The 144,179-nt window shown below is 37.1% G+C and overlaps 4 protein-coding genes across 6 annotated transcripts; 3 read left to right on the forward strand and 1 right to left on the reverse strand.

Moving 5' to 3' along the window:
* Positions 1-42,517: 42,517 nt before the first annotated feature.
* LOC145107979 (uncharacterized) lies at positions 42,518-46,155 on the reverse strand. Of its 2 annotated transcripts, XM_079044950.1 has the most exons (7): positions 45,933-46,155; positions 45,590-45,812; positions 45,323-45,363; positions 45,017-45,180; positions 44,805-44,910; positions 44,529-44,698; positions 42,518-43,265 (listed from the first exon to the last, which is right to left on the reverse strand). In XM_079044950.1, the coding sequence occupies exons 2-7, from the start codon at positions 45,748-45,750 to the stop codon at positions 42,717-42,719; spliced, it is 1,191 nt and encodes a 396-aa protein (XP_078901076.1). In that variant the 5' UTR covers positions 45,751-45,812; positions 45,933-46,155; the 3' UTR covers positions 42,518-42,716. The 2 variants fall into 2 exon arrangements, with proteins under 2 accessions (XP_078901076.1, XP_078901077.1); XM_079044951.1 differs by having other exon boundaries at positions 45,590-46,155.
* Positions 46,156-65,411: 19,256 nt separating this feature from the next.
* On the forward strand, positions 65,412-68,533 carry LOC145107981 (nucleosome assembly protein 1;2-like). The gene is made up of 12 exons (XM_079044952.1): positions 65,412-65,652; positions 65,749-65,792; positions 65,892-65,987; positions 66,207-66,299; positions 66,391-66,478; positions 66,744-66,805; positions 66,899-67,083; positions 67,169-67,346; positions 67,557-67,600; positions 67,833-68,034; positions 68,117-68,131; positions 68,223-68,533. The coding sequence occupies exons 1-12, from the start codon at positions 65,583-65,585 to the stop codon at positions 68,286-68,288; spliced, it is 1,143 nt and encodes a 380-aa protein (XP_078901078.1). The 5' UTR covers positions 65,412-65,582; the 3' UTR covers positions 68,289-68,533.
* Positions 68,534-71,440: 2,907 nt separating this feature from the next.
* YLS8 (mRNA splicing factor, thioredoxin-like U5 snRNP) lies at positions 71,441-72,305 on the forward strand. The gene is made up of 2 exons (XM_079044953.1): positions 71,441-71,633; positions 71,870-72,305. The coding sequence occupies exons 1-2, from the start codon at positions 71,514-71,516 to the stop codon at positions 72,176-72,178; spliced, it is 429 nt and encodes a 142-aa protein (XP_078901079.1). The 5' UTR covers positions 71,441-71,513; the 3' UTR covers positions 72,179-72,305.
* A 691-nt stretch (positions 72,306-72,996) lies between these two features.
* LOC145107983 (Metallo-hydrolase/oxidoreductase superfamily protein) lies at positions 72,997-77,009 on the forward strand. 2 transcript variants are annotated; one of them, XM_079044954.1, is made up of 12 exons: positions 72,997-73,226; positions 73,592-73,710; positions 73,824-73,936; positions 74,646-74,687; positions 74,763-74,818; positions 74,923-74,999; positions 75,093-75,212; positions 75,311-75,387; positions 75,485-75,548; positions 75,641-75,691; positions 75,828-75,876; positions 76,786-77,009. In XM_079044954.1, exons 1-12 carry the CDS (start codon positions 73,040-73,042, stop codon positions 76,902-76,904), a joined length of 1,074 nt encoding a protein of 357 aa, XP_078901080.1. In that variant the 5' UTR covers positions 72,997-73,039; the 3' UTR covers positions 76,905-77,009. The 2 variants fall into 2 exon arrangements, with proteins under 2 accessions (XP_078901080.1, XP_078901081.1); XM_079044955.1 differs by lacking the exon at positions 75,828-75,876.
* The last annotated feature ends 67,170 nt before the right edge of the window (positions 77,010-144,179 follow it).

A 144,179-nucleotide genomic window follows, 5' to 3' on the forward strand; every position in this document is an offset into this window, starting at 1 on the left:
CTCTTATCGGCGTAGCTCTTTTGTCTATCTCTTGAAGCTTTTAATCGTTTCGGGATTTGTACGATCTTTTCTGTCGTCTCTCGGATGATTTTTGGGCCTGTGAGAGTACTATCAGGGACTTGACCCTTGACTAGCTGCGTGTCACCCACCTCAGCCCAGCACAGCGGGGATCTGCACTTACGGCCATAGAGGGCTTCAAACGGCGCAGCCTTGATGCTGGTATGGTAGTTGTTGTTGTAGAAAAATTCGACCAAGGGTAAATGAGTGTCCCACGACATGCCGAAGTCGATGACGCAGGATCTCAACATATCTTCCAATGTTTGAATGGTTCTCTCACTCTGCCCATCTGTCTGTGGATGGTAAGTTGTGCTCATATCCAGCTTAGTTCCAAGAGCCTTCTGTAGTGACTGCCAAAATCTCGAGGTAAACCTGCTATCTCGATCGAAGATAATGGATACAGGCACACAATGCAGACGAACTATCTCTTGTATGTAGATTCGTGTAAGTTTCTCCATTTTGAAGTTTTCCTTGATTGGCAGGAAGTGGGCGGATTTAGTCAGTCGGTCGACAATTACCCAGATGGCGTCGTGCCCACTCGGAGACTTGGGCAACTTTGTGATGAAGTCCATTGTAATCCTTTTCTACTTCCACTCAGGTATTTCTGGTTTCTGGAGTAGACCTGAGGGCTTTTGATATTCTACCTTCACATTGGCGCAAGTCAGGCACTTGCCCACGAAGGTAGCGATCTCTGCTTTCATGTTCGGCCACCAATAGAGTTGTTTGAGATCTAGATACATCTTATCTGAACCTGGGTGAACAGAGTATCTAGTCTTGTGAGCTTCGTTCATGACAACATCCCTGTAAAAGCCGTACTTCGGGGTCCAGATCCGGTTCATGAAATAGTAAACTCTGTCTCCCTAGACCTCTAATTTCTTTTCCATTCCTCTCAAGGCTTCATCCGACATGTTATATGGTTTTAAGGCTTCCAGCTGAGCCTCTCTGATTTGCGCGGATAATTGGGAATGGATGGTCATTATCAGTGCCTTCACCCTACGACTTGAATACTCCTTTCGGCTGAGGGCATCCGCTACCACATTGGCCTTGCCGGGATGGTAGCGTATTTCGCACTCATAATCACTGAGTAGCTCTACCCATCGCCGCTGTCTCATGTTCAACTTTTTCTGATCGAAGATATGTTGTAGGCTCTTATGGTCGGTGAAGACAGTACACTTGGTTCCGTAGAGATAATGTCTCCAAATCTTTAACGCAAAGACCACTGCTCCCAACTCTAGATCGTGAGTTGTATAATTGACTTCGTGTGTTTCCAGCTGTCTCGAGGCATAGGCAATAACCTTTCCTCACTGCATGAGCACACAGCCTAGGCCCTGGTTGGATGCATCACAGTAGACGACGAAGTCCTCCGTCTCTTCGGGCAGAGACAGGATAGGTGCGCTGCATAGGGCCTGCTTCAATGTTTGAAACGCAGTGTCTTGCTTTTCTCCCCAACTAAAGGTTACACCTTTCTATGTCAGGGTGGTTAAAGGCTTAGCAATTTTGGAGAAATTCTGGATAAATCTGCGATAATAGCCAGCGAGACCCAAGAATTGACGGATTTCTGTGGGCGTCTTCGGTGCTGACCAATTCTCAATCGCTTTGATCTTGGTAGGGTCCACGTGTATGCCTTCCTCACTTACCACGTGACCAAGGAAGGTTACTTTTCTGATCCATAATTCGCACTTTGAAAACTTTGCATAGAGTTCTCCGCTCTTTGTGTTTCTAACACCTGTCTCAAGTGTTGTCTATGATCCTCCTCACTCCGAGAGTAGACCAGTATATCGTCAATGAACACGATTACAAACTTGTCTAGGAAAGGACAGCACACCCGATTCATCAGATCCATGAATACCGCCGGTGCGTTGGTTAGACCAAAGGGCATTACTACAAACTCGTAGTGTCCATAACGAGTTCGGAATGCTGTCTTGGGAACATCATTCTCATGAACTCGCAACTGATGGTACCCTGATCTTAGGTCTATTTTTTAGAAATAAATGGCTCCCTGAAGTTGATCGAAGAGATCGTCGATTTTGGGTAAGCGATAACGGTTCTTGATGGTAAGCTTGTTCAGTTATCGATAATCAATCCACATCCGAAAGGATCCGTCTTTCTTTTTCACGAATAAGATCGGGGCTCCCCAGGGTGAGGAACTTGGCCTTATGAATCCTTTGCTGAGCAGCTCATTGAGCTGGCTGGATAGCTCTTGCATTTCTGCCGGCGCTAGACGATATGGGTATTTAGCTACGGGAGTAGCTCCGGGGATTAAGTCGATACGGAACTCGACTTGGCGCTCGGGAGGAATTCCTCGAAGATTTCGAGGAAGACATCAGGAAAGTTGCAGACTTCGGGGATGCTCTCGAGGTCCTTAACTTCCTGCTTTTCGTTAACGGCATGGGCTAGGAATGCATGGCACTCCTTTTGCAGATATTTCTGGGCTTGGATGCATGAAATGATACGAAGGTTTGAGCTGAGTTTATCGTCATAAACTACGAGAGCTTCGCCAGAGGGTAAATTGAGATGGATAGCTTTTTCGTAACAAAGGATATCGGCACGATTAGGGCTCAACCAATCCATACCAATGATGACATCAAAGCTTTTTATAGAAACTGGCATAAGATCGATGGGGATGGAATGATCGTTTAGGGTAAGGGTACAGCCTATGAATATGTCGTTAGTGCTCTCTTTCCTTCCGTTAGCCATCTTGACGGTAAATGTTTCAGTTAAAGGTTGGGATTAAATGTGAGTAGGTGTTTGAATGCATGACTAACAAAACTCCTCTCCGCACCAGAATCGAAAAGAATGCATGTATAAGAGTTGTCAAGGAGGAACGTACCCGTCACAACTGTGGGATCAGCAACTGCCTCCTCCTGGCCCGTCGCCAGCACCCTCCCTGTGTTACCACCTATTGTTGCCTTGGGGCAATTTCTCTTGAAGTGCCCAACCTCTCCACAGCCATAACAGGCTTGACCGGCGCCCGCTCCAGGAGCCTGATTGGTTAGTTGGACTGGTGCCTTGCAGAATAGAGTTGTGTGTCCCTTCTTACCACAGCTGTTGTACAACAACTCCCTGCACTACCCATGATGATGGAAGTTGCACTTGTTGTACAGGGGTAGTTTCCAGCATAGCGGATGGGGCATGTGTGTTGGATTTCGGAGGGAGTTGGGACACGTATTTGCCCTTGGCTGAGTTTTCCTATAACAACAGCCATCATTCGAGCATCGGTATGCCACCCTTTGAGCTGTTGTATGGGAGGAAGTGTCGGACTCCCATTTGCTGGGGCGAGGTCGGGCAACGTGTGATGGGTAGTACGGAGATTGTGCTTCAGACGACCGAGCAGATTCAGCAGGTCAGGCAGAGGTTACTGACAGCTCAGAGCCGTCAGAAGAGTTATGCGGATAGACGTCGGTCAGAGCTCGAGTTCCAGGTCGGCGATTTCGTACTCCTGAAGGTATCTTCCTGGAAGGGAGTGATCCGATTCAGGAAGAGGGGTAAGTTGGGACCTCGGTATATTGGTCCTTTCAGGGTGACTAACAGGGTGGGCAGGGTAGCGTATCGTTTGGAGCTACCTACGGAGCTGAGCCAGATTCATGACACTTTTCACGTGTCTCAGTTGAGGAAGTGTATCGCTGATGAGTCAGCAGTGGTGCCCTTAGAGGATATTCAGGTGGATGCGAGCCTGAATTATGTGGAGAGACCAATTGCGGTTGTGGATCGAAAGATCAAGGTTCTGAGGAACAAGGAAGTGCCCCTGGTGCAGGTCCGGTGGCAACACCGGAGAGGGTCAGAGTTGACCTGGGAGCCGGAGCGAGAGATGCGTGAGCAGCATCCAGAGTTGTTTGCAGAGTGAGACTTCGAGGGCGAAGTCTGATTTTAGTGGGGGAGAATTGTAACATCCGGATTCCCAGGTATATTATTTTATTATTTTATTTTGGAATTTGTTGAGGGACTCGGCAAGTTGGTGCTTAGACTCGCCGAGTAGGGTCGCGATTTCTCATCCGGATTAATGACCGGACTCGGCGAGTCCATGAGTGGACTCGGCGAGTCCACGCTGTTTAATGAAACCCTAATTTTTCCGGGTTTGGGACCTATTTAAAGTCCCTTATGGCCGTCATTTGCGGCCATCAACCCCCAGAGAGAAACCCTAAGTGATCTAGAGTGCTTGTGAGGAAGGAGAGGCCAATCTTGAACTTTTGTGGGTATTTTTGCAAGAAGGAAGTGTTCAAGGCAAGAGGAAGCTGAAGGAGGTGCGGTTTTGGTGGTTTTTGAGCTCATAGAGATTGTATTGAGGTATTATTCTCGGACCTTCTTCAGTTTTGGTGTTGATTCTTAGTGTTAGGGTTTTCTAACCCTTTTTAGAGGATGATTAAGTGGAGTATTTGGCCCCTTCTCGAGTTTGTGTTCTAGATCTGGACCCAAGGGGGTCCAGAGACCTTAACCCTTGGAGCTTTATGAGTCATTGTGGGAGTCATGAGCTTAGAATGTCATTTTTGGGGCTAAATCATCATTTTGGACCATTTAGATGTTATATGTGTGTCAAGGTCCGAACTTTACGTGATTATCATGCTTGGGGAGGCCAGATCTATGATTGTATGGAACAGATCTGACCTCAGAAGTTGTTTTGAGTTGGTGCATGGCATGAACTCGCCGAGTGCAAAGAACAGACTCGGCGAGTAGTATGAAGGTTGCCCGTTAATCACTCAGTGAGTAGACTTGTCGAGTTGGGGGAATGACTCGGTGAGTCAGGGAGGGTCAGGAGTCCGAGTTCAAGTTGGAACTCGCCGAGTTGTTCTTGAGACTCGGCGAGTTGAGTCGGGGTGGCCCCGCGATTCATGCCAGGTGGAACTCGTCGAGTCAAGGGAAGTACTCGACGTGCCAAGAGAGGATCTAAGAGAGTCAGTGGACACGTGTAGACTCGCCGAGTCGCCCTAGTGCACTCGACGAGTCGGGTCAAAGTTTGACCGATGACCTTGTTGACTTTTAGGGTTGAGTACAGTTGTATTTATGAGAGTATCACTTTATGTGATTAGGCGGAGGCTAGATCACACTTCTTCCGAGTCAGCTATTTACCGAGACATCGTGGTGAGTCTTCTTACTATACTTTACCTTGAGTAGGTAATTAGAGTTATGTAACAGAGTTGTTGTATGCTATTTATGTGTTGCACTGCATTATTTCTATGTGATTTATGCCGTGTATATGTCAGAGTATATCAGACTTGGAACCGAAAGGTTCACAGAGCTAGGACCAGAGGGTCCACAGAGTTAGGGTCCAAGGGCCCGCAGAGTTATAGCTTCGAGTGGCTAGTATGTGTTATGTGTGGTATTTTGGGGAACTCACTAAGCTTTGTGCTTACAGTGTTTTGTGTTATGTGTTCAGGTACTAGTGAAGATCGCGGGAAGGCACCGGCATGATCAGTACACAGACACGCGGAGTTTTATATATGTTATGATCTTGGGATTTTGAATTATGTTTGGATGTATGAAACAATGAGTTTTATAATATTATGAAATAAGGTGTTTTCAAAATGTGAAAATTTGCTTGAAAATTTAGGGTGTTACAAGTTGGTATCAGAGCCTTGGTTTGAGGGATTCGGATTCATCTTCGGGCGTATCTGAACTCAAACTGAGGATTTGAGAGAAATTTTGATGACTAAAAACTTTTTAAAAGAGTAAAAAGAGTTTTGAGATAAACAGAGCAGAGCCGTGTGTACGATCAGCCAGCGCCCGAACGGTGATTTCCCAAAATACCCTTGTAATTAGTGTTATGAGATATATTATGTTATAATATATGATGAGTTATGCTATGCATGCTAGAGTAGACTAGGCATTCTTAGGACTAGAGTGGCCTGATATGTGATGCCCTAGTCTAGGAGTTTTGCTGCTAGGGATACTTGAGAGTGTTTAGATAGCAGCGAGGAGTTTATGAGAGAGCCGCTAGTGAATAGTATATGGTTAAGGAGAGTAGAGTACTTGAGATTTGGGATCCAAGGAGGAGGACTTAGAGTGAATGCTGATGCGGTGGGGACGGTAGTATAGGGCCCGTACTACTGAAGACACCGGAGCAGTGCGCACCCTAAGTAAGAATCCATTGGGTACTAAGGAGCAAGTAGGGTGGAGTTATCGAGTGCGAGTATACTCGAGCGAGTCCCTGATATTTATTATGTTGTATTTCAGAGACATCATGGTTGGGACACGCCACACACCAGAGAGCAGCGGTACTAGTGATGAAGAGATCCGTAGGATCATTCATGAGGAGGTGGCTGCGGCCATCAGGGCAGAGATACCAGAGATGTTCGGCTCTATCAAGACCACACTGATAGAGACATTTGACAAGAGATACGCTGCTCTTTCTGAGGCTGCGGTTGCTGCGGCCACTGCAGCTATAGCTGCGACTAGGCCGCAGGGTGGTGATGCGTTGCTGTTTCGTGAGTTCAGCAACACAAAACCACCGGAGTTTGATGGGACCCAGGACCCGATTGCAGCGATGAGGTGGATATCATACATTGAGGGGTGTTTCTTTACTTGCTCATCTCCAGAGCATTTGAGAGTCCAGTTCGCGTTGAACCAGCTTCGCTTGGGAGCGAAGGACTGGTGGAAGTTTGTGACGGCGCACTATTCGCCTACTGAGCTTGCTGCAGTGACCTGGGAGAGATTCACTGCTATGTTCCGAGAAGAGTACGTTCCCCAGGTGGAGAGGGAGCGTTTGGCCCAGGAGTTTTTGACCCTCAAGCAGGGTACAGAGTCTGTTACAGTGATCACCAGGATGTTCCATGAGCGGGCGATGTTCTGCCCAGAGCACGTGTCCTCCGAGCAGGCACGTATGAGCCGATATCTGAGTGTTTTGAGGAGGGATATATGAGAGTTCGTGGCGAACTCGTCGTACCGGACATTTGCCGAGCTTCAGGCAAATGCTCGGAAGAGGGAGATAGAGCTGGAGACTCAGGCTAGGGAGGAGGCGGAGTCTCAGGGGAGGGATCGGCGACCGGCACAGTCTCAGCCGGCAGCCAAGCGGGTCAAGCCCGCCGATTCGAGATCTGGGAGCCAGAAGGGCCGCACTTGTGGCAAGTGCGGCAAGGGTCATGATGGAGTGTGCAGAGCAGGGTCTTGCTACAAGTGTGGCAAGGAGGGGCATATGGCCAAGGATTGCCCCAAGGGGTTCGCAGTCTGTTTTCACTGCAACCAGACCAGACACCGGAAGGCAGAGTGTCCGCAGTCATGTGGGTCAGCATAGGGAGCATCTCCGGGATCTGCCCCTGCTGCAGTGAGAGCTACCGATAGTCGGCCAGTGAAGGTCGAAGTGCCGAAGGCACGAGGGAGAGCCTTCCAGTTGACCGCGGAGGAGGTCTGCGCAGCACCCGATGTTGTGGCTGGTATGCATTCTTTCTTTGCTTATGCTAATTTTGTGATATTGTGTTTATACTATGTTATGCGTAGGTACTTTTCTTATGAGTTCTGTACCCGCTTTAGTGTTATTTGACTCGGGTGCGAGTCGATCATTCGTGTCGATGGCGTTCAGTCGGCACATCAGTGTTCAGCGAGAGGCAGGTAGAGTTCCGTATTGATTTGGTTCCGGGGGCAGCGCCTATCGCCAAGGCGCCCTATCACCTTGCGCCACCAGAGATGTAGGAGTTATCCTCGCAGCTTCAGGAGCTGTTGGGGAAGGGGTTTATACGACCGAGTAGCTCGCCGTGGGGAGCGCCGATCCTTTTTGTCAGGAAAAAGGATGGTTCACACCGGATGTGCATTGATTACCGGGAGCTGAACAAACTGACGGTCAAGAACCGTTACCCCTTACCAAGGATCGACGATTTATTCGATCAGTTACAGGGAGCGTCTTGGTTCTCCAAGATCGACTTGAGGTCTGGATATCATTAGATGAGAGTACGAGATGAGGATATCCAGAAGACAGCGTTCAGGACTCGTTACGGGCATTACGAGTTCGTGGTGATGCCTTTCGGGCTCACCAATGCACCAGCGGCGTTCATGGATCTCATGAACAGGGTATGCAGACCGATGTTGGACCGTTCGGTGATCGTGTTCATCGATGATATACTGGTGTATTCGAGATCCAAAGAGCAGCATGAGGAGCACTTGAGAGAGTTACTTGGAGTTTTGAGATCGGTGAGGCTTTATGCCAAATTCTCCAAGTGTGATTTCTGGTTACGAGAGGTCCAGTTCCTAGGGCACCTCGTTAACCAGAATGGGATATTGGTCGACCCGGCCAAGATTGAGGCGGTTATGAGTTGGGAGGTGCCGAGATCCCCCACCGAGATCAGGAGTTTCTTAGGGTTGGCTGGCTATTATCGGAGATTTATCAGGGATTTCTCCAAGATCGCCGTGCCACTCACTAGGTTGACCCGGAAGGGTGTTGCTTTTTCATGGGGCCCAGAGCAGCAGGCCTCCTTCGAGACACTTCGCCAGAGACTGTGCGAAGCCCCAGTGTTAGCCCTTCCGGAGGGGATGGAGGACTTTGTGGTGTATTGTGACGCATCGATATCGGGGCTGGGAGCGGTGCTGATGCAGAGAGGGCATGTGATAGCATACGCATCGAGGCAGCTGAAGCCTCACGAGACGAGGTATCCCACCCACGATCTAGAGCTGGGGGCAGTGGTGTTCGCCCTCAAGATCTGGCGTCAATATCTGTACGGGGTTCGGTGTACTATATACACGGATCACAAGAGTTTGAAGTACTTGATGGATCAGCCCAACCTGAATATGCGACAGAGGAGATGGTTGGACGTGGTAAAGGATTACGATTGTGAGATCCTGTACCACCCGGGCAAGGCTAACGTTGTAGTCGATGCCCTGAGTCGCAGGGCGGAGAGTGCCCCTATACGAGACGTATGTATGAGATTGACAGTGATGACTCCGGTGTTGGACACCATTCGAGGGGCCCAGGCTGAGGCCACGAGACCGGAGAACCGGAAGAGAGAGCGAGTTGTCGGATATGTATCGGAGTTCGTTACTGATGGTCGAGGACTTATGACCTTTCAGGGTCGGATTTGGGTACCGTTTGTGGGCGGAACGCGTACCATCTTGATGGAGGAGGCGCACCGATCGAGGTTCTCGATCCATCCCGGGACCACTAAGATGTATTTGGACCTAAAGAGAGAGTATTGGTGGCCCTGTATGAAAAGGGATGTTGCATGGTTCGTTGAGAGGTGTTTGACCTGTCGCAGGGTTAAGGCCGAGCACCAGAGACCGCATGGTATGTTGCAGCCGTTGGAGGTTCCCGAGTGGAAGTGGGAACAGATTACCATGGACTTCATCACCAAATTGCCGAGGACTGCGAGGGGCGTCGATGCAATTTGGGTGATTGTGGATAGGTTGACGAAGAGCGCTCACTTTCTTGCTATCAGTGAGAGCTCTTCCGCTGAGAGGTTGGCAGAGTTGTACGTGAGAGAGGTGGTATCACGGCATGGAGTGCCGATCTCGATCGTCTCAGATCGAGATGTACGTTTCACTTCCAGATTCTGGAAGAAGTTTCACGAGGAGTTGGGTACGAGACTGCATTTTAGCACTGCATACCACCCCCAGACAGATGGGCAGAGTGAGCGGACGATTCAGACGCTCGAGGACATGCTCTGGGCATGTGTGTTGGATTTCGGAGGGAGTTGGGACACGTATTTGCCCTTGGCTGAGTTTTCCTATAACAACAGCCATCATTCGAGCATCGGTATGCCACCCTTTGAGCTGTTGTATGGGAGGAAGTGTCGGACTCCCATTTGTTGGGGCGAGGTCGGGCAACGTGTGATGGGTAGTACGGAGATTATGCTTCAGACGACCGAGCAGATTCAGCAGGTCAGGCAGAGGTTACTGACAGCTCAGAGCCGTCAGAAGAGTTATGCGGATAGACGTCGGTCATAGCTCGAGTTCCAGGTCGGCGATTTCGTACTCCTGAAGGTATCTCCCTGGAAGGGAGTGATCCGATTCAGGAAGAGGGGTAAGTTGGGACCTCGGTATATTGGTCCTTTCAGGGTGACTGCCAGGGTGGGCAGGGTAGCGTATCGTTTGGAGCTACCTACGGAGCTGAGTCAGATTCATGACACTTTTCACGTGTCTCAGTTAAGGAAGTGTATCGCTGATGAGTCAGCAGTGGTGCCCTTAGAGGATATTCAGGTGGATGCGAGCCTGAATTATGTGGAGAGACCAGTTGCGGTTGTGGATCGAAAGATCAAGGTTCTGAGGAACAAGGAAGTGCCCCTGGTGCAGGTCCGGTGGCAACACCGGAGAGGGTCAGAGTTGACCTGGGAGCCGGAGCGAGAGATGCGTGAGCAGCATCCAAAGTTGTTTGCAGAGTGAGACTTCGAGGGCGAAGTCTGATTTTAGTGGGGGAGAATTGTAACATCCGGATTCCCAGGTATATTATTTTATTATTTTATTTTGGAATTTGTTGAGGGACTCGGCAAGTTGGTGCTTAGACTCGCCGAGTAGGGTCGCGATTTCTCATCCGGATTAATGACCGGACTCGGCGAGTCCATGAGTGGACTCGGCGAGTCCACGCTGTTTAATGAAACCCTAATTTTTCCAGGTTTGGGACCTATTTAAAGGCCCTTATGGCCGTCATTTGCGGCCATCAACCCCTAGAGAGAAACCCTAAGTGATCTAGAGTGCTTGTGAGGAAGGAGAGGCCAATCTTGAACTTTTGTGGGTATTTTTGCAAGAAGGAAGTGTTCAAGGCAAGAGGAAGCTGAAGGAGGTGCGGTTTTGGTGGTTTTTGAGCTCATAGAGATTGTATTGAGGTATTATTCTCGGACCTTCTTCAGTTTTGGTGTTGATTCTTAGTGTTAGGGTTTTCTAACCCTTTTTAGAGGATGATTAAGTGGAGTATTTGGTCCCTTCTCGAGTTTGTGTTCTGGATCTGGACCCAAGGGGGTCCAGAGACCTTAACCCTTGGAGCTTTATGAGTCATTGTGGGAGTCATGAGCTTAGAATGTCATTTTTGGGGCTAAATCATCATTTTGGACCATTTAGATGTTATATGTGTGTCAAGGTCCGAACTTTACGTGATTATCATGCTTGGGGAGGCCAGATCTATGATTGTATGGAACAGATCTGACCTCAGAAGTTGTTTTGAGTTGGTGCATGGCATGAACTCGCCGAGTGCAAAGAACAGACTCGGCGAGTAGTATGAAGGTTGCCCGTTAATCACTCAGTGAGTAGACTTGTCGAGTTGGGGGAATGACTCGGTGAGTCAGGGAGGGTCAGGAGTCCGAGTTCAAGTTGGAACTCGCCGAGTTGTTCTTGAGACTCGGCGAGTTGAGTTGGGGTGGCCCCGCGATTCATGCCAGGTGGAACTCGTCGAGTCAAGGGAAGTACTCGACGTGCCAAGAGAGGATCTAAGAGAGTCAGTGGACACGTGTAGACTCGCCGAGTCGCCCTAGTGCACTCGACGAGTCGGGTCAAAGTTTGACCGATGACCTTGTTGACTTTTAGGGTTGAGTACAGTTGTATTTATGAGAGTATTACTTTATGTGATTAGGCGGAGGCTAGATCACACTTCTTCCGAGTCAGCTATTTACCGAGACATCGTGGTGAGTCTTCTCACTATACTTTACCTTGAGTAGGTAATTAGAGTTATGTGACAGAGTTGTTGTATGCTATTTATGTGTTGCACTGCATTATTTCTATGTGATTTATGCTGTGTATATGTCAGAGTATATCAGAGTTGGAACCGAAAGGTTCACAGAGCTAGGACCAGAGGGTCCACAGAGTTAGGGTCCAAGGGCCCGCAGAGTTATAGCTTCGAGTGGCTAGTATGTGTTATGTGTGGTATTTTGGGGAACTCACTAAGCTTTGTGCTTACAGTGTTTTGTGTTATGTGTTCAGGTACTAGTGAAGATCGCGGGAAGGCGCCAGCATGATCAGTACATACACACGCGGAGTTTTATATATGTTATGATCTTGGGATTTTGACTTATGTTTGGATGTATGAAACAATGAGTTTTATAATATTATGAAATAAGGTGTTTTCAAAATGTGAAAATTTGCTTGAAAATTTGGGGTGTTACAAGTTAGGGCAATGACTCCTCCATTGCCGTCGAAGGATTTGGGTTTCGCGTTCATGAAGTCCTTATAGGAACACTCCTTCTGGTGTCCCTGGCCTTCACCAAGATTTTGGAGTTCTGGTCCACCTTCTGATCCACCCGAGCCACCCGGGTTAATTTGTGCCATTACTGCAGTCACGGCGGCTGAAACTGCTGCCTAGAACATGGCAGGATCGAACTGAGGAGGTGGTGGCGGCAGAGGGTCGTTGTTCTTCCTGTTGGGTCTTTTTCTGGGATGCATCTTGTTCTAAAAATAATCAGGAAGAAGAGGATGATAAGTCCCCTAGATTTTGAATCAAGAGATATGAAACAAGATATATCTCAGCCAGATAGATAAAGTGTTCTACTAAGCGATAAACAGAGAAAAGTTACTAATACAAGTAAACTATCGCTAAGAAGAAATAAGTAGCAACACTTGGAATGAATCTCTATACTGTATTCGACTCTAGCTAAAATACTCCTATAGTATTTTAAGTTGTATACTCTGTTCTATCGATATCTTGATGTATAAAGCTTGGTAAGTTTTAGGCTTGCTGCAACACCATGATCACTCCCAGACACATGTTGGTCATGTCTCAAATAAATATAGTTGATTAGGCTATATTGATCCCAGACATGATTACATAACTATACAGGTTTAACCGCAGTGTCCAACATCCAAATACTTTTGCTTTATTCTACTTATGATACTGTTTTATGGTACTTATGGATACTTGTATACTCTTTATAAAATACTTATATTTTAAATATATACTTTAAGTTCAGAGCACTTCGGCCCCTTAGTGTTTATAGTTGTATACCACGTAAGGTTCGGTATACTTAGTTCACTATAAACAAGAGCTCTGATACCAATCTGTCACACCCCCAAACCGGAACGGCGGAAACGTTCGGGGGTGGATGACGTCATGTGTAGTATCACAACAATTGTGTCATAGCAATCATAGTAAACACAACCATTACATTGAATACATATATGAAAAGGGTTTACATCTGTTTGATTCTTGTTTTTATACATCAAAAGTATAATCAAAATAGAAAGACGTGACTCTATACGCTCCGTCTTCTCAAAACTCCCGGAGGTACCTGTCTACAGATTTCCTGAGAATACAAGCAGTTTTGAAAGAGTATCAGCATAAAGCTGGTGAGTTCATAACCGATGTTTTTGTAATGAAAACTTGTTGATGACTCTGTAAAAATGTTCGCATGGTTCCAAGAAAATTCAATATTTTCTTTAGTAAGAGTGAGATAATATCAGTTCTATCTATAACCACTTAGTTCATGCTAGCTATGTATAAACCAATATCGAACAGACAGTTGACTATGTGAATCTGCCCTAAATCCACAACCAAACAAGGAACAGGAAATGAGGCGGAAACCACACATTCCACAGACTATCGAATATGCTCCATACATAACCCTGATGCCTAAACTAAGGAACTATAGAATTAACTATGAATGTTTGTTACTGTATTCTGTTGTAGTATAGAAAAACGTTAGTTTCTATGTCTAGTTACTATCAACCATAGTATGTGTGTATTCTTGTACAAAACCCTTTGTATAGTATGTTCTGTATGAAAACCCTGACTAATATCAGTATGTAAAAGTAGTTTCATTACTTAAAATAAAACCAATCAAGAATGAAGTCATGTAAACAAATGATTAGTTTATACTATTGTGAGTCGTATAACCATGCTTGATATGACCTAGTGACCTTTACGACGTTCTTCAAGTGTCGGTTACATGACATTTGTCACCTAAGGCATGCCTGCCTAACTGTAGCTAGCAGTTCAGGTGTGGGATTGTCAGTCCCGAATAGATCTATTCACAAATCTCATGCTCTCCCTCCAGGAGACTCTGGTTATACTATGATAGGATTTAATTCAGTACACCTAAGGGTACAGTTTTGAAGTAGAGTCTCACAATTCTGTATAATCTAGTTTACATGAAATTTTGTAGTGTTCTCTTGTATTTGGATCTGTTGTATACTGTATAAAGTAATAATTATACTTAAATAATTATCAAATGTTGTACTCTTGTAGTAATGTATATCATAAACTAAATATGTCATAGTTTATATGTTTACCCATGTATGTAATCTAAATTGGTAAAAGCTGTGTATTGAATTCCCCAAACTATACCCATTATAGTTTACTTGAAGTGTTATGTACTTGGTTTGTAAACTGTTCTAAAAACTATGAAATTGTGTTTCCAAAATAAAAGTTTCCCTTATGCTCAACATAATACAAAAGGGATAAAATATCTAAATATTTTATAAAACGTGGAAATCATTTGACTGTATTAATAAGTTTAAAACTTGTTAAAATCATTTGTGTTTGGCTTGTATTCCCCCCCCCCCCTCAAAACATTAAAAATCGTAAAAGCGTAGGGGTATGAACTCACTGTTAGTAGTGTGCAAACGTCGAATCAACGAATTGAAATGAAGACCCTCGAGTTGTAGCGTGTGGCACTTAACGGAATCCTAATAACAATTAAATACATTTATGTATTTAAATTAGTCATTTCGCTAGATAAAGTGTAGAAAAACACTTGAGCTCGGTTAAGAAATATTACCGGGACTTGATCAAATCAAGTAAAGTGGGTTTTCAGTCTAAATCAATGCTTAGGAAGTGTGTACGGCCGTGAACGGGGTTTACAGCCGTGAACAAGGTGTACGGCCGTGAACAGGGTGTACGGCCGTGAACTGGTGTGCGGCCTTTGAAGGTGTGCGGCCGTAGACTAGTGTGCGGTCAATGAACTTGAAGGTGTACGGCCATACACTCAAGAACAAAGATGTTGATTTCGACGAGAAACGTGTTCTAGATGCTCCGAAATGACCCCCAATGGTGATTCTCGATGTTTTCCAGAAGGATAAGGGTGTTTTTAGGGGTGGACAGTCGATAGTCTAGAGAGAAAAGGAGAGAGTGTCCGGTCAGAAAAGTGTAAATGAGGGGGTTGGGTCTCATATTTATAGGGGTTGTCGTTGGTCGATGGTGGGGTCCACCCGACGCCGGCCGTACACGTTTGTACGGCCGTGAACTCAAGTCAGGCCGTAAACTCGGTCTTGTTCGAAGGAATTCCCGAAATTTCGCGTGGTTTTGGTTCCGACTCGAATATAGAACTTAAAATATATAGATAAATGATTTTCCAAACCGAAGGAAGTTGACGGAACCCAATAAAATAAAATTTTATTAACGGAAATTAATTAACGGAAACTAGAAAAAGGTTCGGGTTGTCACACAATAGTACCCGGTCTCCGACTTGGAATTCCAGAGGCTTTCGCCATTTTTCAGCATAGCTCTTCTGTCGGTCTCGCGATGCTTGAAGTCGGGCTTTGATTTGGATTTTCTTTTTAGTCGTTTCCCGAATGATCTCTGGCCCTGTGAGGGTGCTGTCTGGTGATTGTCCTTTTTCCAGTTAGGTGTCACCCACCTCAGCCCAGCATAGAGGCGATCTGCATTTACGACCATAAAGAGCCTCGAAAGGAGCAACCTTGATGTTCGTGTGATAACTGTTGTTGTATGAGAATTCAACCAAGGGAAAGTGGGTATCCCACAACTTGCCAAAGTCAATCACACAGGCTCGTAGGTCGTAGCATGTCTTCGAGTGTTTGTATGGTTTGTTCACTTTGGCCATCGGTTTGAGGGTGATAAGCGGTGCTCATGTCCAATTGTGTTCCTATTGCCTTCTGAAGTGACTGCCAAAACCATGAGGTAAACCTACTATCTCGATCTGAGATAATAGACATTGGCACCCCATGAAGTCTTACGATCTCCTTGATGTAGATTCGCGTCAACCTTTCCATCTTGTAAGTTTCTTTTATTGGCAGGAAATGAGAGGATTTTGTTAACCTATCGACGATTACCCAGATAACATCCAATCCGTCTGTTGTCTTAGGTAATTTGGTCACGAAGTCCATAGTAATCCTTTCCCATTTCCACTCGGGTATTACGGGCTGTTGTAATAGTACCGAGGGCTTTTGGTATTCCATTTTCACCTTGGCGCAAGTGAGACATTTGCCCACGTAAGTGGCGATCTCTGCCTTCATATTTGGCCACCAATAATGCCGCTTTATGTCCAGGTACATCTTATCCGAACCCGGATGGATGGAATATCGTGTCTTGTGGGATTCGTTCATGATCATTTCTCTGAATCCCCCAAGTTTAGGGACCCAGATTATGTTCATGAAGTAATAAGCCCCGTCCTCCTTGACTTCAAAGTTCTTATCCATCCCACGCAACGTCTCATTTGCGACGTTCTCCGGCTTCACCGCGTCAGTTTTGGCTTCCTTGATTTGTGTGGTTAGGTGGGATTGGATTGTTATTGTTAAGGTCTTCACCCGGAAACCTGAGTATTCTTTTCTGCTCAGGGCGTCGGCTACCACGTTAGCCTTACCCGGGTGGTACTTGATCTCGCACTCGTAGTCATTTAGCAGCTAACCCATCTTCGCTGCCTCATGTTTAATTCCTTCTGATTCAGAATGTGTTGGAGGCGTTTGTGGTCGGTGAAAATGGTGCACTTCGTACCGTAGAGGTAGTGCCTCCAAATATTTAGGGCGAAGACCACAGCTCCCAGCTCGAGATCATGAGTGGTGTAATTTACTTCGTGTGTCTTTAGCTGCATGGATGCGTAGACTATCACCTTTCCACGCTACATGAGGACACAGCCTAACCCTTGATTCGAAGCATCGCAGTAGACTACAAAATCTTCGGTTCCCTCTGGTAAGGATAGCACTGGTGCACTACAAAGGGCTTGCTTCAGGGTTTGGAAGCCGGCTTCTTGCTTTTCCGTCCAGTTGAAAGACACACCCTTTTGTGTCAACGCGGTAAGGGGTTTGGCTATCTTAGAGAAATTCTGGATAAACCTCTGGTAGTAGCATGCGAGACCCAAGAATTGACGGATTTTTGTTGGGGTTCTCGGGATGGCCCAGCCTTCAATTGCCTTTATCTTGGAAGGATCTACGTGAATCCCTTCCTCGCTGACTACATGACCCAAAAAGTTTACACTGCGGATCCAGAATTCGCATTTGGAAAGCTTCGGATAAAGTATTTCAGCTCTTAGGGTTTCTAAGATTTGACGGAGATGTTAACCATGCTCTTCTTTGCTTCGGGAGTAGATAAGAATATCGTCGATGAAGACAATCACGAATTTATCCAGGAATGGGCGGCAGACTCGATTCATGAGGTCCATAAATACAGCGGGGGCATTTGTTAGACCGAAGGGCATCACGACAAATTCGTAATGACCGTACCGTGTTCGAAAAACAGTTTTGGGAATATCCTCTTCCCGAACTCGGAGTTGATGATAATCGGATCTCAGATATATTTTTGAGAAATAACTAGCTCCTTGAAGCTAGTCAAATAGATCATCGATTCGTGGAAGTGGGTACCGATTTTTGATGGTAAGCTTATTTAGTTCCATATAATCGATGCACATCCTGAAGGATCCGTCCTTTTTCTTGACAAACAACATCGGAGCTCCCCAGGGTGAGAAGCTTGGTCGGATGAATCCTTTGCTCAGCAGCTCGCTTAGTTGGCTGGATAACTCCTGCATTTCGGCGGGAGCTAACCTGTAGGGTAATTTGGAAATTGATGTGGCTCCTGGTATTAGGTCAATTCGAAATTCGACCTGTCTTTCTGGGGGTATTCCCGGAATATCTTCTAGAAATACATCCGGGATGTCACATGCTACTGGAATGTCTTGAATGTTTACTTCTTCTTTGGTCTTATCCACTTCATGAGCGAGGAATGCGTAGTTCTTCTTGTGTAGGCACTTTTGTGCCTTGATGCACGAGATAAGGCGAAGATTTGCGCCAGGTTTATCGCCATAGATTATTAGGGTTTCGTGATTGGGGAGATGAAGGCGAACGGCCTTCTCGCAACACATAATATCAGCATGGTGGGGGCTTAGCCAATCCATGCAGATTATCACATCAACACTCCTAATATTTACTGGCATCAAGTCTATTTGAAAGGAGTGATTGTTTAGTGTTAATGTGCACCTTACATAGATATCTTTGGTTGTTTCAGTTTTCCTATTAGCCATTTCCATCGTGAAGGCTTCGTTGAGCTTCTGGGGTTGTTGATTTAGTAAGTGTTTGAACTTATTACTAACGAAACTTCGCTCCGCCTTACTATCAAATAAGATGCATGCGTACGAGTTGTTAAGTAGAAACGTACCAATAACAACTATTGGGTCCTGCACTGCTTTGCCTTGACCCATTGTCAACACTCTTCCTGTTGTTCCTGCCCCCTGATTGTTTGCTTTGGGGCAGTTGCGCCGGAAATGGCCGGTTCCTCCACACCCATAGCAGGTGTGACTGGCCCCAGTATTGTTGTTGTTGTTGTTGTTGTTGCGGTTGTTGTTGTTGTTGTTGTTGTTGTTGTTTTTGTTTAACTGTTGGTTTTGTTGTGGATAAGTTCTGCAGTACCTTGCAGTGTGACCCTTTCGGTTGCAGCTTGTGCAGTGCATCTCTCTACATTCTCCCTGATGGTGAAAATTGCATTTGCTGCACTTAGTTAGGGTCCCTGAGTATTGCTTGGGATTATTTGGTGTGGATGAGGTTGGAGCATTTGGTGTTGTGGTAGCTTGAGTAGCAGCATGGACAGTCACAGTTTGTTGTTTCTTTGATGCTTCTGAATTTTGTTTTCCCTTTCGCTTGTTGTTTTTCCCTTTCTTGTTCTCACCTTTTTTCTTAACCACCGCTTCTCCTGTTCTGGCACCCTTTTTGTTGCCATGATCGTACAATTTCTTGGCTAGCCTCTTTGCACTATCATACATCTTAGGGTTTGTTGCAATTACATTCCCTTGGATTGGCGCGGTCAATCCCCAGATAAATCTCTCTATCTTCTTCCCTTCAGATGTGATCATTCTGGGACATAAGAGAGACAGCTCATTAAACCTTGCTATGTATGCATCGATGTCGGAGTTTTGAATCGTGAGGTTCCACAGCTCTTGTTCCATTTTCTGAATTTCTCCCCTTGGACAGTACTCAGCTAACAACATTTCCTTAAGCTCTTCCCATGGAGTCGCGTTTGCCACCGGGAGCGTCATGGACTCTACGTGACCATTCTACCAAGAGAGAGCTTGATCACCGAATGTGCAGGCCGCAAACTTGACCTTGCACCCATCCGGACATCTGCAGATTTCAAACACTGATTCCACCTTCTCTATCCATCATTACAGGGTTATTACGCCTCCCGTCCCGTTGAAGGTTCGAGGTTTGGCGTTGGTGAAGTCCTTGTAGGTGCAGGTTCTTGTGGTTCCGTGGTTTGTTCCCTGATTTATGCTTCTGGTCCCCTGTCCGTTGCCTTATCCGTTGTTTCCGTTGCAAATTTGCACAAATGTTGCAATGACCGCAGCGGACACTGCTGCTTGGAATGCGACTGAGTTTATTTCTGGTGGAGTCGGTGTCGTGTTGTTTCCACGGTTGGGTCTTTGAGGCATCTTTCTGTCAAAGAACGGAAAGATGTTGAGCACCCAATGTATTTAGTTTCACGACTTCTTGGTTATAGTACAGTGTCAGTGATTTGGTTGTGTATAAATGAGTGAGTGCATACAATCAATCATGTAGTAAAAGTAATAGAACACATAGCAGATCACAACAACAAGATAAGATATATATATATATATATATATATATATATATATATATATATATATATATATATCATTTTCACTAGTAATAATCATTTTAATACAGGGAAAATTTGCCAAAAAGGCATACAGTACATCGGGAAAACATATGATCCGACAGCATGACGACCCTATGAGTAGTGTAATCACTTAAACATATGGTCGATAGTACATAGAGTAAAACATAAAAAGAAAATCATAACAATAGTACATAGACGTATTCTAGCTACGTCGGGGTGGGTCTAGTAACGAAATCACATGCCGAAATGTCGTGCTACAAGATCGGCTAGCTCGGCCATCTCCTTTACTACCTCGTCTCTCTCGTGCTCGGCTTGTACAGCTTTTGGGCCCAATAACCGTAAAGGCCCATAATATGGCCCATTTTGTGAAAATTACACTTTTGGCCCCTTAAATTTCATAAATATCATAAAGACCCACTTTTTAAAATAAATGACTCTTTTGACCCTTGCAAAAAACCGTAAATGTCAAGAAGGTCTCATTTTTTTGTTTATTTGTCAAAAATGGCCCTTTTTCAAGATTTTGTTTAGTTTCTTATGAATCTTCACATGTTTAACACATTTATCTTTATAGTAAGTTGTATGAAGTGTTTTAGTTTACAAATATCACATCTTTTGGTTGTAATTTTCGAGATCTATAGTGTTTCATCACATAATCACAACTTAAATCAAGAAAAACACACATAACATGCATAAATACATAGATCTAACACATAGCAACTTGTATTCTCCCCTAAAACATGTTAAAACCGAAAACAAGGGGTATGAAACTCACTTTGCTTTGAAGTTCTTGGTTTGATGAAGAGATGGAAAGAGATGATGTGATTCTCGGCTCTAGCAAGCTTCTTGAGATAATTTTTGAACTTAGATGGTCCTAGTGAAGTATGATCCACGGTTTGGAGCAAATGAGTAACAAGTTTTAACAAAATTGTGAAGTTAAACTTGCTTGAGTAAGAGTAGATTACCAATTATAGATGAGGACTTGATGCAAACTTCTTAGAAGCACCCTCCAAAGGTCACGAAATTTTGAGGAGTAGAGAGGAGATCTTGAGAGAGTATTGAAAGTGTTTGAAAGAAAATGGGAGGTGGTGGGAGGGTGTGTTTCGGCCGACATGTAGAAGAAGAGAGGGAAAATAGATAAGGAGTTTTGCATGGAGGGTAATAATCTCCTTGAGGCATGTGATTATCTAGATACATGCTAGATAATTATGTGCTGTCAAGGTTTAATCAAACCTTCTTCCATTTCATTATTTATTTATTTATTTTGTTTGTTTTGGGCCGAGAATTGGGCTAGGAAGAGGGAAATGGAATAGTTTGGGCCCATACTTGGTTTTTGCTCGATTTTTATGAAGCTTAATAATATTTTTCGGCCCATTGGGCCCCCTTATTAAGGTTCTCAGCCCAATGAAGCCCAATTAAAGAGTTTACGGCCCATTAGGGCAAATGAAATCATTTATGGCCCAACAAGGCCCATTAGAGATAAGATGTATTATTCTAGGTTCACATGGTCCAAAATGCTAAAGTTTCATGAATGTGGGTCCAATTAGAGCCCAATTAGGGTTCCTAGGCCCAAGATAGTCAAGTTGAAGGTTTATTGGTCCATCAGGCCCAATAAGAAAATCCTAGTTCATATTAAACTTGAACCGGAATTTTTAGGGTTTTTTAAGACATAATTGACTATAAGAGATGTATTGTATAAGATTTTGAGCTTTACTGAAGAATGTTGATTAAGTTTGTTGTCATTGAATGAGCATAGGTTATACTATCAAATTAGGGTTACAAGTATCACAGTAGAGGATGTTTACATGAGACCAGAATTTCCTAGCCAAAATGCTAGTTGTGACAGTTATGGACGTACCACTTCGTAACTTGTGGTTTACAAGGCGCCTCATCAGCAAGGTCTTGTTGCGTGCCGTCTTTGCCTGATACATATTCTCGAGCTTCTCCCAAAGTTTGTACGCGTATGTCTCTTGAGAGACATGATGAAAAACACTGTGGTCGATCCACTGTCGAATTTGTGCCACCGTTTTCTTGTTTATTCTCGTCCAAACTCCGTCTGTCTTCGTGTCGGGTTTGACGCCTTGCTTTTCTATAGGCTCTGCTAAATCTTTCAGATTAAGCAAATCTTCCATCCTTGGCTTCCACATGTTGTAATTTGTGGGTGTAAGTCGAACCATCGTAATCGTACTTGTAGATTCCATCGAAAATAATTGAAAACTTATTTTACAAATATTTCGAGGAGAAATTAGATAAAACCGAGCTTTCGGTTGGATTCGGGAGCGTAAAAAATGGTGGGGTAGAATTTTCCGGGGTCAAAATATACTTTCTTGAAAAGTTATGTGCTAATTTGTAACTTTTCAGAACTACAGGGGCTAAACTGTAATATTCGGAACTTATAGGGGCCAATCTGAAACGTTTCTGCAAACCAGGGACCTTTCTGAAACTCTTCAGAAGTCCAGGGATCAAAACAATCAATTTCAGAACAACAGGGACCGAACTGCAGCTTTTTCAGAAACAGAGGGACCTATCTGCAACTTTTTGGAACTTCATGGGCTAAACTGCAACTTTTCTGAAAAGCTAGTCAATGCTGACGTCATCGATGACGTCACTCGTCTTCTCCGGCGAGCTTCTCCGGCAACTGGTTTTTCCGGTGACAACTTCCCGCAACTTTGATCGGACTTTGACCGACGATTTGAGGGCCTTCTGGTGGTCAAAAAATTACGAAAAATATATTTTCGGAATCCTTGAAACAAGCCCTTTCCAACGGTGTACTCAAAAATGGATTTTGAGACAAAAACGTTTTGACGAAAAAACAGAGAAATTCGTAAAGAATTCCCTGGACACCAAACGGGGCTCTGATACCAGTTTTTGGGGGTTGGAAAACTCTTCTATTAAACACGAAAATAGAATTACAATAGGAGGAGCAACTCTCACACTCAACTATTACAAAAAACAACCCTCTCACTAACACTCTCACTCTAAGTGTTATACTATCTGTTTCTCTGTGTTTGGGATGCATCTCAACGGAAGATGAAGCCTCTATTTATACCCATGGCAGCCACCATTTGTGCAACCTTCATTAATTGTGTTCATCATAGGGTGGGAAGAAAAACTTGTCCCGTAGGTTTCATTTTGTCAACAATGATAGCTACTGTAGCTTTCGAGTCTTTGGAGGCTGGAACACAACAAAATGGTGGTTGTATGTGGTGTTTGTGTGTGTATACCCAGAGTGACAGAGAGAGTGTAAGCGAGAGAGATTTAGAGAAAGATGTAGAGAGAAGGAGGGCTGAAGATTTGTGAGTGAAAATGAAGAGTATAACCTCTTTTTATAGCTAAATGGGATCACACACAAGCCTTGTAAGGCCGTGCTTCCACCCATACATGTAAATCTTTGGGAAAGCTTGCACACAAGAAGAAGAAAGGGAGGGAGAAGCGTCATGTGGGCAAGGACATGGGGGAAAAGAATTGGCTGAAAATTTGCTCCTCCAAATCCTAGTGGGTCTCACATACTGCACACCCTAATTAAATGCTCAAAACCTAAGTTATTTTGGTGTATTAGGATCTATGCATCTAGAAATTTTTTTCAAAGTGCCGTTAGATAGCGTTTAATTCAAAGATTCTGGAACAGCAAACGGATTAATTTTTGGAGTTACGGAACTCCAGGAAATTGTGTTCGAAGTTTCGCGTCTAAACGGCTCGTGGTGTCTGTTTCGTGACTTTTGGGAATGTTTTTGCTAAAAATATTTCGAGTGTGAAATAAAAGACTATAGTCTGATTCCGAAAACATTTTCGGAAATCCTGTCAGCAATGTGTAAGTGTCTTAATGGATCGATTTGGTTTTACGGAATTAAAGAAAAACAGTGTTTTAGTGTATGTTTTCTTAAAACTGTCGTATCTTTTGCATACGAACTCCGTTTTGGACGTTCTTTATATTTTCGGAAACAAGGGAACATGTACTATAATATTTCAATGTTTACTTTGCGTCAAAACTGCTTAATACAAATTTTCAGTTTTTCAGACACATTAATCAATGTTGGATTGAGCGGTTTGATTCGGTTGACAGTTTACACATTTGTAAGCAATGTATCATCTGTCATCTTATAATATTTGAAATAAAGTCATTTATTTTATATTATATGCACTAAAATTGAATGAATTAAATTACAAACATATTTATTGTAATGTAGTCGTTCGCAGTCTATGCCCTAATTTCTAGGATGTCACATTTACGATTACTATGACTTTCGTTTAGATCACCTAAACTAAAAACCAACATGTCTCTGATTCATTATTACAACACGTATAGCTGTATCGGTTTAATCGTAAAACTTCGAAGAAGCATAACTTCGTCATACGAAATCAGATTTAATTGTTCCTTATACCACCGAGATAGTTATTATGTCTAATACATCTTTAGCTAATATTATATATTTCATCTTAAATGTCTAGTCCAAACCTGAGGGTGTTTTAGTAGCGTTGTAGGGAAATCGCATCTAGTAAAAGTAAAAATATTTGATTTTTATCAAAATCAAAATTTGAAATTCACAATTTAAAATTACCTCTAAGATTATGGAGAAAAGGCAACACATGAAACTGGTAACTTGGTAAGGAGAATTTGAATATTCTAAACTCTTGAGTCAAAAGGAAAAGAGCCTAAGAGTTGAAGAAGTAACGACTTGGAATCAAGAAAATATGAAAACGTAGCAGGTAAGGTTGTTAAGTGAGAGATTATATTAAATACATAAGACTAGAGTAGTGGAGATGAGTGAGAGATTATGATTGTTTATTATGTTGTGAAGCACCTACGAAAATACAAGTACAAAAACGTCTTATTGCAAACTTGAAATCTTTAATTGATCAGCCCCAGAAAAACAGGGCGGGTGGGAATCACTGGTGAAGGTGTCGTATAATGGAATAGAGTTATATAAGGGTAGAATGAATTCCTTACCGTGATTATAGGCATTTAAACTGGAATATGATTTAATCAATATGTAATATTACTAATATATCCTTATCAGATTAATTAATGACTTGTTTTTTTTTAAATCCTATTGGTTCCTACATCTATATGATACTAGGCGATATTCCGCTCGTTGAGCGGTTATAATTAAAATATTGATAAATATATGTTATTAAAATAAATATATTCTTGTTAGTAACGTTAAATTAATAATTTTTTGTACTAAATTATTATAAAACATTCTAAGTATTTTAAATAAATGATAAACAATATCAAACATGAGTGTACAAAATTAATTTCGTAATTGATTTATAAGTATCAAATAATAGATATCATATTATTCTATTTAAAGTTTCATCATCTCAATAACTGCTACCCGTGAAAATGAAAATAAACTTAATTTAAATAGACATATTTTATGTGATATGATTTCAATGAAATATATTTATATGTTGTGTATTAATTTGGAATTACGATGTAGATTTTATATTTAACATTTTATTTATACCTTTATTATTTTAATGAATTTTAAACTATCTTTTGATACATGTTTTATATTTAATACTATATTTAAACTTCTAATATTTTTAATTTAATTTAAACTATCTATTTTGAGAAAAAAAGTTGTCATTATAAAAAGTAATTTTTAATCATTTTTTTTTTGTTAATTTGACATTTTGATGTAGATCTTATATTTAAATTTTTTAACTATATATTTAGAAAAAATAGGTTTGAGTATATTATAAAACATATGTTTTGAATTTAACATCATATTTAGATTAACAAACAAAATACATTATGTTGAGAATAAATAATTAATATTGGATTTAAATTATTAATTTAAAAAGAAGTTGAAATGTTGGGGGTTTCAAATGCATGAGGTTCAAGGAAAAATGCTAGCTTTATAAGATATATAGATATAGATATAGATATAGATATAGATTTGTTCATCTCTCTCTCTCTCTCTCTCTCTCTCTCTCTCTCTCTCTCTCTCTCTCTCTCTCTCTCTCTATATATATATATATATATATATATATATATATATATATATATATATATATATATAAAGCATTGTCATGTGTAATATTATAAATATTTGACATCATGTTACATGAATACTTCTCATAAAAATATATCACGGTATAATATTCTACACATTTTAACATATGATATATATTTATGAGTAATATATTCTATATACATGATGTTAGAATCTGTAGAATATTACTAATACATGGTTATTTTTTTATTTATCGTTTATTTTCTTTTTATTTTAAAAAAATTGAAATAAAAGTTCTCGAAAAATATAAATAAATACATTTTTCTTTTTTTCATTTATTTATTTATTTTATTTTTTTTGACGGCTAGAAATGTTTGGCTATAAGTGTATCCCTTGTCTTACAAAATTATCATTGTTTCAAATGAACTTTTTCATATATATATATATATATATATATATATATATATATATATATATATATATATATATATATATATATATATACCCTTGAAAATTGCTTTTTCCTTAAAGCAAGAAAACCATGCATGTTACTCGTGCACATAAAATGACTTCATCACATAAAAAATGTGTACATTTAGCTCTGATACAATTTTTGGAACATGATGGTTCTTAAAACAAAACATTAGCAACATAAGCATAACATAAATACACCATCGTGTTGCACCGAGGAACCATGTATACAAAAATCATGCAAAATTAGAAAAAGAGAGATATGTAGAAGATTATACCAGAAGATGCTTAAATGATTTCTAGAACCTAACATAGATTCCTCATTAGGTAGTCCATATCAATGTAGCAATCCTTCTTCCTTATAGATGCTACTCCATGAAATGCAAGAACCCTTCGTCTTTATTGTAGGATCCTAAAATTTAAGACTAGGTTCTTAAATTAATAAAGTAAATAAATGAAAATGATTTATAAAGTTAATTCATTAAGGAATAATCATAACATAAGTTGATATGAAGTTTAGAGAGTTAGAAGTGGAAATAATAAAATTTTTAAAAAAGATAAAAGGCCAAAAGTGTCAAATTGGCTAAGAGAGTTGACCAAAAGATTGACTCAGTTAATGGAAAAGATTACCAAATTTATATAATGGATGAAGTAGGACTTATTAATTCAAAAGTTAAGTTAAGATCACAAAATATGAGGTTATCGTAGAAATTGACAAAATGTGCAAACTTGGGGGACCAAATAGTAAACATTTAGAAAATAAGATGCACCCTCTCCATTTCCTCTTCCAAACGATATTTGCAGCCAAGAGAAGCTCCCTAATGTCGATTATTCACCCTTTCTCCATATAAAGTTCGATCTAAGTGGGGAATTAAGCAAACAAGCAAAGAAGATAAGGAATTAAGGCTTACAAGGTATAATTTCTCTTCCATTCAATCTAGAAATTCGAACTTATGAAGTGGATAAACCCAAATGTTGAATTTGATGAGAAATATTGGTTAGGTTTTGATTTTGTAACCTCCCTTGATTGGTTTCCATGGTTCTAATCTCAATCCAATCATCGCATTGATGGATTTGACGATTTGGGTAAAAGCTCCATGAACCGTAGAAAACCAAAATTGGGAATATTGCAATTGATGATTAAATGAGATTTGATTCTATGTCCTAGATGATGATTTGACAACAATAATTCCAATTGGAATGATTAAAATCATCCATGATGGTAGAATTATATATAAGCTTGAACTTGAATGGATTTGGGGGCAATATGATGAAAACAATGGAATCCTATGTAGTTGAAAAGTTGTTGATCGAATGAAGTTCATAACCATGAATGGATTCTATTAGAATGATTTGGATGTAAAATACTCAGTGTTGATTGATTATTGAATGAATCCATGGATTTTGTGGTCATAAGGGCATTTTGGTAAATCTATGGATATAAATACATGTTGATTGACTTATTATAAGTGAATGACATTAATGGATATGAATTGACACTCTAGATATGATATTCGAACATAAACACGAAGGGATGTTAGTGAAGTTCTAGCCCTAGTGATTGTTTTGGCCCAAAGGGAAAATTAGGAAGCATATAATGGAACTGAGGATTCCATAGTTAGATTATGTACCTACAAAGAGATTAGTTGTGGTTTTATATAATTGACAACACCCAATGATATATTAAATGATTTGGCAATAAGTCATATTGGTTAAATAGTGTTCTTGAGCAACTTGATCTCTTAACCCTTTCATTTAAGTGTTTGTAAGCACTATGAACTTAACATTTTGATATAGGTCTTAATGATTAAGTCATCATGAGGATAGGGAATAATTGTGTATTTAAGAAGTTTATAACCTATATTTAGTCCTTAATAACCATTTGGTAAATTTTGGTGGCCACTGGAAGTCTAAGGAACAAGTTACAAAGCTTTTAGCAAAATTGTACACAAAATGGTGACATGCAGTCATGACACAGGTCGTGTCAAAATGACACGGGGGCATGTCAGTCATAACACAGGGCGTGTCCTTTTGAAACGGGGTGTGTCAAAGGTTCTGTTTAGTGTATTGTTTTTCTTGTAAAACCTAGTAAACGACCTCTGATTACCCTCAAACTTTATATATAAGCTAATATGAAGTAAATAAGCTTATGAATGTTAAAAAACTATGAGGGGTATTTTGGTTATTTTTAATGACTTATGTGCATCCATGTTATATAGGAGGTGATTAAGAGTGTTACTCTAAGGAAAGAAGCTAGAAGATGACTAGCTACTCTACATTGGAGAACTAAGTGGGTACGTGTTGACATTTTCCCACTTTGGGGTACATGGCAAAATGATTTTATCATAATGAAACACTAATGTTTGAAATATGAAATGTTTTGAATGAAAGAGTCAAATGTTTTTGGAAAGGATATTTATAAAGAATTCCTTGAAAGCGAAAATGTTTTTGAAAGCAAAGAACGTTTTGGGAGATCGAATGTTTTGAAAATATGTTTGAAATGTTTGAAATATAGATGCTTAATTTTGAAATGAGTGTTTTGATACTATTATATGAAATGTGTAAAGCTTGAAAAGAAATGACAAGAGGAAATGTGTAAAGCATGGAAATTAATGATAAGAAATGGAAAGTTATGACAAGAATTAGAAAGTAATGGCAAGAATATTCTGTTCGAGCCATGATGTCCCCGTAATGGGATCTAGAGGAATCTATGGCTTCTCCCCTTCGTGAGATAGATGTCCTAATGGAAATGATTCCTTGTTTGATTGATTTGTTCTTTCCACCTTGGTCTAGACTTGGGAGTGGTTCCTTTATTGGACGTAGACCCTACGTATATAAATGGCAACGGTTCAATACTGGAATTAGCCTTTAATGAAATAAGGAATGGAATGTGAAAAGAAATGTCTTGAATTACGTTATGACTAATGAAATATTTTGATATAGAATGGAATGTGGAAAGATATCTTTTGCAATGAAATGATAATATATGAAAAGATATTTATGATATTTATGAAAAGAGCTCTACTTGAAAATGCTTGAAAAGATATGTTTTGCAAATATGAAATGTTTTTGATGAAAATGTGATAAATGTTTTGGCTCTAAAACCCACATAGCTCACGAGACATTTTTGTCTTACGTATCTCTTTTTAATGTCATTTATCTCAGGTTACATATAAGGATAGGGGATGATGGAGGGAAGTTGGAAATCATGTGTAAGTGAATGGAGTGGAACTTGTCAAGTGCATTATTAATGTATTGATGTAATTCATATTTGTTTGCTATGGTTGTATTGATGCTTAATGGTAATGCCAGTTTTTTAAATGTAAATTTTTTTATGGGACCGATTTTTGTTAAGTGTGGGTTAACATCTGAAATGATTTTATAACCATAGCTTTGAAAAGGTTTTGAAAAAAATGGGGTATTATATTTACTTTTTCAATCACAAACATAAGATCTAATGTGTTCCCAATTATTGAGAGGCAAATAACCAAAATATCAAAGCATAAGTTGTGTGCATGTGTATGTATGCTTGATTTTGGCCGAGAGTAAGAGCAATAGAGAGTTGTATGTATGTGACGAGACTATGATTTTCACTTAATCTTGGTGATATACTTGCCTTAACCATATGGTAGGTTACAAGGTAAGAACCAATCATAATGGTGATTTAATAGTAATAGCATCACATAATTAATAAATCATAAAACTAGTCCCTCAAAAACAAGTCTAGTCCTTTAAGAATTAACCACCCTTGCGCTATCACATATGGAGTTACAAGTCTAGTCCCTCAAAAACACTAGTTTATAGTAATATCATAACATAATTGGTAAATCTTGAAACTAGTCCATAAACAAAGTTTTACTCCTATTTAGTGCTTGAATTTTACTTTGTGTGTAACCCAATAGATTCATGCATCATTAGTAGTGTTATGGGTTCTTTGTTTACCACTTAATGATTGTTAAAAAAGGTAGGTATGAATCTTAAAGATTCATATTGTTTATTTACATCTTATTAGAGGGCCTGAAATTATAAAATACACCTGATTCGGTCAGATTTGAAAACCTATCTGAAAAGGAAAAAAAAGACATGGTATGCCCATAACCTAAAATTTGTTGCTCTCTCTCTCTCTCCCCCCCCCCCCCTGCCGTATTCGTTCTTTTCTACATTCGACGCTCCAGTGGAGATTTCTCCGTCTATCCCCACAGTGAATATTCGGTCGTCGCCACCCTTTCAGACCTCCGACGCATCCAACTTTTTATCTTTCTCGCATCTGTATGAGTCGCTCTCTGCTTCGCCATCTACATCTAGAGAACAGTCGACGCTCCTCTTCATCGCCATCTTCGGTCGTCGCCACCCTCCCTATTGCCATCTTCGCTCGTCGCCACCACAGTTATGTATTTCATTTTTTGTTTTTTGCTGATATCTTTCTTTTTGTTGATTTGGCTTATATTGAAAACATATTTATTAGTTTTGATGTTGTTTTGGTTAATATTGGTGTTGTTTGTATATATTTTGATGTTGCTTTTATGATTTTTGATATTATTTTGCTAAAACTGATTGTGTTGAAAAAATAGTTTAAAGGTAAAATTGTCATTTTTATTATTATAGCATTTTGTTTCCTATTTCTATCCAATTAGAATGCTAGAATTTGTTATAGTTTTTAAAGCACGACGTCTTAATAAGGAAAATGTTGGAAGTACAATATTGTAATTGAAAAAAAATATAGAGAAGGGTAATTCGCATTTTTAATATTCGGTACAACAATTCAGAGGTTCCAGCCAAAAAATATGTTAAAACTCAAATCTTAAAAATTCAGACCCTCTTAAAAATTCAGATGCTCCCAAATAACCCCTTTATATTGAGGGTTTGGTTTCTTAATATGAGCTTTACTAGGACTAGGAGGGTTAACCTAAGTGTAACACCCACAATTTGAACTAGAAATTTTATATTTTTAGGCTAAAATTTTCCAATAAAATAGTTAGAGTTTAGGTAATTAAAAGTAAATAACATTGGAAGTTATGGCGTTTTAGTAAAATATTTTATTAAATGTATTTATTGTATGCAAATAAAAACATTAAACATAAAAAGTTTATAGAAAAAAGAGTAAGAACAACTATAATGATTTGTATATAATATTTTTTCCATATATAATTAATTATGTTCTATAAGATTATAGAAAACAACATGAATTGTTATATATATATATATATATATATATATATATATATATATATATAGATTCAATCCCAAAATAGAAAATAGATAACAAATTGAGAGAGAAAAAATAGTTAGAACAACTATAATGATTTATATATAATATTTTTTTCTCCATATACAATAAACTATGTTTTATAAGATTATAAGAAATTGTATTTTAAAACTTTGTTATGTATAAAAAAATTTTGATACATATAAATATTACTTGAGAGAGAGAGAGAGAGAGAGAGAGAGAGAGAGAGAGAGAGAGAGAGAGAGAGAGAGAGAGGTGAAAGTTTCGTTGAGATCTTATGTATAAAAAAATTTTGATACATAAATATTACTTGAGAGGGAGGGAGAGTAGGCCTCGTTTGTTTTTCTACAAAAATACTTTTTGAGCACTTTTCCCTTCTGACGGGTAGACATTTCGCAAGTGCACGTCTTCTTCCGCAAACTTGAAAAAAGACAAAAGACATTTAACCACTTCCAAAACAAACGACACCTAAGTTTCGTTGAGATCTTATGATCTCAGTACGTTGTCGGCAATATGAAATTTCCATACTAGATCGATGTGATCTGAACAAAGATCATAGAAGGTAAGTCGGATCTGGACTTTGGTGCCACCTAGGGGCTCGGAGTTGCCGGTGGATCGTTTCCTGGTGAACATCGACCTTCTGATGAGCAACCACATCTATTCTCTTAGTGTTGGTTACGCTGGGCAAGGACGGAGGTAGTTCAAAGTGTAGCTGATCATCAGATCATGTAAGTTTTCTGGCGACTGTTTAGAAGATTGACATGAGCACAGATGGGATGAGAGAGAAAGAGTTTTGGGTGACCTGTTTCCGGCAAGTTGCTTTTCCAGCGACATCACTTGAAGTTTAATTTTAAGAAATGTAAGCTAGATCTCCCATGATGTTTTCTATAAAGTACAAAGCAAAATGTCGAGTGGACCGAATAGTAACAGTAAAATGATGTGAATCAACAAGGGTGATCCGACAATTCGAGAATCAAAAGTGGTGGCTAGTGGCTACGGAAGATAGCTACAAAAACTGAGCTTATCGTTGGGTGAACTAAGCTAAACCCGAGGTTCTGTAGGTTGGAAATGGGTCAAATGCTAACATATTTTATTTCCTTGGCCATAGGTTTATACTAGAAGAAATTCATGGAGGAGGGTTGTGGTGGTTCATTGTGGTGCTCCGGTGTTTTCTCCGGCTTATTGAAAACTCCGGCGAGGTTAAAAGGTTGATCCCTATGTAAGCTCCAATGCAGGGGTTGTCTACTCTAGTTAGTGGGCTGGTGACCACCATTGACAGGTTGATGGTGCGCTGGGCATGGGCTACTGCCAAATCGTATTACAATTTTGAGCATCTTCGGTATAACATTAATATGCATGATATTGATGGTATTCTAGTGAGACCATTTCTCGATTAAACAGCTATGGTGGCTTGGCATGAAGAATATAGCAAAAAGAGAAAGGAAGTGTTATTTATTGGTTTTGGAAAGTTTCATGTCAAAGAAGATACAACTCCTTTCTATATTCTTATTTTGATTATATAAATTTGGTAGGTATGTATCACACTTTTAGATTATCACGTTATTTTTTCTCTTATCCTATAGATAAAACTTATGAGTATGATACTTACATTAGCGTACTTTTATTTAATTTTAAATATATGTAAATAATATATCAATATCATACTTTATTTAGAGAGAATAAAAACCATGAGTTTTTATATATTTTTTAAAAAATTTTTAATATATATATATATATATATATATATATATATATATATATATATATATATATATATATAGGTTTAGGTTCTATAGAAAACAAAAAAACCCTAAAAATCATAAAAATGCATAAAAAAAATACTTAGAGATCACTAAAACTTTTTTTTGAATTTTTTATCAAAAAATCGCAGCTTTTAACATAAAATCGCTGAAAAAAATTTTGAAAAAAAAAACATTTTTTTACAAAAAAAAAAAAAAATTTGATTTTTTATTTATTTTTTCAGCGAAATTGTTAAAAAGGCTGCGATTTTTGGATAAAAAAATTCAAAAAAAAGTTTTGTAATGTCTACGTATTTTTTTATGCATTTTTATGATTTTTTGGGTTTTTTGTTTTCCAAATAACCCTTCCCTATATATATATATATATATATATATATATATATATATATATATATATATATATATATATATATATATATATATATATATATATTTGATTTAATAATAATTAAAAAAAGAAAAAATAATAAGGCAAAAGTATTGTGATGAGCGACAAACATATTACATTTTTCATTCTGGGGTCGGTGTTGTGTTTACCGTATATCACGGTATGCGGTATGTGGTGCACCGCATTGTCTAAGGGAGCTGATTTTTTGTTGGAGCTTTTTTATCCTTCCAAATTTATTTTGATTAATGATAAGATAATTCCAGTACACTAATACATTTCCTTTTATATATATTTATATCATGTCAAACTAGTTTATAACTATTGGAAATCATAATTACAAAATTAATTAAATTTTTATACTAAAAACTCAAAATTATTAATCAATTATTGTAAATAAAATTTTTAATTAAGAGATATTTTTTTAGTTATATAAAATTATAAACGTTGATTTAAATAAATACGTAAAATTGTATCACCTTATAATATGTATTAATTTTATTTTAATTTTTATTCTAATGTTATTAGTTTAATGTAATTAGAATGTGAAATTTAAAATTTAAAATTTAAAATTTAAAATTTAAAATTGAGATTTAATAGGTTGACAAATAGTATGACATTAATTATGAGGCATAATAGAGTGACAAATTACAAAAAGAGAATAAAGTTATTATCTTATTAGAATATGGAGAAGGAGATATACCTCTTTCTTTATTTTATTTATTATAATTTATAAACTACCAGTATGAATTTTTTAGTATAATCTCTAAAAACTATATTAATAATATTTACGATGCCTCTTACAGTCTTACCACAAACGTATCCATCATATTTATTTCACTATGTTTGTATTTAAATATTTACCAAAATATTTATTATGCAACTCAAATTATTGATTGTTAAATTTTATTTATTTTCTGTTCGATCAGCTACAAATATTTTGATATTGTTTTCTAGTTATGTATTTTTACCCTACGGAATTAGAATTAACTATCGTTATTATATGATGATTGTTTTAGAAAATACAAGAGGAGAAGTTATTATGTTTTAAAACTAAAGGTTGTTTATGTACACATTCTATCTCTATAGGAACCACTCAATGACATTGCACCGTTAGATATTTTTTTTTTAATATTTCATATCCTTTGGAATAATAAAATTCTTGTATAGTGTTTAGTAATTTATCATATGATTCAAAATTCAAGTTAACAAAATAAAATAATTCATTTTGTATCATAGAACTTGATGAATTCATTCCTTCTGTTGAATCGATTTTAACACAAATAAACATTACATTTAAAGAATGAAACAATCGAATGGAGAATTTATGTAACTTGATTCAATACTAGTACAATAAATTGAGACTTAAGATGCAATGCATAGCACCAATCGAAATGTTAAAATTTCTAGATAACTAATGATCTAAAAATAATTTTTTACCGTAAGGTTGTACGGTGTCACAAATTGCTTACTAGCAGTAAGCTTATGTTACACACTTACTGGCGGTAAACACGGTGCCGGAACCCATTTTCGCCTCCGGTATAATACCGACGGTACCTTTTCACCGGTGGTAAATTATGAATTCTAACTATTGATTGGTCAATGAGAATTTAAGTTTTTATTATCACTACATCTCATTTATAGGCAAATTGTAGCAAAAATGTTAAAATCATATGTGGCGCCTATGTGTCACACTTTTACAATTGACAAAACAATCACCGTTCTGTTTAGCCTAAGGCTAAAAGGTGTGGTGCCGATGGCACCACACTTCAACCTCAATGATGTCACTTTTGCAAGTTTTACCATCTTTAAAAAACATTATGGGGGTGGTGTTGATAGGTAGAAAGAAAGAGGGAGGGAGAGAGTAGAGAGAGATAGAGACACTAGGGTTTTTGCCATCGGTGGATAGGTAACACTTAATGAAATACTGCCGGCAAAAAACACACCACGAGGTGGTGTTCACCGCCAGTAAAAACTGTCATATAGGATTGTCAACGGTACTACAGCCTAATATAAAAATTAAAGGTCAATTCAATTTACTCTAGCTTGACGAATGATCTAAAAATACATTTTTTTCATAATACCAAAATTAAAGATCACTTCAAATTACACTAGCTCGACTAATTAAATGGATCTACATATGATGGATATGATTATAAGTAACTAGCCTAGCTAGTACAAAAGCCATATATGTATATTATATAATCTGCTATAACATCAATGCTTGTATCTCTACAACGAGTCTACTTAGTGATTTCCATTTGTTTATGTATTTATAATAAAGTTTGTTTTAGAATTAATATAATTATTTCGATAACAAGAGATAAATAAATAAATAAATAAAAAGAAGGTGAAATGGAAAAATAAAAATATCACTTAGTTTGAAGCTTGGAGCACCAGAAGAAATGCGTCGGCTGATGATTAAAGAAAGAAACTATGTTACCTAAGGGTAGTATTTTTTAGAAATATGTACTAAAGTGTAAAGTGTTGTGGTTTCAATTTTATTTACAGAAACATAGTAAAAATGTTTTTGTTATGGATAACTTTTTTATGAAAAAAATAAAAAAACAAATAATCTCACCTATTTTAGAAACGAAGGGTGTTCATCGATGGTGAGGGGTTTGTTAGCAGTGTTGGGAATGCGAGTGTGTAGGTGTATGTGTGTGTTAGGGGGGGGGGGGGGGGGGGGGGGGGGGGAAAGGTTAACCCCCGTTTTAATTTCGGGGGCGGGGTAGGCAATCCCGTCCCTAAACCCCCATGGAGACCCCATTAATAAATTACACATATATTTACATATATTAATTATATAAATATAATAAACAATAACATGATTTTTAGCTTCCAAAATTCATCAAGCAACATGTTTTTAAGTTGTTAGTATAATATTTTTAAGATGCAATAATTATTTTATTTTTAACATGTAAAATTCTACTATAAATAATTATTTGTTAACTAAAAAATAGTTTTTTTTAGCCTAAATAATAACTTCTTTTAGGCCAAAAAAAAGGCAGCCCAAAATCAATCGGGGGCGGGGACGTGGGAACAGGGAAATTTCGGGGGCGGGGGCGGGGAATGCATGGTACGTATTTAAATGGAAAAATCGAATGAATTTTCAATTGGAAAGAGGATTGACATCTACGAAACCCTTAGATGTCCAACAGCGAAATCATTTGAAAAAAAATCCTCTTTCGCGGATGTCATCAACGAAATAGATTCATCATATGTCATCTGCAATTTCATCACATATGGCATCTGCAAAAAGCATGTATTTTTTATGTCATTCCGTACTACGAAATGTGACAACTATATTATAAAAGATGGCATCCATATAGTGAATTTAAAAAAAACAAGTAATAGTTATTTTATAGGATCTACTTTCGAAAAGTAAAGATATTCAACATAAATTTGTCCGTCTGAAATCATTTCTTTATGAAAAAATATGACTTCAAAATTTTCACATGAGTATTTTATTGTTGTATGTATTGGTGGTTCATGATAGGCGGAAAATGATGAATGCATATATGTTATGCATTTAATTAAAAACAACAAAGTAGAATTTTCATCGGATATAAATTTCGTTGATTTATTAAATTTGATAGAATTAAAGACATGTTTGGAAAATAGACCTAATATCAGTTTGTCTTTCCAATATCATATATTGCAGTATGTTATAGAGTCGATGATAGTGACGTAAAACACTTAAATAGGTTAGTTAGAAAGTATCAAGTGTTATAGATTTATATCGGAAAGATAATGTTCCAGTTGAACATGCTCTTATTGTTCACTACAATGCAGCAAATCGATCAAATTATTAGTGGGAATCGGTATAATAGAGAAGGCTTTTGTAAGAACTGATCTAGTGGAAGAGGTATAAACAATCATGTAAGTATTTTCGTCTCAAAATTTTCCTCAATGTCCTCATCAATGTCATGTATATGAAACACTAATACAACTACATATGCATTATGTTGATTTCGGAAACTTATAAGTACGCTAGTGATGATTATGTTGCTTCATGTGACAATGTTGTTCCTACACATCAGAATGATATTGGTGAAGATGATGATACATATGTTGGTAAAGAAGATGATACATATGTTGGTAAATATAAGGATAAATATTACCCATAAGTACTTTCATTGGTGGATGATACCAATCCACTTCCTTATGGGAGCCAAAAAGATTTTTGTATTTGCCTATCTAACATTGAAAAGGGTGATATTGAAATTGGATGGTCGAATGATGAATACACATACACATAACACCCTTTTATGACCTGGTTCGGGTTATGAGGATACAAACTAGCACAAAGGCACAATGGAAGTAGATAAATAAAATCCATAAATCATGAGAGGAACCATGTTCAAGAAAATCTAATACAACAAACAACAACCATAGGGGGATTAAAGATTACATACCCTTGCAACATTTGGTTTCCCTATTCTAGCCAATAGAGCGGATGAATAGAATCCAAACTAGGATTCCTCTTTCGTAGTTACACCAAAGAGCATATCATCAACCTTGACAACCACCTTCAACTACAACACACTGAACCCTAGACGATTAGGGTTTTGCTTTGTCATACACATTACGAGGTCTGGGAAGACATGTCACGGACAACAAAGAAAAACAGTGGTTTTGATAGTAGGAGAGGTCAGTCGAATTTAGGGTTTTGGAACAGTATCAAATTCGGTTTTAGGCACCTCTATTTATAGGGGAGGATCTAGAATCCTTATTTTATAATTACTTGGTCACTAAGTAATTATCTATAAGATTTGACTTTCAAATCTTTACAATTATAACCCTTTAAGTTCTATAGACTTCTATTAATTTATTAAACACTTAATAAATCAACAAACTAGATCCCCTGATATTCTCTCATGGCAATTATTTTTTAAATCTGTCATTACATTTAACCCAAAAGGATCCTACTATTAATAGTAATATTACCAACTACTATAACTATGGACATTATTTCCAACAGTCTCTCACTTACACAAGTCACCAACACTGTATGGTTGAATATTCCCTAATAATTAGTGGAGGGTTTGTCAACCAATGCAATTATTGTATTTATACGAACTACCTATGTAACGGTCCTTAGATAAGTGATCAAATATTTCTTTGTGCTATAAGATGTATATTCTCGATAAAGATTTATGATGACCATATCAGACTATATTAAGCATTTGATATCAACATCAAATCATCGAGGGACCATAGATATAGTTTCTCCCATTAGGGTAGAAGGAACAAATAAACTTTGACTACATAGACCCTGCCTACTCATCATGTCATATCTGGACATTCCCTTTATTGTTGTCAGTTATAGACAACGTTGGGGAAAACCAAGGCACAATGTAAAGCATAATTAAAGCCTCATGCATCCCTTTTTGAAGAATAAAAGATATTATCATCTTAGAATTACTTGTGACAAAATCCATTAAGTAATCTCTAATTGTGAGTTACTAAAATACTTAATCTCCATTAAGTACTCATAAGTGTAAGTCGTATCACCATGCTATGTTCGTCATTGTGAACAACCTACTAATACTCCATGAAAATCTTAAATCATTACTTACTTCCAAAAATAGAACTTGCTGTGAGGTTTGAATAAATTAATATTCTTAAGGTTTGTTCAAAAACAAGCAAAACATAAAACAAAAATATATTAATGCAAATCGTTGCAATGCAGCACATTATTAAGTCACCACAAAATAATCACTAAATCAGATAAAAAAATATTGTATAAGTTTCAAAATATCAAACTATAAACTAAAAAAATCAATCCAGATCACTAGCAAATCTAATACCTAGCGACCGAGTATGACCATCATGTTTGATCTATGACACTGGCTTGGTGAACTGATCAGTAAGGTTTTCTTCTGATGATACTCGACTCACTATGATAATCCGATATTATGTAATTTTTTTCTGCATTTAATGTCGTTATATATCGGTTTTTTGCACCAAAATCGTTGATTAAAAAAAAATTGTTATTACCGGCGACGGAAGGAATTACCGCGACAGTATCATTAGCGGCGACATGGGGTATTACCGGGGACAATAGCATTAGCGGCAACAGATATCTTTACCGGCGACATTTTGAGCAGTAGCGGCGACTTTTTATCGGCGACATGTCGCCGCTATTACCATTACCGACGACTTCCATAGTCTTTAGCGGCGACTTTTGTCGCCGCTAATTCCCTTTTTTCTTGTAGTGATAGCCTTCATCGGTGAAAGATCTTCTTCCTACAGCACTTTGACAACCTTTTACATCATTGTCAATTCCACTCAAAATAAATAGAAGGTGAAGAAAAATAGATAAAGTTGAGAAGAATTGAGATTTCCACGCACATGTTTGAGAAAATTACATTTTCTACTTCATCCGACGCTTGGATTAGATGAAGTTGGACGTGCTTGATATCCTCCATCGTTGAAATCACACACCGATTGGAACTTTTATTCCAAATTATATAGAAGTTTACAGCTAATGTACACATCCATGATGATCGTGGGTAGTTTCATGCAGATTTGATGGTGTATGTTTGGAGTTTATGTAACATGAATGTGGGAGGAGATCCTTTTGCAACTACTTCAATGTTAGGAAAAGTAATTAGGTAATCCATAATACCCATCACTAATCATTATAGTGATGGATGTCACATCGTCACCACATCCGACCACTAAACCTATGGTATACCTACCACTAAAACACCACTCCACATCATTTTAAAAAAAAAATAATAATAATAATAATTCAAAAATCCAATTAAAAATTAAATTTTTTTAACTACTTTTTCATTCAATAAAAAAACATTACATTAATTTGAAAAAAAAAAAACACTACATTACATATAAAAATTAAAAAAATAATAATAAATAAATAAATAATTTTCGTTCATGTTTCGTTGGTACAAATGCTCTGCGACATCTTCTCGAAGATTGAAACATGTTTCACTGTTATGAATATCAACAACTCGTGCTAAAAATTTAGTTCTTCTGGGTACAAACTCTTCAATCGGGATAACTACGTCGACGGATCATACATGCAAACCACTCTACCTTCATTTTCAATAATCATATTATGCATTATAATAGATGCATTTATCATTCGTTTAATTTTATCCATATCCCAGAGTCGTTTAAAATATTTCACTACATGTCATGTATGCTTGAGGACTCCAAATGTCATTTCGATATCCTTTCTAGTTGATTTCTGCCTTTTTGTGAATAACTTTGTCTTTTCAGTTCGAGATACCGAGTATGCCTTCATAAATGTAGAATAATCATAATATATCCCATCACAAAGGTAGTAACCATATTTGTACGGATGTCCGTTTACCATGAACGACATATCAGGTGCTTTGCTGGTCCAAATATCGTTGAAAATAGAAAACTGGCCAAGAACATTACGGTCATGTTAGACCCCCGCAACTCCAAAGAACGAAAGTCATATCCACAAATCCTGAGCTACCAGCCATTCGCGGAAATTTATGTCTCTTTTCATGAGTCAAATATAATCTATCGATATCATGTGCAGTAGGTTTACGCAAATATTTTTCATGATAAACTTCATACACACATCCGCAAAACCAATATACACAATTAATTGTGGTCCTCTCGGATACTTTCAAGTATTCGTCGGATGTATCAAAGGCATATCGTATCCTAAATATCTAAGCGTGGTCGCACATTTTTGTATACTACTAAAGCCCATTCTACCTCTAGCATCGGGTTTTTGCTTAAAATAATCATAATGGGCATCTAAGGCATTACTAATACGTAAATATATAGCCTTATTTTGACGGAAACGGTGTTCGAACGAGTCATCATTATAAAAACGGTTATTGGCAAAGTAATCATGTACCAATAAGTCATGTGCGGCTTGGCGATCTCGATTGACAACCGCTCTTATATGTGTAACATTTGCACGTTCTTCATTGTCTATGTGTTGCACAACGTTGAAGAACGTCGTGATAAATTCTTCGTCGTCATCCGAATCGAATTCGTAAAGAAATCGATAAATATGTTTTTTTAAAGAGTATAAAGATGAATGGTTTAAATGTAGGTAAGGTTTATATAAAATGTTGTGTTTATATAGGTAAGGTTTGTTTATTTTAAAAAAATAATAATAAATAAAATAAATAAATAAATTTCCAGCCGTTCAAACGGCTACCATTGGCCGTTGTTACTTGTCATAGGAACCACAATGGTCCACGACCACGACCCACAACAATGAAGCACCGGAATCATGTTCGTTGTCATGCTTCGTGGCCAAGTCAACGACGAGACCCCATCCTAACGGGTATTGTAGATGCCCTTAGGAAGTTACGTAGCAGTAAAATAACCAATAAATAGTAAATTATAACGGTTGATACTGTATTTCAACATGATCAAATTGCTAAAATATAACATGATGGTTAAGTAACTCATTGCAGTAATATCAAGTTTGTTAAAATGGGGATCTTATATAGGATTGTGTTCTGTTTTGCAAGATCGTAATTATAAGATTGAATCGGATCATAAGATCATACCAAAAGCATTTTAAAACATAAAAAATACATATTCATCAATCAATTAACCATCCAGTTAACAATAAATATTTTAAAACATAAAAAATACATTTTCTAATACATTATTTAATATATATTAACGATCCTACGATCAACGATCCAAGTAAAATTAAGTGAGATCATAGGATCGTACGACGACGAGTATCGCAATTTTAATGACCATGAGTAATATAGAGATATAATATAAAATAAATAATGAACCTTTCAGCTTCCTTTTGGAATTTGACCCATTCAAGATTCTAGTTTGGATTTTTGCTCTTTAATTGAATCGGAAGATTACTGCTCTTTAATTAAACCGGAAGAGTTAATATTAACAAAATAAAATATTAAATACATAAAAACAAGCTTTTAAGAATTAAAAAAACTCATAAAACTTCACGATTTCATGAACTTGATCAAGAAAAAGTCGATATTGATTTGTTTTGAAAATAGAGTTCTATAAGTTACAAATTTGAATTCCTCGACTCATTTCTAAGCTTCTAATAAAATACAATTCAAGATTAATTCACATATAGAATCAAAAGCATAACAGAAACTGCAAATTCAAATTTCCATATCATCATCTACCTATATCATAATTCATATGGTCTTCACTTCCTATATGGATGGAACCTTCCACCACCACTGCCGCCACTACTGCCGCCACCACCACCGTTGCTGCTATCATACCCTTTACTACCATCATATCCGTATCCATATCCATAACCACCACCACCACCTCCCCTACCAAACCCTTTACCACCATAACCACCACCACCACCTCCACTGCCACTACCACTTCCATAACCCCTACCTCCAGCATAACCGGCAGCCCCGCCATAACCACCATAACCGGCATAGCCAGCACCACCATACATGGGCCCACCAAACCCGTACCCATACCCATATCCACCATAACCAGCATAAAAACCAGCAGTGCCGCCTCCATACCCTCCACCATAACCATCATAACCAGCATAGCCACCACCATAATCATCATACCCTCTGTCTGCCTTTCCGCCATACCCGGCGACACCCCTACCGAAGCCACCACCGTAGGACTTGGAACCACCACCCCGACCACGTGACCGGCTGTCATATGAGAAATCACCGCCAGCCCCAGCCCCAGCCCTTTTAGGCTCGGCCCGCTTTATTTCCACCTAGTAAGTATAATCAAAATATCATATCAACTCTTTAATTTCTCAAAAATACAATACAATGTTAATGTAGTGTGTAGTATGAATGATGGAATAGATAAAGGAATGGAATTGTACATTCCACTGGAACTAAAAGAAAATGTTCATGTCATGTCATGTGATGTGATTCCTTTCATTTTGTTAAATTTCATTCCATCATGGAATGGAATGAAAAAACTGCATTCGTAATTATGTACTTTTTATGGAAATTATCTTTATTTTAATTAGAGTACAATTTTCTATTTTGATAATAACATGAAAATATTATTTGTATCATATAACTTAAATGGGTTTTAGTGAGCATTTATTTTTTAACTTTTGTAAATAATTTATTTTAATTAAATGATGTATGGAAATAGAATAGAATTAAAATTATGCATCATATCACATGTAATATATAAAACTCATATGATAATTCTCATTCTTATTTATGTACCTTTTATGACACTTTTTTTTTGAAAATTTTCATTATTTTAATTAAAGCGCAATTTTCTATTTTGATAATAATTTGAAAATATTATTTGTATTATAACTTAAATGAGTTTTAATGAGCATTCATTATGCTTCTTTTTAACTTTTGTAAATAATTTATATTATTAATTAGAACTAAATGATGTGTAGAATAGAGTGAAATTTATACATGATATTCACATATAATATATAAAAGGGTTAATCTCAAAAAAGACCTTATATTTTGTATTTTTTCCGGATTAAATCTCAAATTTATTTTTTTGCCTAAAAAAGACCTTGTATTTTTTCATATTTTCCTATTTGGCCCTTTTAGTCATTTTTTGCCAAAAAAAATTTGTAAAATGTGAAGGTTTTTTCGAGAAAATCTAAAAAAAGTTGAGGGTTTATTTGGAAGCATTAACAAGGTTGAGGGTTTTTTCAGGAAAAAAAAATACAAAGTTGAGGGCTTTTTCAGAAAAAATGAAAAAATACAAGGTCTTTTTCAGGCAAAAATTAAACTTGAGGTTTAATAAAGAAAAAACACAAAATATAAGGTCTTTTTTGAGATTAACCCTATATAAAACTCATGAAAATTCATTCCATTCTTACAACTTACCAGCCAACCAAACATGATCATGACTCATTCCATTCCATCCAACCAAAAGACCTTAATTTTATTTCCTAAAAGATTTTAGGATGTCTGTTTATTTCCAAATTTTTATTTTCTTCACTCGATTATACAAACGATTAGTCAGCACAAATGATAAATTTACTTACTTGTTTGCCTTGAAGTTCATGTAGTTGACCATCAGCAAAAATCTTATCCACAGCCTCTTCACTATCAAATGTAACAAAACCAAAGCCTCTTGATCGACCAGTGACATGATCTAGCATTATTTGATGTTCTACAATCTCACCATAAGACAAGAAATATTCCCTCATCTCATCTGCAAATCAAAGTTACAACACAATATTAACATCATCACATCTCAGGACCCCATAATTTGATTTTTTTTTTTCTTGAGAAATCAAATCATTGGTTGTTATTATTACCTTCTGTTAAGGTTAATGGTATACCACCAACAAAGATTTTCTTTGTTCTTGATACACCTCTACTACCCTGCATATCCTCCCTTGGAACTGTCCTCTTCACTTCAACCTAATTCAAGAACACATCAAAATAGCAAAAAAAAAGTGATCACTTAGCTAAATATATAACATTAAACCTCCTATTCATATTATAGAATCATGAAAAGGTATATTACAGGTCTGCCATCTATGACATGATCTTGCTCCAAGACTTTATCCGCATCAGCAGGATCAGCAAATGTTACAAACCCAAATCCACGTGGTCTCCCAGAAATTTTATCCATCATTATCACAGAATCCGTAAGTTCCCCATAATGGCTGAAGTAACTGCTGAAGGATTCTGGATATGAGAAACAGAACATAGATTGATTAGTTATGGAGAAAATTTGAAAGTTATTAAAGGAAGAATGATAAGATATAAACATGTCAACATGATATATAAAAGAAGAGTATCATCAAGAAATTAAGCTGCATTAACATACCTTCTGAAGTCTCCCAAGCAATGCCTCCAACAAAAAGTTTTCTACCACACAAGAAAATTTACAAGTTAACTTTCAAACTCATAACACAATGGTCATCTTTTTCATATCCTGGGCGAACACTAGAGGAATATATCTCCCCCACCATTGAAACCAGACATCACATTAATTTGATGAGTAACTACACTAAGCTAATATACTACACATAACAAATATTTCTAAAAGCCCTAAATTGAACCAAATACACAAACTATACAACAACAAACTAACCCTGCGGAAGAGTCACGACTACTGTCATTGATTGAATGCCTTATCTCATTGCCTCCACCACTATCATCTACATTATCATCATAATCTTCATGATTTTGATTAAGGTTGTCAAATTGTAGTTGCTCATCGTCACCATTAACGAAAGGGTGCCCTCCATCCATTTCTCGCTAAACTGATACCCCTTTTTTAATCTCTCGCTATGTCCTACCTATAAAAGAAAACCCTGCAAACGAATAATCGTTATTTCGACTAAGCTCTAGACTATTCATCAGGGCTTCGAGATTGTAAAAGAAAAGAAGGCCGAGATTGAGAGAAAGAACGGAACACCAGTAGCAATAAGAACCTGAAGGAGAACAACAATAAGAAAAATGACGATCTTCCGTTTGTTTTTTCTGGAAGGGAGATGAAAGAAATGGGTGAGCGAAGATCGGTTGGAATTTAGGGTTCGATTTTGATGATTTGAAGGAGGTAAAAAAAGAAAAAAAAAAACCCTAGCTCGTAGCGGGCAAAGAAGATAGACGCCGCGTTGTCTGAGTCTTTGAAATCCTAGAATCGTTTTCTCTCTTCACTGTGTGTATTTGATGTAATTTTGGGCGAAAAGTGTCCTCAGCGCTACGACGTCGTTCACGTTTGCTTTAAAATTTTATTTAAATGATATTTCAGCGCTTTGGGAGATTTATAACTGTTTTTCAATATGAATCTATTTATTTAGTTGGACTTGTGTATTTGAATGAGGAAATAACTAAATCTTTCAGGATTTACCAAAATAACAATGATTTCTGAAATGGGTAATTTAAGACTAATTTCTAACTACCTTTCTTGTAAACCAAAAGTACATTTTTTTGAGAAAAACTTATGTTTTGGATTTCGAAATCGAACGAAATATTGCAAACAAAAAAAACTAATATTGGAAATTTCAAGACATGTACGAAACCATTGAAAAAATCTAAAACATCGAGAAAATGATTAGTTTTTATTTAAAATCTAACAAAAAGTTAAGAAAAAAACATAGAAAATTAAAATCCATTTTATAGTAGCATAAAATGTGTCATTTAGTTAAAAAAAAAAACCGCACTTCAAAAATAAAATCAAAAAAAACATAACAGTATACATTTCATATTTGAGATGGTAAAGAACAAAATTTATATAAGTTTTTAATAAAAATAAGAAAAAACATGTACAGTATATATAATTAAAATTCAAAAGTTCCATTTCAAAGACGGTGGTTATTTTGATAAATTTCCAAAAAAATAGTCATTTACGTATAGTTTTCATCATTATATTATTGTTTTTATGATTATCCCCTGATAATATATGTAACAACCATAATTTTTCTCATTTAATTATTTAGAAATTATCAGAGTTTTCTACAAATTGCGGAATTCTAAAACTTCAAAAACGTTTTACATCCCATGCTACATTCGAGTTTATAATAAATCATAACTTAAAAGCAACAAGGGACAACTAAGAATAAAACTACTTCTAGCCCAAGTCTTTGTGCTCACCGGCTACTACATGTACCTGCAACACATGAAAGAGTCTACAAGATCAGACCACAGGTCTGATGAGTTATACTTTTGTACTGTTTTCATGTATTCATACTCTACTACTCTTGTTCTGTAACGTCCCAAAAATTACCGAGTAAAAATTCCATTTTTAAAAACACCAGAAACATCATTCATTCATTTCAAAACCCATCAAAATATGAAAATATATAAAATAGTTATCAGAGTACAAATCATGTCATAAATCCAGGATGTTGGTGGATGCGGTGCGATCATGTCGGGTCTTTCCCTTTCGAACCAGAAGTACCTGAAACCATAAACATAAAACTGTAAGCACAAAGCTTAGTGAGTTCCCCCAAAAACCCCATACCATACATACATAACAGTTCAAAACTAAATTATGTCTATTTCACCCCCCCCCCTTCGGTCTCTTTCAACTGGTACTGGGTCTATTTCAACCCCTTCATACTTTTTCAACCGGACTGGGTCTATTTCACCCCTACAGCTAAGCATACAATCATATCAGCAAGATTCATAAAGATAACACACATATACAAGCATAACAGTAAGTGTCACAAAAAACAGCTAGCATCCTACAAACATAATCCAGTGGGTCGGCATTGGTGCCTTCGCCCCACGAGTACATTGAAGAAACTCACCTGAACTACTCAACAGAAGCCCAACAACTACCTCAGCATCAAAATAACCAACCCAAACCTCCTAAAACCAACCTGAGACCAACTCTTAGTCAAATACTCAATTCTACCCAAGTTTAACCAAAAGTCAAACTAGTCAAAAAGTCAACGGGTCAAAAATTCAAAGGATGTCAACCCAGACTGAGTACGCCTAGCGTACTCAGTCACTACGCTCAGTGTAGTAGATCTCTTCTTGATTACGGGGCTCCAGCTTGGTATGCTCGGCGTACTACCAGGTATGCCCCTCGTACTTTACCAGTTATATTTTCCTTCATTAAGTGCTTATTCCATTAAGATCTCACGTCCAAAGCTCAAATCTAGTCCCAAATAACATTCTAAGTCCTAAAGTTTCCAACTTTATGGCTTTCTAGGGCTAGAAGGAGTCCACACACTAAAACCCTAACTTAATACACAAACCAAGGCATCATAACTCTTGCATGGATGGAAAAAAAGGACCAAGATCACATTTTTATGGTTCCAAATAGCTCCATAATGGATAAAGTTTCAAACTTTATCCATTAGGATGGTCCAAATAACCAAGATCTGGTCTTTAAGTCTCAAAGGGACCAAAAATGCATCTCTCTCAACTTAATCCATTAAGCCCAAGTATCTAGCCTTCATATATGAATCAATATGATGTTAAGATATATAAAGGCCACAAACTTTCAAGATCTAAACTTTATGCCACTAAAGTGACCAAAAGTGACAAATATGAAAATTAACAAGATCTATGAAACTAATGAGCAAGTTTGAAGCTTCTTACTCATAAAGGTCCAAAAATGATGTAATCTTGTTGGATCTATGCTTAAATCCTTCTTCCTTACACTTTGTCACCACCTTGTTCTTCAAGATCCCACCTTCTAATGAAGAAATAATGTAAAACTCGATTCAAGTTATTTTACATTTTAACCTTGGAATGAAAATTTTTTGCAAAATTTGTCCCTTGTGGCGTTAAATGAAATTTGGAGGTTGTGTGAGTACGTTGGGCGTACGTGGTTAGGGGTCAAACCCTAATTTTCAGGGTTTGGACCCTATTTTAACAACCTTATGCCTCAAGGTTCTCTCATTACCAGCCTTCATTGCCCCTTTAAGCCTTATTTCGAAACCATAACTCATTTTAGAGAGATTTGATCATTGTGCGTGTGTGTGTGTGTTTTGGTGGGTGTTTGGTGAATCTTGAAGAAGAACATCAAGTTGGAACTTGTAGATCCACAGTTTATTCACCTCCCTCAACTTCATAGAGGTATAAAGTCTTAACCTTGGTTATTTTATGCTTAGATCTAGATCTAGTGGAGTTTTGGACATATTTTGGTCCCATGAATGAGTTTTAGTGAGTAAATGTCACTCCAAAAGTTTTGAGTTGTTTCTCTTGATGTTTCTGAGGTCCCTATTCTATAAAGTTTGCATTTTGATGGTTGTAGATCAACCATGCATGGGTTAATGCTCATCCGGTGAAAGTAGAATGCTAAATATAGGGTTTGAGTCTCTTTGAGCCATGCAAAGGCTTCAAGTTGGTAACTTTACTGATTAAGACATTCCCCAAGGCCGAGATCTGCAAAATGGACGTCTGGACTTAAAGCATTAAGTGATTAATGAAGTTTTGGCAAACAGGGGTGTACGTCGGATGTACTTGTTAGGGGTGTCAAGCCCAACAAATAAAGGGCTACAAATGGAGTCCAAAAACACTGCTACTTTGCACAGAAAATGTAATGCAAGGTAAGCAGGGTCGATCCACAGAAACACGGGACAAATGTTTATACCTTTTTGCGCAAGGTATAATAATGGTCACAGAAGCAGGGGGTTGATATGTAATGATTTAAACAAGAGAATAAAACAATAAGTAAGTGATCAATTAAAAGAAACAATTCAGGATTTGTGAGAACTCCAAATCCATGTATGATAATTTAGCAATGTGATTCCAATGATGATATGATATCTACTCAACTCTACCTAAGTTGGTACTTGAAAGTGTTAACAAGCTCCATCACTTCCCATTCACCAGGTTGTCAAATTCAAAACAAGCTCTTTGAAAATAACCTAATCTTCTAAATTAATTCTAAACAAACTCTTAGATAGAAATCAAAAGGTTACAATAAGATTTATGTGAATGTTCCCAACAACACCCAATACTTCTCACAAGCTCGGGAGTGTAAGAGTATGTGGATAAGATTTACACTAAATTCATTCAATGGAAATCAATTTAGTGTTTGTTACTTAGTCCAATTTACAAAACAATTATGGATTTTGCAATTAGATAACTTGAATGACCTAACCCTAATTCAAATGGCCAATAAAAATTACAATTAGAAACAAACATTCAATTGAAACAAAATAAAATTCACTATATAGAAATTGGAAGCAAACATCAAGTCGCATGATTGAAATCACAACTAAAAAGTCAATACATGAAGTTGGAGAAACTACAAACTCTAAATTACACGTTGAAAAAAAAGGGCATGTCAATCCGAATTAAAACGAATGAGATATGATTGTTTAAAGAATTTCACAGAATACAAAAGTTTAAATTTCTTGGTGAAAAGCTGAAATATTTAAGCTTTGATATCACATTTTTGAAGCATTGTAACTCATGGAATATAATACCAAAAACAACAAAATGATAGTCTATAATCATCTACAAAATCTAAATTACACGATAGAAAAAACCGCATGTTAATCCGACTTAAAACGAATGAGATATGCTTGTTTAAAGAATTTCACAGAATACAAAAGTTTAAATTTTTGTTGAAAAGCCGAAATATTTCAGCTTTGATATCTCATATTTGAAGGACTATAACTCATCAAACATAACACAAAAAACAACAAAATTATAGTCTAAAATCATCTACAAACTCTAAATTATATGTTAGAAAAAACCGCATGTTAATCCGACTTAAAACGAATGAGATATGCTTGTTTAAAAAAATTTACAAACTACAATTTTTTTTAATAAGCCGGTCCAAAACCGGTTTTTACCCAGAACCGGCCGGACCGGACCGGTTTTTCTGAAATCCTAGAACTGAGAACCGGCTCGAGGGTAAAAAAAACGCTCTGGTCCGGTCCACAGGTCCAAATGCTCACCCCTAAGCTAGTTAGATGGTGTTAGAAGGAGTTCCTTCTGCAGCTAATAGCAGAGAGTGGTGTGATGGTAGCCCTAGGAGAACCTAGGAGGTGTTTCGGTGTAGTGAGCCTTGCTTTACGAGAGATCGTCTGGATTGAGAGGGAGGTAACTTGGAGGATTCGGGGCAATCTTTGAGGAAAGTACATATTGATATGGAAGGTAGTATTGGGCCTATACTACTAGAAGCAGAGGATCCGTGATCGAGTCAAGGAAAGTCACGATGATACTGGGGAGCTTGTAGAATGTGGGATTCTTTGAGTGTGTTCTGATGGTTTGTATGGTTTATTTTCAGCATGGTGATCACTCAAGGAGGTTCTGGTGATGGTGGTATGGGTGCCGACAGTGGTTTGGGTTATGGCTTTAGGGTCGGACACATGGATGATCAGATGCGAGAGTTCATTTCGTCAGAGATTATGTGACAACCCGGAACTTCTATCTCGCACACTTAGTCAATTCAATCAAAGTTAAACTTGTTTTGTTGACTTCTTGCACAGTTTGAGGGTTCATTTAAGTGATTCTAAGCTTGAGTATGACCAAGGTTGAGTTTAGGAATGAGTCAGCAAGCCATAGAGTGACAAAATCAGGCCATACACACCCTTAGGGGGAGTGTACGGCCGTACACATGGGTGTGCGGCCGCACACTCACCTCTTGGCCGCACACTCACTTGTTGACAGCATACCTACCCCTATATAAAGGGTAGACCCCTTTCCTTTCATTCCTTTAACACCTTGGCAGCACACAACATAATTTCTCTCAAGCTTCTTCAACCACAAACTCTCCAAAGCTTCAAAACGTGAGTAATCCATCCTTTAGCTTATTGTGCTTGAAGAACCACTTGATCTAAGCCTTTGATCATCAAGTCCCGTCATGTTCTTCATCTCCATGAAGGAGTGCGGCCGCACACCCACATATGGTGGCCACACACTCCTAAAAGACCCTCCAAAGTGAGAGTTTGACTTCCATACTCGAGATAGACATGACCCTAGCCTTGTTGCACCTTGGAAATTGCATTTTGGACATCATCATGTGGGGTATACGACCGCACACACCTGTGTACGGCCGCACACACCCTTGTGCGACCACACACTCAAGTGTGCGACCACACACCCTAGTGTGCGACCACACACTCCTGTGTGCGACCACACATACACATTCTAGGACCACAAACTCATTTCTAAGACCCTAAACTTGTACTACAACCAAGCATGGACCTATAACACTTCATGGATTGCAAGTATGGACCTTGAAACACCCCAAAGACACCTCCCAACATGAGTGTACGGCCGCACACCCTTGGGTCGCACACCCATGGCCGCACACACCTTTAAGGTGGCCATACACCTCCCTCATGTTAGGATCGAGACACTTAACACACGACTCTAAACACACACACAGCTCACGAAAAACAAGAACACAAGGATGAACATGAGGGATTTAACGTGGTTCGGTCCTTCTCTGACCTACGTCCACCGGTAACTAGGAATTTACATTTCTTGGTGCTAATCTGCACTCTTTCTTTATTACACTAGATACAAGTTTTACAAATACAAAATAATCTCTTATATAGAGATGGAAATCAGAAGTAGTCAAAAAACACAACTGGGTCTTCATTCAACAATTGTGGCTTCACAACTTCACATTGTTCCTGCCATTTTTGACCAGCTTTTCTGTGGATTCACACTCAACATTTCTGTGGATTCACACTCAACATTTCTGTGGATTCATACTCAACAATCTCCCACTTGAAGCCACGGAACAATCTTCACCTGTGCTTCAACTGTGCATCTGTATTTGATCTTAACTCCTTCCTAGTTACCCTGGCCTTCTCTTCAATTAACCTGAAGGCCAGTTGAAGCTTTCGTTAGCTCCAACGCATCAGTCATGGCTAAGTCTGCCACTGACCTGTTCTCTGTCTCCACCGGCTCCCACTTGAAATGAACGGCCCGATCCTGGAACATCCTGAGAACAAACGACACTCTCCATGTGAAGCAGATAATCTGGAGAGACTTTTACCGATGGAATACTGGTTCTCTTAACCCACTGTCTTCTGGGTATTCTAGCTGAAGCACAGCCCTTGCTCCCACTGCTATGAATGCCCTTGACTGGTTTTTCTGAACCGTTCCAAACACGTTCAACCTGAATCTGACCTGTGACTCTGGGTTTGCCATCTGCAAAGCAAACCTTCTTCTGTCCACGAGACTCTATGAACCGGATTTTGTTTTTCTTCTGAACTGGGACGGTTACTCCCTCAGACGGTAAACTGACCATATATAATGAACCCCTCTTATGTCCACGAGCTATCACAAGATTTCCTTTGACAACCTTCCACTGCCCATTCCTGAACTTAACCTCGTGTCCCTGTTCATCCAACTGCCCAACAGAAATCAACTGTTTCTTCAGACTTGGAATTACCCGGACATCCTTCAAAGTCCATGGACCGACTGGAGTCTTCAGATCTAAGTCACCTATGCTCGTCACATCAAGAACCTCATCGTTCGCCAGTCTTACCTTACCAAAATCCCCTTCTTTCATATTCCGCAGTGCTTCACGGCTGTGGGTAGCATGACATGAAGCACCCGAATCCATAACCCAGGAATCCACATTGCTCTCCACACTACAGATCAAAACATCATCATCTGAATGGTCTACTGCAACGTTAACTTCTTTCTTGTCTTTTGGACATTGATTCCTGAAATGTCCAACCTCTTTCCAGTTCCAACAAGTCACATCATTTTGAGTCCTCGACTGACTCCTTCTCCTGTTCCCGCTTCCACTACCTCTGTTATTTCTTCTACCTCTGACCGCATTTAATTGTTCACTTGATGATTCCCCGAAATTTCTTCGTCTGATGTCTTCGCCGAGAATTAAATCTCGAATTCCCTCAAAAGTGAGCTCTTTCGATCCTGCGGAACTAGTAACGGCTGTAACTGTTCCGGACCAACTGTCAGGTAAATGATGATAACAGTAGTAAAGCTTGAACTTCGTCCTCAAATTTTATTCCCACTGACCCAAGTCTGGATAAAATCGAGTTCAAATTGTTGATGTGTACTATAACTGAACTTCCTTCCCTCATCCTCGTGTTGACTAGTTCCCGAATCAGGAAGACTTTATTTGCTGCCGACGGCTTCTCGTACATATTAGACAATGCCTCCATGATTCCCTTTGCCGAGGTCTCCTTCAAAATGTTGAAGGCAACATCCTTTGACAAAGTCAGTCTAATAAATGCCTTGGCCTTCTTATCCAAAGTCTCCCAGTTTGCCTGGGTCATCGCCTCCGGTTTTTCATCTAAAACTGCGTCCAAGTCTTTCTGCACGAGCAAATCTTCAATTTGCATCTTCCACCAACCAAAATCTTTCCCATCAAACTTCTCAATCCGAAGCTTACTGCTTTCTGCCATTTTCTAAAAGATTAGGGGCTAAACTGCAATTTTCTGAAAATTCAGGGGCTAAACTGCAATTTTCTGAAAGTTCAGGGGCTAAACTGTAATTTTTCAAATCTGCTACAGTTTTGCTACAGTGTCGCTACAGTGCCTGCTACAGTGTCGCTACCGTCACCGCTGACGGCGTGCTACAGTGTCTGCTGACGTCACCGCTGACGTCGTGCTACAGTGTCTGCTGACGTCACCGCTGACGTCGTGCTACAGTACATCTACAGTACCGCTACAGTGTCGTCTTCTCCGGCAGAACTTCGGTGCTACAATGTCGTCTTCTCCGGCAAGTTCAGGCGCTACAGTGTCGTCTTCTCCGGCGGAACTGGTTTTTCCGGTCACTATTCCGGCAAACTTTTGACCGGCGATTTGGACGTCTTCCGGTGGTCAAAAAATTCAGAAAAAAATATTTTCGGAATCTTCGGAACGAGACCTTTCCAACGGTATACACCAAAATCGTTTTTGACGAAAAAAAATTTCGACCAAAAAACTGAAAATCACCTTCTGGAGCTAAAACCTTGCTCTGATACCACTTGTTAGGATCGAGACACTTAACACACGACTCTAAACACACACACAGCTCACGAAAAACAAGAATACAAGGATGAACATGAGGGATTTAACGTGGTTCGGTCCTTCTCTGACCTACGTCCACCGGTAACTAGGAATTTACATTTCTTGGTGCTAATCTGCACTCTTTCTTTGTTACACTAGATACAAGTTTTACAAATACAAAATAATCTCTTATATAGAGATGGAAATCAGAAGTAGTCAAAAAACACAACTGGGTCTTCATTCAACAATTGTGGCTTCACAACTTCACATTGTTCCTGCCATTTTTGACTAGCTTTTCTGTGGATTCACACTCAACATTTCTGTGGATTCACACTCAACATTTCTGTGGATTCATACTCAACACCTCATACAATCCTTTAAGGTCCTAACACTTAGTGCAAGTAGTTCCAAGTCCCTAGAGTGGTTCTCCATCACATCTAGTGGTGAAATACCTTCAATTGACTCATTTAGGTGTGTCATTACATGTTAATTAGGATCAAATCGTGTTCAAGGCTTCACTTCAACATCCCGCATTCCGTATCAATCCTTCATTCGAATCCCCCGAGGTGAGTTCATACCCCTACGTTTTTCCAAGTTTTTCATGTTTTCAGGGGGGGAATACAAGCAAAAGTACAAGGAAACTTGTGCTCAAAATATATTATTTTGTTTAAGATAATTATATTTTCAGTATGCTTTTAACATGGAATACAGTTTTTACCAAACGAATTAGAAATCAACTCGTAGAAACAGTTTTCAAAACTAGTGTAACGAAGTTGTGAATCATGTAGTAAAATGTAACATTTTATAAAGGATTCATGCAAATCATAAAAAGGATTTTCAGTATTATTACTTGTAAGTTTGTTAGTATGAGTTGGAGACACGTCCTTGGTAACACTCCCACAGAATCAGAGTGTAGGACTAGCACTTGTGACCAGAGTCTCTTGTAGGGAGAGCGTGACTGTTGTGTATAGATCTATACGGGACTGACAATCCCGCACCCCGCTGCTAGCTATAGTTGGACCGGCAGGTCTACGGGTGACAAAGTCATTGAGGATACCGGCCCCGTTACGTGCCTTATCCAGTCAGTTATGGTCATGAAACTCAAAACCTAGATAACAGTGATTTACTTTTGTAATAATGAATCAAGTGAACTAACCTCAAAATAATAACCGATAGATTACTGGAGGGTATTAATAATACCTTCAGGACTTAGTTCATCACGTTTTCTTTTTATTAGTTTTGTTTATGTAATAAGGCTAATATACCTCACTGGTAGTAACCAGGGTTTTAAAAGAGAACTACTTTTATCGATACGAGTATGGTAGATACTTGCACACCTCGGTTTAAAACGGATAATCAATAACCAACTTTTAGGGGAAATATAGGATTTTCCCGTGATAACTCGGCGTTTCATAAACGGATTGTTTAACATGTAACCAACGGATATTCATATTCATTCCACGACTCCTTGGATTATACATTTTTAATATGAATCTGGAAGTCATGGAAGGAATGAGTTTTCAAACACGCTTTTCATAAGAAAAAAATAGGATTTTCTTGAGGAACACTTTTCAAAAGGGTCAAAGAACATTTTCCACCAAAACTAAATGCTTATGAACTCACCAGCTTTATGCTGATATTCTTTCAAAACTGCTTGTATTATCAGGGAATTAGTAGACATGTACTTCCAGGAGTTCGGAGAAGTCGAAGCGTTAGAGTCGCGTCTTTCTATTTTACTTTTGATATGAACAAAAAAACTATGTAGTAAACAATGTAAACCTTTTTCATATATGTATTCAATGTCTGGTTGTGTTTACTATGCTTGCTATGATACAATTGTTGTGATACTACGCATGACGTCCTCCGCCCCAGAACGTTTCCGTCGTTCCGGTTTTGGGGTGTGACAGATTACCCGCAATATTCTTGATCAGACTCCTATGTAGGGATGCAAGCGGATCGGGGATTCCCCGCTACCCGTGGGGACCCGACCCGAACGGGTCGGGGATTCCCCGTCTTAGCGGGTAACGGATCGGGGATGGGGATTAGATATCTTACCCGAAGCGGGGACGGGGCGAGGATGGTTATAGTATTATCCGCCCCGTTTGAAACCCGATATATATATATATATATATATATATATATATATATATATATATATATATAATTTGTAATTAAAGTTAGGCACGGTTCCAATTCCCACGATTCACTTCCACTGTTTTCATCTCTTCGAGAAGCACAGCCGACTCTTCATTCTTCGGTCACGTTCACACTTCACATAATCAAGGTTCAAGACATTAATGTCTCCCCTCTTCAAGAATAAAACCAGTTTTCAATCCTCGATCCTAAACCCTAGATATTTGATATCGACACAGTTGTATCAAGGTTCAAGAGTAAATTTCAATGGATGATCTTCCTTTTCCAGCACTAAATCCCAACCCCAAGTAAGTTTTTTTTTATTTATTGATTTCACATGCATCTGCTTACCGATTTTCTGTAATTGATTTCTCAATCTCATGTCTAATTAGTGATAATCGGTTTTCTTTATTATGTAATCGATTCTCATGAATGTAGAATACCTATGTAACCTGAATGATTTTTATAATGTATTTTCTTTAAATCTAGATTTCTCATGTATGGAGTTTTATGCCTATAATATGTATGATTTGGTTGAAATCTGATTTCCCATATACGATTTTTTTTCATGTATTTTAGTCGAGACCTTATTGTATTGTGGAACTTCAGGGCTATACTCAAGATTGATTGTTAAAACCCGCAATTGGTAGATACCCAAATGGTATAAGTTGAATCGATTAATTTCTAAAAGTACTATTAATTGATAATCATCTGATTTTCAATACGTCTTTGTGCTCATCATATATATATATATATATATATATATATATATATATATATATATATATATATATTCTGAATGTTTGTATAATCTGGTATGTCTGAATCAATTAAAGTGAATAACATGGATTTTGTGTAAATTTTGTATGATCTAGTATATTTTAAATTTCATAACATATGTCTAAGTCTTTTTGTATAATCGAATATCATCTAATTTTTTTGATTGCATAATTGTAGTGCCGCGCAAGATCAACAGGCTCACAACCAAACAGAAGATTGGCATTTTGGATTCATTTTACAAAGAAAAAAATTGATGGAGTTGATAAGGCCGTTTGCAACTTTTGCGGGAAAAAAATTGAGTGGAAAAAGCAATAATGGCACTACACACTTGCATTATCATTACAAGCTTTGTGGATCCAAACATTATAGATTTTGATACATATGAGTGAAATTAAAAATTGTTATTTTTATATTAGTTTCTTAATAAACATGAAATTGTCGTTATTTTTTGTATTTTGTGTCTATGAGAATGAAGTATTAACATTTAAGTATTTTATTTGTAATGATTATTTTTTATTTTTTTTATATTCTTTAGATTTAGAAAAACAATTGGATTTTTTTTATAAAACGGGTATCCATCGGGTTCCCCGTATCCGACAGAGATTTTTTCACCCAAACCCGTCGGGGATTTAGCGGGGCGGAGGCGGGGATGGGTATGGAGATTGGAGGTCGGGTACGGGGACGGGGATTATGGTCTCCGCCAATATCCGTCCCCGTTTGCATCCCTACTCCTATGATCTTCGGTTCAGTCAAGGAGGGTATCATGGAGATTTTGGATGAGCGCTTGGGCGCTTTTCGTTTGGAGATGGTAGCGATGGTGGGAGCTCTCTCTTTGACTTTTTGAGAGTTTCGAGCATGTACGGATCTGGAGTTCTTCGGGAAGAAGGACCCTATTGCGAGCAGACGTTGGTTAACGGATATCTCGAACGCTTTTCATACTAGCTTCTGCCCCGAGGGGTCGAAGGTTAGATTTCCACACTATACTCCTAGGACGAGGCCCACTATTATGTATGGTATGTGGTATTTTGGGGAACTCACTAAGCTTTATGCTTACGGTTTAAGTTTAAATGTTTCACGTACTTCCAGTAGCAATGGAAAGGATCCAACTTAATTTCATTGCATCCACCGATGATTTCCACACTATGAGATTATAGGATTTACTCTAATATTTTATGAAAACGGTATACTCATGTTTTGGATTATTGACTTGGAAAGTTTATGGAAATGGTTTTATTTACTTTAAAATTTTGAAATTTTTCCTTGGTATTTTTACGATGTTTCAAATCACACTAAATTACTCATATGAAAGTCATACAAATTACCACGTCATCAAGTCAAGCAAATCATACTAGTTATCCACCAAATTGATTTCAAAATCACAAACTGTAAAGCCTACTGTAAAACTACTAAAAATAACACACTTATGACCATTTTCTAATTTGACAAACATATAAAACATTTAAACAATTGTACAATCAATCATGTATGGTTAGTTTGGGTATATATATAATATAAACGTTCAATCTTATGATAAGGGGAGAACAAGAAATGTTAGCGTAATGGCCCTTTGGTTGTAAGGAGACACCTTAATTTAGCTTATTTTAGACTTTTCTAGTTGGTGCTAGTTGTAACTCTTAAATACTTATAAGATGAAGCTCATATGCCCCCATAGTTTGTCTTTCATGGATGATCGTTTCATAATCAATATACACTTTAAGCAAGTATATTATTACAAAGACTTGAACATGAGAATACACCTTAATTGAAAAGTTCATTTCGACACCTTCTTTGCTTAATTTCCCATAATTTGTATCATCCACCAACTATATACTTAACTTCTCACTAATTTATGGTATAAGAAAAAATATGAACCAAAAGGACTCAAGCAATAAAAGCCATTTAGCATACTTAACGATTTAGTGGAAAGAAGGTAAGATTATGATTTGTTATAGGTTGATTAAGATTATAATATATACTTATCCTATTGATATACTTTTGAACCTTAAGAAGAAAAAGCAAAAATTTCAACACATTCATTCTTTAAATCCTATTCACTATCAACATGTTCCTTTTCTACATATTGCCCTATTGTCTATCTTCACCATGTGCTTCTTCTTCCTTATAACTTTTTTCCCTTAGTATCTCCCCAAATTCAGTCAACCAATTCGCTGAAAAGCATCCCTACAGGCCAAATGTTAAAATGGGAGTCAACTTCATCATATTATTACAAATTGTTTTTTGTGTTTTCATTATATTACTTCCCTTCCACACTATATATATTTTATTTTACTTTTAGGAAATTTTAGTAGACACATGGTGTTCATGAGAAACAAAGGGGTTCAAGAGGGAACATAAATAGCTGAGAAGTTATGTTAACATGTGGACTGATGATACTTAACGAAATAAAAAATGGAGGCAAAAGAAGCTTACCAAATAAAAAGCTTAAACTTCTTGAGGTCTTTCCATGAGACAATATATCTAATAACTGCAAAATACTGATTTAACTTGATATTTAAAAGTAAAGTGTCATATATGTAAGCAAAATTAACTTAACGAGCAAATTAAAGTGTTTTTTTACCTCATATTAACTTGAAAACACTACCATTTCTCTAATTTTTAGAAAACTTTGAAGAAATGAAGGTTTCATAAGAATTACATAACTGAAAGATAATAAAGTAGAAATTCAAAACTGGAGCAAGACGAAACCTAATTCTAAAAGCACGAGGCAATTGAAGAATTACATGTTAATTTGGCATGCGAATCCACTATTTAAACTGTTAAAAATTGGTTTAAAGTCAAAAATAGAAATCATGGGTTCGATTTTTAAAGCCCATGGAAATTTAACGAATATGATAGGAATAAATACCATGAACAGGGGGAATGTTTTCCCATAAAGAGTTCCATCAAATTAAATCGATGTCTGTTTTCGCTACTACCAATTGTTGAGCTGTAAACTCATGTTTTTCCTTCTTCGTGACCATTTACACTATGTTGTTAAGTTTAATAAGAAGGAAAATAAAGGGAGAAAACAAAAGGGATATGGAATAATAAAGTGAGGTTGAAGTGTTATTAATTTTACAAGGGAGATAAGAAAACGAGGTATGGGGAAATGGGAAAGTTGAAGATGGAATCGTTAGAGGTTAACGATGGAGTCGTGTGGTCGAATGTTGAATAGAGAGTCACACACGATCTTGGAGGTGGATATGCAAACAGTAAAAACCTGTAAATAGGTACTTAACACAATGGTTATTGAAATTTGAGATTATCTAAGGGCTATAAGTGAAAGGGGGCTTATCCATTGCTCTTCATTCATAAGTATATAATGTAACATATTTTCGAAAGATCATGAAAGAACGATTATGTTATAGTTTGTTAAGTTGATTTTGAAGATGAGTTTGTCTTGTGTTGGTAATTTAGTGTTATCAACATATTTTGGTGTAGTTGTTATAATTGACATTGAGATAGGCTGAACTCCATTTAATAACCAAGACAGGAGGTGTGTGGTGCACACTCGGAATGATAAATGTGAACTCGGGAATACGGAGGTCGGGGGCAGAAACCCTAGGTGCAGGGTTCCAAGGGGTTGCGTCCATTGCGAGGTCCAAGAGCAGAGTCCCTGGCGGTGGTTCCACTTTTTATATCTAGAAAAGGTCCAGCTATGAAAATTCCTGCCAAAACTAGTAGTGATGTCATACGATAGTTATGTTTTGTAACTAACCCTTTTTGGCCCCAAAGTGCATGTAACCAACTTTCAATCGATTTATATCAAGGATGATTGAAGTTCCAAAATCCGGTTAGAACATAGATACACTCGAAAATCATTCATTTGATTCTATCTATCTCTACAAGAACACAAAACAACAAGACATTTGTTTGTGTTTCTAATTTAGAAGTGACATGACTTCTAAATTGTCATTCTTTGGATTATCCCAAATTTGATTTCGTGATATACCGGCTGTATCACAGATTTTGGAAAGTGATTGCAATCACGATCCTAGAAATATAAAAGTAAAGGCTTAGAGAAAGAAAGAAAAAGAATATTTATGATATAGAATTCCAATATGTAAGATCTATGAGTCATCTCAGAAAAAGTTGCGTAATAAAGCATCAATACGGATTCATCATTAACATTTAATGGATCTGCTCATCGAACAAAAAATAAAGAGCTTCGAGCCAATAAAAGCTAAGAATATTGACTCAAGAACTAATAGCTCCATTGTAGATTTCAGACCTAACCATTAAGTTATTCTTAATACCCAAAAAATCCAACATCTTGTACTCGATTTATTCAACATTACTTAATGTTTGTTCTCTTTGAAGGCTAACTAAGCTTGTAACCTTGTATACAATATTATTTAAAACCGTTAGAGTTAGTTTTGGTACCAACACTACAACCAAAATTACATTTAGTGGCACAAACTTTTAGTGACACATTTGTTTTTGTGCCACTATATTAAGTTTTTAGTGACACTTATTCTTATATGCGGCTATATCTTATTAAAAGTTCTAATTTTGGTTGCACGCGGGTTAATTGCTTCTAATTTTCATTGCCCGCTCCTTATTCCCTCCAACATGAAAAGTGCTGCACTCACCCCTTTGCGCTCCTAAAATCAAAATTCGGATCCCCTAAAATCAAAATCCCTTCCATTTTCTAAAACCCTCGTCACTCCTTGCAGGTTGAATCTCTGCATCTTGCCGGTTGATGCTTGTTCTAGATTATATGCATCTTGATATCTCGCTGCCGTTTCAAGTTCTCAATATCTCATAATGAATTTCATCTTGTTCTCTGGCCTCGAACAGGTATGATTCTAGACTTTAATCGACTACATGTTGTCTTCGTTTGCTGCTTCATGTTTTTGTGGTTTCTGACTCTACTGTGTGGATCTGTATTGCAACTGGATCCAGAGATTGAAGGCGACAAACAAAAACGAGTGGACATGGGCTCGTAAGATGGAACAGTGGACGAAGGGGCATCAGAATACCATCAGTTGCCAATAGGATTGCACCGATAATCAAGATTACACGTTCGTGACACCATTCTTCACACCCTTAGCCAATCAATGATTCAACGTCTTGAGATTTCATTGCAACTTAATGGTATTTTAACTTGCCTAATTTCTAATTTGTATTTGGCCTTTATAGTTTCAGTATAAATCAAAATCGACTTTTTTGATCATCTATTCTCTTCTTATTCTATGTAATTTGTATTCATGCTCATGACTTCTATTCTAACGATTTTGCTTCTAAGTTCTAAGGAATTGCTATTAGACTTTTCTCCTGTTACAAATTTGATTATTTAAGGTAATTTTGTTTTTGTAATTTAATAGTTTAGTTATATAAATTGTATGTGTTATCTGGTTTGGTGTGATTTTCATATAGTATTTTTGGTATGTATTTAATGTAGAGGGATGAATGATCAATAAGCATAAACCTTGAAGGGGCATCTATTCTTGCTGTCTCTTGTGGTTCGGTTCAAAGGTAAATGAAAGTTGTGATCCTAACAATTTCATATACGCACACATCTAGTGATTGTGTTATTACAGAAAGTTATACTTGTAGATTATGCATTTTGTAGCAGTTAACTGTCAAAGGGACCATTTCTGTAACAATTTACTATCATAGGGACCAATTTTGTAATATTAAATTGTCACAAGGGCCATTTTTGTAACAGTTTGCTATAGCAGGGACCATTTCTGTAACTGCTTGGTATAGTAGGGACCACATGAACCATTTATGTATTTGCAGAATTTACTAACAGTTAGCATTATACTTTAAATTATCAGGTCTGGTAATTTTTAAAAGTATAATGCTATTCTCATGCACAAAAAAGAAATGGTCATTTTACAGTAAAAATGAGAAGTGATAAGTTTTTTTTTATCAACATACACTCATGTTAATATTTGGGAATTTTGGTATAAATGTGCAAAGAAAATAAGCTTCAATAGAAGCTTTTATAGGTTCAACTCATATTCAAATTCTTGCTAATCTAGTTCTTAGAAATTGTAACTATATGGATGGGGTGATGGTGGTATCCAAAATGGGTTTTGATTTATGCATAAAGCATTAGTTTTTTTTTCAAGTGTTTTTGGCGCATTAGACATCCAGTTTCCTTTTTCTCTCTTTCTTTATATGTGATTCAACAAAACCTTTATAACCAGTGACTAATAAATTTGATTCATCATTGCAGATGATATAATGGAACATGTTTCACCTCTTCAACAACTACCTAATTCACAAGGAATGTACAGTCATATATTCTAGAACTTGGATGAAGTTTCAGCAAAACAAGCATAAAAGGATGCAAAAGAAGCACAGTAGGCTATTTGGAATTGTCGAAAACATTTGTATTTTAAGTATTGAGAATATTGTTGTTAAGCAAGCTATATTTTAATTTAAAGTAATTATATTGTGTTTTTTTATTTACAATATTAATTATCATTTTATTATTGTATAATTGATTTAAATTAAAAAAGCCATGCCTAATTTATAAATATAAAGTTTTAAATAGCAGGATAATATATTTAATTTAGCAAATATATAATGGAATAAGAAATACCATTAGAATCCAAAAGTGTTTTAGTGGCATAAAAAAAGTGTCACTAAATCCAATAAGGCTGCAGCGACACAATTAAAAAGTGCCACTAAAGGCCTTTAGTGGCAGCGTTTTTAGTGACATTTTTTCTTTGTGCCGCTGAATGACAAGGGTGCTTTTAGTGACACATTTTTTTTTTTTAAATTTTTAGTGACACTTTTTCTATGCCGCTAAATGCCATTTTATTTGTAGTGCAACAACCATCAAGGTTGTCTAATAGTAATCACTCAAAATTTAAAAATAGAGTGATCTTATGTTCGAATACCAAAAGATTTAACTTTGGATGGTCTGTAGTTCAAATATAAAAACGAAGCCATATTCATACAAAATCATAACCATAGGAAATATTATTGTGTTGTGTTGGTGCGTGTTGAAGGATTAATTTGTCTTATACTCGCTTCCTAATCAATCATATTCACGATTGAAGAAATCATCATTTATGTGTGCCTTAATTTTCTCGAATCATATAGGTGCTTTAATTTTTTGATTATTTGATGAATACAACGAATTTGACGAAAAAACGTATTTCAATATTTACAACCAATGAAATTACAACTTAGTTAAAGATATCCCTCAAATACATCAATTTCCATAGATTTATTATCGATTTGAGTATTTGGAGGGAATATAAAAGTTTGCTTTTTAAAGGGAATTAATGATCTATGCAAGTATTAGTTAAAAAAATATATATACCTTGCATGGAAATATAAAACTAATTTTATTCAAATAAGTATATCTCGTCTCAGCAGATTAAAATATATAAAAAATCAAAAAATAAAATCACAATCTCAACATCATGGGTTCATCGAAACTAGTCCAACACTCTTTACGCATCTTGAGTCTTGAGACCTGTCTTCATAAACGGACCCATCTCAAATGTAGTTCTAGCCCAACATCTTGGTGTCCAACTTTGCAAATCTCACTAAAGTCCACGCGCCATCAACTGCGCGTGAAACTCAACTCAATCCCCACCTCAAGACTATATAAACCCTAAAACTCTATTAGGTCACGATGCGAGACTACTAAACGCAGAACAAACCGCCCACTCGCCTCTCAAACCTCTCTTCAATCTCCCATCTATATCTTTTCCATCTATCCCTATCTTTCACTTTCCCTCCCTTTCTCTTCAATTTCGTTTGTACTTTCTAGGGTTTTCAGTTTCAACCACACAATCGTCGGCCACAATCATGGGTAACAACAAGAAAGAACAGTTTGATGTGTCCGATCTCGGCGCCTCCTTACCGGCCGCCGCTGCAGGTACCTTCTTCATCTCTTATCCTAAAATCGTCAATCGTTGTTTATCCCAAATTAGTTTGAACTTTGTTGGTTTGATTTGGTCAATCTTTCTTGCAGCTCTTAGTGCGGAGGATCGTGCTGGGCTTGTAAACGCCTTAAAGGTTTTTTTTTTCTTCCTAATCTGTATTTTTTAATTGTGATGCAAAATCTTATTCATGGTTGTTTGTGTTATTTGTTCTGATTTTGTTGTTTGTTTGCAGGATAAGCTTCAAAACCTTGCAGGGCAACACTCGGATATTCTCGAGAGTTTGAGTCCGACGGTTAGGAAGAGAGTCGAGGTTTTAAGAGAAATCCAGGTACAAGTTTGTTCTGTTGAAGTTATATAATCTTATACCTGCAATATGATTATGTGTAGTTTATCTGGTGTTTTTGATCATGGCATGAAAGGATGTCTATTGTTCTCTTTTTAATCACCATCATACTAATTTCTAATTGATTATCGAGCCTGCCTATTTGGTAAAGTTGTAATCGTTAAGTGCAATGCTAAGTGCTATTTTCATAATCTCGATGTGCAGAGTGAACATGACGAGCTTGAGGCAAAGTTCTTTGAAGAAAGAGCTGCTCTTGAAGCAAAATATCAGAAACTATATGCACCATTATATTCAAAGGTCTGGAATGAGTTTATTCTTTTAATCATGTTGATATGTTTTTATTTGTACAATAAATGTGTTAGTACTTATCCTTGATCTGAAACTGCAGAGATACGATATAGTAAATGGTGTTGTTGAAGTTGATGGAGTTAACGATGAAGCTGCAATGGACGTGGCAGATGATAAAGCTAAAGAAGGTATCTTTTTTTTTTCTTGTTTATGTCAACTAAAGTTCTAAAAGTATTTGAGAAAATAACAATCACTTTAGAAAAAGGAAGGAAAAGTGAATGAGGCCAAGTTTGTAAAAAGAGAATGACATCACACTTTAAGTTCTTTTCTTACTAAATAAACAAGAAACATGCACATATAGCTTACTAGATTAAGTCTATTTCTAATTAATCTAAAAAGGTCAAAAAGAAACTACACTTAAATGACAAGCTTGTGCCAAATTCTATTTTGCAGAAAAGGGTGTGCCGAATTTTTGGTTAAATGCAATGAAGACCAATGAAATATTGGCTGAGGAGGTATATATATGTTCTGTTAATTACATACATTTTGTTTCATTAGTTGTAAGAAAATTGGTGCTTATTGTTGGAGTTATTGTTTTTTTACCTCAGATTTCTGAACGAGATGAAGAAGCTCTTAAATATATTAAGGATATTAAATGGTGTCGCATTGATGATCCCAAGGGTTTTAAGCTCGAGTTCTTCTTTGACACCAATCCATTTTTCAAGAACTCTGTTTTGACCAAAATATATCATATGATTGATGATGATGAACCTATTTTAGAGAAGGCAATAGGGTAAATCTCTTTACATCATCTCATTGTACACTTATTCATTATCTTTTCCTCTTTGAGTTCAATTTATGTTTTTCTTTTTTTGCAGGACTGAAATCGAATGGTTACCAGGGAAATGCTTAACACAAAAGATCTTGAAGAAAAAGCCAAAAAAGGGTTCAAAGAATGCCAAACCAATAACCAAGACAGAAAATTGTGAAAGTTTTTTCAACTTTTTTAACCCTCCGCAGGTCCCGGAGGATGAAGATGAAATTGATGAGGAAATGGTAAAGTTTTATAAAATATTTAGTAATCTTTTTAGGGTTAAATGCAAGAAATGATAACTGACTCTCATTGATTTGTTTATTATAGTATTCTACTTTCATTTCATTGTATTACAACGTCGTGATTTTAAAAATACCCAATTCTAGCAAATTTCATTTAAATTCTATAGAAGACTTTTTTTTGCAAGTATAATTAATGTGTATTGTTTGCAGGCTGAAGAACTTCAGAATCAAATGGAACAAGACTATGACATTGGGTGAGTTTTTATGTTTTGCCAAATAATATTGATACATATGTCAGTTATACAAAAATTGCAATTTTGTGTCCCATGATGATACATGACTTTCCTTTGATGTGCAAAAGACGTAAATACCCTTGTTTAAATTAACCCTAAAAAGTTTGTCCAGTTGTTGTTGATTTGCTTTTGTGAATGTGTGTATTTATTTAAAATGACATGAATGCCCCTCATATCATGTTCACTTTTTCAGATCAACCATACGTGACAAAATTATCCCTCATGCGGTCTCTTGGTTTACGGGTGAAGCTGTACAAGAAGACGAGTTTGAAGGTATTGAAGATGATGACGACGAGGATGATGACGAGGACGAAATCGATGACGAGGATGATGAAGAGGACGAAGAAGATGACGAGGATGAAGAAGACGAGCCTAAGGCTAAAAGCAAAAAGAAGGTAAAATTTTCATTTTTTTAAAATTTTCTTATAACAATATACTAATGAACTATTCTCTATTTTCTTTCATGTAATCTTGCAGTCTTCTGGACCAAAGGTAATCTAATTAACATGGTTTTTGGTTTAATATTTATCAATTTGTCTTTTGTTTTTTTGATTGTTAAATTAATATTGAGGGGTGTTTGCAGAAGGGTGGCATTGTGCATGCTGGTGGTGAACAGGGTGAGAGACCTCCTGAATGCAAGCAACAGTAGATTTTTCTGGTTGGCTGCTTTGTGGTGTTGGTGTCTTGGATCATTTTTTTGTCAAGTTCGGTTGTGTATGATGAGAATTTTATTTGCTAAAATATATTTATGGTCTAGTTTTGTATGTTGTTATGTTATGTCTATTGTCATGGCATTTGTGATTTGTTACCAAATTGGTGCGTCTTTTACCCTTTATGAATTGAATACTAGTGTAGTATTTTATAATGTATTGGAAAAACTTGCTATTTTTGTCCTCGGTTGATTCCAAATCTCTATGTTCGTGTTTGGTTTTTGGAATTTAAGATTTTGTTGTCTGAATTTCTGTCTTGTCTTTTTTGTTGTAAAATTCTACGGAGAAACTTTTATTTTGTTTTATTTTATTATTATTATTTTTTAAATTCAATTTGCTTTAATAAAATCTTCTTAGAAGACAAGATTAGTGAGGGTAATCAAAAAAGTTAATTTTCAAATGTGTATATTCAAACTTGTGATTTAAAAAACCTTTTTAAGATATAAGCATGTAAACCAATGCACACACGACAACAAAATCAATAAAGTGTTGAAACCAAAAGAATTGTCAAAAGTAACAGAATCCAAGTCTATTTTGTTTTCTATCAAATGAATATGATCAAGTAGATTTAAGAGAAGACTTCTTCAAATGTTGCATTATTTGTTAGTATTTACTTTTCTTTGATAGCTAAATTAAATTATTATTTTACAGAAAAGTCAAATAACAATCAGTTTGAATTTCACTGTTATAATAAAAATTAAATTAATTTATTATTTTTTATAAAAAGATGTCGTCTAAAGTAATGATTATTTTCAAATATACTGTGATATGATATTTCATAATTAGTTTGGTCCAATGAGATATCTCATGACGATTCACAATATGTAATGATGGTCTATGACATGTGTTCGAACCAGAATAAGAGACAAAGATTCGTTGTCAGTTGCAATTTGACTAATCAGGGTTCGACTTTCAATCTCTGCATTGTTTGCCATAATCTTGGACGAGATGTCTCATGAGATCTAGAGGAAGTGTCTTGGTGTATCTTTTTTGTGGACGACATTGTGTTATTGGTGGAGTGAGTCTATGGATTGAGCTGAATGCAAAAGTTGGAGGGCGACATTAGAAGAGAAAACACCACAAATCAACTGATAAAATGGAGTATCCTTGGTGTAATTTAAATAGTGATGCGAAAGTTGTTGGAGTAGATGTAAGTTTAGGGAACCAAATTCTTATCCTAAAGGACCGTAGGGGTTACAATTCCTGACCTGTAACCTAACACGAAAATAAACATGTTTTGGTTGAGATTTTAGACCTGTCAATCTGCTTATTTCATAGGTTGAGTTGGGTTATGTGTTTGGGTTCGTGGGTCAATCCGTCAATATATATTATATATTTTTTTTAAAAAGATTAATATTTATTTATGAATTATGACTTACAAGTGCGGCATGCCCTACAAAACCAAACCCAATCCTTGACTCCTTGTTACTCAAAAGACCACAGACTACTCCTCACCCTTACCTTACTACCTTACCTTCGCCAACCCACCAGTACCACCTCCCGTTGTTGTCGCAAACCACCAACCCACCAACACAAAGCCGTAAACCATTGGTACACCGCGCTCTACCGACCCACCACTGCTCATCACTTTATCCCTAAACCACTACTGTCAGTGAAACCTACCCGCAAACTTGTATAATTAAACGAGTTATGTGTTTGGGTTGGGTTGATGTTTCTAACATGTGAACCTGTGACACGTCAACCTGAATACATATATAGGTTGGTTTGGATTGATGTATTCCGACCAACCAACCCGCCAACCCGAACCCGACCCAATTGTCACCCATATAAAGGAGAGAAGTGTTTGAGTTCTGTGATCCATAAGGGAAGGTATGGAGGTACACGTCATCCATCACATTAAGGTTGGTTGGTTAAACTAACTTTGACTTACTTTCCTTTTGTTTGCCTCCTTACAAGTTATCGTTTGACACATGTCAGATGTCATCTATATGACATAGTCGCTTTAACCCCTATAGATGAGTGGTTGTCAAACTCAATCCAATATCTCCCCTATCCCATTTTAATGAGATTCTTTGTTGTTGTTCTCTAGTAAATATAGCATTTAACACTAGGGATGAGCATAGACAGGTACCCGTCTCATTTTGTTGGAATTGGAACTGGAACTGGAACCAACGGTTCCTGTGAAGTGAGAATCGGAAACGGAATTACTCTAGGTGGTTCTTAAATTTTTGGGACTAGAACCGGGTAACCCAGTTACGTCATTTTTTTTAGTTTTGTTAATGCAAGATAATTCTTATCCATTGAAACAAAAAGTCAATATTATAACTAGTTAATTATGATACAAGTTACAAACGACAAAAAATAATCGTTTAAAAAGATAATCCAAGTTGCTAAATATAAGTCCTAAACCAAAGTTCGTGCTCTTACCATCAACATTAGATCTTTTTGAAAGATATTACTATCACATATGTTCAAATTGTTTTACAATCATGCATTCACATTCACATCATATCATTTATTTTGAAAACAAACATTGCAAATATGACTTCTTAGCATTTTTTTCTAAGATTCAATTAAATAGTCTCAACAAATGTCTTACTCATCAATGTTGTTACGCCCAATTCGTTTAAGTATTAAGTATTTGTAAATTTTAATATTTCGGAACTAATTCCGGCGGTTACCCGGTGGGTAGCAGTTCCTAAAAAATAAAAACAAAAATTGGTCCTTAGCGCTTCCTGTTTTAGAAGCCGGAACCGAAACTAGTGTCCTCGGTTTTGGTTTCAGAAACAAGGATTCCGATGCGGTTCCTGTTCCAAAAGCGGCTACCCGCTATCCGTGCTCATCCCTATTTAATATTAAAGGGCTTATAGCCAAACCGTATCAGGTGTTGTCTTTTTCTTTGAAGTTGAAGGTTCAAATTTGGTCTGAGATATAGAATTCAAAATTAGTTTAGGATTAAACTAAATTTGCCGTTAAAAAAAACAAAATAAGAAAAAAATAAAACATTTATTAACTTTTCATTTAGATAACCAACGAAAAATTTAAAAAGTTAGTGATACCAACTATAAATATATATAGTTGAAGGACTATTTTTTAACTTATCTCAACGGAATAATAAAGGCCGCGTGTGAGTTTCTATATACATCGGCCTTCTTTTATACTCGCCGTCGCTTCTCGAGAGAAAAAGAAAGAGGGAGACAGAGATGTCGTACTTGCTACCGCACTTGCACTCCGGCTGGGCCGTCGATCAGGCCATCCTCGCCGAGGAAGAACGTCTCGTCGTTATCCGGTTCGGCCATGATTGGGACGAAACTTGTATGCAGGTAAAACCCTAGTTTCACCTATCTCTATCGCTAAATCAAATACTGTTTTCTCTGTTTATTACATCTTCCTATCATTCCATCGGATTACGATTCGATTCAATCGAAATTTTAATTGGTTGTATATAAATTTCAATATCCTAAGCTCCCAATTTTGAAATTGGGGATATTTGTCACTTTAGGTTGATATTTACACAATCTGTATATAATACTGAATCATCTTGTTGTGGGATCTGTAGATGGATGAAGTGCTTGCTTCAGTTGCAGAGACAATAAAGAACTTTGCTGTGATCTACCTTGTGGACATCACTGAGGTACCTGACTTCAATACAATGTATGAGCTATACGATCCATCTACTGTGATGTTCTTCTTTAGGAACAAGCATATTATGATTGATCTTGGAACTGGTAACAACAATAAGATCAATTGGGCCATGAAAGACAAGCAAGAGTTCATAGACATTGTTGAAACTGTGTATCGTGGGGCTAGGAAGGGACGCGGTTTGGTGATTGCTCCTAAAGATTACTCCACCAAGTATCGTTACTAGAGTGGTGATGATTTTAACCATGTTTGTATGGATAACATTGAAGTTTAAACTGGTTGATTTCATGTGGTTGTGAACTTATTTGAGACTATGTTTGAAGTCTAATAAACTTGTATATCTAGCTGCTTAATTGATGTTGTTGGGATGATTATGATTTGTGTGGGTGATGGATTATTTTCTTGTTCACAAAACTTTATTGGTTTTAAAAAAAAATTACTATCAAAAGGTAGCAACTGGGACTTGGAACTTTGTGTTTATAAAATACTTTCATTTTAATGGTATTTTGTGTAAAATAGTATATTGTGAATGACAATAAATAGTTCACTACTCAGTATTGATACTTGTAGAAAAACAAATTGTTTCATCTATAAGCATGTCCCATTTAGAGGCAGATAAAAACCCAATCAAACGCTCTGTGAATCTGCTTGATTCAAAGCCAACTTTTTAATGGAACCATTGAGAGGTGAAACAAATACCTTTTAAATTGATGAAATGGAAAATTAATAGATAAACGATAACAGTTTAAAGTTTATAAAGGGTGGGTGTTTAAAAGTCTTATTAAAAAAGTGAATTATTATTTTAGTAACAGTTTTTAAAATAATGTTTACTACACCAACATCCAATGTAATTTGTAAGGAAATCTTTCTTTATAGGATTTTAACATGTTCAAACCATCCATCCCTGTTTCAAGTTTCAACACCGGTAGTATCCATAATAAGGCTTGGATTTGGAGCTTTTACATAAGCTCAGGGGTGAAAGTGAAAATTTGCATAAACAGAAAATATCTTTGACCTTTTAGTACATAATAACCGAAGGTTTTCTTGGAGGAAGGGTTCTGCGATCTGTAAGCGTTTTCGGGTCCCAATGATCTTAATGCAAGGAGCAGTTCGTCCTTCTCCTTCTTCTCTGACCCGTTTCGCTCGTTTGACCCGACATCTATCTTTCTCAAACACTAAACGTTCCTCAATTCCAGTTTACAGTTATGGGAGCTCTGGCTCTCGTCTTCAATCTAACCGCATTTATGCAGATGCTTCCCTGCAGTCGAATTCAAGTGAGATATTCATAAGCTTTCGTTTCCGTTGATTTCCATTTACTTGTAGTGATCCCCGAATTGGTTACATGTGTTTGATTTCTCGCTTTTCACCATTGGTTAGATTAAAAACTTGAAATGATTTCTACCAATATAATGTTTACGTGTATATATGTGTGAAATGTAAATATATCTATATATAGCGGATGACGATGGAATTGAGATGCCATAAATTCGAAAAGAATCATGGATGGGATGCTTTAGAACTTCAATTTTGATATCATTTGAACTTGTTTTCCGATTTCAGCTTGTAATTCATCTCTCTAAAACCTACCCTAGGGTTTTGTTTTGAGTAGTAGGGCCTAAAACTATTCAAATTCTTGCAGGTGTACAGAAAAGAGAGAAGATAACTCTTGAACAACCAGAAATCATATTCATGGGGACAGGAACCAGTGAAGGAGTCCCACGAGTGAGCTGCCTTACTCACCCCTTAAAGAAATGCCCGGTAACCATCAAACTGAGTCAACTCATTTTGTAACAACAAGCAAATATTTGAAGCTTGGAGATGTGTTTTTGTAGCTTTTCTTTCCAATGTGCATATCTCAATGGCTTTTTCAGGTTTGCTCAAAAGCTGTAGTACGAGGAAATAAGAATAAGAGACTCAATACAAGCCTCCTTATTCGTTATCCTAGACCTTCTGGCATATCTAACGTTCTTATAGATGCTGGCAAGTATGTAAAACATTCTTTCATCATTAATTTCATCGTGTTCATTAGACATATACCCATTTTCAGAATTTTGTATTAGATAAAATTGGTCTCTGTTTTTTTGCTATTATTGTTTGGGTTAAATTTGCATTTGTGCAACAAAGTTTCACCTTTTCCCCAATTTATGCAACAAAGAAGTTCTTGAAACGAAATATGCAACCACGTTTCACTAACATATCTTCACCTACTAATTGCTTGGGTGTCAAGAACTTTGTACTTAGGATAATCCAAACTAATGACACTTTCAAGTTTAGGCAAAAATGAGAAATCCTTAGAACTAGATTCATGTATGTAGAGTTCAGAATTGTTGCACTTTGTTACCAATTTATACAACTGACTAAACTTATGCAACCATGAACCATGTTTTTAGCCTAAAATAAACTGTAGTTCCATATTTTGTGTAACAGATCAGTTTTTTTTATTTTATTATTATTTTTTTTTGTATAGATTGGAAAATAGGCAAATCTTTGTTGCATAAACACACATTTAACCTGATTGTTTTTGGTCTAATTCAGTGCTAAATATTAGGGATCGATAGTAATTTTATATTTATTTCAGTAATCAGCTTTCTTGCAACTACTTCTTGCTTGTTTCTCCAAATGTGATTATTTAAACCCTAAATAATCAAAATCACTAAGTGAATCAAATAATATATTTTTTTTTCATCTCACAGATTTTTCTACCAAAGTGCTCTTCGATGGTTCCCTACTTATGGGTAAGATTTATTTTTCTCATTTTCTCTTATATATTTCTACCACAAAAATAACAAACCCTGTGTTTATTTTGTCAGAATAAGATCAATAGATGCTGTTGTTATTACTCATTCTCATGCTGATGCAATTGGAGGTCTCTAATCTTTAATTTCCCATTTCATTTCAATCATAACAGCAACAATTTTCAAGTTACATACTCAATTATTCATTTATTATTATTATTATTTATTTTTTTAGGTTTAGATGATCTTCGTGACTGGACAAACAATGTCCAGCCGTATATTCCAATTTATGTAGCCAAGCGTGATTTTGAGGTTCAAAAATGTTTAAATTTCAGTGAACCAATTTTTTTATTTTATATTATGATATCGCTAACTGAATTTGTAGATTTTTTAAATTGATTTCAGGTGATGAAAAAAACACATTACTATTTATTAGACAAAAGCGTGATCATACCAGGAGCTGCAGTCTCTGAGTTGCAATTTGATATCATAGATGAAAACCCTTTCACTGTACATGACCTTAAGGTTAGAATTTGCCTTCTTGATACTTTTTAAAAGGTTAAATTCGTATTTATTCAAAAAATATTTTATCTTGTTTCACAATTTGTGTATTGTGCTATCAGTTCACTCCTTTGCCAGTGTGGCATGGTAGTAATTATCGTTCCTTGGGTTTCCGCTTTGGCAACATTTGTTACATTAGGTAATAATCTCAAACTATTTCTCTATAAAATACTATATTTCTATATATATACAAAAAATTATATTTAACATCTGATGTAATATTTTATTTGTGACAGTGATGTCAGTGCAATACCTGATGAGACTTACCCCCTTTTAAAAGATTGTGAAATACTTATAATGGTAATCAATCGCATATATAAAACATCAAATCTGGCTTTCATAATTTTGATTTCTAATAATATATATTTTGTCCATGTGTTTTCACTTTTCAGGATGCATTGAGGCCAGATCGATCTTCTTCAACACATTTTGGACTTCCACAGGTTAGATTTCAAGAATGTGTAGTGTCTGAAAATCACAACTTAATTTTGGGTCTATTAAAACCTTTGGATAATTTCAATACATATGGAAAATCACAACTTTATTTGTTGATGCTCATGCCCTTTTTTAAACCCTTAGGCTTTGGAAGAAGTTCGAAAAATCCAGCCAAAAAGAACCCTCTTTACAGGTATATATATATATATATATATATATATATATATATATATATATATATATTATTTTCTTTCTTTACTCATTTTTATTAACTGAATTAAAGATTTCATATTTTATTAAAATTCTTAAAATTTGGTAGACTTGTATCCAAGAAAGTGAGAAAAAGATGGCATGCTTAAGTAAGTAGAAGGTTCACACAAATGAGAAAATATATAAAAAGTTAGGACTTAATGGGAATATCTTGATAGAAAACAGGGTAATGAATATAAAAAAAAAACTAAGATATTTCTAGGATCGTGAATTTCACTTTTCAAAATCTGTAATTTCGACCCTATGAGCTTGGGTTACTCGAAACCAGATTTAGGATAATCCAAGAAGTTATTCAAAACCAAGAGACAAAAAGCAGAATGCTTTGTTCTATGTTTCCGAGACAACAATTCACAGAGAAACATAAGGGGAAAAACTAGTCTTCTTCCAAATTGTAAAACTATACATAGAGATAAAGCGGTTAATTTTGGCGGGAAAATCCGCTTCTTGGTTTTGGCGGGAAAATCCATGTGCTCTTCCGATTAAATTAGCTTATGCAAACGTGCACTCGACACTCAACACCTCCCAAGCTTGGAATGTAGTAGAAACTAAACTCGACATGTTTTGGAATTAATCCTGATCACACTAAACGGCTTGATGACACTAAAATCACTAACATATCTTATTTCTCGGACTTTATTAATTACTTTTTCATTAAGTAAAAAATACACACCCAAATAGAGCTTATCGGGTTAAGGATTGTTTTTTTTTTCCTTTCCTATTGAGGGTTGTATATATTAAGTGTTGTATGGATAATTGATTTCTGTTTGGAGTGAGTGTTGTATGAACAAACAAGATAGTAAATGACCATTCCATCCTTATGTGATTAATGAAGGTATGATGCATTTGATGGATCATGAAGAAGTGAATGAAAGTCTCTTGAAGTTGAAAGAAACCGAAGGTTTGGATGTACAACTCAGTTATGACGGGCTTCGTGTTCCAATAAACCTATAATATTTGTGCTTTTTTTTTTGGCACCCTCGCATTCATCACCATATAAAAAAACACTAATGCAATTGATTTTTTCTTCTTTTGTGTTTATTAATGGCAAATTTTACAGTACCAAATTTAGGGTCTGAGTAATTTAACATGAATTTAGGGAGGTAATTCTTCCATTTAAGAAATTGATTTATACATATAAGATGCAACACTCTTGTAGCTATCGTACAAGAGTGAAAAATATATTTTATGTGAATGAATCAATTTCTTATGGAAATTAACATCCTTTTAGATGATATTTGATAGAATTTAAGCAGATCTACGTGTAAAGATCTAAATTTCAATCATGCTTTCACGTGTTATTTGGGATATCTTTCAAAGGATATGATAATGTCTTTTTATGTTAAGACAAAGTAAATGTAATAGAAATGTGCTTTTAGTTATGCGAATGTACTTTTACAATAAACATGACATGTGATATAAATTATTGTCAAATAAAAGATCAAATTATTAGAAGTGAAATTTTATTTTATTTAAGTGGATAACTTATTTTTTTATGAGTTTACAACAATATAGATTTATAAAAGCTATTTTGAAAGTATGTATTATATAAAATAAAAATGACTTAAAATACGTGTTTTAAGTTTGTCATGTATTACAAGGTTAATGTGTTGAGCCCAAATTGATATTTATTTTGTTCGAACATCTCTATTTTTTGTTTATGTTATTTAAAATAAGTCGACAGTCGACAAATTTGGTTCTCATTTGATATGTTGGTTCTTCAAAGAGAAAATACGAGATGTTTGATGTGATTAAGATCTTTCAAGTTATAACAATTAGAGCATTAGTTTTTAACATTTATCAAATTCTGATATTTAAAGGAATTAATTTTATAAATAAATTCTAGTGTGAAATGGAGTAAAAAGTTCCAAATTATGTTAAATAAAGACTAAATAAGTGAAATATTGTTTCATTTTCTAATAATAATTTGAAGCATTTTTTTGCAACGGTGAAATATATTAAAAAAGATAGACCAAGCTTAGCAAGAAGGTAATAGTTGGAATGAAAAGACAACAAGGTACATATTATAGTTGAAATCAAAACTGCTTATAGCACCATTGCATCTAGTTAACATCAATTAATCTATCATTGTGTTTGCACCATGTAAAAGTCATGTCAACCGCGACCAGTTTTAGGAAAGGAGGTAACTTTTTAAAGAACTTGTTGTTTCTCGCCGATTAATTACGCCAAGTGAAGTAGTAGAATATCGAGATAAAAAATTTCCTTTTCCTGGGACAAATACCCCAGTTGGCATCAAAGTCAAGAAAATCAACAGGGAAGCCCACACCATTTTATGATCCAATAGCACGCCATAGAAGTGAATCTGCAATGAAATAGAAGATGCTCTACTGACTCCGATTCATAATCGCATAAGGGACAAATTTGGCTAAGAGAATGCACACCCCGGTGTGCAAGGGTCACCACAATTGGAATTCTACCAAAACGAGCACACTAAATAAATCACAACACTTTAATGGGGATTGTTTTAATCCAAACTATCTTTGGTCCCTGATATATATCCAAATTCGAATCCAAAAACTTGCACATGATGTTCACAGAAAACCTGTCATCTGGAGCGTTATTAAACCAGATTTTATCCGGATCATCAGCAAATGTTTGGGAAGCAACGAGGGAACATAGTTCATTTAGTTTAGCTACAGCTTCACGACTACATGGGTTTGATTTCCAGGACCAGCGAAATCCATTAGTAGAAGATCTCTCAACGATTTTAAAAAATTTAAAGGACTCTAACGGATAAAGTGAGGGAAAGCGATTCTGAAGGGAGGTTGTGTCAATCCAAAACGTCCTTCCAGGAAAGTCCAAACCATCCAGATTCAATTTTTAAGGAGAATAGATCTTCATAGATTAATATTAAACGATTTTAGACTTGTAATACCCTTATCAATATTACTCCAGATACCAGTGATCGATTTTCCCATGATGCAGTAAATAGGCCTTTTGGTAGTGTTGTGCAAGCTATGAATTGCTTTACACCAAAGTGATTCTTCGTTGGATCTTAGTTTCCACCACCATTTAGCTAGTAGAGCATGATTTTGTGTTTTGAGCGAGCCCACACCGAGACTACCTTTACTTTTGGAGCGATTACAGTTTGCCATGCCACCCAATGTGTATTGGGTTTATCGTCATTGCTACCCCATAGAAACTTGCACATGATTTTCTCTAAATCTTCAATAATACTCGCAAGTGCTTTAAAAAGATAAAAGAAGTAAGTTGAAAGACTTTTGAGAACAACCTTGATCAAAGTCAACCTTCCCCTAAAAGATAGTGTTTTGGACTTCCACAATGATAACTAAGACTTAAATTGCTCTATGATCGGTTTCCAATGTGTTTCTTTAAGGTCATATTAGCACCTATGAGAATTCCCAGATATTTGAATGGGAAAGATCCCACTTTGAAACCAAGAACTTGAGTCCATCTAGATAGTTCAGTGTTAGAAGTGCAAGTATCGTTTTTGGAAATTAACTTTAAGGTTAGACGAGATGTGAAAACATTTGAGAATACGACAAGATGGCATCATCTGCATAAAAGAGATGAGAAATAGTCGAGCTGCTGTTTAGGAGTTGAACACCATGGAATAGGGATTTACCATAGGCTTCTTTCATGATGACATTCAAGCCCTCCATGACAATTATAAACAGGAAATGTGAAAGGGGATCGCCTTGGCACACCCCCTAGTGATGGGGAACTCTAAAGTGGGGGAGCCGTTAATTAACACCGATGAACGGAAGGAGAATAGACATCCCTTGATCCAAGACCGCCATTTATTACCGAAACCCATTTGTGACATCATCGAGTCGAGGTAGTTCCAATTCACTGAGTCGAATGCTTTCTCAAAGTCTGCTTTAAAAAGGAATAGTTTTTTCCTCTTTATTCTAGCTCATTAGCATATTTCATTCACAGTAAGGGCTCATTCCAGATTGTTCATACCTTCCACATAAGCTGATGGAACAATATCAATGATAATGACAAAACAAATCACATGTTTGAGTTTATTGGAAAGGGCTTTGGAATAATCTTGTATAAGCACCCAATAAGGCTGATGGGTATGTAATAATTAAGAGAGAGCGGTGTCACACCCCGACCGGCGTCGGAAACATCGGGCTGTGTAACTTCATCTTTGTATCACAATTATTTAACATACATTGAACAGTACAAAAGAATTATATAAACTATATACCTTTATTGATGATAGAAAGTTACATTATTCCTGTTTCCTAGTAATTATTACATAGTATCCGAAATATCGCACACGTCTTATTAGACAGACGTTCCATACTAACAAAAAATAGTAGTATTTATCAACAAAAGTGTAACGCCCCATTTCTAGTATGTAATCTAAATAAAGTAAGTTTCATTTCTTAAGGGGTACTCGACGAGTCTGTAGCCCAACTCGTCGAGTAGAGACGGGATGTTCACGCATTTTAAGTTGGCTACTCGGCGAGTCCATATGAAGGGACTCGACGAGTCTGCCTGTCTGGATGAAGCCCTAATTTCAAGGGTTTGTACCCTATATAAACGTCATTATAGCCTCCCACCCCAGCCTCCAGCACCTTTAGAGCATTTCCCCTGTAAACCCTAGCCCCCATTGTTGAGCTTGAGTGTGTTTGTGCTAGTTTGGAGGTTTTGGAAGAGAAAGAAAGAAGGAAGGATCCAAAGGAGAAGAAGAAGATCCAGAATCTCTTGATCATCAGCCTCACATTCTGGTACTAAAGCTTGTACCTTGCTTGTTATTTCCATTTGATAGTCTTGTATGCTTAGATGTGCTTCTTTTTGGGACTTTTTGGATCCAAACTCGAGATTGGGACTCCTATAAGGAAATGGACCATAGATCTGAGTATATTTGAGCTGTAGGAGCTCAAAGTAGCTGCCTTTATGCACCCAAGGTCGAGTTCCAAACCTTAAGACCCCATTCTTAGCTTATTTTGATGTTCTATCCTCATTTCTTCATGCATGCACGTAAAGTTGGAAACTTTACGTGTAAAACCAACCCTAAGAGCCTAGATCTATGATTTGGAAGCACTGAAATCGATTAGAATCGACTGTATAGTAATAGCATGCTTGGGACTCGGCGAGTTGTTCTTCAACTCGGCGAGTTGTTCTTCAGGCTCGACGAGTTGTTCTTACGACTAGGCGAGTCGCAGACTGGACGTGTTCATATGATGAAGGAGAACTCGACGAGTTGTTCATACAACTCGACGAGTCGGATGAAGTTAGACTTGATTTATGTATCGAAGAAGAACGCGTCGAGTCTTCGCCAAACTCGACGAGTAGAAGCGAGTAGGGACTAGAACGGATGAAAGGGACTCGGCGAGTTGACGGCCCAACTCGGCGAGTCCGGTCAACTGGAAGTTGACTTTGACCAGGAAGTTGAGTTTGACCAGGAAGTTGACTTTGACAGGGGGTAAAATAGTCATTTCACCCTCAGTTTAGTTATCAATATTTGATTGAGTATATTTATGGGAATTATAGCCGGGGAGATACCGGAGCAGCAACAGACAGTTCCCGAGTAGCTTTTTCAGCATCCAGCTTACGAGGTGAGTTTCCTTCTAGTAGGAACAGGTCTACGACCACAATGCCGACCCGTTTAGTTAGCAGTAGTTCCAGACTTCGGTCTGATGCAGTAGTTCAGTGTGCTTGATGTCTTTGTGATTCAAGTATGATTTTGTGTTATGTGTTCCGGATTTCGGTCCGATGCAGTATGCAGTATATGTGTTGATGCTAGTAGTTATGATTATGCTATGCTATGTTCGGTTAGTTCCGGACTTCGGTCCGATGCAGAGGGCAAGGCCCTGGTTAGTTCCGGACTTCGGTCCGATGCAGAGGGCAAGGCCCTGGTTAGTTCCGGACTTCGGTCCGATGCAGTTTCCGGACTTCGGTCCGATGCAGTGGGCACGACCCAGTAGTTGCTTTATATGTTATTATGTGGTATGTGGTAGATTGGGGGAACTCACTAAGCTTTGTGCTTACAGTTTCAGTTTTTGGTTTCAGGTAGTTCCGCAAGTAAAGGGAAGAGCTCGGGATGATGGCATGGCACACACCACAGTTTCAGTTTTATCCTGGGAGTTTTATTCAGATATTTTGATATGATTGATACAGTATTTGTTTTGACACAGTTACATGACTTTTGAGTTACTCATTTTATGGTTCTTAGTATGTATGACATTCGATGATGTGATTTTAGTAATATTAAAACAAAAATTTTTGGGTAGTATTTTTGGGTTGTTACAAAAAGTTTCCCTGCTCAAGTAACATTCCAACTTATTAAGTTCCTGAAAACACATGAATTTAAAATACGTCAACATAAAGTTGGTGAGTCTATAGGTTTTGACTCCGAGTAAAAATAGTACTTTTTCCAAGTTCAAAAAGTATAAAATATAGTTTGAAAATATCGTTCAGTAGAACAGCATGCTAGAATAGGACTAAGGATCTAGGACGATGCCTTATGTGCCTGTTATATGTGTTTCAGCTTATTGAGAATTCTATGCTAGTATGAAGTAGACAGCAATAGGATAGCCTGTTTAGGTTATGCCTGATAGTGTGAGCTTAACATTGTATGCTAGTACAGTTTCTCGTTATGAGGATAGATTTGCTTGAGTGGTTTCCCGTGTCCGAATGCTGCTTGCTTCGTGCTTAGTAGGACTCGGAGTAATGGGAGTTAGCCATTAGGTGAATACGTTACGTCACATGTGATCAGGGTTGAATAATCTAAGAGTCCTGGATTTGGCTCTATTGCGCAACTCTTGTTTGAGTCTAACCGTTATAGGGATGAGTCCTTTACTCGAAGGATTATCTGAGCCTCGTCACATGTGATGGTATTCAGGTGATGGCTAATTGGCATTACAAGGAGGCCTTCATCGGCTGAGGACTGGGTTGGGTGGAGTCAGAGATTTCCCTAGGGCAAGCCTAGGATGAGAGTAGCAGAGATCAGTAGCAGTAGAAGTGGCTTGGTGGATTCGAGGCAGTACTTGAGGAAAGTACAGATAGATGTGGAAGGTAGTATGGGCCCGTACTACTGAAAGCAGAGGATCCGTACTTGAACCAAGGAAAGCTGAGATGAGACCAGGAAACTGGTAGTAGTAGCGATCCCTCGAGATATATCAGTGTTTCTGACGTTTGTCATGATGTGTTTCAGAATGGTGGTTTTACGCCTTAGACCAGCAGTTGGCAGTTCAGGTGCCGGGGAGGGATCAGGACCAGGCTCGGGGACCGAGCAGTTGGACGAGCAGACTAGGGAGTTTCTCTCTTCAGAGATTACTCGCACCATACTTGAGCAGACTCCTGTGATCTTCGGTTCGATCAAGGAGGGTATCTTAGAGCTGATGGACGAGAGGTTGAGCACCTTCCATGCTGAGGTGGCGGCCACGATGGGGTCGCGCACACTCACTTTCAGGGAGTTTCGGGCTTGTGGAGCTCCAGATTATCATGGGGCGCGGGACCCCATAGCGAGTACTAGATGGTTGGCTGATGTTGCCAACGCTTTCCGCACCAGCAGATGTCCCGAGGGGGACAAGGTCAGACTAGCATCCTGTCTTCTGAAGGACAGGGCACGAGATTGGTGGGAGGAGGTCGGACATGTCATCGGGGATGACGCAGCGCTTGATGCCATGACTTGGGTTGATTTTACTACCAGGTTCAGAGCCGAGTTTGCACCGGTTATTGAGGTGCAGTAGTTAGCCAGGGAGTTTCAGGATCTCACTCAGACTTCAGAGACAGTGGCGGAGATTAGCGCCAAGTTCAGGGAGAGGGCTCTTCTCGTTCCTCAGTATGCAGCTGATGAGGAAATGAAGAAGGCCCGTTATCATGAGATGTTGCGGAGTGATATCCGCCAGTTTGTGAGCCGGTCCAGCTGTAAAACGCTGGATGATATGATTGCGAGGGCTCGTGAGAGAGAGATAGATTTAGAGATGGAGAAGAAGAGGAAGCTAGAGGCGGTATCTGGCACAGGGAGTTTGGGCAAAAAGCCCAAGGTATCGGATCACAGACCTAGAGGACAGCAGAGCCACAATCGGTGTGGCAAGTGTGGGAGATTTCACGATGGGGCGTGCAAGGCAGGTAGTGCCGGTTGCTATAAGTGCGGCCGGACCGGGCATATGAGTAGAGATTGTACAGCTACTACTACCGCCACCGTAGCAGCTGATCTGATTTGCTTCCATTGCAATCAGAGGGGACATAAAAAGTCCCAGTGCCCGAGTTTAGCAGCAGCAGGGAAGGTGGCAGCACCTGCCCCTGCTACTTTGAGGATTACAGACGGCCGTCAGGGCCAGGGTGAGGCGCCAGTGGGGAAGAGTAGAGCTTTTCAGATGACAACAGAGGAGGCGCGAGCGACTCCTGATGTGGTGACGGGTATGTATATTCCTCTTAACTCTTTAGTGATATTGATTGTTTCTCATGATTATATGTTTTCGTATAGGGTCGTTCTTAGTGAACGGCATTTCAGCTACAATATTGTTTGACTCGGGGGCCACCCGATCATTTGTGTCTCTTGCGCTTAGCAAGAGGTTTAGCAGAGCTCCGAGGGAGCTGGATTGCCCACTAGAGGTTGAGATAGCTGATGACAGGACCGTCAGGGTCGCGAGAGTTCATAGGGCGTGTTCGCTGCAGTTATTCGATGAGCAGTTTTCAGTGGACTTAGTTCCAATTCCCCTGCGAGGGAATAAGGTTATAGTGGGTATGGATTGGCTGAGCCCCATTGGGGCAGTGATTGATTATGAGCTGCAGTTAGTGAGGGTTCGCACTCCCAGTGGGGGAGAGTTAGTGATTCAGGGCGAGAGGCCACAACGCGGACCGATACTGTGTTCAGCAGCAAGAGCAAGACGCTACGTTCAGCAGGGTTGCACAGGGTACGTCGCCTATGTCATAGATGCCCGGGAGAAGGGTAAGGCGACGGTTGACGATGTGCCAGTAGTACGAGAGTACCCGGACGTATTCCCAGAGGATTTGCCTGGAATACCTCCGGAGAGACAGGTCGAGTTTCGGATTGACCTGGTTCCGGGTGCGGCTCTGATAGCCAAAGCACCGTATCGGTTGGCTCCTCCAGAGATGCAGGAGTTGTCTACGCAGCTGCAGGAGCTGCTAGACAAGGGTTTCATTAGGCCGAGTAGTTCACCATGGGGATCCCCAATCCTTTTCGTGAGGAAGAAGGATGGGTCGCACCGTATGTGTATAGAATACCGGGAGTTGAACAAGGTAACGGTGAAGAACCGTTACCCACTTCCGAGGATAGACGACTTGTTTGACCAGCTTCAGGGAGCATCTTGGTTCTCCAAGATTGATCTACGGTCAGGATATCACCAGATGCGGGTCAGGGATGAGGATGTGCAGAAGACCGCTTTTAGGACCCGCTATGGTCATTATGAGTTTGTGGTGATGCCGTTCGGGCTCACCAACGCTCCAGCCGCGTTCATGGATCTCATGAACCGCGTATGCAGACCGATGCTGGATCGGTCTGTGATAGTGTTCATTGATGACATCTTGGTTTATTCCAAGACTCAGGAGCAGCATGAGGAGCACCTGAGAGAGGTGCTAGAGACGCTGAGGGGGGAGAGACTTTTCGCGAAGTTCTCCAAGTGCGAGTTCTGGTTGCGCGAGGTGCAGTTCCTTGGACACCTCGTCAACCAGAAGGGTATACTAGTGGATCCGGCCAAGATAGAGGCCGTGATGCAGTGGGAGGTCCCGAGATCTCCAACTGAGATTCGGAGTTTCCTAGGATTAGCAGGGTACTACAGGAGATTCATTCAGGATTTCTCCAAGATAGCAGTTCCGCTCACCCGACTGACCAAGAAGTCGGTGGTGTTTCGCTGGGGGCCTGAGCAGCAGGCAGCATTTGAGACCCTCAGGCAGAGATTGTGCGAGGCGCCGATTCTCACCCTGCCAGAAGGAGTAGAGGATTTTGTAGTCTACTGTGACGCTTCGATCACAAGTATGGGAGCAGTGTTGATGCAGCGAGGGCATGTGATAGCTTACGCCTCTAGACAGTTGAAGCCTCACGAGGCTAACTATCCGAAGCATGACTTAGAGTTGGGGGCAGTAGTGTTTGCCCTTAAGATTTGGAGACATTACCTCTATGGGGTCCGCTGTATCATTTACACGGATCACAAGAGTTTGAGGTACCTCATGGATCAGCCGAATCTGAACATGAGGCAGCGCCGATGGTTAGATGTGGTAAAGGACTACGATTGTGAGATCCTTTATCATCCGGGCAAGGCCAACGTAGTGGCCGACGCCCTGAGACGCAAGGCGGTAGCCGCCCCGATCAGGGATATTTGTCTGAGGATGACGGTGATTACTCCATTGTTGGAGCAGATCAGAGAGGCACAGGTTGAGGGCCTGAAGGAGGAGAGACAGAAGTGTGAGAGGATTGTGGGCCGAGTAGCTTCCTTTGACTATGACAGTCGAGGATTGTTGACCCTTCATGGGAGAGTTTGGGTACCGTACTGGGGAGGAGTACGGCAGGTACTGATGGATGAGCCCCACAAGTCTCGGTTTTCCATCCATCCAGGGGCGACGAAGATGTACAGAGATCTTCGACCCGACTATTGGTGGCCCTGCATGAAGCGGGACGTAGCTTGGTACGTGGAAAGATGCCTGACCTGCAGGAAGGTCAAGGCGGAGCATCAGAGACCCCACGGCAAGATGCAGCCGTTAGACATTCCCGTGTGGAAATGGGAGGATATCACCATGGATTTCATCACTAAGCTTCCCAGGACCGCACGTGGAGTTGATTCGATTTGGGTCATAGTGGATCGGCTGACCAAGAGCGCGCATTTCATACCGATTCAGGAGAGTATATCGGCCGAGAAGCTAGCTGATATTTATGTGCGCGAGGTAGTGGCACGACATGGAGTGCCTGTCTCGGTGGTGTCAGACCGAGATGTCCGGTTTACTTCCAGATTTTGGAAGCGGTTTCATGACGAGATGGGTACTCGTCTCCATTTCAGCACCGCTTTCCACCCTCAGACGGATGGACAAAGCGAGAGGACGATTCAGACCCTCGAGGACATGCTTCGGGCATGTGTACTAGATTTTGGCGGCAGTTGGGATACGTATCTTCCGTTAGCGGAGTTTTCGTATAACAACAGCTACCACTCCAGTATAGACCGACCTCCCTTCGAGATGCTCTACGGGAGGAAGTGCAGGACCCCAATATGTTGGGGTGAGGTCGGTCAACGAGTCATGGGGAGTACAGATGTGGTACTCAAGACCACAGAGTTGATCCAGCAGGTCCGTAGCAGACTGCAGACTGCGCAGAGTCGGCAGAAGAGTTACGCCGACAGGAGGCGTTCGGATTTGGAGTTTCAGGTGGGCGATATGGTCCTCCTGAAGGTATCACCATGGAAGGGTGTTATCAGGTTCCGAAAGAGGGGCAAGCTGGGCCCCAGGTTCATTGGTCCTTTTAGGGTTTTGGCCCGAGTAGGTCGGGTCGCCTATCGGTTGGATATTCCAGCAGAGCTTAGCCAGATCCACAACACTTTCCATGTTTCTCAGTTGAGGAAGTGTTTGGTGGACGAGTCAGCGGTTGTACCCTTGGAGGATATTCAGGTTGATAACAGCCTGAATTATATCGAGAGACCAGTTGCGATCTTGGATCGGAAGACGAAGACCTTGAGGAACAAAGTGGTTCAGTTAGTGAAGGTGTAATGGCAGCACCGAAAGGGTTCGGAGTGGACGTGGGAGACCGAGGAGGAAATGAGGGAGCATTATCCAGAGTTGTTTACAGATTCAGCAGCAGCAGACTTCGAGGACGAAGTCTAAGATAAGTGGGGGAGAGTTGTAACGCCCCATTTCTGGTATGTAATCTAAATAAAGTAAGTTTCATTTCTTAAGGGGTACTCGACGAGTCTGTAGCCCAACTCGTCGAGTAGAGACGGGATGTTCACGCATTTTAAGTTGGCTACTCGGCGAGTCCATATGAAGGGACTCGGCGATTCTGCCTGTCTGGATGAAGCCCTAATTTCAAGGGTTTGTACCCTATATAAACGTCATTATAGCCTCCCACCCCAGCCTCCAGCACCTTTAGAGCATTTCCCCTATAAACCCTAGCCCCCATTGTTGAGCTTGAGTGTGTTTGTGCTAGTTTGGAGGTTTTGGAAGAGAAAGAAAGAAGGAAGGATCCAAAGGAGAAGAAGAAGATCCAGAGTCTCTTGATCATCAGCCTCACATTCTGGTACTAAAGCTTGTACCTTGCTTGTTATTTCCATTTGATAGTCTTGTATGCTTAGATGTGCTTCTTTTTGGGACTTTTTGGATCCAAACTCGAGATTGGGACTCCTATAAGGAAATGGACCATAGATCTGAGTATATTTGAGCTGTAGGAGCTCAAAGTAGCTGCCTTTATGCACCCAAGGTCGAGTTCCAAACCTTAAGACCCCATTCTTAGCTTATTTTGATGTTCTAGCCTCATTTCTTCATGCATGCACGTAAAGTTGGAAACTTTACGTGTAAAACCAACCCTAAGAGCCTAGATCTATGATTTGGAAGCACTGAAATCGATTAGAATCGACTGTATAGTAATAGCATGCTTGGGACTCGGCGAGTTGTTCTTCAACTCGGCGAGTTGTTCTTCAGGCTCGACGAGTTGTTCTTACGACTAGGCGAGTCGCAGACTGGACGTGTTCATATGATGAAGGAGAACTCGACGAGTTGTTCATACAACTCGGCGAGTTGGATGAAGTTAGACTCGATTTATGTATCGAAGAAGAACTCGTCGAGTCTTCGCTAAACTCGACGAGTAGAAGCGAGTAGAGGACTAGAACGGATGAAAGGGACTCGGCGAGTTGACAGCCCAACTCGGCGAGTCCGGTCAACTGGAAGTTGACTTTGACCAGGAAGTTGACTTTGACCGGGGGTAAAATAGTCATTTCACCCTCAGTTTAGTTAACAGTATTTGATTGAGTATATTTATGGGAATTGTAGCCGGGGAGATACCGGAGCAGCAACAGACAATTCCCGAGTAGCTTTTTCAGCATCCAGCTTACGAGGTGAGTTTCCTTCCAATAGGAACGGGTCTACGACCACAATGCCGGCCCGTTTAGTTAGCAGTAGTTCCAGACTTCGGTCTGATGCAGTAGTTCAGTGTGCTTGATGTCTTTGTGATTCAAGTATGATTTTGTGTTATGTGTTCCGGATTTCGGTCCGATGCAGTATGCAGTATATGTGTTGATGCTAGTAGTTATGATTATGCTATGCTATGTTCAGTTAGTTCCGGACTTCGGTCCGATGCAGAGGGCAAGGCCCTGGTTAGTTCCAGACTTCGGTCCGATGTAGAGGGAAAGGCCCTGGTTAGTTCCGGACTTCGGTCCGATGCAGAGGGCAAGGCCCTGGTTAGTTCCGGACTTCGGTCCGATGCAGTTTCCGGACTTCGGTCCGATGCAGAGGGCAAGGCCCTGGTTAGTTCCGGACTTCGGTCCGATGCAGTGGGCACGACCCAGTAGTTGCTTTATATGTTATTATGTGGTATGTGGTAGATTGGGGGAACTCACTAAGCTTTGTGCTTACAGTTTCAGTTTTTGGTTTCAGGTAGTTCCGCAAGTAAAGGGAAGAGCTCGGGATGATGGCATGGCACACACCACAGTTTCAGTTTTATCCTGGGAGTTTTATTCAGATATTTTGATATGATTGATACAGTATTTGTTTTGACACAGTTACATGACTTTTGAGTTACTCATTTTATGGTTCTTAGTATGTATGACATTCGATGATGTGATTTTAGTAATATTAAAACAAAAATTTTTGGGTAGTATTTTTGGGTTGTTACAAAAAGTTTCCCTGCTCAAGTAACATTCCAGCTTATTAAGTTCCTGAAAACACATGAATTTAAAATACGTCAACATAAAGTTGGTGAGTCTATAGGTTTTGACTCCGAGTAAAAATAGTACTTTTTCCAAGTTCAAAAAGTATAAAATATAGTTTGAAAATATCATTCTGACTCATACTTATCTTCAACATATTGTATATATATCCTAGGTATACTGGTTTACTTAGTAAATAAGTGATATACCTATAAATTTCATATACTATGTGTATGAGTGTTTGTAATCCTGTACCAAGGAAGATTGCTACATATAAATCTTATTTCAATTCTATACAAGTATGTGTACTAGGTATAATTGTTTACTTAATGAATAAGTAGAATACCTACATGTTCCTTGTACTTAGAGTATAAGTGTTTGGGAAAACTTACACTTAACATTAATACTTGTATATAGACAAAGTATAATGTTCCTAGAGTTAAATTGTGCTACCATGAGTCCATAACCACGACTATATGACTACTTTCAAACCTCTGATTGGTGCTACAAGTCTCGCACCTTGGTAATAGATTCCACACGCTTCATCGACGTTGGGCAAGTTCATCACCCACAATAAACTGTTGGGTTGTAGCTAGCAACCACGGGTGGGGGTGTCAACCTGTATAGATCTATACACAACTTCCTCGTCAGAATAAAATGGGCAAGTTCGTCACCCGAAATAAACCGTTGGGTTGTAGCTAGCAACCACGGGTGGGGGTGTCAACCTGTATAGATCTATACACAACTTCCTCGCTCTCACGGGATTAGAGGTTACCGGTCAGAGGATTTCCCCTAAGATTTATAGTCTTAGTTGATGAATAAAGTAGCTCATGTAGACTTGTCAAGTTCCGTTAGTTCTAACAGTGAAAGCATATTCGTGTCTAAAACCCTAAGTTACTAGACTATGCTTTAAACATTACTCCTAATTTTTATAATACTTAGGCAGTACAACAACTATAACTTGAAGTAAAACCAGGTTTTATCTAACATAAAACCAATAATAGAAACATACTTAACAAGTCTATATAGAACCCCCGAGTGTAATTCCGGGGCTATAACACAACCTAGTATATAGAACTCCCGAGTATAACTTCGGGGTTATAACACAACATAGTATATAGAACTCCCGAGTATAACTCCGGGGCTATAACACTAAATAGTATATAGAACTCCCGAGTATAACTCTAAGGCTATATTATTAAAATCTATGATAATAACATGCTAACAAGTTTAAGACAGTTGTATGATTTCAAAATATCAGATATATTCTAGGTATATATGATACAAAACAACTATATCTCGGTTAATGTAACTATTTATGTTGATACGAACATACTATCATATAAACATAATATTAACTTATATATAATATTTAGCATGCATTTTCCCCCCAAAACATTAAAAAAGTGGGGCCGTGAAACTCACCCTAGTAGCGTGACAATCTAACTAGAAATGGTCAGCGGTTCGTGATTGTCGGGCTCGGGACAAGGAACGCCTTCAGCAAACGAGAGAGAGAGAGAGAGAGAGAGAGAGAGAGAGAGAGAAAGAGATGAAATTTTGGTGTAAGGAGGGTTAGGGTAGGACTTGCTATTTATAGGCTGTCCAAGACAAGTTAACATCATGAACATATATGTTCACGTCGTGAAGCAGGGCTGCATCACCTCGTAGACTTGCCATTTGGGTTCTAGCTTCGGAAGGTGTCCGGATAACATTTTCACATCGTGAAACTTTATGTTCACATCGTGAAGTCTTAATACATCACTATCATAGACTTGCCATTTGGATTCTAGCCTTGAGAAGTGTCTTAGATCACCTTCACGTCGTGAACCTTCATGTTCACTTCGTGAACTATGACAAATTAGGGTTTCTGCCACCTGTCATGCTCTCATACTGCTACATCTTCGGAAGATCATATCTTTTGCATACGAACTACATTTTTGACGTTCTTTATATCCACGCGTAGGTATTTATGAGTACTACAACTTTCTTTTAGATTCAAATATTTAATTCTCACTATATTTTAATTTCTTCTTATTATCGAGAATTATAGTGTTAGAGTTTATCATAACTTCTTCATGCGACGTTAGATTGAGATTTGTTAAAATCTTTTGGAATTGTATGGACGTGTAATTTGATTTATACCATAAGGTATGTATGAAAGTTCATATTTGTATTAGAATTTGCCATGAACTACAAAGTAAGTTTATTATATTACTTGTTTGACATGATCATATGTGATTTGTTGTTGACCTATTTTGACTGGTGTTACAAGCGGATCCTTAATCTTTGGAACTAGGGTGATAAATGAAGAGTTACATCCTCGTGAAAGAGAACCAAAAGTCTCGAAGTGCTGGACAAATGCCATAATGTCACCCTTGCTAACCTCCCAATTGGATTTCAAAAATTTAAACGTAAACCCGTCGGGGCTCGGGGCCTTCTCGCTACCACAGTCTGAGATGGCAGCACTAATCTCTTCACATCCAAACAGAACCTCCAATGAGGATTAATTGACCTTGGATAATGATTTAAATAAAAGACTAATGAGTTTAGGTATGTAAGGCCATTTTTCATGAAATTGCTGAAAAGAAGTTCCAAACTTCCTGCTTAATGCATACCAGATCAACAGACCAAGAACCATTGATGAGTAAACCATGAATTCTTTTTTTTCGAGGTTACCGTTTGTAAAAGGACTCGGAAAATGATAAGTATCTAAACACAAGGCTTAGAACCTAGGTATATAATAGAAAATAGTCCAAAATAGACGTAAATCGCATGATTAATACGCAAAAAGTTACGTTAACTAGTATAAAGGGGTAACATATTAGGAAAGTACATTGCGAGGCAAATTCAAGGTTATAAACTTTGTAAGAATCTGACTTCGATTAGAGGAGTTATGATTTTTGTAGAAAGTAAAATCAGTCGAGTCAATAAAATTCACAACGTCAAAATAGTACTAAGTGATTGGTCCCTTTCAAACTTAAAAGACTAGATCTTGGTCGTTTGGACCATTCTAATGGATAAAGTTGGAAACTTTATCCATTATGGAGTTTTTAGGAACCATAATTTTGTGGTCTTGGTCCTTCCATCTCTTCCAAGCAAGATTTATGATGTCTTAATGGATTAATAAGTTAGGTTTTAGATTTTGGACCTTTTCTAGCCTTGGAAAGTCATAAATGTGGAAACTTTATGACTTAAGTTGATTTTTTGAGTCTAGATCTGATCTCTGGACAAAAGGTCTTAAGGGATAAAGTGCTTAATGGAATGTTGGGACCAACTAGCCTATGTTGCGCGTACCTGGGAGTACGCTTGGCGTACTGGACTTGAATCGCACACGCTGGGCGTACGTGGCGTACGCTGAGGGTACATAGCAAGTATTGGGCTTTGAATTTCGTTGACTTCCGTTGACCATTGACCTTTTGACCAAGTTTGACTTTGGGTCAACCTTGAGGATTTTGGACTATTGATTAAGATTTTATTTGGTTCTGGTGTTAGTGGATTCGCGGGTGCAAGCAGTACGTAAAAAGGGATCGTATCACGGTGTTTCAGAGTTCTTCAATTCAGGTGAGTTTTCTTCATTGTACTTATGGGTGAAGGCACCAATGCCGGTCCATTAGATTAGATATCCTGTTATATAGGGTGTTGCTATGCTGTAGTGATCTGTATCCTGGTATATAGGATGTTGCTATACGATAGTGATCTGTAGATCTGTATGACTACCTATATCTGCTAGCTATTGATTGTTATGGTATATGTTGATATGATATGGTCTGTTGGGTTGAGGCGTTCCTGCTTAGTGCTAAAGGCCAAGACACCCAGGGTGGCCCGATGTATGAAGGCCTGCGAGGCGGTCCAGTCAGGCCGAATGCCCAGAGAGCGGTCCAGATAGGCTGAAGGACCGGTGAGGCGGTCCAGTCATGTTGAAGGCTTTGAGAGTGATCCATATAGTCTGTAGGCCTACGAGGCGGTCTAGTCATGCTGAAGGCTCATGTATGCATGCTGCTATTTGTATGGTGTGTGGTGGTACTTTGGGGGAACTCACTAAGCTTCATGCTTACAGTTATTTGTTATGGTTTCAAGTTCTTTAGATGATCGAGGCAAGGTGAAAGCGTGATCGTGCACATCCTTCAGATTTATGTTATTTGGATTTTGGGATACTCTGATTATTGATTAACACTTTTGAAACAATGGTTTTGTAAACAATTATGGTTATTGGGTTGTTTTTGAAAAATTAAAATTTACTCTGCTTTTTGGGATGTTTCAGGTGGGATATATATAGCCGAATAAAGCCATGCACGCCACACACTATGTCGGGGGGGGGGGGGTGGGTGACATGTCGTTCATGTAGTGGCGGTACGTGTCAGCTTTTAGGTGGTTATCAGATGCACGCCACACATCTTGTCTGTGCGTGCGGCTGCACGCAGATTTTTAAAAAATCTTAGAAAACTCATACACGCGTAGTGGTTACGAAAACAACCAGAAATACCCAGGTCTACTACAACAACCAGAAATACCCGAGTGGAAATGGGAGCACAGACAAGGAAGAATGCCTGACCTACGCTAAGGTCAAGACAGAATACCAAAAAGCATCGGGTCTACTACAACAACCAGAAATACCCGAGTGGAAATGGGATCAAGTCGCCATGGACTTCATCACAAAAGTACCCAAGACACCTAGTGATTACGACACAATTTAGGTAGTAATCGATCGCCTGACTAAGTCTGCCCATTTCCTACCCATCAAGGAAACGGAGAAAATGGAAAAGCTAGCCAGGACTTACATCAAGGAGATAGCCCGGCTATACAACATACCGACATATATCATCTTGGATAGAGATAGTTGATTTACATCTTGGTTCTGGGAAACTAAGCAACCGGCATTAGGAACCCAACTCGATATTAGTACAACCTACCACCCATAGACAACTGGTCAAAGCGAAAGGACCACACAAACATTGGAGGATATGATCATGTGTGATAGACTTTGGAGATGCTTGGGATACTCACCTACTGTTGGTTGAGTTCTCATATAACAATAGCTATCACGCAAGTATAAAGGTTGCACCCTTTGAAGCACTTTATGGCAGAAAGTGTCGTTCACTGATATGTTGGGCAGAAGTCGGTGATACCCAACTAGCAAGAAACATGCACGGAACACTTTGCTAACTGGACCAGAAATTATTCATGAAACCACCGAGAAGATCATAAAGATCAAGGAACGATTGAGAATGACTCGTGATCGTCAAAATAAATATGCCGATTATCAACGAAAACCACTTGAATTTCAAGTTGGAGATAGAGTCATGCTAAGAGTATCTCCTTAGAAAGGAGTTATAAGATTTGGCAAACGGGGAAAACTCAACCCGAGATACATAGGACCTTTTGAGATCCTTGCTAAAATAGGCCTGGTTGCCTACCGATTCGCTTTGCCCCAAGAGCTCAACAGCGTACACAATGTTTTCCATGTATCAAAACTTAAGAATATCTCTCTTAGGACACTCTGTTTGTACCTCTTGACGAAATCCAGATTGATACAAAACTCAACTTCGTCGAAGAACCAATCGAGATCATGGATCGCGAAGTCAAGAGGCTTAAACAGAGCCATATTCGTATAGTCAAGGTATGATAAAAATCTAAGCGAGGACTGAAGTACACATCGGAATGCAAAGATCAAATGAGAAGCAAGTATTCCCACTTGCTTGAAAACACCCTGAATACCATTTAAATTTCAGGATGAAATTTTCTTTAACAGGGGGATGATGTGACAACCTAGAAAATACATCATCAATCACCATTAGTACTTAACGATGAAACACGGAAATTTAATAAGGATAACCTTGTAACCATCTAATATATTTCAATATATTCAATTTTTCGTCCTTAACTACGTCAACCTTTAGGCTCAAAAATGAGTGCACGGAAAGTCGTGTCACTTTGAGAGCAGGTTAACATTTTTAAATCATATAAGTTACCGCGATCCCAGAAATATAAATTTCGCAAAAATCCGACTCAGTGTGGGTAAGATATGACCTTTGTAGTAAATAAATATATACCGTACATAAGAAATTACAACGACAAAAACTACAAGGAGAATGAATGACTTTTGGAAAAAGTCACCAACTAGACAATCATAGTAATACTCTCAAAGTAGGAATTATGAGATGAAGAACGCCTAAAACGGAAGCCGTATGAGAGAGGTATGATTTTTATAGAATCATAACGGTAATAAAAACTAGTCGAAAAACAAAAGTCAAAACTAGCCAAAACGACAAAAGGAAAGTTGCAGAGTATGATGAGACCTACACAGATGTATAAGAGACCTTGAAAATGGAGTTCGTATGCGAGAGTTATGGAATTTCAAAGTTGAATTTTTACAGTCGCGTGCACCCGCGCGCAGTGCGCCGCATACATTCTGAAAGTCGATCCACCAGGATACGGGGTGACGTGGCACAAGGAGAGGGCGACATATGGCAGCCCCCCTATGGCTCACACGCACCTCTTTCCACACCTCTCTAACTCGCTCTCTTACTCTCTCGATCCGTGTGCTACTGCCCCCGAGCGCCTCTCAAAGTTTGGACTTTCGGTTTCCACCCTACAACAACGGTATTATAACTCACATGTGAGTTCACGACCCCATTTTTCCAAACCTTTTCCGGGGGGGGGGGATACATGTTAAAATACAACTATTACATAATTATCACTAATTGTAGTTAGATAATTATGCTCGTAACATTAGGATGATATTATGTCCGGTAGATACTCTGCCCAAACTTCTAGCTAATATTATGCCTAGTTGTTATACTGAATTGCAATGATAGATAAGATCATACCTAGTTGTTACGCTGGCCAGTTGCCAGGAAACGCAAATACTCTAGTTGTTATTATAGCCACCCTTTGGATAAGCTTAGTACCTAGTGGTTACTCTGCCCAAATACTCGGCTATGCAAAACACACTAATTATAGGATTGACACTCACACCTGTGGTTGCTAGCTACAACCCGGCGGTTAGTCGAAGCATGCATAACTTTCTAAACACATTTTTGACGTCCGATGAAGCATCATGGTTTTCGGGATCAACAATCATAACTCGATTATAGGAACTCATCATAACTTTTTTAAACTAAAACTAACTATCTTAGACTACTACTAGGAACTAACCTAAGAAAGTTGTGATAGTACACAAAAACTCGAGGAAGTGAGTTTAGGATAAACAAGAAAACTAAAATACCCATACTGATGGGTTTCGAGCAATACATCATTCCTATGGTGTACATGCAAACCCTAATAGCTTTTGGATCTAGTTTGTCTAATGAACATGCAATCGAATTTCCAAAGCTATAAACCCTAGATCTATCATATAAGAACTGAAATATGGGTTTAGTAATTACCTTTGATTGTTATATAGTAATAACAATCGATTCCTTGCTTTGATTGGATTCAGAAAGCTTAGTGCCTCAAGTGTTGCACCTCTAATGGAGTCACAAACACCACTAAGCAGTTGGATGAAGGAGAGAAGAGAGGGGAGGCACCAAAAATGGCTGGAAACCCTAATCCAAGTGTTAGCCACGTTTTTGGTGCCCAAGGGTTCCTTATATACTTTGGCTATTAGGGTTATCCAACACGGAAGCCCTAATTTGACTGCTTAAGCCCTAAGCAGCCCATGGAGCCCTTCTGGAACATGCCTTGGACGATTTCTAATGGGCTTCCCCATAGAATTCGTCCAACCTATTATTCCAAGGTGATCCATAAAAAAATTGCAATTATCCTATAATTACAATTCCAGTCTCCTAAGTTTAATTAATCTCTTTTAGTCACAAACTTAATTCTTAATTAATTCTTGACTAATATTAATTAAACAATATGATTTCTCCTTTAATATATTATTCTTATAATATATTAATAAATCATAATTAAACCTTTCTCTCCTTAATTCATCCTACATATTGCTATGGTGAAGGCAACCCAAAAGGACCATGCTCATAATCGGGTCAAGTACATACCAAAATAGTTATGGACTTAGACACTAATCCAACAGTCTCCCACTTGGATAAGTCTAATAACTATTTTGCATAACTTCAGAACCTGATCAGCAATCGTAGCTTTCAAAAGCTGCTGTCAACTCTGATCTTATCAGATACGCGTGTCCTTTAGATAAGGGATCATATATTCCTCCATTCTACAAGATATTGTATAGACATGAGATATGGATTTAAATCATTTTCTCTGTCTATGTATTGTTTCCCGACATCTGATTTATGACGACTGACAACAGACTACAATTGAACACATCAACTTAGTCCCGGCTTGGCCAAGCGCTTAGGGTGTCATCACTAAATCATCGCGAGGCCCACATATATCGCTTTTATCCCACTTTGGGTAAAAGGAATGGATAAAGTTTGACTCAAAAGCTTGCTTTCACATACTAATCGAATCACATACAACAATAAGTTTTATAGCACCAAGTTACTGGTGCGTTTACTTATCATCAATGTGCAACTGACCAGCAGATAACAACTCACACGTCTCGGTTTCAAGAATATACAATATTATCGCCTCACAATCACTTGTGATAAAATCCATGAAGTGATTCACGTGAGCGTAGGTTTAATCAAATACTTTAATCTTATTAAAGCACTCATGAACTCTGCAGCAAACTTGTGCTATGTCTAAACACTTTAGACAATCAACAGACATATTCATGACAGTCTTCCTTCATACCTACTTCCAACGTATGACCGACTGTGGAGGTTCGAATAACCCAGTTATTCTGGAAGTCAAAACATGCAAAGTGAAACGCAATAATAATATTAATCCTATATGGCCCCAAAACTTTTGAGCGTAAATAAAAAACGCTTTTATGTAAACACCATATTGATTACTCATTATTCATTGCTTACTGTTTCAGAAAATCAACTTATTACTCGAATTATAACCATAATTGTCCCATGCTCCAAGCATGCACACTTTGGTTTCCTATGGTCCATACTTTGTAAAATAGATCAATTGAAAAACTTTTCCAATGAAACTCATTTCACAATCCCCAATCCTTATCATTAGTGTAAGAATACCAAATTCTTGCCACTTTTAGAATATGTCAGATTCTAACATTTTATGCAACGATCCTTTCGTAAAGTCATAGCACAAAAGTCATCAAGACTTGGCCAATGAAATCACAAAGTACTCTATCAGAAATTGTCACAAAACAATTCTATAGATGTGATGTCTCTCACTCAAAGTACATTCCTTCGAACATCCTTTTGCATAAAAGTTTCTAATCTACATAGATTCTTAATTTCCAACTCCCATTTATGGAAACATTTCCATATTTGCTATATGACAACTCATTCTTAAAAGAATCTTATCTATTCATAATAATGTCAATATAGTCCATCCAATACTATACTTCCAACTACTCATAAGTGACCAATCCTTGGCGAACCTTAGATCATCCTTTGATAGTTGTTTAATTATTTTAGTCAAATCCAGTTCTAGTCCTTTTTCCCTCTTAATGCCCTAGGCATTTGGAAAATTTCAGAATGGTAAAATATTATAGCATATGCAATCGATCCTATACCCGAAGCGTATTGGACACGATGCATAATGTCTCACATAAAGACGTGATACTTTATCAGCCTTCTGCCATAATATTTTATGTGCCCTGTTCCCATAATTCGAACTATGAAGAGGGATGCCGTAATCATAATCGAATTTTGAGAATGAACTATGTATCCTTGACTAAATTTATTAACATTTCTTGATCTAAGCTTTTAGATATTGAAACGAAGTATAATATTCTCTCCCTTAATTGTAGCAAAACAACTTTTCAACCCTTGCGACTTTGCAAAGTATAACTCTTGTTTTCTATAATTCATATTGCTAACTTGCAATACTTACCATAATAATCATGCTCCCACTAACATGATGATTATTTTCTTACCAGCATAACACTTATGCTCCCACTAGCTTTGACATGTATTCAGAAAACAATTGAACTTCCAGAAAACAATGCTTATTGAATTCCTTAAGTTCATATTTCTAATACCTAATGCTTTGATAAGCCTTTATCTAAGCTCATACACCTTTGCCTTAGATAGCTCACATGTGTGTCTAAACAATTCAGAATTTATGTTACTAAGTCCCAAATGTTCAGACCAATTGCCAAATCTCACAATTCGAACTATGAAAAGGGATGCCGTAATCATAATCGAATTTGAGAATACAATTTTCACAATTGCTATCTTCTTAAAATCTCTCTTAGTGAAAGCATTTCCTCACAATCATTTCCATGAAGGAGGGAAACCTTATGACACTTAGACTTTATGGTGTATGTGTTCCTATCCATGTGAATTCGTCAAAACGAAAGTTTGCGACAAATCCAAAACCATATGGACTGAACTTGTTCAATCTTGATTTCTTGCCTCATGGTAACACGAGTGCCCACCATGTCTTCCAAGTGGTTTAGCAACTCATCCTTACTTATCAATGTACTTTCCATTGATCAAGGTGCTTTGTCTATATGCATTCAAATGAGAACTCATAGAACTCACATGCACAATTAACTCAACTGGAATGTCGCAGAAACAAGATAATGTCAACACGATAGGTTATATACCTCAAGTCCTGTGCTAGAGATGATTAACTAGGTTTACTCTTGATTTGTTCTTGAAACTTTTCAAGACCATTAAGACTCCCACTGACTCCTTGACATATAAGATTCTCTTGTCAAGAAACATTTCTTGATAAACAAATATTCAAGAGTTAGTGTAGCCTTTTGTCAAGTTTAACACTTCACACAATTGGTTCTGGTTGGTCTTTGTCTTATCCAAGACATTACAACTTACCAATCTCAAATGTGCAGGAATAAGAAGACTTTTTCCAATTCCACATTTGTTGAGTGTTATAAACCTACTAAAGACTTGTCACTCAATTCACAATCTTGGAATATAACTCTAAGACTTGATATTGGAACGAAGTATGATTGACTTCTTGATTTTAACCATTTCTACAATTCTCGATTCCTGTTCTTAGACATACAAATGCACTAAGACTCACTTGGAGGATCAATTAAGATATGGTTCTTAATCATTAAGACTTATCATAAAACACAATAAAAGGTACTCTCCCTTCTTCTTAGAATAGAGAAACTTTTATCTTTCTGCCTACGTGATTCTTCTTATCCGTTCTGCTATTGATTGAAACTCTTTCAATCAACTAAGAATTATACTTAATCTTATAAGTATAACCATATTTACTAAACTTTAGTAAATCATGACGAATATCTTTATCACTCTTGTGGTGGACTTGATCAATGCACAACCTAGTGTACTCGATCTCCTAGTCCTTCTCTTGACACTTTGTCAAAGAATTAGTCTAATTTCCAAATATGAAGTTTCTCATTCATCACGCAACCAAGTTGCATGACTCCAAGTTTCTGTCCAACTGAAACTTGGGCGATGAGAATCTTCCCTTATTTTATTTGGCAAATTCTCGACATTTCCACAAATAACATAATAAAGAATCCATTATTGCTAACAATAGAAACAATCAAACATCAATTTTTCATATACACCATTGCAAGGATAAATAAATATGACAAAATCAAAATTTATTTTATTGCGGAAAAATTTGTCCTTACAATGCAATTCAACTGAAAAACTATGCTATTTCATATTTCTTATCATTCTATCCTAACTCTAGAGTAGCAGCTCAAAAATCTGATCTTCGAATCCATGCGATCGAAATCCATTTCTTCATGATCAGATTTAGCACGCTTCTTCCTTAAGCTTCCTATCTTTTCTTTGATCCTGCAAAACATCAAAATGTAATCTTATCACATCATGTATTAAGAATAAAAAATAGGAACTTACAGAGTTAGATAATGGATTTTACCTGAAGTAGAGCCATATTCCTTGACTCTCCCATCTCTCAGATCTCTCAGGTAGTTTGGGCAGCTTCGTCTCCAATGCCCCTTCTCTTGGCAATAAAAGCAAATGGACTCCTTTGGCACAGCACATGGGACAATCTCATGCTTAGTCCTTTCTGGACTTCCAATGTTGCCAGTGTCCATTGAAGTTTGGGAGTTTGATTCACCAGACAAATTTGCTTGACCAGCACGCCAAATCATTGCTGATTCAGCAGCTATAAGCAAATAGGTGAGATCAATGAGGGTCACGTCGTGTTCCATCGTATAGTACTCTCTTACGAACTCACTATATGATTTAGGAAGTGACTGAAGAACCCAGTCAACAGCCAACTCACCTGAAATCTCGACACCCAACATCCTTAACCTGTCAATGTGTGACTTTATCTCCAAGACGTGTGCACACACAGGTTTCCCATCTTCGTGTTTACTTGCCAATAGGGCTTGAGTGAGCTTGAACTTTTCAAGCCTTTGAACTTGTGGGTTAGGGAGAATAATTGGAGGAGGTGGAGGAGGTGAAGCATGACTCTCATTTCCTTGATCGTATCGTGAAACGTCATCTTCATTTGGAAAGCTTGTTCCAACGGACATGGGAAGACCATTGTAAGATTTAGACATCTACAAAACGGGAGAAAATCCAAGTTAGTTGATAAGAATCCTTGATGTAACACCCAAATGGAACATCAAGGCTAGGATCCAACACAACATTCTACAACCTAGAAGAGGGATGCCGTAATCTAGTTGCAAAATATTTGAAGGTAGGTAAATGACGATTTACCAATTCCCACCATGAAAAACAAAAATGGAGTTTAAGTTTTAAATGAATTGAAACTCCTAGATCTTTTGAGATTCATTAAACTTTTCAATGGCATGTTTAATCTCGATTATGCCCTTCTATTTGTGACTGGGATGCCGAGGATCACAAATAAGGTGTGAATAACCATGCGAACCTACGTGGCGCACTCAATGCTACTACCACCTAATCAATGTGTCGGTTAACCACACACGCTCCATTGATCTATGATAAACATCGAGCCACCCTTCACAACCACTGTCAACCCCAAATTAGTGTGCCGGTTAACCACGCACGTGTTGGATTAATGTCTAAGTCCATAACTATAATTGGTAAGACTTGACCCGACCCGGCATGGTCCATTTGGGTTGCATGGCATCGGGACAATTAGATAGACAAGATGAGGAAAAAGGATACTAGTGATTTATATTAATATATTATAAGTTATAATATATTAATATATAATCATATTATTTAATTAGTATTGATCAAGAATTAATTTATAATTAATTAAGTGATCAAAAGGAACTAATTAAATATGGACTCTAAGATATATGTGTGTGATGTGCCAAGTTCATTTAGGTTGGGCTAAGCTTTCATGGATAGTCCATGGAGTGTTTAACCCATGGATCATATGAAATGAAAGGTCATGGGTATTAGGGTTTAACCCTAATCTCCACACTATATAAAGATGTCATTGGTTGGTGAAATGGGCACTAGTGTGTGTATACAAAAGGGCAAGGCCGATTTCACTAGAGAGAACCAAAGTATCCTTATTCTCAAGGTTATTCCAAGTGTTCATGGTGTTGTGTGAACCATTTGAGGTGTCACACTTGGGGCACTAGGCACTCAAGCTTCATGAAGACAAGTTACATCAAAAAAGGTATGTATTCTATCTATTTTATTACCCAAGTATATGATATTTGTATGCTAGCATAGGGTAATATCTTGGAAACTTCATATTTGCATGTATAATAGAGAAAACATAGATATAAGGTATTTAGGGTTGTATGTGCACCATAGGATGTTGTAGTATACTAAATCCCAACAGTGGTATCAGAGCCATGGGTTGTTTTTTGTTATATTCATGCAAATGTTTGATTTTCAAAGTTGAAAAAAAAAGAAAAAAAAACATGAAGTTTGTCAAATTTTAAGATAATTACTTGTTTTGTGAAAAACTAATTATTTGTAAAATTTGAATCATTTGCTATATGAGTTGAATTAGGTCAAATTTAGTAAAAGATAAAATGATATGATTATTTTATTAGTTTTAAAAGTTTGATCTAAATGTTTTAAGGAGTTACAAATTTTGTCATAAAATTTTGGAGCTCAAAAAGTTTTTTTTTAAAGTTGTGATCTTATGTGTTTTGAAACCTCCATAAGTTATGGATATGAAAAGGTTTTAAAAAAAAATTGATTCAAAGTTTTTATGGAGTTACAAAATTTGGTGTTAATGTTTTAAAGAATTCCATAACTTATTCTTAAGTTATGGAACATGAAAAGTTTCATCATAAAACAAGCATTTAACTCCATAAGTTATGGATTACCAAAAGTTCTATGTTTCCTTGATTTATGAGTTAGTTTAGATTAATGGAAAAAAAATTTGTGTTTTAGTTGTTTTCAATCCTAATTAATCTAAAAGTTGTTCATAAAATGTGTTTTTTTGTAACTTGTCCTCAAGTTATATGAAAAGTCACATTTATGAATCTTAAAAACTCATAAATATGCCTTAGGTTACAAAAAAAAATGAAGAGTCTTTTCTTATAAATAGTTTTTATGGCTCCATAACTTGTCCTCAAGTTATGGATGTCCAAGAGTCTCTTCATTAAAAGTTTTAAAGCTTTACTTAAAACTCATAAGTTATGAAAATCCAAGAGTTTTGAATAGTTTCAAAACTTTCTCTCAAGTTTTGGAATTTGAAAAGTTTTCTCTAATGAATACTTTAATTCCAAGTTAAGCCCTTAGAATTTTAAAAGTTAAAATTCAACCCTTATACTTTATAATATTATAAGTTAATAATATATATATGTGTATAAGATCAAGTCAGTCTTACCATTAGTAGGCCTCATTCACGAAGCCGGTCTATAAGGGGGGTATAAAGTTGTTGTCTATAAAATGGCAGCTTAATGGGTGTCCACTCTCACCCACCGCTTCCTTGACTGGTGGAGGGTCGTTAGCCGAACAGGTAGGACAAGGACTATAATTCTCCCTTCATTAAAAGTATTAATGATAAATACTAAGTAACTAAACCTTTTATTAATTCCCAATCTTAGTTACTTAGGAAAATGTGAATAAGGTGCTAATCCATAAAATTACACTTTGCACTTTGTTTAAACCGTTAGTGGAGCGTGTGTGGTTAACCGACACACTAACCTGAATTTAACAAAATAGGCAAAGGGTAACTTAATATTTATCATAGTATCGGTGGAGCTCATGTGGTTAACCGGCACATCGATTGAGGGGTAAATATTAAGGGTACCAAGTATATTTGCATGGTTACTTCACACCTTGTTTTGTGATCCTCGGCATCCCAGTCACAAAACCTGAAGGGCACACTCGAGATTGAAACATGCCATTGAAAAGTTCAATGAATCTCAAAAGATCTAGGAGTTTCAAATCCAAGTAAAAACCTAATTAAATTATTTCATTTTTCATGGTGGAAATTGGTAAATCGTCATTTACCTACCTTCAACTATTTTATAACTCGGATTACGGCATCCTTTTTCTAGTTATAAATAGGTTGTTGGATCCTAGCCTTAATATTTCATATTGGGTGTTATATTAAGGACTTTAGATCAACTATCTTGAATATCTCCCAAAAGATATCTAGTTCAGACATCTATGATCTTACCAAATCTCATGGAAATTTACTTCCTCCACCTCCTCCAATTATTCTCCCTAACCCACAAGTTCAAGGTCACTCAAGCCCTAATGGCAAGCAAGGTCTATGTGTGATCACATCTTACAGATGAAGTCACATATTGACAAGCCGGGAGAGTTGGGTGTCAAAGTCTTGAGAAAGTTGGATGTTCAATCACTTTCTAAGTCACATAGTGAGTTCCTTTGGGACTACTATGAAACGGACTATGACATGAACCTTAATGATCATATCTATTTGCTTGGTGCTGTTGAATCAGCAATGATTTGGAACGATAGTAAAGCAAATTTGATTAGAAGATCAACTTCCCAAAAACTTTATGGACAGTGACAATGGTGACACTGGAAATCCAGAAAAAGCATTCTCTTCCCAATGGAAAGGGATTGGCCATAGTCAACCCGGTTGACCAAATGGTAAAGAGAAAGGCTAAGTCTGAGATAGTCCCATTACCAAAGGGTCCATATGTTTATTTTGCCAAAGGAAGGGGCGTTGATTGCAAAGCTGCCAAATTTACCTAAGGATGTTAAAGTCAATAAGTTTGACTCTACATCAGGTAGAGCCCATTATCTAACTCTGTTAAGTTCTATTTTGAGATCCTCATTACATGATGTGACTGGGTCACATGTTGATGTTTTAAGAATCAAAGAATAGAGAGAAATCTTAAAGGGAGTATATGCTGATTCTGATCGCGAAGGTGTATTTCGATCGCATCAGAATTTTGAGCAGTTGCTTAAGAAGTTATGATATATTGCTAAGGAATAGATAACAACTATTTTCCATGTGGATTGTAAGGATAAGTTTTTCCGCAAAGTTTTAAAATAAAAGAAAATTGTTTAATTTTATTTATTTGAAGTATCCTTACAATGGCATTTGTGGAAAATTGTTGCTTATATGATTCCACTGACAACAATATTGGAAAATGGATTTGATTCTTTCATTTGTGGTAGTGTCTAAATTTACCAAATCAGGAAAGTTCCTCATCGCCCAAGTTTCAATTGGACCGAAACTTGGAATCATGCAAGTTGAATAATATGATGAATGAGAACTTTCAAGCATTGGAAAATCAAGACTAATTACTTGTTCACATGGATGTGTGAGTCAAGTGAAGGACTAAAGGGATCGAGTACACATTCTTGTGCACTGGTCATGTCCACCACAAAGCTCATTTAGACTATTTGATTTACTAAAGTTTAGTAAATATGGTTATACTTACAAGTATAAGTATAATTCTGAAACATTGGAAAAGTCTCAATGTATGGCAGAACGAATGGGAAAAATCAAATTAGGCAGAAAGATAAAAGTTTCTCAAATCTGAAAAGATGGGAGAGTACTTTAGTATCATGTTTGTGATCATCTTAATGATTTAGAAATCATATCACAATTAGTCCTCTAAAGGTCATCTTAGTGCATTCTTATGACTAAGAAGAGGAGTCATGAATTGTTGAAATGGTTAGATCAGGAAGATGAGTCATACTTCGTTCCAAAACAATTCTTAGAGTCATACTCCAAGATTGTAACTTGAGTGACATATCTTAAAGAAAGGTTTAAAACACTTGTCAAATGTAAGAGTAAAAGTGTCCTACTCTTGTACATTTGAAATTGGTAAGTTGTGATGTTTTGGATAAAACAAAGACCAACTAAGGCCAATTGTGTGAAGTGTTTGTCTTGATAAAGAATCCGCACTATCTCTTGAATATTTTGCAAGATAGTCTTATATGTCAAGAGGATAGTGGGAGTCTTAAAGATCCTAAAAAGAATTTCAAGAACTAATCAAGAATAAAACCTGAGGTTCTTCACTAGCACACGACTTGAAGTTTATAACCTATCGTGTTGACATATTCTGTGCCCATTCCAATTAAAGTTGGCTTTGCATAGGAGTTCTGAAAGTTCTCAATTGGTTGCATAACAACTTGGAAGCAATGGCAGGCCCTGTACTGCCAGGTGGCAAGAAGTTAAGATTGCATAACTTCAGTCCATATGAGTTTGGATTTGTCATTATCCTTGTCTTGTGACTATGGTTTTGACGATTCACATGGATAAGAACACATACACCATAAAATCTAAGGGTCATAAGGTTTCTCTCCGATTCATGAAAATGATGGTGAGGAAACACTTCCATCAAGTAGATTTGAAGCAGATGGCAAAAGGTCTAAACAATTGAGACTATGATTACGGCATCCATTTTCATAGTTCTGAAATTGTTTAGATACACATGCATGCTATCTAAAGAAAGGTGTATGATTTTGATAAAGTTTTATCAAAGCATCTCGTATCAGAAATCTGAACTTTGGTAAGAAAGTCAATAAAGTATTGATTTCTAGAAGTCCAGCTGATTTCTGAGTACATGTCAAAGCTAGTGGGAGCATAAGTGTTATGCTAATAATCATCATGTTAGTGTGAGCATGATAATTATTGTTAGTGTTGCAAGTTAGCAATGTTAAATATAGAAAACAAAAGTTTCAATTCGTGAGGCTGCAGGGATTGAAAAATTTGTTTTGCTATAATTAAGGGAGAGGATATACTTCATTTCAGTTCTAAAGGCTTAGATTGAGACCTTAATCATCTTTAGTCAAGAATATATATATGAATTTCATGTTGGATTGGTTCAACTTAAGGAAATTCTATATATTGCGTTCTTAAAATTCGATTATGATTACGGCATCCCTCTTCATAGTCAAATTTTGAAAACATGGCAAATAAAAATATTGTAGCAAAAGACTGGTCTAGAATCATGTCTTTGTGTGAGACACCATGAATCGTGTACCATTTGCTTTGGGTACAGGATCGATTGCATGTGCTATAATATTTGTCATTTCTAAATTTTTCGAAATGCCCAGAGGCATGAAGAAGGGAAAAGGTCTAGAATTCGATATGACTAAAATGATTAAGCAATTGTCGAGGACAATATGAGGTTTACCAAAGATTGGCTGCTCAGGGACAGTTGGAAGTATAGTGCTAATTTTGGAAGGACCATATTGACATTTTCTGAAAAGAGGTATCTCTTGTTCAGAAGTGATAGTCAAAATGAGAATATGGAGTTGTCTCCATAGGTGGAAGTTATATGTGTAAGATTAGAAAACTTAATGCAAGAAGCATGTACAAAGCAATGTACTTTGAATATGAGACTTAGTTTCCATGGAGTTGATCTCCATTGGAATACCTTATAATGACTGTTGACAAGTCTTTGTGACTTTGTACATATTCATTACAGGAGGGTCAGTGCATATAAGTTTAAAATCTAAACAGATTTCGACAAATGATAGGAATTTGAAATTCTCACATTTTTCGATAAGGATTTGGGAGTGTGAAATTAGAATCATTGAAATTATGTTCAATTGGTTTATTTCACAAAGTAAGGATCATAGACAAACATAGAGTGCATACTTGGTGTATGGCAAAGCTATTGTTTAGAAAAACATAGTGTACATGCTTGGAGCATGGGACAACTAGTGTTTTTAATTCAGGTATAAAGTTGATAAAACCGAAACAATGAAATAATGAGTAATCAGTATGGTGATAAATAAAAGTGGTCTATTTATATTCATAGGGTTTGATACCATATTTGATTCATTTATTCTTGTGTTTCATTTTGCATGTTTTGACTTCCAGAATAAACTAGGTCATTCTTCCTGAATGACTAAGTTATTCAAACTATCCACAGTCGGTCATATGTTGGAACTAGATATGAATCAAGACTGTCATGGGTTGGCTTGTAGAGGTCTAAGATGTTGGACAAAGCGGTGCTACAACACTCATGAGTGCTCATAAGTTCTGAGTATTGGATTCAACCCACGCTCATTTGAATCACTTCATGGATTTTATTACGAGTGATCATGAGACGATAATATCTTATATTCTTAAAACCTAGAGATATGAGTTGTTACTATGAGTTGGTTATACATTGATTGCACGAAAACGCATTGGTAACTCGATGTTATAAAACGTGCCTTTGTGTATGATTCAACAAGTAGTAGAACAAGCCATATGAGTCGAAGTTTATCCATTCCTTTTACCTTCGAGATAAAAGCGATATCTGTGGGCCCCTCGATGATTTAGCGATGACACATGTGAGTGCTTGGCCAAGCCAGGACTGATTTGATTTGTTCAATCAGTCAGTCATCATAAATCGGAAATCTGGAAACAACAAATGGACAGAGAGAATGATTAATAATCCATGTCTCAGTCCATATGATATCTAGAATGGAGGAATATATGATCCCTTATATCTAATGGACAAGTCATTGACAAAGGTCAGAGTTCATCGGCAAGGTCAGAGTTCGACAGAAGCTTTTGAGAGCTACGATTGCTAGTCGGGGTTTGAAGTCATACTCAATAATAGTTTTAGACTTATCCAAATGGGAGACTGTTGGATTAATGTCTAAGTCCATAATTATAATTGGTAAGACTTGACCCGACCCGGCATGGTCCATTTGGGTTGCATGGCATCGGGACAATTGGATAGACAAGATGAGGAAAAAGGATACTAGTGAGTTATATTAATATATTATAAGTTCTAATATATTAATATATAATCATATTATTTAATTAGTATTGATCAAGGATTAATTTATAATTAATTAAGTGATCAAAAGGAACTAATTAAATATGGACTCTAAGATATATGTGTGTGATGGGCCAAGTTCATTTAGGTTGGGCTAAGCTTTCATGGATAATCCATGGAGTGTTTAACCCATGGATCATATGAAATGAAAGGTCATGGGTATTAGGCTTTAACCCTAATCTCCACACTATATAAAGATGTCCTTGGTTGGTGAAATGGGCACTAGTGTGTGTACACAAAAGGGCAAGGCCGATTTCACTAGAGAGAACCAAAGTATCCTTATTCTCAAGGTTATTCCAAGTGTTCATGGTGTTGTGTGAACCATTTGAGGTGTCACACTTGGGGCACTAGGCACTCAAGCTTCATGAAGACAAGTTACATCAAAAAAGGTATGTATTCTATCTATTTTATTACCCAAGTATATGATATTTGTATGCTAGTATAGGGTAATATCTTGGAAACTTCATATTTGCATGTATAATAGAGAAAACATAGATCCAAGGTATTTAGGGTTGTATGTGCACCATAGGATGTTGTAGTATACTAAAACCCAACAGCACGCTCCACTAACGTTTGGCAAGGGTGTGAAGTGTAATTCCATGGATTAGCATACAATTTCACATTTTGCCTAAAGTAACTATGATTTGGGAATTTATAAAAGCATTTAGTTACTTTGTACTTCATTATACTTATAATGGAAGGTTTCGTCCTATCCTACCCGTTCGGCTAACGACCCTCCACTAGTCAAGAGTGCGGTGGGTAAGAGTGGATACCCATTCAATCGCCATTTTATAGGCGATTTCCTTAAACACCCCTTATAGACCAACTTCGTGAATGAGGCCTACTAACGGTAAGACTGACTTTTTACTCATACATATATAATATTAGACTTTTAATGTTACATATAGTATAGGTGTGTATTTTAAACTTTTAAAATACTAGGTGGTCTAATTTAATAAATTATACTTTTAATTAAATGTAAACCAAAACTATATGGGTTTGTTAAATCTCTTTTAATTATACACCTTAATTAATTAATAAAATCATAAGGGTGTAATTTGAACTTTTTCAAAAATATGAGGGTTTTTAGAATTTAACATTTCAAAATTAATCTTTTAATCAACTTTTAAATTCGAAAACTTGAGGGCAAGTTTTTAACTTTTCAAAACATTAGGGTTTAGAATTTAAATATTTCAAAAATTAAACTTTTAATCAAAAAATTTAAATTCCAAAACTTGAGGACAAGTTTTGAAACCTTTCAAAACATTAGGGTTCAACTATTCAAATTTGAAAAACAAAACTTTTAAGTTCAAATTTAAACTATAAAACCTAAAGGGGAAAATTGAAACTTTTTCACAAGATAATTCAAATCTAAATTACAAATAATAAATCTTTATCTAATAAAACAAAAGATTATCTAAATTTTGACAATTATCTTCTATTTTGGCAAGGATAATCACCATATATACATAAAATTCGGATTTTAGTGATAAAAACTGTTTTGGTAATTAATCCCACAGCAAAATAGGCAAGGAAATCGCAAAAACAGGCTGCCAGATCCATGGACTCGCTGAGTCAGGGACTTGACTCGCCGAGTCGGCCTGACTCGCCGAGTTCATCCACTGACTCGCCGAGTCAGTGAGGCAGGGTGCAAAAAACTTCGTTTTTCATGCAAAAATCGATCAATGAAGCATCAAATTCACTAACAAACAGCCCTAGGCTCTGATACCACTGATGGGTTTCGAGCAATACATCATTCCTATGGTGTACATGCAAACCCTAATAACTTTTGGATCTAGTTTGTCTAATGAACATGCAATCGAATTTCCAAAGCTATAAACCCTAGATCTATCATATAAGAACTGAAATATGGGTTTAGTAATTACCTTTGATTGTTATATAGTAATAACAATCGATTCCTTGCTTTGATTGGCTTCAGAAAGCTTAGTGCCTCAAGTGTTGCACCTCTAATGGAGTCACAAACACCACTAAGCAGTTGGATGAAGGAGAGAAGAGAGGGGAGGCACCAAAAACGGCTAGAAACTCTAATCCAAGTGTTAGCCACGTTTTTGGTGCCCAAGGGTTCCTTATATACTTAGGCTATTAGGGTTATCCAACAAGGAAGCCCTAATTTGACTGCTTAAGCCCTAAGCAGCCCATGGAGCCCTTCTGGAACATGCCTTGGACGATTTCTAATGGGCTTCCCCATAGAATTCGTCCAACCTATTATTCCAAGGTGATCCATAAAAAAATTGCAATTATCCTATAATTACAATTCCAGTCCCCTAAGTTTAATTAATCTCTTTTAGTCACAAACTTAATTCTTAATTAATTCTTGACTAATATTAATTAAACAATATGATTTCTCCTTTAATATATTATTCTTATAATATATTAATAAATCATAATTAAACCTTTCTCTCCTTAATTCATCCTACATATTGCTATGGTGAAGGCAACCCAAAAGGACCATGCTCATAATCGGGTCAAGTACATACCAAAATAGTTATGGACTTAGACACTAATCCAACACATACAACATTTTATAACAATAAAACCTATGAACTCACCAACATTATGTTGACCTTTCAAAACCTACATGTATTCTATGGAGAATGAAACCGGTTGAAGAGGGAGTGTAACGTCCGGGATTTATAAGGTATCATTTCTATTTTTTTAAGGTTTATAGTTTTAAAAGGGTGGGCTTAGAACTTTGGGCCCTTGTAATTAGGCTGAGGGAGCACCGTACGCGGAGTGTACCTTTCCATTTACGCTCAGCGTACTCAAGATATTGGAACGCGGAAGCCATGCACGTACGCCCAACGTACCAGGAGTACGCGCAACGTACGCATCCAGATTCTAAAACCCTAAATTTTAGGGTTTGATCCCTATATAAAGGAGCTTATGCCTTTGCTCCAGCCTCCCTCTCACCCTTAGATAGCCACCACGAAAACCCTAACTCATATTTGTGTGTTCTTGTGATTTGGAAGCCACTTGAGAGCATTCTAGTGTTGTTTTGGTGTTTAGAAGAGAAAGAAGTTTGGAGAAGGAGAAAGGATTCAAAAGGAGCTTGTAGATCCAGGAGATTAGCACCATTTCTGAATCATTTGAGGTATCAAGCTTCAAACTTGATCATTGCATGTTTAGATTTGATTTTGGGATGTTTTATGTCACTTTTGGACTCCATTGTTGAGGTTGCTTGAGTCTTGATAGTTTCATGGCATAAGAGCTATCCTTTTAGGCTCTTAGAAGCACTTAGAGTAATAAAAAATCAGACCTTGATGGTTAAGCCACAACCATGCAAGTGTTTGAAGGTCACAAAGTTGAGTTAAGGACCAAAAATCATGTTTTGACCCCAACCATGCATGAAAGCACATAAAGTTTGCGACTTTAAGGGCTAGGAGGTCTTAAAGGACCTGGATCTACATTCTGGACGTGAGGACTTAATGGGTTAAGTCACAAATGAAGTCCCAAAGAAGATTTTCGGTACGCCATGTGTACACCCTAGTACGCTACGCGTACTGGGTCAACTTCCCGCTTTGGTCAAGGCCAACGTACACTGGGTGTACGTGCCAGGTACGCCGCGCGTACGCATGTAGATTGGCGAACTTGGGATTTTGGGCCTCAGAAGTTTGGGCCTGGATAGTTGGGACCCATGGCCCACTGTGGAGCATAGTTTCTGGGCTTAGGACTGAGATTTAGAGTATTGGGCCTTTGGGCCATATTGGGCCACTTGAAATTATTTATTTTCAACCAAGGATTTATTAGGATTGTAATAAGGCCCACTTGGGGAGTTGGGCCCAATTTGGAAAATTGGGCCATTAGTAGGCCTTTAGTGGGCCATTAGTGGGCTGTGAAAGACAAGATGGAATTGGGCCTGGGGTATGGTCCAAATTAGACCAAGGGGTAAAATGGTCATTTTACCCAAAGAAGTATTATGGATTTTGACTAAGTGTTGTTATGATAATGATAGCCGGGGAGTCATCGGAGCAGCTGTTAGAGATTCCTTTCCATGATATTCGACGCTTAGCTTTACGAGGTGAGTTACCTTCCAGTAGAAGTGGGTCTACAGCCACAATGCCGACCCACTAGTAGGAGTTGTTTGATAGATGATTGTCTTTGTGATAATTATCTAGGTTTGCTACTACCTGATATGTTTTATGTGCTAGCATGATACGATGTTATGTGATAGTGGTAGTAGAGGGGGGGGGTTAGTCCCTGTATTACGGTCGTAAGGACCGAAGGGTAGGTCAGGCACCCAGATATGCCTGACAGTATGTTTATGCTATGTATTATGTGGTATTGGTAGGGGGTGAAATAGTCCCCGAAGCCGGTTGAGATAAACCGGAGGGTAGGTCGGGCACCCCAAAATTGCCTGGCAGGGTAGGTCGGGCATCCCAGAATTGCCTGGCAGGGTAGGTCGGGCATTGCCTGGCAGGGTAGGTCGGGCACCCAGAATTGCCTGGCAGGGTAGGTCGGGCACCCCAGAATTGCCCGACAGTATGTTTGTTATATGATACGTGGTATGATGGGGGAACTCACTAAGCTTTGTGCTTACGGTTTTCAGTTTTTGTTTCAGGTCCCTCTTCTTCGAAGGGAAAGGAGCCGGCACGGTAGCATCACATCACACACATGATTTCCTCATTATGAGATTCTTGGGATTATACTCTGATGTTGATATTATATTATGACATGCTTGTGAGACTTATGGGTTATGGTTTTATGAAATGAACAACTTGATGATGTTTTCTATAAATTGTTTTTATGAATCACTATATCAAAAATGAAATTTTTGGTCATGATTTTTGGGATGTTACAGGGAGGTAACCCCGATGATGCAACCCGAAGTCTATGTGCTTTACTTTGTAATTTGCGTTTGTGATATATCTGTACCTCAAACAACTGTGTAACATATTTTATTTAATGAATAAATAGCAACGTGTTTAATATATCAGTGTATTACTCAATGTATGTATGAGGCCTGAAATCCAACACCCTAACGTCGCACAACCTTGTGTTTCCTCCGCCGGCCGGGGGTGTGACTAAAATACAAAATAAAAATATAACACACAGTGTATCAAAAGATGTCAAATCCATAGAACAAGTGTCAGAATACAACAAACTATCAAATCAATCCCTCTTCACTCCCACCATTACCATCGTCACTCACGTACTCGTCCTCTTCATCCTTATCGTCACTGATGTGTTTTGATACAAAATATAAGTGCGTTTTTCATAAAAACTACACCGAAAGTCTAATAAAAATAACAAGTTTATTTTAAGTTGATAACAAAACCAAACCATCTAGGACCCATTTATAGAGGTTAGAATGATATTAAAACAATCAAAGAGTGTTTTATAATGACAAACTTTGAAGCCTTTGAACCTACTTGGTTTTGGGGTGTTGATGAAGATGGAAAAATCAAAGAGCATGATTTTCTCTACAAGTATCCACCATCAAGAATAAGGCACTTAGAATGTTAGTTCCTTCTTGTATTATTGAGTGACTGTCTTAAGCCTTTAAGTACTTAACTCAAATAAGCACTAAAGGAGACAACTCAATAGGGCTTTTAATCACCAAAAACTAGCTTCAAAAGGAGAGATGATGAGAGCATGTAGACTTTCGGTCATGTGAAAGAAGGAGTAGAAAACAAGTGAAAACAACTAGCCTAAAACTCATGCAAAATCCTTCCTTTTATACTCCCATGCAAGACATACCTTTACATTATATAAATATAAAGTATTGGTATCCTTTTAGAGGCATAAGGGACAAAGGAGGGAGGTTGACAGGCAACCTCCCATGCTCCATGATAGTTTCGGCCATGCATAAGAAAATAAGAAAACTTGTTTAAATTTTATAAGCTCAAGTTTTATAAAATATAAACTTTGTCTTTAGGTAAAATACAGAAGGATTCAACTAGTCCAAAGGGTTGTGCATGACTTATTAATTCATACCATATGAAATAATAACTAATTATACTCTCTTATAATTATTATTTTCACAAAACAAAAATTATTCCCTAATAAAATACAAGAATTGATATTATTTGTTAATAATCACATTAATAATAAATATACGAAATGTGCCAACTTGATAAATGTATGACCCTATAGGATCATATATTATTAGCATTATCACTCAATAATGATTCTTGGGTATATAGATTCAATAATCTCCCACTTGTATAAATTCATTATAGACTGACATAGACAGTAGCTGATGTCTAACAACTGGCTACTGCCCCTAAAAAACATATGAAGGGTGCCATCTCATCAACAACCAATTCCAGGAGATCAAAGCTATAATTGTTACTAAAGGCGTGATCTCAGTTATTCCTTTGTTTCAGACATCATGTTGAACATGAGATATGGATCACCATAAATCTCATTTAGTGTTCAACTTTTAGTAAGACCTTAGATGTCTAAACCGGAACGAATAAGAGGAACAAATTCCTTCTTGACTACATATTCCCATCATTATAGTTCATTTCATACCCAATGATGGCCCTTATAACTGCCTTTTACGGAACAACGTTAGACCATGTCAAAGCACAACAATACCTACACTTCAAGTCCTAAATATGTATCTCAGGTCTAAGAATACAAAGATACAATCTTGATCAAAACATCACTCATGACCACGATCCATAAAGTGATTTTGATGCGGGTCATGTCCAATACTTACTCTCCTAATCAAGTACCTATGAAGTTGGTATCAACTCTTTTTATTTTCATCTCCATGAAAATCAACCAATCCACTCATATTAGTCTTACCTCATAGATGTTACAACAACTATGAACGACTATGGACATTTAAAATAACCTAGTTTTTCAGGGATTTAAACATGCTAATATAGAACACAACAATGAACAATTATTTAATGAAAAGACTCATATCCAACATATAAAATCATTACAATATATGTTGCATGTACTCTTCCAATATCCAAATACTAAATTTCAATCAAATACATGTACTTATATCAACAAGGTCCTATAGAACCAACTTGTCTTTCATGCTTTAGCTAATGATGGAGCTTTGTTAAGTATATTTGGCGAACTTAATTTGTATAAAATTTGCGAATACAAACATTTTCAATATTATATATCTAACTGATATATAGAGAAAACTATTGAGAATGTGTTAGATGCTTAAATATGACTTAGATACCAATACTTGCGTAATGGTATTACTCATAGTCATAATGAACTATACATTAAGCATCTTAGTATGTGGTTCCCTGAACAACAATGTACTTTAACTCTGATGTCTAACTGTAATTAAAATCTACATGGAACTACTATCCATGTAATTTATTTTCATTTAAAATGAGGACACACCCGACTATGATTAAGATTCATCTCAATCTATTTGGGAGTTCAACATATGTGTAACATCTTAAACATAGTTTTCTTTCAAATACTCCGATGATTAGCATTATTTCTCTAGTTCTCACAAGTACTTTAGAATGTTCCTATAAGTCACACCATGACTTGTTCTCATATTATACTGGTATCATTCGACATGCTCTAAGCATACAAATTATCCGGCCTTCATGCATAATCATGACATATATGATTAATCCAATTGCAACAACATATGAAATACAATCATATTATCTAGTTCAAAACATTATACTTGGATTTTAAGGAGTGCTCAAAATGATGTTGTCACACCCCCAAACCAGACGTCGGAAACATCTGGGGGTGGTTGACTTCATTTGTAGTATCACAACACATGCATCATAGTAATCATAGTACAAACAACCATTGTATTTAAAAAGTGTAAGTATTTACATGTGTTCCATCATTGTATATTGAAACCAAAATAGTTATACAAAAGAAGAAGACATGACTCAAAATAGCTCCATCTTCTCAAAAGCTCGGGCAGTACCTGTCTACTGATTCCCGGAGAATACAAGTAATTTGAAAAGAGAGTATCAACATAAAGTTGAGTGAGTGCATAAGTAGTTATGTTTGAAAGTATATTTCTGTTTCTTGAATATGTAAACTATTCCAGAAAATCCTATATTTTCTGCAGTATATGAAAAGTAGTTTTAATCTCATAAAACCGTTCTATTTGTAAACCAATGTTCTGTAATTGTATTCCTTTATGTAAAACTTGTAACTGTGAGTGTGCCTGGCTCCACCAGTTGTTATTGTAATCTGTAATGTAATACTGTAAATTGTATCTTGTAAAACTAGTACTTTGAAAATGTACTTATGTTTAGTTAATTATACACTAACGTATTGTTAATATCTTTTTAATGAGTTATTATAACCATACTGAATAGATGGCGTGACCCAACGCTATGAATGCGTTAAATCTGTTGATAACAACTGTCACTCGTAGGCGTGTATGCCTGACTGTAGCTAGCAGTCTGAGTGCGGGGTTGTCAATCCCAATATAGATGTATACACACATTGTTTCGATCCCCGACTGGAGATTCTGGTTATAATGTCAGGACTTTAACTATATTGTTTAAATGAATTAAACAACCTGAATCGAATGACTCATAAAAAACATATAGACGTTACATGTATAATAGTTATGAAAACCCAATCATTCTGAAATGAATGATTGACAATATTCCCTTGAATTAGTATATGAAAAGTGTATACTCTTGATTAGTTTTGAATTAAACCTTTGTTCTTGTAAAACAGTGTACTTTAGTATACTTGAATCGTGAATTAATGTTCTATGAATCATAAATTATACCTATTATAATTTATATGTACTTTCTGAATTGATAGTAACTTTTCATGAATGCAACCCCTTGCTCAACATGTTACAAAGGGTATTTGAACTGAATGAAATAGCTTTTATACTTATATACATATACAATTATATATAAGTAAAATTTAAATGACACTCGGACAAATAACTGATACTTATAATCCCACATCCAAACAAGGAAAATGAACCAAAGTGGGTTATCAGTCCTAAGCCTTTTAAATCTTATTTATATAAATATATATATATATATATATATATATATATATATATATATATATATATATATATATATGATTTATGGGAAAAAATATAAGTTTATAAAACCATTTAAAAGAATTTTAATATTTTGAAATACTTTTGGTGACTTGATGTCGTTTTAATACAATCTTTGAAAACCATTTGATTTGATGATAACTGATATCCATTTTTGATAAGATATTTGAAACCATTTGTTTATAACACAAAATCTTTGTGTTAGACTTGTATTCCCCCCCCCCCCCCCTTAAAACAGTAAAAACTATGAAAATACGGGGGGTATGAACTCACCTTTTGGAGGGTGACTGAAATGATGATTTGGTATAGGATGTTTAGTTCCACGAGTGAAATCCCGCAACAAAACAAGTCCTATATATATATATATATATATATATATATATATATATATATATATATATATATTTGTACAACATATATACATCCAATTAGCTAAAATAATCATAGGACTGATTAGAAACCGGACTAATTTGTAAGTATAACTTACAAATTGAAGTGTTTGAAGCTAGATTGGAGGCTGAAATGGGTTTACAGCCAGGAGTTTACGGCCAGGTGTTCTTGAAGGATGAAGAACACTTGATGATCCTAGACCAGGTTCTAAGAAGATTCAAAGGTTTTAAGGTGCTTGTTCTTCGTGTTCTTCATGAAAACTGGTGAAATCAATGGATTTTAGCCTAATAAATGAAGATGGAAGAGTGTTCTTGAAGTGATAACAAGATCAAGAATTGATACCTGTTAGATCTTGTGATGAACTAGTGTTTAACACTTGAATATGAACAATGATGATCTTGGTGTGTTCTTGACGAGATATGATGTTCTTGGTGGATGATACTTGAGAGAAAAAGGCTTGAAATCTCGATTGGAAGTGAAGAAATGAAGTAAAAACTAGCTGGAATATATATATATATATATATATATATATATATATATATATATATATATATATATATATATAGAGCTAGGTTCAAGTATTCTAACTAATTATTGTACATCTATCGTATGCTATGAGAATGATAAAAAAAATATGTTGTTTGATAATATAAATACGTTTAATCTTACATAACTATTGTTATTAACACACATTCTCACTAATTAAATCATCTATAAAGTTATTATACACTTATTATTATTATTCGCATTTATGTCAGAATGTTTTATTGGGTCGTATTCTGTCAGAATGAAAATGAGTGAAAAACGATGTATGAGAACAAAAAAAAATAATAATTAACGAGAATGCATGAAATTGACGATATTCTTGTAAGGTTGAACGTATTCGCATTGCTAAACAACTTATTCTCTTAGTAATTCTCATAGCATACGATAGATGTACAATAATTAGTTTGAATAGAATAACCTAAGCCTATATATATATATATATATATATATATATATATACATATATATATATATATATATATATATATATATATATATATATATATATATATATATATATATATATGCGAGGGTTCACGGTCCGAGGGTTTACGGCCGTGAACCTCGTTTACGGTCCGAGGTCGGTTAATGTTTACGAACGAGAACGTGCCCCAATGCGATAAGGTTCGGTTTCCGAGGCGATAAGGTTCAGAGAGTTTACGGCTGCGAGGGTTTACGGTCCGAAGAGTATACGGCCGTAAACCTTTTGCGGTCCGAAGTGTTTGCGGTCCGAAGTAGGGGAATAAGATGCGAAGTTTCTCGGTTTTTAAGCCTTTTCCTTCTAAATTCAATTGTAATTATTTTAAGGATTTTAACAAATAAAGGTTATTATTATAACCTAAATGAAAACCTAAACAATAAAAAGGACCTTAGTTGACCCTCGTTTGACATTGGTTGACTTTACAAGATAGAAAATAACAGGATGTTACAGATGTCATGTGGTATTTTACAAAATAAACTCTCTTAGAGTTTTGTATCTTAAGCTCTTTAAGATCCTTGACAATTACTGCAATTTTAGTTATTCTTTTAAGTTTCCATGATCTATCTATATAGATCTTTATTCCAAGAATTAGTATGTCGACTATACATAAGACTAGGAATGTTACTGCGCTCCCAATAGCTTTATAGAAAATACAAGAGTCATCTTGATTTATAATTAAATCACACTATGCAATTAACTTATAAGAAAGAAGATTCTTACTTTGAGATGTTAGCTTAAATTTGGAAAGATTTTCATTTATGTATGTTTTCTCATTTGAAAACTCACTTACTCTTTATATTCGTAATATATCAAGGAAGATTAATCAAGCCCATACTTGATAATAATACATGTATGCATCTCTATGTGTTTCATTAATTTCTGATCAACTATTGAACAGATTCAACATTTGAAAACTTGCTAATTCCAAACTATGATGCATTTAGATTTTAGTTATTTAGCTCTTAAAGTTCCATATTGCTCCAAATTAGAAAATAAATTTCGAAGTACTCTTTTTCTGGAATGAAAATTAGTGGGATGGTAGAAACTTCATCTTAAACAATCATTTAGGATTGTCTACATAAATGCAATTAGTAGACGCTAGAGTGGTTGGGCTTATTGTATAACATTAGCTCCATAACTCCATACATTTTAGATTAGGATAAACCATTACATCCTTAATCTAATGAAAGTATTTAATCTACTTGTTTTATTGGAAATATATATATATTAAATATATATTTGTTGCAGTGAGCATAATTCTAAATTTTTTATAAAGTAAATAGTTCTTTAAAACATCATATAATAGACTGTAAGGTCTATATTGTATCCTCTTCAAAAACTTATACTATCGACATTCAACCAGTGGCCAAGTGACCCTATCCCACTAGAGAATACAAAGGCTACCTCGAACATCAAAAGACAGATCCAAGTGACCAGGTGATCCTGTGCCACAAAAACCATACTAATAACGAGTGAGTGTTTTTGACAAAATGAGTTGTGAACTGATTCCACAACTCCTAAGATGTTCCAAGAAGACTTGGTTTACAAACTCATTTTCTTTATTAAGTTGTATTTCAACCTTCACTATGAAACAATTTGAGCAAATCAAAGGTTTCAGTAATAACAAATAAGAGTCATAAGTGAAATTGACTAAGTATCTATCAACATATGTATTCATGGATTGAGAAGATTACATATATCACTTATGTATAATTCTTTGTCAAGATATTTGGTTCTTTAACTAATAATAGATAAAGACACTTGTAAATCAACTTCCCATATAAATAGGATTCACATATATCAAATGAATCAAGTTCATTTGCCTTAAAAAATTCCATCATTTTGAAGTTGGTATATATGTTTCATGTTTATATAGTCATAATGATTATGCCATATATAAGTTTAAATCAAATATCATTTGATTATATATGTGTTATGATCAGAACTATCAATTTAATGAAAGTTTATATATTTACTTCATAAATAACATTATGAGAAAAGATTTTTTAACACAGGATACATCGTTTCAGAACATGAATGTGAACATCCATTAAATGATAAATAAATCCAGATTTATTCATAAATTTCAATTGTTACATGTTCCTATAAGAATAGGTACAAAAACATCTATTGTTTAAAGGACTATAACAACACTTGTTATATCTTCAGCACAAAATACCATTCGGTTGTAATCACTTGATTATTTCTTCCAATCATTAGCACATAATATCAATTATTAGTGTCACACGCAGTATAAAATACTCAAGTGAATGATGGAAAAAAATAGTTTTTATCATATAGATATCTGAAGTCTTGGTCAAGTCAGACTTCCTCAGCTCGATGAGATTAAAGGAGCAATTCCTCTTTTAGTGCCCAGTTACTTCCACAATAGAAACAACAATAATCATTATGGCCCTTTCTTGATTTCTTTGTTTATGCTGTATTTCCCTTAACAAGACTATATGTCTATTATAGTACACAATCTCTCAGACTTCTTTTACTCAATGGTCGAATAGGTTTGAAGCTCATTCTACTGTTCTGAATGAATATATGTTCCACTTGATGAGACATCTGGTATGTTTCATAGTTATCAAATACTTTCTACAAGTCAAGGTCAATTTTTCTAGTATGATGTGAGACACATCAACATTATCACAATAATGCTTCCATCAAAGCATCATGATCAGACTCACTGGTTTGTAGAGGTTGTTCAGGTATGGGATCTTTCCGTATATATACTTTCTACTTATCCTTAAGGAAGATCCTCAAGGTATCATACCGGTTATAGAAATTATAACCATCCAATGTTACTATCTCTTGAAACTCAACAAGAGAGAGATTTTGCAGGGCGTAAGAGTATTAACAGTTATTAGCAGAATTTAACAAAATTTCATTTAGTATTTTCAATATTAAGTCTTTAAAAATTAATACATTTTATTGTTTCTTTAAAAATCTAATTTACTAAAGTCTAGGATCCAAGTAACGAAACAAGTCAATGGTTATGTGACATTTATCCCATTAACTTAATCAAACTCGGTAGGTAGCGATTACCAATTGCATAAAATGTGTAACCCCTAGATAACAGGATCCCAAACAACTATTGCTTAACTTGGCATGTTTATCCCATCTATGCCTCAGACCTCTCATGCTTAGGTGACCTTTATCACATAAGATTCTGATCAAATCGTCCTACTTGAAACATTTTGTAGTATTGCAACTAACCAATGACAAGGTGACCCTTTAGTCACTAGAAACTACAAAACTACCCCGAACATCATAAGACAATCCTAATAACCAAGTGAACCTATGCCACCAAAAACATACAAATGATACCGAGTGTTCTTCAAAAGGACGGCAATGACTTGCATTTTTAGGAAAAGGTTCTATATATATGTTTTACATGTAGTTATACAAAAAACATGGTCTCATGAATATTGCATGCATCCAACAATTCATGTAACCTTTTGTAAAAATCACATCACTTGTTATAAGGTTCTTTAGGTACCAAATAAAACTACATTTTATTTACCATTATCCGCGATCAATTATAAACTAAAATTTGATATTTTAAAGTTTAGTCGTAGAGCGATTTTAAGAACCGGTAATAGTCTTAATAAAATTTCATTTTATTCTTAAGACTTGGAGTTTTGGATGAGTTATAAAATCACTATTTTAAATCTCCTTTTAACAATAAAAAAACTTATAACTTATGAATTTGTAGAATAAACTCATTTTATTTTATAAACTCAATTTTAGGCATCTTATGATAAAATTTATATTTTGATAAATCAAAAGTTGGGTGATGATACTTATGTTTTAAATCTCATTTGGTATGCATAAAACATAATATCAACATGTTGCGTTACGTTTAAAAAACTAATATCATATATTAACTTTCGACGTAAAAAATAATCACTAGTTTTATTATTTGTCGTTATAACGTTATACACCGATTTTAGTATTTTTAATAAAAACTCCTTATTTAATATAAAGACATGGAGTTTATATAATTTTTAAACAACTTTTAAATCATTTTAAATATTTTAAAGTTGACTATTTATAAGTTTTACAATAAAACTATTTTCAACAAAAAATCGATTTTTAACCGGTAACTAGTAACCAAGAAAAATGTTTTTATAAATTTCCATTTATAAACATCTTAGGTTATATTTTAAATAGTTTTTTTTACTCAAACTCCAAGTGATATTATCTTATGTTAAAATGTTATTTGACATGTAAAACTCATTTCATACACAAAATATAACATACAATAACATAAAAATAAACATCACAAGCATGCATTAAAATGTGTATAAACCAAACCATATCTAGTAATAGTTTTTGTAAGCCATCAAAAGAATTATTATGTATTTCCTAAAGGACTTAAGGGTCTCTTCAAAAGGTCTTCAATCTCCCACTCACCAAGTCAACTCTTGCTTGCAAAAGGACTTCAAGTCTTCATGTTGTAAAAGTTGTAGCACTTAAATCATTAAGACTATAATTAAACCCAAAACCAAGAGTAGAAGCTCATGGTTAGGATTATGGTCTCAAGTGGTTAATCCATATTCAAGGAGGTCATTTCTTAATCTTGTTACTATTGGATTGCAAAGTTCTCCATTGGATGTGTATTTGGCTTACCCTCTTTAGATGTGTATTTGTGGCATCCCCTAATTTCCCGGCCAGAAAAGACCGATTTAATTTATGCTTTTAAAATAAAATCAGAGTAATCCTTTTAAAAGATGTTGCGGAATTTGTTCCCATAAAAACATGATAATTATATTATCAAATCATTTCCGAAGAAATGTATTTTATTCATTTAAACCATTGGGATGTCATCGTCAATACAGAAACATAAGCATAAACATGACTTACATTCACTTACACTAGTGATCTACATCTCTTTTAATCTCTCAGTGTACAGTTGCTTCGTATAGATACCTGTGATACAAACAAACTGAGTGGGTCAGGCTTGGGAGCCTGGTGAGCATATAGGGTTTTCAACCCACAATAAATAAATTTATTATGCTTAAACATCAAACAATCAACCAAATTACCCAACCCCATTGTCTTATTTATTTATTAAGGATTTACCCTAAGAATCAACTATCACTCATTCCTAAGGATTCATCCTAAGGAATAGGCACGAATTCACATCGTTGCCAGGGTTTATACCACAGACACTAAGTCCATAGCTGCCAAGGTAACCAAAGGAATAGGCACGAAGTCACATCGTCGCTAGGGTTTATACAACAGGCACTAAGTCCATAGCTGCTAGGGTTTATACAACATGTGCTAAGTTGTGACAACCCGAAATTTCTATCTTGAATAGTTATCCAAATCAATCAAGGTTGGACTCGTTTTGCTATCTTCTAGTATTGTTTAGAGTCAATTAGTGCGTTTTAAGCCTAGTACATCCAAGAAATGAGTGTTAGGAAATATAGGAGTTTACGTCCAGGAGCATCTCCCTTGGCCGTAAACCCTTGTTAAGGGTGCATTTGTTGGCCATAGACCCCCTAAAGCTAAGCATTGAACCTAGAATTCATCCTTGATGCTTGAAAAGGACTTTAAATCACTCTTTGGCTGAAGACTTCATGAGTTTACGGTCGTAAACTCATAGGGCCGTAAACCCTATGGCCGTAAACTCAAGGGCCGTGAACACCTTGGCCGTAAACACCATAGTGTGGCCGTAAACCCCTTAGATGCAACCCTTTGTACTTCTAACACTTCAATATAAGCGTTTACTAAGTCCTAGAGTGTTTTCCTTGCATGATTAGTTGTATAAACACTAATTATATACATATATGTGTCTTTATATGCTTATTAGGATCTGTTGTGCTCAAGTCTTCACTTGGCACTTAGCATCCTACAAACCGATCTTTCATTCGTATCACTCACTGCAGGTGAGTTCATACCCCTTAAATTATCTTTTAAATGATTTTAAATGCTTTTATGGGTGGGAATACAAGTAGAACTATTATAGTTATTATATCAATCACATGTGATTAATAACTATCAAACAAGTGAATTTCTTACATTCCAAACTGTGTTATCAAAGAAACTGCTTCAAATCGTTTAATAAACTCTTTTACATGTTAAATTCTTTCTATTAAACTCTTTCAAACTTATATTTTGTCAAAAACATATCTATATAGATATAGTTATATAAGTAGGGTTGAAAGGACTTAGGACTGATAACTCGCCTTACTTCCTGTTCCTTGTTTGGTTGTGGACTTAGGGTGTCGGTTGTTTGTCCGAAGGTCGTTTGAATCTTAATTATATATTATGTGTACGTATATAGATATAAAAGTTCATCATTCAATTCAATACCTTTGGGTAGCAAAGGTGTACAAACATGTTCATTCATACAAACAACATTGCTAGTAAACTATAATAGGTATTGTTTAGGAAGTCACTAATACTATTACTAGAACAATGAAACACACAAAGAGTCAGTTCCTACATGAGTCAGTACATACTATAAAGAGAATCAGATAGAGAATACTATAACGAGAGACAATACTCATTATAAAGAGAAACTGTACATACTATAACGAGAGACAATACTCACTATAAAGAGAAACAGTACATGCTATAACGCGAAACAATACATACTAGACACTATACACTAGAGAACATACTACATACTAGACATAGAGAACATACACTACACTAGAACATACTATACAAATACAAGAATACTATAACAATAATGTGAGATACTACTTCATGGTTCGACAATATACTGCTGCGTCACGTTTTGTACCCAGAGTCTCTTGGATGGAGAGCATGAATTTGTGTATAGATCTATACGGGACTGACCCTCCTACACCTTGCTGCTAGCTACAGTGGGACCTGCAGGTCTACGGGTCACGAACGTCGTGTTATACTAGTCAATCAAGTATGGTTACAATCATATCACAATGTACCTTAATTAACTAACAAGTTTAAAGGTAGTGAGTACATTAGTAGTTACCTAGATAAAGCTACAATACATCTTTATTTTCTTATTTCATTCACATTGTGATCTTCTCACATAAACGGTAATGAAAAACTATATTTTGGTAATGATAGTCATACTTTGGGAAAACACACCCACTTTTACAAAAGAACAAACATAAAGAACAGTTGAGTCTTGGTAGAAGACTACTTTAGTAGAAAATATAGGATTTTCTAGGAAGTTTACAAACATTTACATCAAATACTTACAAACTTTTACATCAAACATTTACAAATACTTTCTTCAAACTTATACAAACAATGACACTAATATACTTATGAATTCACCAGCTTTAATGCTGATCTATGCTTTCAAAATAACTTGTATTCTCAAGTCACCAGTAGACAGGTACAGATGACCAGGTTTTGAGAAGACGGAGCTTTCAAGACTCGTCTTTATTTTGATTATTCATTTTTGGTGTCTTATAAACTTCAGAACACACTTGTATTAAAATTATAATATTAATGCAATGGATGATGTTGTTGCTTGTTTACTATTATGCATTGTTGTGATATTGTACATGACGTCCTCCGCCCCCGAACGTTTCCGCCGCTCAGGTTTTGGGGTGTGACATAAGTCCATAGCTCTTATTTATCGACAATATTATTCACGGGAATCCCCCTGCAATACATGTCAATGGGTTTTTAGAGTACAACTGATGAACATATAGTTCACACACTTACAGGTTGCGAGCCTGCTAGTGTTCCACAGATCATCTAGAATAGTCCATGGTTGTCATCCATACTCTGTTGAATGACGGGGGCCAACGTTTGGGTAAGTGCTTCTCTCATATTTCATCACTCACCCTCATCTCATGATCTATATCACCGATCATCTCATTTATCCAACTCATCTTTCATCACATACCAACTATTTCATCTACCCATGTTTTACCCAACATTTTTGTAGATAAAAAAATACATATCCAGTTTAAATTATTTAAAAACCTGTATAAATCATTCCTTCAACATCCATCTCAAATAAACAAACAATATATATTCACATAGCATGTATTTTATATAAAATACTTCATATCTATGTGTAAGATGAAAGTGACTATACACTCAAATGATTTAACGATAATCGGGCAACACTTCGTTTCCTAAAACAATCGTTTCTAATAAAACCGGGAGTTTTATTGAGAAACCGGGCTCTGCGAGAGTTGGGCTTCAAAACCGAAAAGATAAATTTTTCCGGGTCTTCGAGCACTTCGGGACGTATTTTGGGTGTTTGGTATAATATCGGGGCTTTGGGGGAAGTTTGAATGGAAGAAATATGGGTTTAGGGGTGTAAAATGGCAATTTTCCAAATTATCACTGGGAGGTCTCGCACCCTTCTATTTATAGGGGGAGGCTTCAGACCGGGGGGGGGGGGGGGGCAGGTGGCAGCAGCAGCGAAGGGCAGGTGGATCCAGATGGCTCGCATGCGAGGCTCCAGGTGGCGGGTGCGAGGCTCGGACATGCAAGGACACGCGTCAACTTCGGATTGGACATGCGCTTCGGATGCGAGAGTTGCGACACACGGGTCGGACAGCTGGCTTCGGACGCGCCACGAGTCGGACACGGGGCAGCTTTTGATTGGCCGAGCCTTCGGTGCGAGGATGGTGCGACATGCCTCGCCAGCTGGCCTCGGATGACTCAGTAATTCGGACACGTGGCATGCTACGAGCGAGGGTGACGTGGCCTATTCCGGACCATGCGAAATTTCTCGGATTTCGTGTTTTTCTCGATTTTTGAGCCAAAACTTCTAAAATCCATATCTTTCGCATACGGGCTCCGTTTTTGACGTCCTTTTTATGCACGCGTAGGTAAAATTACGCTCTACAACTTTCGTTTAGACTTCGTCAGCTAATTTTGACTTTAATTTTAATATTATTATTTTTAACAGACCGGGACAGGAAATCCGTTAAAAATTCATAACTTCTTCATCCGACGTCCGTTTTCGTCTGTCTTTTTACCATTGTACTACTATTGACGCGACCTTCGATTCTCGTTTAAATTGTGTCGGCTAAAAATCAGTCGATCTAAAATTCGAGTTTTTAGCTATCTACCGCTAAGCTGAAACTTAGAAAAATCATAACTTCCTCATACGAAGTCAGATTTGGGCGTTCTTTTTATGCATACTCTCGGTTTAACGAACACTACGAATTTAATTTAGATCACCAAGGCTAAAAATTAGTTTATAAAAAACTCACTTTTTACGTCATTCGGCGTCGTGCCGACTTTGTCGCGAAACTTCGACAGGTGATAACTTCTTCGTTATAAATCGGATTTCGGTATTCTTTATATATCCGGAATCCTTGTCATGACCACCACAATTTTCTTAATAGATATCGAGTTTATCTAATATTTATTTTCGACGCTCATTTTTATTGTTAAGTAATTAAATCCTAATAATTAAGCATAAAACACATAATTCTCATAATAATCACATAATTCCTCTTCATTTCTTCAAAATGAGTTACAAAGGTTGACCTAGACTATTTCATCATCATTAATGCCTATCCTGGAAACACGGGCGTTACAATTCTCTCCCCCTTAGGATGATTCTGTCCCCGGAATCACACATCAGCAAAGAAATGCGGGTAACAACTCATCATGTCACTCTCCGTTTCCCAGGTGGGATTTAACCCATTCGTATGTTTCCATCGTACAAGCACTAAATCGACCATCTTGCGGCGTAACTTCTTAGTCTTACGGTCAACGATTGCCTCTGGTTCTTCAATTAACCTCTTGTTCTCATCCAACCTTAATTCAGAGATTGGAATTATATCGGGTACATCTCCCGTGAACTTCCTCAAATAACACACATGGAAGGTGTTATGAATACCATCTAGTTCTTCTGGTAATTCTAGCTTGTAAGCTTGATTACCGGTCCTCTGAAGAACTTTAAACGGTCCAATAAACCATGGACTCAATTTTCCCCCTTTTTACCAAATCTTATAAGTCCCTTCCACGACGATACTTTAAGTAAAACCGAATCTCCAACTTCGAATGTTATCGGTTGTCTTTTCTTGTTAGCATAACTCTTTTGACGATCTTGAGCAGCTAACATCCTTTCCCTAACCACTTTCAACTTTTCAGCAGTCTGATGGACTATTTTAGGTCCCATAAACTGCTTTTCCCCAGCTTCCAGCCAACATGATGCTTGATTGGAAACTATTATTATAGGAAAAATTCTACCAGAGGTAAATGTTCATCCCAGTTACCTTGGAATTCCAGGGTACATGCTGTTAGCATATCCTCCAACGTTTGAATTGTTCGTTCTCTCTGACCATTGGTTTGCGGATGGTAAGCTGTATTCAAACACAACTTGGTACCCAATTCCTCTTGTAGACTCTTCCAAAACCTTAAGGTAAAACGGCTGTTACGATCTGATACAATCGTTAACGGAACACCGTGAAGCCTCACAATTTCCTTCACGTAAGAATTCACAAGCTTATCCATAGACCATTTCTCATTGGCTGCTATGAAATATGCACTCTTAGTGAAGCGATCAACGACCACCCAAATCATGTCGTTACCGTTCTTTGTTCTGGGAAGTTTAGTCATGAAATCCATGATGATGTCTTCCCATTTACCCATGGGTACAGGTAAAGGTTCTAAACTCCCATACGGTTTCTGATGTTGTGCCTTAACCCTAGCACATGTTATACACTCGGCCACATACTTGCAGCATCGAGCTTCATCGTTGGCCACCAGTAGTAGGGTTTTAGATCCCTACATATTTTTGTGATGCCTGGATGAATCGAGTACATGGTCTTGTGAGCTTCTTCCATAAGAAGATCTATGACTCCTCCCGTCTTAGGTACCCAAATCCTATCTTGGAATACCTTCAGTTCTTGACCGTTTGTATCAAATACTAACGTTTTGCCCAAACGTTCTTTCTTTCGGTCATTTTTCTCTAAAGCTTCCTCTTGAGCTTTCTTTATACTTTCCACAATTGTCGAGACAGCTTCAATTCTCAACGCTCTTGGCCTTTTCTTTTCAAGGTTTACCTTCCGACTGAGAGCATCAGCAACAACATTTGCTTTACCAGGGTGGTAAAGTATCTCACAGTCGTAGTCCTTGAGTAACTCTAGCCAGCGTTGTTGCCTCATGTTCAATTCCTTCTGAGTAAAGAGATATTGAAGACTCTTATGATCAGTGAAAAGTTTGCATTTAGTACTATAAAGATAGTTCCTCCATATCTTTAAGGCGAATACCACCGCTGCCAACTCCAGATCATGAGTGGGGTAGTTCTTTTTATGATCTTTCAGTTGCCTCGATGCATATGCTATCACTTTATCCCTTTGGGTCAAAACAAAACCTAACCCAACTGCAGATGCATCGCTATAAACTGCGAAGTCATCAACTCCTTCAGGCAAAGAAAGAATTGGTGCTTCACACAAGTTATTCTTTAACTTCTTAAAAGCTTCCTTATGCTTCTCATTCCAAGTATAAGTAGCTCCTTTGTGGGTCAAAGCTGTTAATGGAGTAGCGATCGAAGAAAAACCTTGGATAAACCTTCGGTAATATCCAGCTAATCCTAAAAAGCTTCAGATCTCCGTAGGACTTTCAATCGTAACCTTCGAGTTACAAAATAAATCCTTATTGAGGACTCATTCTTCTTCTTCTTAGAATAAGTACTTTCCTTCATTTATTGTAACAGACCGATGGGTCATGTTCTAATGATCTCTCATCGTATAATGTAATGCTTAGACTCAGGTCTCTTAGAGACAAATTACGGAACAGACTATTCCTTCCTTCATGTTCTAATGTGATATAATCACATTTCAACATGTATCATTTCTAACTACAAACTTCTTTAACAATGAGCGCGATACTTCTATTGATCGCTTTGATCATCTTTCACTTCAATATTCTGGCTTAAGTCAAATGCTAAATCGAACTTGGTCCTTTGAACCACGTGACATACTCATCTTAGTCGGTCTCGATTCGATATGACCTCTAGGGTCGGAATAACAATCATCTTCTTAGTCATTACCGAAACGATGGTAGCGACAGACTAGAACAAGATGGAATCAATTACTAGCTCCTTGGTAACCTTGTGACTTTCCCTGATCCAAGTACGAGTCCTGTGATTCCGGTAGTATAGGCCTCTACTACCATTCACACCTACTCATACTCGTCCCAAGTATTGTCTCTCAGTTCTCCAAGTCACCATACAAGAATTTCACATAGTCATTCAATTCATCAGATGACAAAACCATGGTTTATATTATTTCTTGAAACGATTACACAGAGGTTCAAGTTTACCCTATACTATGCCTCTAATAGGCTAAACCACTTGTTACTATTCACATTACTACTTCATAACTTGATCTTCGGGTATCAAGTCTTTACTTCTAATTCCTAGCGTTGTTATTTGCTTCGTCAAGGATATTCTGAAATTCCCTTGGCGTTGGCGGTGCGCTTGGCCTTGTTACTTCATTTTTCTTTGGGCAGTCCTTAGAAATATGGCCTTCTTCCTTACATCTGTAACACACCCTCTTGGGAATCGTACACTCATCGGCGTAATGCCCAATTTCTCCACACTTGAAGCAATTCACCTTCCCGCCATAATTCCCAGAGTGTTTATTTTTGCACTTCCCGCACCATTTTCCTTTACCTCCTCTTTTGCCAGACTTTGAGAACATGTTGCTCTTGTTGGACCTTGAAGACCCCTCAAATTTCCTCTTCTTGCCAACTTCAACCTTGTTGACGGTCCTGTCATTGATCATTTCTTCAATAGACTTAGCAACCCAGATAGTTGCCTCAAGAGCAGATGCCTGACGTACTGGCACAGTAAGTTCGTCCTTACTTTGTTGAAGTAAACGTTTTGTATCTTCCATCTGTTGATCCAACATCCTGCGCACCATTGCCTGTACCCCAGCCATCGTGATTGGCTCGGGCTGCGGGTTATCGTTTCCGAATCCACGTTGAGTACTCGCCATTTCGATCTATACACCAATCGTAGGTGAATTTAGATCTTTATTTTTGATAGACGTTAAATCTTCGCTATTACTCCGAAACGTTTACATGCTAGTTCTAATATCGTAGTCATACGTTTAGAATCTTGAACACATAAGGCTTCCAGATCCGGTCGGCAACAGACCATAAATACGAACAAATAATGACATATATGACAAACATATATCATTTAGCACATAAAAGCATCTTAGGCATCTTTCCTAAAATATACAAGTGCTCGTGTCCAAAATATGGTAGACACTCATCTCACGATCATCACTTAGCATTCTAAGTTTAAGTCTAGAAATCCTACAAATTCCTAGATCGCTTAAACTAATGCTCTGATACCAACTGTGACATCCCCTAATTTCTCGGCCAGAAAAGACCGATTTAATTTATGCTTTTAAAATAAAATCAGAGTAATCCTTTTAAAAGATGTTGCGGAATTTGTTCCCATAAAAACATGATAATTATATTATCAAATCATTTCCGAAGAAATATATTTCCGAAGAAATGCTCTAATACCAACCCACAATAAATAAATTTATTATGCTTAAACATCAAACAATCAAGCAAATTACCCAACCCCATTGTCTTATTTATTTCTTAAGGATTTACCCTAAGAATCAACTATCACTCATTCCTAAGGATTCATCCTAAGGAATAGGCACGAAGTCACATCGTCGCCAGGGTTTATACCACAGGCACTAAGTCCATAGCTGCCAAGGTAACCAAAGGAATAGGCACGAAGTCACATCGTCGCCAGGGTTTATACAACAGGCAATAAGTCCATAGCTGCCAGGGTTTATACAACATGTGCTAAGTCCATAGCTCTTATTTATCGACAATATTATTCACGGGAATCCCCCTGCAATACATGTCAATGGGTTTTTAGAGTACAACTGATGAACATATAGTTCACACACTTACAGGTTGCGAGCCTGCTAGTGTTCCGCAGATCATCTAGAATAGTCCATGGTTGTCATCCATACTCTGTTGAATGACGGGGGCCAACGTTTGGGTAAGTGTTTCTCTCATATTTCATCACTCACCCTCATCTCATGATCTATATCACCGATCATCTCATTTATCCAACTCATCTTTCATCACATACCAACTATTTCATGTACCCATGTTTTACCCAACATTTTTGTAGATAAAAAAAATACATATACAGTTTAAATTATTTAAAAACCTGTATAAATCATTCCTTCAACATCCATCTCAAATAAACAAACAATATATATTCACATAGCATGTATTTTATATAAAATACTTCATATCTATGTATAAGATGAAAGTGACTATACACTCACATGATTTAACGATAATCGGGCCGCACTTCGTTTCCTAAAACAATCGTTTCTAATAAAACCGGGAGTTTTATTGAGAAACCGAGCTCTGCGAGGGTTGGGCTTCAAAACCGAAAAGATAAATTTTTCCGGGTCTTCGGGCACTTCGGGACGTATTTTGGGTGTTTGGTATAATACCGGGGCTTTGGGGGAAGTTGGAATGGAAGAAATATGGGTTTAGGGGTGTAAAATGGCAATTTTCCAAATTATCCCCGGGAGGTCTCGCACCCTTCTATTTATAGGGGGAGGCTTCGGACCGAGGGGGGGGGGGGGCAGGTGGCAGCAGCAGCGAAGGGCAGGTGGCTCCAGATGGCTCGCATGCGAGGCTCCAGGTGGCGGGTGCGAGGCTCGGACACGCAAGGACACGCGTAGGCTTCGGATTGGACCTGCGCTTCGGATGCAAGGGTTGCGACACGCGGGTCGGACAACTGGCTTCGGACGCGCCCCGAGTTGGATACGAGGCTGCTTCTGATTGGCCGAGCCTTCGGTGCGAGGATGATGCGACACGCCTCGCCATCTGGCCTCGGATGACTCAACAATTCAGACACGTGGCATGCTACGAGCGAGGGTGACGTGGCCTATTCCGGACCATGCGAAATTTCTCGGATTTCGTGTTTTCTCGATTTTTGAGCCAAAACTTCTAAAATCCACAACTTTCGCATACGGGCTCCGTTTTTGACGTTATTTATATGCAGGCGTAGGTAAAATTACGCTCTACAACTTTCGTTTAGACTTCGTCGGCTAATTTTGTCTTTAATTTTAATATTATTATTTTTAACAGATCGTGACAGGAAATCCGTTAAAAATTCATAACTTCTTCATCTGACGTCTGTTTTCGTCTGTCTTTTTACCGTTGTACTAGTATTGACGAGACCTTCGATTCTCGTTTAGGTTGTGTCGGCTAAAAATCACTCGATCTAAAATTCGAGTTTTTAGCTGTCTACCGCTAAGCTGAAACTTAGAAAAATCATAACTTCCTCATACGAAGTCAGATTTGGGCGTTCTTTTTATGCATACTCTCGGTTTAACGAACACTACGAATTTCATTTAGATCACCAAGGCTAAAAAGTAGTTTATCAAAAACTCACTTTTTACGTCATTCGGCGCCGTGCCGGCTTTGTCGCGAAACTTCGACAAGTCATAACTTTTTCGTTATAACTCGGATTTCGGTATTCTTTATATATCCGGAATCCTTGTCACGACCACCACAATTTTCTTAATAGATATCGGCTTTATCTACTCCCTCCGTCCCAAATTAATTGTCCACTTTTGACTTTTGAAGTCTTTTTTCTTCAAGTTGGACATTAAATATTTTTATTTGTGTTATATATTACATGATTAAACTTATAATAATGAAAATACATTTAAAAGACAATCCATTCATATATTTTGCATCAAGTATTATCTATAAAAAAGAAAAATATTTAAAGTCAAAGTTGAAGAATAAAGACTTTAAAAGTCAAATGTGGACAATTAATTTGGGACGGAGGTAGTAATATTTATTTTCGACGCTCATTTTTATTCTTATGTAATTAAATCCTAATAATTAAGCATAAAACACATAATTCACATAATAATCACATAATTCCTCTTCATTTCTTCAAAATGAGTTACAAAGGTTGACCTAGACTATTTCATCATCATTAATGCCTATCCTGGAAACACGGACGTTACAATATTGGGTTGAGCTTATCTATAAATACTAGACTTAGTATTCATGTATAGGTAGAGAGATAGCTCCCATTTTATGTAAGTGTGAGATTTAGTCTATTGAGAGAATTATTACATGACCCCCTTTGTAAACTCTTTCTAGACTAATTGAGCTTAAAAAGAGAATTATTTACATTGTGTATTCTTCATTACATTTTATTCACATTGATCATTACTAATCCACATTCGTCAACTATTCCGGGATCTTACATGTGGTATCAGAGCGGGTTCTTGAAGGTTTAACAACTTTTTTAAGAAATTGATCCAAGATGATAATTTGATTTGGTGAATCTTACATCAATCTTCAATGTTGTAAGTTTTCTGTTTTTCAGAGAGTTTTTGTTCTGGAAATCGAATTTAGTTCTTTGTTTTCATTCAAATTTTATTTTCCATCTCTAGAATGTGCTTCAGATTCGTTTTCTCTCTCTAGAACTTGGTTCAGATTAGTTTTCTCTCTCTAAAGTTCTTGTCAGATTTATATTCTCTCTCTAGAACTCATATTCAGATTCATTTTCTCTCTCTTCAAATTTTGATTTCGTGTTGAATATTTAATGGATTCTACTGATTTGTGGTTATCCTCCATTAAAGCACTTGGATTATAAGTTACAAATCCGATTTATAATGTTGATAAGGGACATCATTGGGCTCTTTTTGGTGCATCTTATTTGAAGAATGCTACTCAGATGTATAATCTTTATGTTGATAGAGAGATATTTGATTATACATCTTGTGATTATTCTCGTTGTTGTTTACGAGATAATGAGAGATTAATAGAGCAATTTTGTATTATCAAAGATCATTTGGATTGGGAAAATAAACAAATGAAGTTAGATGTTTGTATTCCTGTGAAGATGTTCTTAAAGATGTTAATAGTGTTCTTCATGTTCTTGATGTTCCAGAATAGGAAAAAGCTCAAATTGTTCATGTCGATTTTCATGATTTTGTTCATGTTGAAGACATCACAAATAATGAAAGTGATTCTAGTGAATCTATTGTTGTGAAAAGATTTTTCTCTATTGGGACTCAAACTGAAGAATCATCATGTTTATGTGATTTGTTTGAAGGTATGATACCTTACATAAAACATAAAAATCATGAAGTTCAGATGTATCAAACCCCAAAGGATTTGATTCAAAAGAATAATGTCGAAGTTGTGAAAGATGTTATGTCTTTTTTTTTTTGAATCTTCAAAATTGAAAATGGTGAAAAGAAGAAGAAAAAGAAGAGTAAAACCAAGAAAATATGGGTTCCTTAGAAAAGTACTTAAAATGTTGGTTTGATGTCGAAATCTGAAAAGGAAATTTGGATTCCCAAGAAAAACTCGTCAAATGTTGCTATGGTATCGATTTTCAAAGCCAAAGATGTCGAAAGTCCTCAAATTCGACATGATGACGAATTTCGTTATTGGAGAAATGAGAAAAAGTCTCATGGTTGGTAAAATGTGATGTTTGGAAAATTTTTAGTTCCAACCAAAGAGCCAAGAAATTCGTCCTATTCTCAAGATAATGATGTTAAATTTTCATCATTTGGTTCTTATTCGTTGGAAGGAAGAAGAATTATTAATGAAGTTTCTCAAGTTTTGAAATTCAAATGGGTTTCCAAAATTCTTGATAATTTTTAAAATTGGTGCTTCTTGGGAGAAGACAACTGTCTTGGGAAGATGAGTCAGTCAAAAAGATGATGGGACAATACTTCTTTAATCAGAAAAGTTGTTTGTCCTTTATTGGTTGAATTGGTCAAATAGAAAAGTCAAAATTGGTTATATCGGCGTTCATTACATTCTACATCTCTGAAATTGAGATTTCTTTTGGGGTTCAAAGCGTAATCGATTGCAAAGATCTGAATTCTAATGAAAGTCAACTGCGAAGATCAGAAATCGATATCGAGCTATTGATATTGATCTTGGATGTCGATTTTGGATTGTGATTTCGACTGTAAGAGTTGAGCTTTCGAGTATTGGTATCGTAATTGCAATTGGTATTCGAGTAGACTGAGATTCAAACTCGTTTGGGAAGATGATGTCGAGTATTAATCTTTTAGATTTTAGACTCATAGTTGACTCGACTGTCAAGTATCTATAGTTAATTTACGAGTAGGTTAATATCGATATTGATTTTGGATGTCGAGTGGTTTCAATTTCGAGTCGAATGATTGATTTTCGCTGAAAAATGATAGAATGGGTTTGAGAATCGAAAGTTTGTGGTTGTGATTCGAAAGTGTTGGTTTTTGATGAAGAAGACAATTGAAAGTTTGAAGTTTCGATTGTTGATGGTCGAAAGTTTGGGTAGTTAAGGATGCAAATTTCAAGTTTCGACGGGATTGATATGATTCTCTATTATTGTTTGCTGCTTGTCCGATTCTTGAATATTTGATCGTCGAAATTTTGTATCTCAGTCGAAGGAAATTGATGTGCGCTATATGAGTTTCGTCTATGAAGGGTCGAAAGTTGTGGACCTTGGGAACGAAAGTTAACTTTTGAATCAAAAGTTGATTTTTTTTAATCGAAAGCTTGTAGCAGGATGTCGTATTGAGAGATAGTAAGGAGTGTTAGGGGGTGTTTGGATAGGAAAAAAGAGGGTGCTTATTGCTTATTGCTTATTCCCACCACAATAAGCTAAGTTTAAGTGTTTGGATAAAATCCTTAAAAATCAGCTGATTGTGTTAGAAATAAGCTAAATAAGCTAATTTTAATAAGTATCTCCCCCTTGCTTATTGCTTATTCCCACCACAAATAAGCTAATAAGCAATAAGCTAATAAGCTAATCCAAACACCCCCTTAGTATCGAAATTGGGTTCTTTCGCATATTAGTGAATTGAGAAGATAAAGGCTCGCCTTTTTTACAATAGGTCCCTGATGTTTATGCAACATTGGCAAATTCTACCCAATTTCACAATATTTTGCAACTGGAACGAAAAATGGGAAGGTGTTAAGATTTTCACAGATTTGGTCCCTGAAGTTTCATGATATTAACAATTCTTAACCAGAAGTCGAAATCTTCACAATTTTTGAAGATTTTTCCTCGAATTTTCGAGATTGTTATTGGAGCAAGATATTTTTGTGGTTTATGAACAATTTGTGTTCATTTTCAAGATCGAGAAGTCAAAATTTTGAATAATTGGCGTATTTTTTGGATTTTCTCAGAAATGAAGCGTTTCATTTTTGTCACATATAGAGGGGGAGTATCGTATGGAAAATTCCAAGTTCAGAATTTTCTCATTCCCAATTGGAGTTTTATAATCTCGTTTCAATTATAAAAGGGGGAGAGAAATAGATATGGGTATTCGAAAGTTTTTGGATATTCATTTTCGAAGCGGATAATCATTTTTGATTAGAAGAACGATGTGACTTTGAGGGGGAGTTGGTCTTGTTTGCTTGTTGCTCGTTTGGAGATTGAAGCCGGGTCATCCATTCCCAACTTTGAGGGGGAGAATGTTGGGGTGCAAAGTTCTCCATTGGATGTGTATTTGGCTTACCCTCTTTAGAGGTGAATTGGGCTGAGCTTACCTATAAATACTAGACTTAGTATTCATGTATAGGTAGAGAGATAGCTCCCATTTTATGTAAGTGTGAGATTTAGTCTAGTGAGAGAATTATTACATGACCCACTTTGTAAACTCTTTCTAGACTAATTGAGATTAAATAGAGAATTATTTATATTGTGTGCTCTTCATTATGTTTGATTCACATTGATCATTACTATTCCACATTTGTCATCTATTCTGGGATTCATACAGTTACATCTAAAAATAAATACAACCAGTCTAACTAATTTATTTCATAAAATAAACAAATGAAAAAAATACCTATTTGTATATTATATCTTAGGAATAAATAAATATCAACCAAACACAACACAAATGTCCAAATGAATTGTTTATACACAACAACATATAAAATATAATAACAAACAACTCTTTGTTTGTTCTAGGGAAACTTTTATATAACCAAAATGCATGAAAAATGGTCATATATAAAAATAAACAATTTTAACCAAGAAGTTGCCAAAGAAGACAAATATGGATATGTCGTAACAAAAAGAAATCTATGCTTGTTTTCCAAAAACCAAAGATTATCAAACATAAAAAATTATTCGAACATATAAAAGATGGCTCTGATACCACTAATGAGTTTTGATACAAAATATAAATGTGTTTTTCATAAAAACTGCAACGAAAGTCTTATAAAAATAACAAGTTTGTTTTAAGTTTATAACAAACACCAAACCATCTAGGATCCATTTATAGAGGTTAGAATGATATTAAAACAATCAAAGAGTGTTTTAGAATGAAAACCTTTGAAGCCTTAGAACCCACTTGGTTTTGGGGTTTTGATGAAGATAGAAAAATCAAAGAGCATGATTTTCTCTACAAGTATCCACCATAAGAATAAGGCACTTGAAATGCTAGTTCCTTCTTGTATTATTGAGCGTCTTAAGCCTTTAAGTACTCAACTCAAATAAGTACTAAAGGAGACAACTCAATAGGGCTTTTACTCACCAAAAACTAGCTTCAAAAGGAGAAATAATGCGAGCCATGTGAAAGAAGGAGTAGAAAACTAATGAAAATAACTAGCCAAAACTCATGCAAAAGCCTTCATTTTATACTCACATGCAAGACATACCTTTACATTATAATAAGATAAAGTATTGGTAGCCTTTTAGAGGCACGGGGGACATATGAGGGAAGTTGACAAGCAACCTCCCATGCTCCATGATAGTTTCGGCCATGCCTAAGAAAAGAAGAAAACTTGTTTAAATTTTATAAGCTCAAAGTTTATAAAATATAAACTTTGTTTTTAGGCAAAAGATAAAAGGATTCAACTAGTCCAAAGGTTGTTCATGACTTATTAATTCATACCATATGAAATAATAACTAGTTATACTCTCTTATAATTATTATTTTCACAAAACAATAATTATTCCCTAATTAAATACAAGAATTGATATTATTTATTAATAATCACATTAATAATAAATATACAAAATGTGCCAAAGTGATAAAGGTGTAACCCTATAGGATCATATATTATTAGCAATATCACTAAATAATGATTCTTGGACATATAGATTCAACAGTTGCCGTTGTCATCGTTTGTATCACTCTAATGTGTGCTTGATGGGCCATAACCGTGGTCTGATTGTGGAAAGGGTAGATAAGCAATCCCAAAATGATCCATCATACCGGTAGGAGATAACATGATCCACTGCTAAGCTCGTATGATGGCATGATGCTCTTTCTGCAGAACGTCCATGCGTCGATACAAGTGGTGGAAGTCGGCCTTAGGCACATGCTATTGACGAGCAGCCTCGGGTGCACGCCTAGGTCTCTGTTGCCTCACGAAGGTAGGCTCAAGGACAGGCTTCGGCTCAACTTGTCTCAAAGGCGAAACAATATCGTCATCAGGAATCCTCTACCTACGATCAACTCCTCGTATTACTGCCCGTATCTTCCCCATAACACTCATACCTAACTCCATAATAAGACACGAAACCATCCCATTAGTATCGAATCCATAGGAATGAGCCAAACGAGTGACCCAATGGCCTCCACAGATCCGACTCTTCACCGCAAGGCCTACAACCGAGGTAGATACATATAAAGCGAGAGAAAAAGGGGGTTAAGGAAAACCTCGGTATGGATCAGGCACCACATCAAGAAAAGATCACCCGATGGAGCTTTGTCACACTCCTCGCGGTGACAGATGGTGAAAGCAATCAGGCGATGGATCAGCCTCAAGATAAGAGATCTAAAGGAAGTCTCCTTGTCTGAACTAGAGAAATAGATGCCCCTAGCACGAGCCCAAGCCTGCAACTATCTAGATAGGAGAGGAAGTGAGGACTAGCAACCTATTCCTCAATATAAATCCCTAATCACCATCCCAGCTCTGCAATGATGCAGGAGCTGGATACCCTTCCTAGAAGAAAAGAGAAGACAGACTGATCTGTCCAGACTGTTGATCGCTTGTCAACGTGAACAGTAGAGAAGAACTCCAAGCAGAGCTCATGATAGATAACCTCCTAAAGCCTAAAGATTCGACTCCACCCCTGGCAGGTAAAAAGCTCAAGACCGTTATCATCGCGAAGGACCTGAGTAAGATACAGATCCAAACGTGGCGATAGCCCAAGGTCATCAAAAATCATCCATAAAAGAGCCTGAGGAATGATGAACTGCTTGGACAGTAGTGCAGTTAACCGAGACAAGAATAACCTCCGGTCCTCAGCAAGCATATCAGCTAGAAACTGTAGAAGTGGATGAGTTGGCCAATGCGGCGACAGCTGAGCCGCCCGTTAGCAACATGATCGAGACATAACCTAAGGAAAATAGGGCAAGATAGTTAGAATAGGGTAAGTAAAAAGGACGCAAAAGGGTAGAAAATTTGTTCGCGCGCATCAATAGCTGCACCACACGTTGGATGAAGATGCCCGATGAGTGTTGAAGATGCCCGACGCGCCTCAAGAACATGACGAACAGTCAGTTCCAAAAGCCCTGAATTCGTCCAATTTTAAACCAAAAAACTATAGGGGAATGCTAGGCGAAGCATATACAAGTGAAATACACAACTAATTTGGTCAAAACATCACAAATCGACAGATTAAACTAAACCCTAGGTTTTACCCCAAAACCGAAAACCCCAAATTGAGGTTAAATTAACCTATTCAACTAGAAATTAAGTATTAGGGTTTAGTAATCGGTAGTTAAACTATACATTTAGCTAATCAGTTACAAGTATTACGAGTAAAGGCGATAAAATCCTAAAAAATTAAAAAACCCAAAAAACTGAGAATCTAAGCTCAAAATGGATGTTAAGGTTGGTGTAATAGATACCTTAGAAGTAGGCAGTTGAGAAAACCGAAGAAAAGAAGGTCGAAAACGACAAACGTGCAGCGTGCGCGTCACGTGTAGGGTCCAGTCGATGTGGGGACCAGTCGATTTTTTTGGAATAAATGTCGAATAAAACCCAAAATCATCATTAAATATTGATCTGATGTAGGTGCGCGAGGCGCATACGACATGCCCAATATACATAACGCAAACTTTCAAAAATCGACACTTTCTACCCTAAATTTATTTTAGCTATCACTCTTGCACCCTAAGGATTAAAAAGGAGCATTAAGCTTAGAAACCTTTCTTATCCAAATCGCGAAGCACTAAAGGAATAACAAGCCATTATTCCCTTAAATAACAAGGAATTTTATTTAAAGACAACCAAGCTATCTAGGAAAATCATAGACCGATAATAAGACAGGTTGCTAAGGAATTAACTAATTAGAAACCATAATATGTGTTAAAAACACAAGTAGGAAGAATAGTGAACTCCCAAAAATGCATATAAGATTTAAAAGTTTTAATTATACCAGTCAAATCTATGTGGAAGAAATAACAAGTAACCCCATTATAGGACGACAAAACGACAACGTTAGCCTTAGTAGATCCAACCACCATCAAGTCAATGATTGAACGTCAAGTCTCAGACGCTTTAGGAAATTTCGGAGCTGCTAGGAAGGAATAAAGTATCGACCAAAAGAATAGAGAAGGTATGAAGATAGCAGTCACTTATGAGGAGTTTGCCAATAGCCAACCAAGAACCTTCTATGAAGACGAAGGAGTAAATTGCTTGATCCACTAGATAAATGAAATTGAGAGAAAATGTACCAAGGACTGTTGGTTAAATTTTACAACATGCACATTTATGGGTAGGGCTCTTATCTGCTGGAATGCTTAGGTCAAAACCTAAGGCGTGGATGCAGCCTACGCAATTTCATGGGAGGATCTGAAGAAGTTGATGATAAGGGAATTCTGTTCTCGGGAAAACATGACCCGAGTAGAATAATAAT

This window comes from Lactuca virosa, chromosome 4, assembly GCF_052849685.1.
Source record: "Lactuca virosa cultivar CGN04683 chromosome 4, Lactuca_virosa_CGN04683_v6, whole genome shotgun sequence".
NCBI lineage: Eukaryota > Viridiplantae > Streptophyta > Magnoliopsida > Asterales > Asteraceae > Lactuca > Lactuca virosa.

Bases quoted from the DNA above. Each gene is read 5' to 3' on its own strand.
- YLS8 (XM_079044953.1), top strand. From the start codon at position 71,514: ATGTCGTACTTGCTACCGCACTTGCACTCCGGCTGGGCCGTCGATCAG. The intron at 71,634-71,869 runs GTAAAACCCTAG...TGGGATCTGTAG, and splicing joins GGGACGAAACTTGTATGCAG to ATGGATGAAGTGCTTGCTTC.
- LOC145107983 (XM_079044954.1), top strand. From the start codon at position 73,040: ATGATCTTAATGCAAGGAGCAGTTCGTCCTTCTCCTTCTTCTCTGACC. The intron at 74,819-74,922 runs GTCTCTAATCTT...TTATTTTTTTAG, and splicing joins TCATGCTGATGCAATTGGAG to GTTTAGATGATCTTCGTGAC. The intron at 75,388-75,484 runs GTAATAATCTCA...TATTTGTGACAG, and splicing joins GGCAACATTTGTTACATTAG to TGATGTCAGTGCAATACCTG.
- LOC145107981 (XM_079044952.1), top strand. From the start codon at position 65,583: ATGGGTAACAACAAGAAAGAACAGTTTGATGTGTCCGATCTCGGCGCC. The intron at 66,479-66,743 runs GTATCTTTTTTT...TCTATTTTGCAG, and splicing joins AGATGATAAAGCTAAAGAAG to AAAAGGGTGTGCCGAATTTT. The intron at 67,084-67,168 runs GTAAATCTCTTT...CTTTTTTTGCAG, and splicing joins ATTTTAGAGAAGGCAATAGG to GACTGAAATCGAATGGTTAC.
- LOC145107979 (XM_079044950.1), bottom strand. From the start codon at position 45,750: ATGGATGGAGGGCACCCTTTCGTTAATGGTGACGATGAGCAACTACAA. The intron at 44,911-45,016 runs GTAATATACCTT...TTCTTGAATTAG, and splicing joins ATGTCATAGATGGCAGACCT to GTTGAAGTGAAGAGGACAGT. The intron at 43,266-44,528 runs GTAAGTAAATTT...TATACTTACTAG, and splicing joins ATGAACTTCAAGGCAAACAA to GTGGAAATAAAGCGGGCCGA.